This window comes from Dermochelys coriacea, chromosome 6 (genome assembly GCF_009764565.3).
Source record: "Dermochelys coriacea isolate rDerCor1 chromosome 6, rDerCor1.pri.v4, whole genome shotgun sequence".
NCBI lineage: Eukaryota > Metazoa > Chordata > Testudines > Dermochelyidae > Dermochelys > Dermochelys coriacea.
The window spans coordinates 19,262,782-19,389,842 of record NC_050073.1 but is presented as its reverse complement, the minus strand read 5'-3'; the positions used below and the strand labels follow the sequence as shown (position 1 = coordinate 19,389,842).

The following is a 127,061-nucleotide window of genomic DNA, read 5'->3' as shown; positions in this document are numbered from 1 at the left end:
TCCCAGTCAGTCAGGTGGGGGTGCATGTCAGGAGCTGTGGGAAGAAGTTGCGCTATTGGAGAGGCTGAGAAGTACACACCATATCAGGCACAAGGAAGGAGGCCCTGAGGTAAGGGTGAAGTGGAGCGTGAGGAAGTGAGCCTGTGGGGGAAGTAGCCCGGGGAATTGCACTTGTCATGTTTCTAAAAGGTCAGCTACCATAGCTGATACTATTAGGGTCCCTGGGCTGGAGCCTGGAGTAGCAGGTGGGCCCGGGCTCCCCCCACCACCACCTTTGCCCCCTGTTTAATCACTGAGACTGGGAGACAACAGAGACTGCGCAAGGAAGGATAACTTCTCCTCACCTCCCTCGCTGGCTTATGATGGAAAATGGCTCAGTAGACTGTGACCTTTGTCTCTAGAGAAAGAAGGGTTACGTGGAGGGTCACAGTAAGCCTCTGGGGCTAGCGAAATCCTCCAGGAAATGCGGGACCCATGGAGGCAAGGACAGAGCTTTGTCACAATGCGTATAGATCTTGTGTTGATCACATTTTTAGGTCTTGTCAACATTGAAGCTTTTTGCATTAATGTAGGTACATCAGTACAACTCCTTAATCAGCTGCAGGAAAATGCATTCTCCTTTAATACTTTGAAGACAAGTTCTGCATATCCCTTAACAATGAGTTTAGAGGCTTGTCTACTCCAGGGTTTTTTTCCCACTGCTCTACTGTACTAGTGCAACTCTAAAGGGTGGATTTGTTGCATTAGTATGACAAGTGACTTGCACCAGTGTGGCTTACTCCAATTAGATGCCACCCTTTAGATGTCCACCCTTCAGAGTTGCACTAGTACAGTACATCAGTGTATCAACAGCAGTGGAAATATCCCTAGAGTAGGCAAGACTTTCAACTCATTGTTAAGGTATATGCTGAACTTGTCTTTACATTTGTAAAGGAAGAAGCATTTTCCTGCAGCCGATTATCTTATAGAGGCAAACTGTGGACCAATTCTGTCCCAGTTACACAAGTGCAACCCCTCTGACTTCAGTGGGGTGACCTGGTAGCAGTGGAATTACAGGATTTGGCTCATTTTTTCCAGTTTTTCAAATAACCAAGTTTGAGAAATATCTTGCTCTGATTTAGGAACATATGAGTTGCCTTTGTCTGAGGCAGAACAGGGTGGGTGGATTTTAGTGGCAAAAGATATAAGGTAAAAGTTCAGATTAAGTCTGTTATTTTAAACATAGTCTCTCTTATCAACAGTAATCAAAGAGGTATCAGATCTTTACATTCTCTATGGAACCCTTCCCGTTTGGGAAATTCACTGTATCTTAGCCCTAGAAGACTGCTAAAGTATTATATACTAAAAGGTTATATAGATCAGGGTATATTGTCCAGCATAACCAGAATCTCTGATTTATGAATCACTTTCCAGATTATACAGGATTCCTAGGGAGAAAGGAGCAAAATAGTCTGTAGCCCTCTAGCATAACACCGTATTTGTTTCTCTTAGAACATAAATTTAAATTCCAAGAAACAGAGCAGTGACTCTTTCTGGGACTACTGAGTGGCAAATAAACCAGTTTTAATACATAGTGGGGAAGAAGTTTCATACATTGGATTGAAAGCAACTACACATGCTTCCAGGGATTATAGTCACATGGCTTCAGCTTCTTCAAAAAAGTGCAAGTGGTAATTGTGAAGGTCAATATCATGCAACACAAAAGATGCAATATAATATTCAGTAAAATATTAGTAAAACTAAACTATAGAATAAGTGAAGAAATGATAGGAAGAGAAGGAAAGAAAGAGAGATTGCTGCAAGAAGAGAAGAGGTATGAGAGTAAATATAACTACTATTTTAGTAAGACAGGGCAGGAATTGTCCCCACATAGAATCTTATTGCTATGTTCCTTGTAATACATTATTCTTTCATGTGAATCTTTTTCACGTAAAGATGTGATCCAGCCTTTCGTGATAGGCTTTGAGTCTGTTTTCTTAACATTATGTTTTTTTGCAGCCATAATTCTAATATTTATTTATACTTACATTCTGGCCCAGATCCTTAGCTGTGGCAGAGTTCAGTTCAGCATTGCTTATGTAGGGGAAAAAAAGCCTTATTTGTGCTCTCCCGATTCTAAGGCATGCCAGCAGCTGATTCAGCCCCCTGTGCAACTTGGACCAGCCTCAATGTTGCTTTAAGGTCTTGCCTACATTAGAGAAATTTGCACCAATGTATCGACACCAATATAGATGGTAATGTAGACACAGCACACTGGTGTGAAATGGATCTTGCACCAATGCCCCTTAACCTGATAAGTAATTTAGAGCAGCCTCAGGGTTGCTCTGAAGCCCTGTCCATATTAGAAACATGTGCACCAGTGTAGCTGTATTTGTGAAAAATTCTCTAATGTAGGGAATTACACCTGTGGAATCCCTTAAGGATCCACATTATACCTGTCTCTCTTCAATATCTATATTAGACCACACAGAGAGAGAGTGAGACACAATGGGCTCAGATGCCAAAAATATGCAAATGACAGTTAACTATATAACTCATTCTCAAGTGATGGAACCACCACCATGGCTTCCAAAATGTCAGGCTGCTGACAAGAAATCAACTCTTGGATGAAGAGCAGCTGGTTCAAGCTGAACCCAGGCAAGACTGTGAAGCGATGTCGGTTAGAAAAAGGAAACACTTTGAAGAACTAGATGAGATGTTGTTTCCACCTTCCATTGAAGGCATTCAGTTCCATTTATCAAATTGATACAAAGCCTCAGGGTCTTGTTTGATGCCCCACTAAGTTTGGATGACCAGGTAGCATCAATATCTAAAAATGCCATAATGATCCATGCATTGGTCACCTCTAGGATTTATTTCTGTAATTCACTGTGTCTAAAGCTGAATGTGAAGACAATGACCAGGCTCCAGATGGTGCAGAAGGTGACGCCTACCTTCTCTGTGATTTAGATCTCTATAAGTACATCAGGCCTGTGCTCAAATCCTTCCGCTGGTTCCTACTTGGCTTCTGATGCCAGTTTAAAGCTTTAGTACTAATCTTCAAAGCAATTAATGGATCAAACCTCTGCTACATCAAAGGCTGAATTTCAATCTATGAACCACCAAGACAGCTGTGCTTCTTTGGGACAGTGTAACTCATAAAGCCACGGGCAAAACGTGTGAGAGCAGGAGACAAAGCATTCTTGGTAATAGTGATCTGGGTATGAACTAAGCTTTTAGAGTTTAAGTGAATCCAGAGTCTGTCTGTCTGTAGGAAATGCGGTATACACTTTCTCTTCCAAAAGATCTTTCCACCATAAAAATGTCATAGCACTAGTGTTGAGCTACGAATCAGACTTTCATGAGGCCCTATAGCTTACCCATGAACCAAACTCCCATGATGCTTTGGGAGTCATGCTAAGAAGAGAAAATGCTAGCTTGCTAAGAATTACCAGAAAGCTATAACCTTTACAAGAATGGCTAAGTAAGGAATATTATTTTTAGCAATGTCCTTACAAAAAAGTAACAGATGATTACATTAGCCCAATTTAATGGACTGACTGAAAAGATACAAGTAAATAACAGATGTCTGACTGTGTAATTAGAAATGTATCCAAAAATGTGCTAAAAATATCATGTGTTTGTATATGAAAAAGAAGAAAAACTGAGGATGAAGCTGTAATCAGCTCCTCTTGAAGATTATTGAAGTCTCAGCTAAACACAGAACCAGACAGGAGTGCAAGCTCACTTTCCCCAGCCACAGGGAATGGGTTCTCGCAATTGTGGCGATGTATATCTCTTTCTTTTATGTGCTGCCTAATTAACTAAACAATTAATAATAAAATCAAGCTGACTGATCCTGAGGTCTTTTTAATTACTGAATAAATTTGAATCTTACTAAAACCCTTGGAGGTAACACTAGCGCCCCTTTACCAAAAAAACCCCAAAACAAAACCCTGCCAATTAAAAAACAAAACAAAAAAGGGAAGGGCGGGGAGAAAAGAAATGAATAAAGTTTAAAAAAAAAGGAAAAACCCTATCCCTAGCAGATTTTTACCCAAAAGGGAGGATGCCAGAGGATCCATGAAGTCTAGGAACTTTGCTATTTCCATCAATTTTACATGGAAGGTGCTTAAATACTGTGACAGTTGGTGGCAGTATAAAACCCTAAAAGAGAGAGGACCTATCTTATTCTAGCTTCTAATGGTTTCTTAGGGGCAATGGGGACCATGGGAGCACAGTGCACTCCAGCCATGCCCTCTTCCATCCCCAGAACACTTCCAGTGTGCCCCCATGCCAAGAATAAAGGACTACACAAAATCCAAAGTGCTGAAGAAGCATATTCCTGGAATTTCTTAGACAAATCACTCTCCCTCAGATCCGTACTATAGTCACAAAAGAGAGGGCGAAAACATCTTAGAACATAAGAACTGCCATACTGAGTCAGACCAATGGTCCATCTAACCCAGTTTCCTGTCTCCAACAGTGGCCCATACCAGAGCTTCAGGGGGAGTGTACACAACAGGGCAGTCAGAGTGAGCCACCCCGGTTGTCCTTGCCCAGCTTCTGGAAGACAGAGGTTTAGGGTTGCCCCAAGCATGAGGCTGCATATCTGACCGTTTTGGCTAATAGCCGTGGATGGACTTATCCTCCATGATCTTTAAAATGTTTAACTTGCTGTCTTGAATTTAAAATTCATTTACTGCAAAAGTTTATGAACCAATAATAATCATATAATCCTAAAGCCAATTCAAAGCCCAATGAACTCAAACGGAGTCTTTCCGTTTATTTCTATTCTATATAGGTTTCCATATTGCCCTCCTCACAATAGTTTTGTAGTCCACTGACTTCCGTGGCCTTTGCATGAGATCCTAAGACCTCATTCAATTTAGCTGCCTAGAGAAATGCTGCAATCTCTAGCTGTAACATATTTTCAGCACATTTGTAACTGTAATTGTCATATTTTGAATGAAAACTGCTCTTTAAAGGAACTAGAAAGTTATTCCCCACCGCCACAAAATAATGGTTTGTATCATGAGCCCTACCGATTATAATGTATTTAAATAAATTAATTAAATTTCATTCTTTTGATTCAGACCTATTGTAACAATTCTGCCAGCTTGAAAGAATGCCGCTGGGCTTAGTATGTGGCTTAACTCTCTGTTATTTAATGGAACATCTGACTAAATAAAATGAGAAGAGAAATTATTTTTAATACATTATAGTGCGCTTATCCATGAAGCAAATGTTAAAACCCATAATCATCTGATTGAAGCAATGTGCTAGTAGGCTTTGGGCTTCTTGAATGCCTGAAGTCATCACTTTTTATATTCATCTCACATTTTTTAAAATTTAGTAAATGATATGAAAAAAATCCTTCTTTAAAAAGTTGGCAGTATCTAACTATCATGTGCATTTAAAAAAGAGCTTAATTATCATGCATACTTTGAATCATGTGCTGGTCTGATTTTCCTCTCTGATGCTGGTGGAATTCAGAAGCAATTCCACTAAAGGCCAGGGAATTACACCAGTGGAAAACTGGTGTACATGAGAGAATTTATAATGATTAATAACAGCCTCTTACAGGCTATTTTGTCTCCTCAGGATCACAGGTGGTGCTCAATTTGCAAAGAGGCCACACCCCTTTGGGAGTTGCCATGATGATGATATCTGACTCCTCAGGGTAAAATTCTGCTCTCATTTACCCTGGTGTGAATCACACCACATCCCATCCCTGCCATGCCCTCTGTGCTTGGAGTGCTAAGAGGGGTGGGGTGAGATAGAATTGGTTACATTGGCTGTTCATCAGTCAAGAACTCCCTCATGCCAGGGAAATCCTCAATTGCCCATTTAAGGCATCACAAAGGAATTTCAGCATGAACCAGGATCTGGCTAGAATGTGCACAAAAGAAGTGTGACGTATGCCAAAGGGACTGTTAGCGTATGTCTAGTATGAAAATCCATTAACTGAAAAGTGTAATCTAATGCTTTCTGGTGGAGTCTGGGGAAGGCCTCCTTTATCTTACACCTTCTGCTAGTTGATGTTCCTTTCTGACCCCTCAGAATGCTGTGTTCTCTCAGCACTGTTGTTCAGTATTGGCACTGATTGGGTGGTAAGTTTGAGAAGGCAGCTGTCAGTGGTGTTGAGCTGAACACCATTCCACTTTGAGATCTTGAACAGGCATTGTCTTGTTGCCCTGTCCTTGGCTCTCCTCCTCTGTCCCCAGACCACCTGTCCCCAACCATGAACTCCAGACCACAAGATCAAAGGTGGGGTAGGGTCAGGGATGGTGCCATGGAGGTCAATGACACACAATTCTGCCCTCATGGGAAAGGTGAGGGTCCATGCAGAGGAATTTCCTGTAGGGGCAATAATGGTTAGACAATCTGACCCTGAGAGGTTTCCATAGAAGTTGTTCCCACTTACAAGCAGGTTTTGCCTAATGTATAGTAGTGCATGGATACCTAACCTGTTCATTTTTAAAAAAAAAGTGAAAGGAAAAAATTACCTTTTCCCAACCACCTGGAGCATGTTGTTCCTCACTGATCTCCCTTGTGAATTTCTCAGCTTCTTCTGTCAGATATGTTTCTTCCAATGATGATGTGTACATGTTGAGTGGGGGGAGGGGGGCACAATTTAAAAGTTTTGGTGGTATGCAGTGGGGTTCATGGCAAGGAATATAAACCCTGGCAGAAATCTGGTGGGGGACATGTGACCCAGTGTGCCTTCCCCCTCCCTCATGTATCACCTCTGGTTTCTTCTGAATTCATATAAAGCTTTCTGAAGAAGATGGGGAGCTATTTGCCTAAACACCTCCCTACTGCTCTAACCCCTACTCAGAATCAATGGCTTGCAGAGCTGCTGAAATGTCAAAGGCCTCTGTGAGCTCATTGACTAAGCGTAACACAGCGGGCACTCACGGCCACGGCGCTTCCTGCTGCTCAGTCAAGGAATTAGCTCAGTCCAGCCTCAGAGCGCCTCCTGCTGGCCCGTTTCTCCTTACTGGTACCTGCTTCCTCATCTCCACCATCTCTGTACTTCAGGCACTTCAGGCCCCCTTATCTTAGGGTGCTGCCCCACAGCAGCATCCCCACACTCTGGGTCTTCCCTGACAGGGGAAACCCCCCCCTTTGCCCACGTTGCCTCAGTGACTACTGCCAGTCATCATCTAGCCCCCTTTCTCTGGGGCCAACTGCAGTCTGTAATGGCCACTCATCATTGGCAAGGGAGTTGGACCTGCTGCCTTTCTAGCCCCAGCTGTCTCCCTGCAGCCCCAGTAACTCCTTAGGCCTTCCTGCCAGGCCTTAGCCTGGGAGGTAGCCAGGCCTGAGTTCCCCAGCTCAACCTGCCCCTTCCCCAGCACTGCTCCATCGAAGGTACCCTGTCTCTCTCAGCCATGCAGTGAGACACTCTCAGCTCCTTACTCCCAGCCCTCTTATCAGGGCCAGCTGTGCCCTGATTGAGCTGGCCACACCTGTGGCCAGCTATCCAGACAGCCTCCCTCAGCTTCTGTCACGCCTTTTATCTCAGGAGCGGGGTAACTACCCCATTACACTCAGGTACTTCCGTCTTTCTAGTGGATGTCAAGGAACAGGCTTCTGTGAGGTTACTGGCTTAACACCTCTAGCTTGCTGGGTTTGCACGAAAGCCCAGATGTCCGTGACTTCTCTGGATCAGCACCTCTAGCTTACTGGGGTGACGTCAAGGCCCAAGCCTTTGTGAGATCGCTTAGGTCAGCCCCTCTAGCTTGCTCAGTTGTCCAGGCAACAGCCTTTGTGAGCTCACTTCAGTAACTCAGCACCTCCAGCTAGCATCTCTGGTGTGAAGGGACAGAATGGCATGAATCAGCCCCACTAACTTGTTGGGATGATGTCAAGATACAGCCCTCAGCGAGGTCTCTAGCTCAGCACCTTTATTGTGTTGGGCTAAACTCAAGCTTCCTAGTTTAGCATATCTAGTTTCCTGAGCTGATGTCAAATCTCAGATCATTGTTACAATTCTCAAGGAGGTTACTGGCTCAGCAACGCTGGCGTGCTGGGCTGATGTCAAAGCACAGGACTTTACGAGCTCACTAGCTCAGCCACCTCTAGCTTGCAAATTCGATATCAAGAGATAAGCCACTATAAGGTCACTGGCTCAGCAACTCTAATTTTCTGAGTTGATTTCAAGGCACAGATTTCTGTGGGGCTTTGCACCTGTAGCTTCATGGGCAGAAGCCCAGGTGCAGGCTTTGTGAGGGCACTGCACTCTGGCTGGCCTTATGTAAACCTCCTTACTTCATACAACATTAGCATGTGGTTTGATGCCAAGGCATCAGCCTCTGAGAGTTACTGGTTAACAGATGCAGCTTGATGGGCTGATGTCAAGGTTGTTGATTCAGCATATCTAGTTGTCTAGCATTATTGGAGGTCACTGTGACATTGCCTCAACCTTCAGGCTTATGGAAAGGGCCAGATTTCTGTGAGGTCTCTAAGCACCTTTACCACGTGAGGATGACGTCAGGAAGCTCACTTCTGTGATGTCTCTTGTTCAGACCTGCTGGAGCCAAGACACAGGCCTTTATGAAGTGTCCAATCACCAGGCACTCTGGATCGACATACTCTGAGTGATTAGTGCTGGTCGGGGATTTGCAACTGAATTTTTTTCCCAGCAGAAAATGCAGATGCCTCAAAACCAAAACATGTTATGGGAATGTATCAGCTTAGACAAACCTTTAATTGGGAAAGGTGTCTCAGGTCCGGGATGAACTTTCTGGTCAAAACAATCTATGACTCCCCCTCCCCCAGAATAGCCAGTAGGTGAGTGGTTAGGGCATTAAGCATGGAGGTGGGAGACGCAGGGTCAAGTCCCTTCTGATTTAGAAATGCTGATTCAGAGAAGGAACTTGAATCTCACAGTCCAAGTGAGTGACCTAGCCACCTGCCTAGTCCATATTCTGTATATTTTTTCAAAAAACTTTGAAAGGTCTTGCTTTGCTCCCAATTTTACACTGATAGGAAGGGATAGCTGTTTGATAAATTGCAAGGAGAGTTGTTCGAAAATTGACGCATTATATCCTTGTGCTTGTCTTGAATTCTACCCCATAGCTGCTGCCAAGTTTTTGCCTTTATAAAAGCCATCAAGTACATTGAGAAATAGAGAATGGTTTATGCTGAAAAATTACCTTTCTTGGAAAAGAAAGTGCAATCTAAAGTTACCTATTGTGCTTTAGAAACTCTGCATGGGAATGTTGACAAAAGGGGTTGTCTTTAATTGTTGGACCTATCAATCCAGTAACTTCCTTGCTAAGACAAAGGTTTCTTAAACTTCAGGATCAGTTCAGGCAGAATTGTGGAGATGTCTCATACAGATATGTATATTGCTTAACTGTACCTTGTCACAAGGTACGTCATTCAGTGTAGACTTAAATTTATCTTCATTCAGCACAAACCAGATATTACGTGCTGTTTATTACCTATAGTAACTGAATAATGGGGCTAAAATTCCATTAGGATGACTGATAAAATATGAGAGCACTTATAGTTAGATAACATTAAAATGCAGAAGGAAAAATGATCTGATTTTTTTGGGCATAAAGCCATTACTAACTGATGGGGATTAGGAAAAAATTCCTTATGGCAGGTTATGCCATAACTGCCTATTATGGTGTTTCTTTTATCTTCACCAAATGAAATTAATAGGCAGCAGGTTTAAAACAAACAAAAGGAAGTATTTTTTCACACAGCGCACAGGCAACTCTGTGGAACTCCTTGCCAGAGTACGTTGTGAAGGCCGAGACTATAACAGGGTTCAAAAAAGAACTAGATAAGTTCATGGAGGATAGGTCCATCCATCCATGGCTATTAGCCAGGATGGTGCACGGATGATTTAGTTGGGGTTGGTCCTGCTTTGAACAGGAGATTGTACTAGATGACTTCCTGAGTTCTCTTCCAACCCTAATCTTCTATGATTCTATGGTGTCCCTGGCCTCTGTTTGCCAGAAGCTGGGAATGGGCGACAGGGGATGGATTACTCTATGATTACCTGTTCTGTTCCATTCCCTCGGGGCCACCTGGCATTGGCCACTGCTGGAAGACAGGATACTGGGCTAGATGGACCTTTGGTCTGACCCAGTATGGCTGTTCTTATGTTCCTCTGAAGCATTGATATTGGCCACTATTATAGAGGTTGTATATGTACTAGATGGACCTCTGAACTGTTCTGGTCTGGAAATTCCTGTGTTCCTATGGCTTGAGCTGGGGCTGTCAGGGTGTCTGCCATGGAGCCAGAAACCTGGTGTCAGGAGACTAGGTCAGAGGTGGTCTGGCCTAGTGGTCGGAGAAGGAGTGAGGTCTAGTGATCAGAGCCAGGTGTAAGAACTGGAGTCAGAGCCTGTATGCCAAAGCCAAGGGTCAAGACAATCAGAACCAGGCTGAGAGTGAAAACTGTAGTCAGAGTCCATATGCCAGAGCCAAGGATTGAGACAGAGCCAGGAATTGAAGGCAAGAGTCAGAACCAGAATCAGGAGCAAAGCTGGTTCAGAAGCAGGAGCAAGGCTGGGACAGGACAGGGTCTAGGCCGGAGCGAGTCTGGGTGAAGGTTGGGGTCTAGGCTGGAGCAGAGCTTGAAGTATGGCAAACACAGGGAAGCAGAGAGTCCATGGGTGTGCACATTGAGTAGTCAGCATGCTACTGCTGCTGTGGGGCTTAAAGAACCAGCCCGCTAGCTTCCTCAGCCAATCAGGCAGAGTGGTGCATCAGGCAGCTGACTCCTAAGGCTGTCAGGAGATTGAGGAGGCACAGCTGCAGGGCCTTACTTTTGACACTTGACAGCCCTTAGAGACCTGTCTCAAGCTCGGGCTCACAGAATTCCAGACTCTTTGCTCTGCGGCAGGAAATCTGGGAGCCCCAGATCCCAAGCTCTGAGGCTTCCAGCTTAGCCATGGCTCCTCGGCTCCTCACCAGTCCGCTTTTTGTTAAGAACTGGAACTATTTTTTTCCATAACTTCAGAATTTCCCAGGAATGGAAATTCCAGCTTTCAACCAGCTCTGGTTTTGACACACATCCAGTTAAAATGTTCTGGGCTGAATGCTATTCATACTAGTCTAAATCAGGAGTAACTCTATGGAAGTCATTGTGGTTATGCTGGTGTGAGATCGGAATCAGACGCTCGGTATACAAGATTAGTTGTCATGCTAATTTACCTGCCTGAAGCATGTTGTGGAACTCCACTGCTTCTCACATGTCTGAGTGCACATTTTATAATTTGATATGAGATTTCTGTGTAATTCACAGATGTCAAATGGGTCTTTATTTATTGGCTTTTATTTACCACTGCACTTATGTATATTTACTAAAGTAAGTCAAAAGGGGGGAAATTAGGTTTTATTTTATACAAATGGCTATATCTTCAAGAAAGAGGAGAGTAATATGAAAGAAAATAAGTGAATAAATTTGTAAATGTTATAGTGTAATGATTTGGGTAAAGGTTAATATTATAGGTAAACATCTGCCCCCTAGTGGTTATAAATAAGAGCTACAGTCAAGAATTGAAATGAGGAGAGAGTGCGAAAAGGAGAGTAGGAAGCCGAGCAAAATAAGCTACGTTTGGGTGCCAAAGCTTTTTCTAGTACAGAGTTTCATGTTCAGTGATGTGCTAAGTATAAAAAAAATAGTGCCAGATTCAGTTCTCGGTTACACTTGTGTAAATCTGGATTAATTCAATTGCAATGAAACTACTCTTGATATGTAATTGTGTAAATGAAGTGCAGAATCTGACCCGTAGTATTCCAAACTCAATTCTTATATTTGTGAATGTCTTTTCTTTAGAGTTCTTAAGAAGATAGAGCTGATGCTGTTCTTATTTACTTCCTGATCTCTACCCAATTTATTACAGAAGCCTCTCAGAATCTTTGCCTGCCTGGCTTCTGCTCCACAGCCCCTCTGACATATGATCACATCCTTACTATGGCTGGATTAAGCACTAGATTCAACAGGCCATGAGTGTAAGACCCCTGACTCTGGATTTATGTGATATACAAGATGATGGCACAGTGTATTGATGCAGAGTTGCTAACTCTCAGACTACTGTCCAGAGTGTTGCAATTTTAGATTTTTTTTTTAAAGCTGCTCATGGTGTCAGGAGAGATCTAGATTTTGTGTTTGTGCCCTTGCTAAAAATGAACACCATCTTCATTTATCTCTAGAACTGAAGCCAGCAGCTGCCTCAACTAAGATGATTTCCCTTTGCCTACAGCATTGCAGCTGGAATTGCCCCTAGTGAAGATGGCCCCTGGCTCTTATTATTCCTATTAGGACTCAAGCTAGGCATCCCTCAACTAAATAAGGAGCCACCTGAGACAGTGAGGAGACAAGGAAATGTGGAGAGAGAGGGTGTTTGTTTAGACTTTAGAATATGTGGAGGTAGAGAAACTTTGGGGGTCAGAAAGGGAGAATGTGAGGGTGAGAAGAGAACGCAGAGGGAGCATTGGGACTTTGGGAAGCAAGAAAACTGGAGGTGCAGAGAAGGAGAATATGGGGGTAAAGAGAAATAGGGATTCTGTGGGAAAGGAGCAGGGTTGGGAGAAGGCAGTCAGAGCAGGATGGGGCAGGAGACCCATGACAGAGCAGGAGACTAAAATAGGGGATGGGGCAGGGCTGGGGCAAAGAAGGGGAGATATGGGTAGGAAACTGTGAGAGGAGGAGCTGAGTGGGGAAGGGGTATGGAGAGTGATTTAATGTCCCCTTCCCTAGTGGGTAGAAGAGGGTAATTGGAGGACCTCTCTGAGCAGCCCTGCAGGTGGGATAGGCCTGCATATCTGGGTGTCCATTTCAAGTTGAAATTTCAACCTCAAATAATTACACACAATTAGGACTGAGCCTTTCCCTTAAAAGCTAAATTATGAGGTGACAGACAAAAAACAACCACCACCAAAATTCATTGATTATATTTAAAAATCTCAAGGTTTCTTGGCGGGGTCTAACACATGTGTTTTGAACTCCTAGGGTTGACAGTACAGGCAATAGCATCATGAACCTCCTGGAGAGCGCTACAGTAGAAGCATACTGCTAGCTGCAGCCAGGCCCTCCTCTCCATTGTAGAGATGGATCATCTAGACCTATCCTGGTAAGTATGTGTGGGTGCCCACTGCTGTAGCTCTCAGTGTCTGGCCAAGCCGAGGCTTGCTACCTCCCTCGCCAGCCACAAGTCTCAGGGTTTGGGCAGGCCTTAGACCAAGGAGAAGAGGGATCCTACACCACTGCTGCCTTTGCTAACCTCTTTGTGTGGACGGGTGGGGATCCTCCTTCTCCCCAGCTCACTGCTGCTATTCCCACCCCTACTGCCCACCTCCGTAACCATCATTCCAAGTAGAGGGTTCTTTGTGAATGACCTCTGTCTATTACCCCTAAGCAGGGGGTAAGGGAACCTGATATTTTACTGTTCCTAGGCCAGGATTTCCTTAATTCAGGCCAGGAATACCTGATATGTTTTACGGTGGTGTCTGAGACTCCTGGCAAAAACAGTTACTGAGGTCCTCTGCCCACTCCTTATAGCTGAGGAGACACCAGTAGTGTCTCCTGTGCACCCCTTGTGGGAGAAGCATTGGTCACAAGAGATGATCTGCCTCATAACTTCACACCAGCTCCTCTGTTATCATCTTCAGAAATTGAGTGACTCAAGTGGACACTTAGGTCAGAGGAGGTTAGGCCTGTTTTGTTGCCATTCTGTAGTACATGGTGAGAGAAATATGGGACCAGGATATAAACCTGACCTCATCCAAATCCCTGAGCAATGCTGTCCCCGGCCTCTTAAAGAGAAAGATCCTGCAGAGGGACCGAGCCTTTGACCATCTTTCCCCCTCCATCATACTATCTCTAAAATAGGGAAGTGGACTTTACCCTGAGTCCAGAGTATTGCACACCCAAGCGCTAAATAATTAGCTGGGAACTCCAAAATAATGAGATTGGCTTAAAAATCATGAGATTTAAAAAAACAAAACAAAAACCGTGTTGGATTCTTTTTATTTTTCCTCAGGTACTGAGCCTTTAGGGGACACCTGCTTCATATTTTCAAGGTTTTCTCTCTAACCATCAGGGCTGGAAATTTTCTTTATTTTTTTAGTGAAAGCTAAGATTCTTAAGTAATCACTTGACTCCATTGGCTAGGATGTTAAGAAAAACACTTAAAACTGTGTGGCGCATTAAAAAATAAAAATAAAAGTCATGAGAGGTGGCAAAACTACCTCAAAATACCTAATACGTCATCCGATGCCAGTTTTTTGGAAGAGAACAGTCTGTTGTGGTACTTAATGACTTGCTCTGGTGCCATCTTGTGGTGCTTTATGATACACTAAATTAATTTAAAGGTTAACATGTTCATGCTTCTTTGGTGAGTGTACTGTAGTGAAAAGAAAAGGAGTACTTGTGGCACCTTAGAGACTAACAAATTTATTAGAGCATAAGCTTTCGTGAGCTACAGCTCACTTCATCGGATGCATTTGGTGGAAAAAACAGAGGGGAGATTGATATACACACACAGAGAACATGAAACAATGGGTTTATCATACACACTGTAAGGAGAGTGATCACTTAAGATAAGCCATCACCAGCAGCAGGGGGGGGAAAGGAGGAAAACCTTTCATGGTGACAAGCAAGGTAGGCTAATTCCAGCAGTTAACAAGAATATCAGAGGAACAGTGGGGGGTGGGGTGGGAGGGAGAAATACCAATGGGAAATAGTTTTACTTTGTGTAATGACTCATCCATTCCCAGTCTCTATTCAAGCCTAAGTTAATTGTATCCAGTTTGCAAATTAATTCCAATTCAGCAGTCTCTCCTTGGAGTCTGTTTTTGAAGCTTTTTTGTTGAAGTATAGCCACTCTTAGGTCTGTGATCGAGTGACCAGAGAGATTGAAGTGTTCTCCAACTGGTTTTTGAATGTTATAATTCTTGACGTCTGATTTGTGTCCATTCATTCTTTTACGTAGAGACTGTCCAGTTTGGCCAATGTACATGGCAGAGGGGCATTGCTGGCACATGATGGCATATATCACATTGGTAGATGCGCAGGTGAAGGAGCCTCTGATAGTGTGGCTGATGTGATTAGGCCCTGTGATGGTATCCCCTGAATAGATATGTGGACAGAGTTGGCAGCGGGCTTTGTTGCAAGGATAGGTTCCTGGGTTAGTGGTTCTGTTGTGTGGTGTGTGGTTGCTGGTGAGTATTTGCTTCAGATTGGGGGGCTGTCTGTAAGCAAGGACTGGTCTGTCTCCCAAGATCTGTGAGAGTGATGGGTCATCCTTCAGGATAGGTTGTAGATCCTTGATGATGCGTTGGAGAGGTTTTAGTTGGGGGCTGAAGGTGATGGCTAGTGGCGTTCTGTTGTTTTCTTTGTTGGGCCTGTCCTGTAGTAGGTGACTTCTGGGTACTCTTCTGGCTCTGTCAATCTGTTTCTTCACTTCAGCAGGTGGGTATTGTAGTTGTAGGAATGCATGATAGACCCATTGTTTCATGTTCTCTGTGTGTGTGTATATAAATCTCTCCTCTGTTTTTTCCACCAAATGCATCTGATGAAGTGAGCTGTAGCTCACGAAAGCTTATGCTCTAATAAATTTGTTAGTCTCTAAGGTGCCACAAGTACTCCTTTTCTTTTTGCGAATGCAGACTAACACGGCTGCTACTCTGAAACCTGTAATCAAACAGTATGCTTTAGAGGAGTCTTAGCTACAAAAGTTCAGGAGGGAGGTGGGGCCCGTTCTGTGTCCAGGGGAATTTCTCCAAACTAGGGTGAAATGCAAGACTCCTCTACAGCTGGAATAATTTCTTTCTTCAATGAACAGTTTTCAGACCTGATGTCTTCGTATTCTCAGGATCATTTTATGTGACACAAGTTATTGATAACTGATAAATTGTGCCAAATTCTGCCCTTGTCCTCAGTGTTACTTGTGCCAGGCACAGTCAGAATCAAGGGTTAATCAAGGGCAGAATTTGGCCTACTGACTTTAAACTATAACAACAATATAACACTCTTGAGTAATTCTTTCCTTTTTATAAATACAGGTTTCAGAGTGGTAGCCATGTTAGTCTGTATCAGCAAAAATCAACGATGAATCCTTGTGGCACCTTAGAGACTATTTGTTAGTCTCTAAGGTGCCACAAGGACTCCTCGTTTTTTCTAAATACAGTAACTCCTTGCTTAACGCTGTAGTTATGTTCTGAAAAATGCGACTTTAAGAGAAACGATGTTAAGCAAATCCAATTTCCCCATTCGAATTAATGTAAATGGGGGGGGGGGTTAGGTTCCAGGGAATTTTTTTTCGCCAGACAAAAGACATTATATACATATACAGAATAAGTATTAAACAATTTAAAACAAACAATTTAATACTGTACTCAGCAATGATGATTGTGAAGCTTGGTTGAGGTGGTGGAGTCAGAGGGTGGATTGTCCAGCGGCTCCTCTTGCTGAATTTTCCCAACTCGAAAAAAAACATCTAGAGATTGTTGTTTTGCTTTCCTTTTTTTTTCTTGGTAAATTTCTCTATGCCAGTTTGGTGTGGCTTGACTCACAGCTGTGATTAGGTAAGTGAATATCCTCTGGCCTCAGAGCTCTGGTGAGGGTGTGGGCCAACTACATCCCACTCCTAGGCCTGTAGAGTCCTCCCCATGCAAGCTCGTTGGGTTCGGGCTTGACACGGGAACCAGGCAGAGCAGGCAAGCGGCAGTATATAGAAAGGGATACTGTGCTGCATCCTTCCCCAGCGCCTGATGGGGATGCCTCTGGTGGACTCTGAGCAGCAGATTACACAAATCTCTGCTCCAGTTAGTCACTGAACGCTGCCCCCACCTCCCAGGGTGCTGGGGAGACCAGTCGTCTCCTAAGGGAACCAATCTGCCAGGTTGTATGATATGCTCGGGACACACAACGCAGAGGCACTGGACCTCTAGATCCCTGCAGAGCTGGAGACAGACATAGGCTTCTGGGGCCACAGGTGCTGACTTTTCAAACTGCCGGGAGGTGCTCAACCCCCTGCTTTAGCCAAGGTCCTGCCCGCACTCCACTCCTTTGCCCAAGGCCCCACCCCTGCCCTGCCTCTTCCTGCTTCCATGCCACCCCCACCCCACCTCTTTCCACCCCGTTCCGCCCGTACCACGCCCGCGCCGTGTCCTCGCTCCCAGCCTTCCTGAATGCCACAAAACAACTGATTGCAGCGGGCGGGAGGCACGGAGCGGGAGGTGGGAGGTGCTGATCCACGGAGCCTGCCAGTGGGTGGGAGGCACTGGAGGGTGAGTGAAGGGCACCCGAACATTGCAAACTTTAAACGAGCACGGTCTCTAATAGAACAGCGACGTAACAATATTAACCGGGACGACTTTAAGTGAGGGAGTTACTGTAAAACAGAATTCAGGTGGGTAAACTGTAAGCCTGGTGCCCTCTAGTGTCAAGTCAGGTGTATTACATATTCATTCTCTGCACAAGAGAGTTACTGGTTGCCGTTAGTCTGTATCAGCAAAAAAACCAAGGAGTACTTGTGGCACCTTAGAGACGAACAAATTTATTTGGGCATAAGGTTTCATGGGCTAAAACCCACTTCATCAGATGCATGCAGTGGAAAATACAGTAGGAAGATATATATACACAGAGAACATGAAAAAATGGGTGTTGCAATACCAACTGTAACGAGATCAATCAATTAAGGTGGGCTATTATCAGAAGGAGAAAAAAACTTGTATAGTGATAATCAGGATGGTCCATTTCAAACAGTTGACAAGAAGGTGTGAGTAACAGCAGGGGAAAAATTAGCATGGGGAAATAGTTTTTACTTTGTGTAATGACTCATCCACTCCCAGTTTTTATTCAAGCCTAATTTAATGGTATTCAGTTTGCAAATTAATTCCAATTCTGCAGTTTCTCATTGGAGTCTGTTTTTGAAGTTTTTTGTTGTTGGAGAATTGCGCCTTTTGGGTCTGAAATTGAGTGACCTGGGAGGTTGAAGTGTTCTCTGACTGGTTATGAATGTTATAATTCTTGATGTCTGATTTGTGTCCATTTATTCTTTTGTGTAGAGATTGTCCGGTTTGGCCAAAGTACATGGCAGAGGGGCATTGTTGGCACATGATGGCATATATCACATCGGAAGATGTGCAGGTGAACGAGCCTCTTATGGTGTGACTGATGTGATTAGGTCCTATGATGATGTCCCTTGAATAGATATGTGGACAGAATTGGCAACGGGCTTTGTTGCAAGGATAGGTTCCTGGGTTAGTGTTTTTGGTGTGTGGTTGCTGGTGAGTATTTGCTTCATGTTGGGGGGCTGTCTGTAAGCAAGGACTGGCCTGTCTCCCAAGGTTTGTGAGAGTGAGGGATTGTCCTTCAGGATAGGTTGTAGATCCTTGATGATGCACTGGAGAGGTTTTAGTTGGGGGCTGAAGGTGACAGCTAGTGGCATTTTATATATATATATATAGACAAAGAACATGAAAAAAATGTGTTCCCATACCAACTGTAACAAGACCAATCAATTAAGGTGGGCTATTATCAGCAGGAGAAAAAACCTTATATATATAGTGTGTGTGTGTGTGTGTGTGTGTGTGTGTGTGTATAGTGTCACAAAGCTCTGTGCTTGCCTCCATGGGTCCTGCATTTCCTGGAGGATTTCACTAGTCTCAGAGGCTCACTGTGACCCTCCACGTAATCCTTCTTTCTCTAGAGACAAGGGTCAGTCTACTGAGCCATTTTCCATCATAGGCCAACGAGGAAGGTGAGGAGAAGTTATCCTTCCTTGCACAGTCTCTGTTGTCTCCCAGTCTCAGTGATTAAACAGGGGGCAAAGGTGTGTGGGGGGAGGGAGCCCGGGCCCACCCTCTACTCTGGGCTCCAGCCCAGGGACCCTAATAGTATCAGCTATGGTAGCTGACCTTTTAGAAACATAACATGACATGTACAATTCCCTGGGCTACTTCCCCGACAGCAGCCCTCACTTCCTCAAGCTCCACTTCACCCTTACCTCAGGGCCTCCTTCCTTGTGCCTGATATGGTGTGTACTACTCAGCCTCTCCAATAGCGCAACTTCTTCCCACAGCTCCTGACATGCACACCCACCTGACTGACTGGGAGGCTTTTAACTAGTTTCAGCCAGCCCCTGATTGGCTTCAGGTATCCCAATCAACATAGCATTCTCCTTGCCTTCTGGAAAGTTCTTAATTGGCCCCAGGTGTCTTAATTGACCTGGAGCAGCTTCCATTTCACTTAACCTGGTACCAGGGATTTGTTTAGGCTGGAGCTAATATATCTATCTCCCACTACTTTTTTATAGCCCTCTGGCTTTGCCCTGTCACATATCCTCCCCCCACTCCGCTCAACACCATAGAGTTGGGCAACTTGGGACGCCAGGCAGTATGCTCGTGACAGACTATCAGCGTTGCCATGGTGGCATCCAGCCCTGTGCCGTATGCGGAACTGGAATGGTTGGAGGGATAAGAACCACCTGGTGACCCTTGCATTCTTTTCCTTATTCCGCTGCATCCACTGGTGGGGTGCATGGTCCGTCACAAGAGTAAATCGCCGGCCTAAGAGGTAATAACGCAGTGTCTCCATAGCCCATTTGACAGCAAGGCATTCTCTCTCGACTACTGCGTATTTCTGTTCTCTTGGGAGAAGCTTTCTGCTTAGGTAGAGGATTGGGTGTTCCTCTTCTCCCACCATTTGCGACAGAACTGCTCCCAACCCCACCTCGGAAGCGTCTCTTTGTAAAATAAATTCCCTGCTAAAGTCTGGGGCTATGAGTACGGGGTCATTACAGAGGGCCGTCCGAAGGTCTGTAAATGCCCCCTCCGCTGCGTCGGTCCACTTTACCATGTCTGGACCTTGGGCCTTCACCAGGTCTGTTAGGGGACTTGCCCTAGTGGCGAAGTGGGGAATAAACCGTCGGTAGTAGCCTACCACGCCTAGGAACGCACGGACCTGCTTCTTTTGGGTCGGCCGGGGCCAGTTTTGAATTCCCTCTAGCTTATTCGTTTGGGGCTTCACTATGCCCCTTCCCACAATATATCCCAGGTACCTAGTCTCTGCTAGCCCTATGGTGCATTTAGCGGGATTAGCAGTGGGGCCAGCCCGCCTTAAGGTGCGCAGTACTGCCTCAACTTTCTCCAAGTGAGTTCCCCAGTCTGGCGTATGGATGGTGACATCATCTAGGTATGCAGCTGCATAACTAGTATGGGGGTGCAGCAGCTTATCCATGAGGCGCTGGAATGTGGCTGGGGTCCCATGTAGCCCAAAAGGAAGGACGGTGTATTGGAATAGCCCATCCGGGGTGGAAAATGCTGTCTTTTCTTTAGCTTCTTTGGTCAGAGGAATTTGACAGTTCCCTTTTGTCAGATCCAGTGTAGTCAAGAATCGGGCACTACCCAGTCGGTCAACCAGTTCGTCAATGCGTGGTATGGGGTATGCATCAAACTGGGATATTTCGTTCAGTCGGCGAAAGTCATTACAGAATCTTCTGGTACCATCAGGTTTAGGCACTAGAACAATTGTATTGGACCACTGACTGTAAGATTCTTCAATAACCCTTAATTCTAACATTTTCTTTACTTCGGCCTTGATTTCCTCTCTTTTGGCTGCTGGGATTCGGTAGGGTCTCAATGTTACCTTGGCTCCAGGGATCATGCGGATATGGTGATAGGTCTCAGTCGTCCACCCTGGTTTTGTAGAGAACACATCTCTGTTGCGATTAATCATGTCGGCTGCTTTGATCTTTTGGATCGGCGTCAAGTCGCATGATATCCTCACTTGCTCGTGTAAGTTATCCTCCTGGGGAAGGGTCTCCTGCATGACTAAGCATGCCTCTCGATCGTGCCAAGGTTTTAGAAGATTGATGTGGTAAATTTGCTCCGATTTCCAGCGGCCTGCCTACTGCACCTTATAGTTCACCTCTCCCACAGCTTCGATTATTTTGTAGGGTCCCTGAACCTCTATCTCCACTGGGATGGTGGGATAATGGCTCACAGCCCCATGCATGCACGTCACTGCTACGCGTTTGGCTTGTAGCAGCTGACTATTTTTTACCAGCTTACCTGATATGAGGGTGATAGCACTCCCAGAGTCCACAAGCGCTGTAGTCTCTGCTTCATTTATCCTCACTGGCCTGATGTAATTATGCAGGGCTAATGTGACACCGCGAGGTGAATAAGGGAGCATGGGACCTCCCAGTCCCCCAAGTTACATTGCTTAGGTTCCTCGATGCTGGGACACTGTGCTGCTATGTGTCCCCACTCCCCACATGCATAACATCTATAATTGCTTTTAATCACTCCCCTATCCCGGGGCTAATGGGGTTTAGTCCTGGGGTTCCCCCCACTCAGGCCAATCCCTTCATTCTGAGGTCCCTGCTGGTTTTCGCCACCCCCCCTTCTTCCACCTAGGACTCCCCAGGGGTTTGGCTGCCCAACCTTCCAGGGTTGGGGTCGGGTGCTTGCTTTGAAAGGGGCCTTTCTTGGGTAGTCGGGTCAGTTCCCTGGCTGTCATCCGTCTTTCTACCAGTGTGATCATTTCGTCGTACGTGGACGGATCGTTCTGGCCTAGCCATTTGGGGAGATTTGGTGGCAGTCCCTGCATGTAATGTCTATGACCAGGGTCTCCAAAATCTCCTCCGGCCTGCACACCTCAGGCTGTAACCACTTCCATGCGAGGTGTATGAGGTCGAATAGCTGGGACCTCGGGGGTTTGTTCTCCTGGTATTTCCACTCATAGAACCTCTGGGCCCTTACCACTGCCGTTACCCCTGATCGTGCTAGGATCTCTGCCTTCAGATGGTATAGTCAGTGGCATCCGTGGCAGGCAAGTCAAAGTAGGCCTTCTGGGCCTCTCCACACAAAAAAGGGACGAGAATGCTGGCCCACTGCTCCTGGGACCATGCCTCACGATGAGCAGTTCTTTCGAATGAGAGGAGATATGCCTCTACGTCATCTCCTGACGTCATCTTTGGCAGACAACCAGTGGCCCTCAGGGTTCTCGTCCTGTTGGACCTCCGGGCCTGGGTGGTGAGGATCTTCAGCTGGTCCACCACCTTTCTCAAGAGGGCACAATCTTAGGTGGCCTGGCTCATCAATAATTGATTGGTTTCCTGCTGTAGCCACATAGACTCCTGTTGTGCCATTGCCTGAACCCGGGTGGTCTCCTGCTGGGCTGCCGTGGCTTGTACCAGAGCTCTTACCACCTCCTCCATTGTGGTATAAAGCAAACTAACAAAAACAAAAACCAAAAAAAATCCAAAACCCCAGTGCACTTTTTTTTTTAAAGCTCTTTCTTCCGCCACGCTGTGAACAAAATCCCACTCCTAACACCAGTTGTGACAAAGCTCTGTCCTTGCCTCCGTGGGTTCTGCGTTTACTGGAGGATTTTGCTAGCCTTAGACGCTCACTGTGATCCTCCACATAACCCTTCTTTCTCTAGAGACAAGGGTCACAGTCTACTGAGCCATTTTCATCATAAGCCAGCGAGGGAGGTGAGGAGAAGTTATCCTTCCTTGCACAGTCTCTGTTGTCTCCCAGTCTCAGTGATTAAACAGGGGACAAAGGTGGTGGGTTGGGGGAGCCCGGGCTCCCCCTCTACTCCAGGCTCCAGCCCAGGGACCCTAATAATATCAGCTATGGTAGCTGAGCTTTTAGAAACATGACATGTACAATTCCCTGGGCTACTTCCCCCACAGCAGCCCTCACTTCCTCAAGCTCCACTTCACCGTTACCTCAGTGCCTCCTTCCTTGTGCCTGATATGGTGTGTACTACTCAGTCTCTCCAACCGCGCAACTTCTTCCCACAGCTCCTGACGTTCACACCCACCTGACTGACTGGGAGGCTTTTAACTAGTTTCAGCCAGCCCCGATTGGCTTCAGGTATCCCAATCAACATAGCCTTCTCCCTGCCTTCTGGAAAGTTCTTAATTGGCCCCAGGTGTCTTAATTGACCTGGAGCAGCTTCCATTTCACTTAACCTGGTACCAGGGATTTGTTTAGCCTGGAGCTAATATATCTATCTCCCACTACTTTTCTATAGCCCTCTGGCCTCTCCCCATCACAATAGTTATCTAGTAGAGACCTGTGTGACCTGCACAATATGCTGGGATGCGTCAAGAGATCCTTTGCCAGTTCACTCATGTTTCCACTTTATTTTTGGTTGAATTTTGCATTTAATGCCTGTTTATTTGTTAATGTCCATAAGTTGTGAGAGCTTCAGAACAGGGATTATCCCTTCTTGAATGTGAGGGAAGCACCTAATACATTGTGGGTTAGGAAGAATGTAGAATTTGGTGTAACTGAAGGCGAGTAGGCTCCAGTAGCTGTCAATGTCACAGCTACATGAGGGATGATGGTGCAAAGCAGTGAATCTGTGGCAAGTCTTGACCATTATGAACACAATCCATATCAGTGCATTACCCACAGAATGATTGATTGAAAGAACTACCAGCATGACAAGGAGAGGAATAAAGGATAAGAGAGTTCATAGGAGGGAGCCATTCCAGAGACTGGAGCAGCAGTGATCCTGAAGTGTGAGGATCTCAGTAATGGGGAAGATGTCCAGCAAGGCATTGGAAAATGGGAATCACAATAAAGTCTGAGATCATGGATCCAGTGGCCCAACAGCTGAGACAATGTAATAAGGATGGATGAATGAACTTCCCAGCACAAGCCAAAGAAGACTTCAATGTCAGTCCTTAGCTACTCTTGCCAAAAGATTTTTGGTTGAGAGGCTAAGGACAAAGGAAGCAAGCATGGTCCATCACACTCAGTCAGTAGTCACAGTAAGGGGTGTACCTGAGAATTTAGGATCAATGTGTAGTACAGAATAAGTACAAAAGGGGGAAATTGCTACGGCAGTTGGGAGTCTCTATTAATAGCCTAATTGGCACAAATCTCTCAAGGACTGGAGCAAGTCCTGTTCTGCCAGCAAGCCATGTGAAGTTGCTGGTGGCATTCTCTGAATACACACTGTTTTCAAGTAATGAGAGAAATTATGTTGTTGAGATTCAGGCTTTGGATGGAGAAAGGATTGAGGGTCATATGGCAGCCCTGTGGCACAGAGTTGGGCTGGTGGATTGAGTTGGATATGGGGTAGCTTCCTCTCCTGCAGAGGGTTAGTGTAATTAACCTACTTGTCCATTACTTGGTATCCTCCCTCCCCTCTCCCAGAATGAGCTGGAGAAGAAGCATCACAGGTTATTCTTGGAGGAACAGAGACCCAGAATCTAGCCCGTAGATAACTCTGTGTTACCCAGAGCAAGCAGGAAAAGGGAGTGTCACAGTTCAGAGCCACAGCACCTGTATTTCCCTTTCATGGTCCACTAAGGGTACCCATTATTCCTAGCCGTCACCTCTCTTGGGCAGAGACCTGTGTCTTTCTACCCCCGGCTAGGGTTTTCCAGGTTGCACAGTTTCCTGTCCACACTGTGAATTTCCCAGAAAGACAGACTGCATAAGCTGGCCTGCTTTGCCTTCTGTTCAGAGGCTATAAATGTGTAATTACCCACAGTTCAGTTCCATGCTGCTCTTTCTAAGCAAACAAATGTACTGCTAAGGTAAAAACATTAAAGATAAAACTTAAAAAACCCATAACAGAATGTACATACATGCTAATAAGCCAGAGATCACCCCCTGATTCCAACAAGGGTTTGGGCCAGTGATCTGACCTTCAAACCCCACCAGTGGGTTTTCCTGTAGTCACAAGTTCATAACAGCTGTTAGTTCAAAACAAGCACATCCTAGAATCTGCAGAAAGAACAAGGAGTACTTGAATCTGTGAGTCACTCCTTTATCCAGATCATGTCTTTGATCTGAAGAGACTATGAATAGGTAATCAGCCAGACAAGGTCCTAAGGGTAACACAGGACTGAACTCTCACTGGTGGGATCTACAGCCCAATATTTATTGTCCTGTAAAAGAGAGATGGACTAGAAGAGCAGCTCAGGGGCTAAGCCTGAGGAAACTCATAGAATCATAGAAATGCAGAGCTGGAAGGGCTTCTAGAGGTCATCTAGTGCAGTCTCCTGCACTGAGACAGGATCAAGTGTATCTAGACAATCCCTGATCAGTGTTTGTCTGACCTGTTCTTATAAACTTCCAGTGACGGGATTCCACAGCTTCCGTTGGTAACCTGTTCCAGTTCTTAACTATCCTATTGTGAGGCACAGTTACCATGGTGCTCCCTCTGTTGGAGTGCCCAGGGACAAACTTAAAGACTACTCATTATCTTTTATTGTGACTGTTTAAAGTGTTGACCCCAGTGCAACAATTCTCGAATTGTAGTGCATGAAATACTGGTGTTGCACAGGCTGCAATCAGGTAATATGCAGGTTGGTTTCAAGTGTGATGTCAGAATAATATCCATTAAAATTACAAAGGTGGCAAGGTCAGTTTGTGGCATTTTAGATATGGTACATTAGGCCTTAAAGTCTGAGAACAGGTGACATTTGCACAATTTCCATTCTGCCAGTCCTAGTAAAGAATCGTCTGTTACTTACAAAAAGTGTGTGTGTTTATTGCACCAAGGGCTAGAGTCTCTACACAAAGCACACTTCTAAATCTCGAATAAGGCCTGGGCTGCCACTACACACAGTGACATCCTAAACAGGGGCTGATTAGAAACTGTCACAGTAGAGGGGGAAGCAAATATTATGTTGAGCAAACAAACTGCTTGTGAAGGATTCAGCAAAACGAAAAAAGCAGACCACACAAAAGTTGCAAAATGCTAAAAGTGTATTAATCATAACTTTTTTCTCCTTAGGAAACAAACAAAATAGAAAAGAAAACATCCCACAACCAGATACCCACTGACGCTAGAAAATGGGGGCAACATTAATTGTGGAGGAAATGGTCCAGTACACTTATTTTTCCCAGAAACAAAATAAATAGCAATGATACAACATTTTAAAAAAAATCTCAGCTTCCTAGGAAAGAATTTATATTACTATTATTATTACTTTCGTTTACAAAAATCCTTCATCTACCCCTTTTGGCAAAAAATATATTTCTTCTGTAAACAGTTAACCAAAAACAAATAATACAAAAATCCAAATTTTCATTCATTTATTATGCTGATGATCTCATGTAAACATAGGATAATCTGCAGCAGCCTTGTATGATAGAGTTAGTTTCTTCCTTCCTTTCTTTCCTACAACACCACAGAACCCCCCCAGTATCGTTGAAGTTTGAGAAGATGCAGTTTCTATAGCCTAAACTCTCTTTAATGCTAAAACAACAAACAAGCAAACAAACAAAAAGGTAGGAAGGTGAGAGCGATAGTCTGTGTTTTTCCTTGTGGCACCTTAGAGACTAATAAATTTGTACTCCTTTTCTTTTTGCGAATATAGACTAACACGGCTGCTACTCTGAAACCTGTGTTTTTCCTGGACTTGAATTGTTGACACTGCCTAACTGAACTGGAATCAAAGGGAATTTTAAAAGTTGTCTAATTCAATGCAATGATTAGTCAGTGTCAGGTGGGTGTGAGACACAGTAATGACTGTGACTAGTGAAAAATTATTAACGACACAGTGATATTTGGCTGCTTGGCCTTGGGCAGTCAGTATCAGAATCACCACAGGGAGAATTTCAAGCAAAAAGAGACTATAGTTTACATCAAGGACTTCCTAAAAGTGCCGTGGAAATAGTTAGAGTATAGTTCCACCCACCCCACCCTATTGAAAGAAAAGCTGTCAGTCATATAGTACAGCATCGCCAAGAAAAAACAAACCTCAAGATTTCCTAATGCTGCACCTCTCAAGTTAAAAGAAGACACTCAAAGCAATGAGACCCATTGATAATGGAAGCTGAAATAATTAGGAAACAGAAATTTCTAGCCTGTATACAGGAATTTCATCCATATGTCCAAGATTCTAGCTGCTTTGGATTCTTGTTTATTATTAGGGAAAAAAAGGTGAAAAGTTTTATTTCAGTCTATATTCTACTCTTCCTGGTTTTAGTTCATTTTTCTGGTTCTGCTCCTGGTTCTAGGACTGCCCTTGTTGCTGCTGGATCTGTTCCCATTGCTGCTGTTCTTGCTCCTGCTGCTGTGCTGGAGTGGTGAGTGTGGTTTGGGGGATGCACTCCGTGCCCGCACAATCACACTGCTCCACGTGGATGTATGAGTAATCAGTGGTGCTTCCATCAGGGCAGCTCAGGGTCACCTGTCTTTTGCTGGTCTTAACCTCCTGACAACACTTGCACATGTGTTGCATCACATTCGTCTCAGGGGAATACCTGATTGGCCACAAAACAAAGCCAACAAGAAAGAAAGATTTATAAATACTGCTGCAAAATCAACAACAAAATACACCCCCATTGCTAGATATCACCAAATATGGTGCCTCTTTTTTGGAAGCAATCGGCTTGACATTATTACTGTGACAATACTGTGGTGAAATATAATTTCAGTGAGACTATTTGCGGAAGAAGTTAGTGCTGCATGGAAGAGTGGCAGAATCTTACCCTACATTAATACTGTGCATTATCAATCAAAAATCTCAAAGTACTTTACAAAGGTGGCTAAATATTATTATGTACATTATACAGATGGAGAAACTGAGGTACAGAGGGGCTAAATGACTGAGCCAAGGTCACACATCATCAGTGCACAAATGATGTCCAGGATGAGACTAGCAACCCCATTTTTAAATGGGCAAGAGTGCAAGTCAGGGTGTCAGAGGTTAAAGCCATTTGGCGCTGTACCACCGAGCTTCCATCTAGTAGAAACTGATGGGTCTTAAGGTAATTAACATCTTGTAACATAGCAGGTATCAGAAATTCAAGTCAACCCAGCAGAAACAAACATCTGCTTCTTAGGTAGATATTGGATGCATTAAAATGCATAATTTGCTCCCTGCCACCAATATAATGAATGAATGCCAAGAGAGCACAGGGACAATCATATGCAAGGAGAGTGAGTAATGAGCTTGTAGCCACTTACATTGAAGAAGTATCACAGTTGCCTTCGCAGTATGTTAGTTCAACAGGCACAGAAGAGTTGCATTCATTGTGACTGATGACAGTGGTAGTACTATACAGTCCACAAGCTTGAGTAATAAAGGCAAAATAATTGAAAATATGTTTGTTTACCATATGCAGTTAGTGATAGAAAACAGAGAGATGGAGCTGACATCATGTGTTCACCTGTTTTAATTACATATGGTGAAACTGTGGCTCCCTCTCCCTTAAGCACTGGTGCATGGCCCAGACTGAATTTTGCCTTTGGCACCTCTTAAATGCATGGCCAGCTACCATGATTCGTGTGTCATTCTATCCTTCGAAGAGGACGTGTCCAGGTATGCTGGAGAGTGAGCGTGGCCCTGTCCCTTCCACATAATGGCTAGCATTTAGCACTAGGGAGGGAGAATCTCATACTATACCTTTTTAAAGGAGCTGTACCATGTTCTGGGAATGTTCTTTTGCCAGCCACTCCCTATTCCCCTCTCTTGCCCCAGCAGAAGGCAAAGTGCCCGAACATATTCTATACAGGCATAATGCCTCAGATTACATCAGCTCAGCCAATATATTTGTGCACCTGCCACCCATTGTGGCTAGTATGTTTCAAAGCACTATTTAGACCATGTATTTTGTCTTTGCACCACAAAATTAGCATGACTTACTTTTAAGGTCTAATGAGCATGTTTTGCAGCAGCCATCTTCACTTAGCTTGATATTAGCCTGGAATGCAGAAATAGGGGGAAATGATTCAGAATTGGAGTGTACGTACCAACCTGGGGGCTTTCCCTGCTTCCCAAGTTTCCTTGGTGCCAGCAAGAGATCTGCATTGAGATAGATGCTGATTCGAAGCAGGGCTGGGGAAGCTTGATGGTATTCCAGTGAGGGGCAACTTCTGCATCAGTATACCAGTAATAGGCAGCTTCTTTACAGACTGGCATTAAGTGGCACTCATTTTCTCTTTCTACTCCTCGAGTTAAGCATTCTAATGTCGTATATACTAACCCAACTTTTAAATACTGCATGCTGCAGAGACATGAAATTCGGAGTGACTGAAGTTAGTGTGTTGCAAGTAAGGGATTAAACCAGCATTGGTCACATAGTTAATAAAATACTGACCTTCCACCCATGCGGCCCGGGTTCCAGTCCATCCCAAAATCTTGACTGAGCTGGATGGCTTTATTTCAATCAATTCCCCTTCAAAATAATGTACTCTCCTTCACCTTACTTAGTCTCATTGGGTGGCATTTTCAAAAGCACCTAGGTGACTTAGGAGTACACAGCCAATTAACTTTCAATGGAACTTGTGCTCCTCTATCACTTAGCACTTTTGAAAATCCCACTCCTTTTTGTGTGTTCTGTTCTCTACTCCATGCTCTGTAATCCAGTGCAGCACATAACTTTGGCTCAAGTCAAATTCAAAGGGACCATATTTGAAAAGGCTATAATTAGAATTGCATCCCACATAATACTGGGGTCCAGATATAATCTTTGGACACAGTGGTCCTGCTGTTTTTGCCTATCTTTCCCCAGGCAACAAATGTGAGAATTCGAGGAACATTTAGTAATACTTACAGGATCGCAGGTTTCTGGGTACATGGGTGCACAGACTTTCCTTACAGTAACAGGAATAAACTGATCCTCAATTTGTTCACATTTATAGAAGGTACAGTTATCACCAGGCTTGTGCCAGACTTTTCCAGCCTGTAAGTAACATTTGTAAAAAATGAATAGAAATCTATGCAGTATGTCTTTAAACAATCCTTTTTTCATACTATCTACGACAGTGTGATTATTGTGCAAAAAGCTAATTTACAGTCCTTGAAGGCTAAATCAGGGGTGTTCCTCTTGAGGGCTTTTGTAATGTTAGCAGCATAGCTACTGCTGTGTAAGTAATAAAGCCCAGTTCATTAAAAGTGTGAGGAGACAATAATTCTACCTTTACACTTTCAAGATCATTTTAATAATGGGTTCGTCTATCCCCTACTCAACTACCGCTGATTTACAGTCAAGCCATAATTGTACAATAAGAATTAGCGATACCAAGAAAAATGTAGTGAGTGTATAGGTTGGCTTGGAAGGGAGACAAACTGGCTGTGGACAGTCTCTTTGTTTTGTCATCAGTCATATCCTCAAGTTGTATTAAAGTGTATATACTTGTGAACTTGGTGCTGGAGATGAGTCTGTCTGTAATGACCTTTTGTGCCCATTGTAAAGATAGCTTGAGAAAATACACAGTGGGGCAAATCCTAATACTATTCAAGACAGTGTCAAGATTTCCAGTGACTTCACTGACACCAGGATTTGTCCCAGAAATATTATAAAGCTTCCAATTGTGATTGGCCACTTGCAGCCAGATTCTGCCCTCTGATACGTGAGAGTGATTCCCATTGAGATTAATGAGTGCTGTGTTTTCATACCAAGGGCGAAGCCCAGCCCAGTGTTTTCATCTACATTGCTTTTAACATTGAATTCTGAAAGCTATCGTTATTATTGCAGTAGCTCCTAGAAGCCTAAATCAGAATGGAAGCCCCATTGTGCTGGGGACTGGCCAAGCACGAAGTGAGATCTAACATGAGAGAAGACCCAGTGAGCGACTGTGATAAACACAAGGACAGAAGGGGAAAGAAGGAGAATGGAGTTCACAAAACCTTAAAAGCAATAATTACCTGAAGCACATGGACTGTGTTATCCTCCATCTTCAGTACACAAGCATCCTGTACACACTCGCCACAGCACTGTCCAGATTTCATTTTATATTCATAGCCCTGTTTATAAAGGAATAAAAAAGGAATTGCACTGAGTCAAGGATGCTCACTTCCTCTCAGGCAGGTTTTTAAATTGTGTGTGATGGGACAAAAAGCGGCACTCACCACTGGGCACTTTCTGTCACATGGAATGGGCTGGCAGTCAACAATGTTTCTCTGACTGTCTGGCTCTACTTCAGCAGAGCAGGTGCACTTTTCACAGATACCTTTTGGAATGACAGCTCCAGGCTAAACAAAGTCAAAGGAGGAGTATTAATAGTCACTAAAAATAAACTGCTTCATGTACAGATCTCACAGATTGGAAATACTGGGCTAAATTCTTTAACTACACTGGAAAATTTGACCCACTTTATTTAACCAGAGTCCCAGTGTTGATGATATGAGTACCTTATTTTTCTTGGGGCAAATTCCTTATGCTTATGCAGAGGGTGATGGAATGTTGTTTTTTTGATGAAGTAATGGACAATGTTTAACTCAGCCTTTGTGCAAAGAATATACATTTCAGGCCCCTGCTAGGATTCTGAAACAATTTTTGTTCTATTACATTGTTGTGGTTAGTTATTATTTCTGTAGCACTCAGGAGCCCCAGTCATGGGCCAGGACCACATTGTGTTAGGCGCTGCAAACAAATAAGTTTTGTGTTAGAGTAAGTAACATATGAACATACCCTGTAGAAAGTTCCATTGGTTACACAGCCTGGTATTAGCTCTGTAAGGAGAAAAAACAACACAGTGTGATGCAAATATAATTTTTTAAAAGAAGCAGAAAGACACAAAAAGCTATCAGTCATTTTGTCAACAAGATATAGCAACAGAATGTAACTTCTTTACACTGTGCAGCTCAGACTGCTTTCTTTAACATCTTGACAGGTGTGGATAATTCACAAAAGAAGAGCTTAATACTTACTACATGTGAAGATAGTACAACAATTTCCATTTAATACTTCTGGGATTAATTTGTATCCTGGTTGACAGCTGGCCACTGATTCAGGGCACTTGCTAGTGTTACATCCTATGTAATGTGAGACAGAAAACAAGGAGTTCAACATAGTTAAGTACAGAAGATTCTGTACTGTATGAACAAGAACTTTCCTCACTGGGCACCATAGTTCTGCAAGCAAGCATGAGGATGGGATTAGAAGAACCTCTGGAAAGCCACATTTAAAGTTAATGAGCTTTATTCTTACCCTTAATTCTTAAAACAAGTAGTTTAATGTTCTGGCTCAGAAGAGTGGATTAGTGGAAACTTTTCTCTCCAGTCAGAGACAAGTTTGAAAGGGAAAATTTATAGGGATGGAAAATCTGGTGACTTTCAGGAATTCATAAAACTTCTATTGCAGCTTGTAAAAGTTCTAGAGATTTTGTGAAATAGCTTAGAACTTTTGGTGATAGTGGGGTCTTTTTGGTGAGATAAAGTGATATTAGAGAGATTTTGTTGGTGGTGGTATTATTTACTTATTGGAGACGGTACAGTTTGTTTTCTTCCAACAGTTAAAATAATTGGAAATTTCAAATGACTTTTTGGTAGGCATGCTTTCCCTGTATTGGTGAAATACTTTTTTCTCTCTCTCGGGAATGAAATGTATTTCTTTTAAAAGGTGCTCTCTTCAGACATCTTGTAAATGCTATGCAAAAGGTGTGGGGTCATTAGGGGACAAATGGGCACTATATGAAGAAAGTAAAGTCCAAATTAAATGTTGAAAAGATCTCAGAAGTTCCCCACGATATATACAGTATTTTCCACATGGAAGAGCTGAGAGGATTCTTACGGCATTCAGTCTGGACACAGCATGGGTCTTCTGGTGTCAGCAACTGGACAGGTACAAACCCTGGGTCATCACAAGAGACTGGGGGGAGTGGTTTACACTGGTGCTTTGTACACTGCACTGTACGAGTGTCCTTGTCACAAACACAGTTCTGGCAATTGCTTTTCCACTGGTCTTCAGGCTGTTAAAAAAAATTGTTTAGAACTGAGTCAGACTATTTGCACGAGTTAGCTTGTTCAGGGCTAAAACTATGCACAGCTGCATCAGCATCATTCATGTTTATATCATTTCTAGACTATTCTTTATCAGGGAGCCTCAAACTCTGAAAATCCTTAGAAGAGGACCCCATATGTTACTGAAAGGATCTGAGCATGACCACCTTTCCTTGCATAAATCTGTTAATTCCTAGAAATTGTGGGAAAAATACAAGAAATATAATTGAAAGAGCATAGGGAACACCCATGTGTGTTCTGAATGCATAACAAAATTCTCCTATCAGGTACGGCATTATATGTCAGGTTATAAAATGGGTCTTGTAGGAATTAGATGGAATTAAGGAATTGGGACTGCAAAATTTGTGAGCTATAACTAATTTTTCCTCCATCCAGCCCTTCATTTCTAATAAACTTTGCATGCCAAATTTCAGAAAATAAAGGAAACCAATATGCTGGTCCTCTAGGACTGCTATTTGTCCTTCTTGTATTTTTAAAATGTAATACAAAGATTGGAAATGGATGAACCAATTATCTATAATTTAGTCACTCATAAAATTACACAGGGTTCCAGAATTCAGACAGTTGCATATTTTTTTCTACAATTTAAAAGGGACACGTATTTTCCAAAAATAAATATTCCTCAAAATCTGTTAAAATGTTTGTCAAACCCCATGTTCATAAACCCCGAAATGTTCCTTGAGCTCACCAATCTGTATTTGATAAAACATACTGATTGCAATACTCACTAATTTGGGCAGTCCATCTGGTCCTATACAGATACCTGAAAAAAATGAAAGGATAGATATTAACATTAGTGCTACTGAGGTGATGTGAAATAAATGTGATAGGGTTGGGTCATGCGACTGCAACCAGAAAAAGCCTGCAGATAAATCCTAGAAGAAGAGGGCTGACAGATTCATTTAAACATTGATGCAATTCTTCAGAGATGAAAAGTGGGTAAATTTTCAGAAATATACGGAAAACAACACATCAGATATACCTTTTTGTCAGTTTGAATGTTTCACAGGTTCATAATACACTGAGGACCCACTTTAAAATTAAAAGAACCAATAAGGTGGGGGCAGGGAAGATGGTAGAACAAATATAATGTATTCATTTTTCACTTCAGAATACAATGGCTGTAATTAAGGTCATATAAGTGAAATGAATTCTGAGCCCAGTTATCAGTGCACATTTAGCCATGCCATAAAATGACTAAACTGGCAATTATGATGATCAGTCTGTGCTGAGAAGAGGCAGAGCACTGTAGAAGGAGTGTTACAGGGCAGGGTTGAGATGCTTTGGCAGAGTGGTGTATGGGAATCTTGCATGGGCCATAGCATTAGCAGGTCTGGAATTAGCCAGCATTATTAATTTCTTGCTTTCATAAGCAATATTCACCATATTCAGCATTCTTTATAAAACTGTCAAGGGCCCAATCCAACACCCATTGAAATCAGCAGGAAAGCCTCCCATTCATTTCACTGGACATTGGATCAAGTCCTAGATAAACAACAACAGTGCTTATCTCTTATATAGAATTTTCCATCAGGAGATCTCAGCATGCTTCACAAAGGAGGATAACTATTATTATTCCCAATTTGCAGATGGGGAGACTAAAGAACTGGAGAGACTTGCCCAGCGTCAGTGGTGGAGATGGGAATTGAACTCAGACCTTCTGACTCCCAGTCCAGAGCCGTATCTACCCCTAAAGTAAAAAGCATCATACTTACGACAGTCAGGGACACAAACACCGCTGTTTTCATTGAAGAGAAACTGTCCTTCAGGGCAGAAACATCCTTCAGCTAGGCCAGTGCCATTGTGTTGAATAGCCCTAGAGTGGAAAGAGGCATATTTTAGAGTACAGTTCTCTCACTGTTAAACAGCCAAGTGCAATCTGTGCAGGAAGTCACAGCATTTAGATGATGGATACATGTGAAGAGGGAAAATTATTCAGTTCTTTTAAGAAGCAATAGGAATTACAGGTTACATTCTTCATTAATTACTAGATCTGGCTAAATAATGATACATTTTATTAATGAAAAATGCCAAAATTCACCAGATGAATTATTCATTGTGGATAATAAAGGATCATAAGTGACAAAAATCCATAAGGACACATTGAACTAAATGGTTTGCTTGTATGTTCTTTCCATACCTTGAATCACAGGTAGCAGGATTAAGAGGCCCACATGGCTTATATACTTTGTCCACTGGACAGTTATATGCTGTATGGGAAGGGGAAAATATAACACAGTTAAAAAGCTGAGAGATTGCATTTCAGTTTGGGTTATATTTTGTTGAAAGAGGTCCCATGTATCTAAGGTCCCAGGCTTTTAAGTGGTCTTTCCAACCCTCTCTCCCCACATTCATTGTGGGTTTCTGTCAATAGAGCACTCAGTGAAACGGTGAGTAACGATCAGGAGCTAGATTGAGTTGGGATGTAAGAATTTTAGTTTATCCCTTCATTTTGTACCATCATTTTCCACCAGTAACTTTCCAATCCTCTCTTCCCCTCTCTGAAATCTCATGTTCTCTCCTGTAACAAGTAAGCAGGTGCTACAATGAAGTGAAGTAGTAGCTTACCCTTTCGCAAAACACAGATGGCCAGATTCTTAGTCTCAGTGATACCTGTGTAAATCCACAATAGCTTCAATTGCTTCACTTAAGCTACACTGGATTTACATTGGTCTGAGATGAGAATCTGACTTTTACAGTGTCACCTCTGCAATGCTCCATGCTGACAACCATTTGTGAATTAGGTATCCAAAGTTTGTTCCAAATCTGAATCATCTGAATTAATGTTGCCATATTTTATCCACTAAACCACTGAGACAGACCTGCTCATGTTTTTATAGAGATATTAAATACATTGAGTAAGTGTGAGATGCAGGACCAACTTACTGAACAAGCCTCCAGTTACTATTTCATCAACACATGTATTTGTTAATGCTGCAGTACTTACAGCATTGGCCTTTGGTCTCTGCTCTCCAGTCAATACAAACACCTCTTGTGGCACACAGAGTGGCATATATCTCCAAGCCAGAACACTGCATGGATGTATTGGTCATGTGACATGCATCAAAGACACAGCCCTTGTAAAAATCTTGTGGTGGTATCACCTTGTGGCATTCTTCAAAGACTCTTTAAACACAATAGAGAAGAAAAAAGTTTCATTTCCCACCATTGCTATACAAAAACTATCCTTGTCAAAGAGGAACATCATAGTGTGAGCATATTGTCCTTCTCCTTTGAGATGAGTTTCTGACTGAAATTTAACTCAGCATTGTTTTAAAAGTGGGCACAAACGTGGAAAAGACTCCAGAATGGAAAGGCTGAGAAGTCTGAAACCATCATGTAGAACATTTTCTATGTACAATGTACATACATTTTAGATTTTTTTTTATGGGGAAAGGCATCTATCTTTCTGTCTACATTTTCATAAACCAGACTCATCAGGCATTTTACAAATGTAAAGTAATGTTACTGTTTGAAAAATATAACTTGGTGTGGATAGATGTGCCATGGAAAGCATGTGGGGGATAGATGATTTTGTGGTTAAAGCACATAACTGCAAGTCAGAAGATTTGGGTTTTATTACTTGCCAGGCTCCTGACTTGTTGACATTCTCTATACCCTCTCCTCAGAGACCTGTGGAATCATCATGGAGATCTCCTTGGTGTAAACAGGTATGTGGTTTATACTTGCAGAGGACTTCTATTGTATTTGCCCCCCTCTGCAGCTGTCACACAGCTGTTTGGCCTTCAGACATGTGCATAAGGCCACTCTAGATTTGGCCCTGTATTTGTTGATAAGGGCTTGATGTGGATCTAGTTCTTATCTCCATCATTTTATAGGATTTTTGGATACTTTTGCTTAGTTAAGGAAGAGTAAATTAATTCATTTTTTATCTTACTCGCTCAAAATTATCTTGCAAAGAGCAGAAGGGGGACAGCTGGGAGCTGGAGTTGGCGTGCTGGGTCTTGGTGGTGGTGTTCCTATACAGTACTGCTTCTTGCCATCGTCAACCTTCCAATGGGGAGCCATCTGGGTACAAGAAGGAATGATCTTACCACTTGGCAAGCGGCAGTCATCTGATTTGATGTTTGTGCATGTACCTGGAAGACCAAACATAACCAGATCAGAAGGGTGTGAGCCACTGACAAAGTGCATAACACATTACGTTAATATCAAATTCAAAACTGGTATGCATAGTGAATGGATCAAACTCCTTGTAAGTTTAGATTGCTTGATACTCAAAGTGCATCATTTCTTTTGAGTTTACTTAATAATTGTTTATGTAAGGTTAAAATGATAAGACAAAAATCAGATCATTGAAATATTAAGCATTTGAACCTATTTGTTAGAAGCAGATAGAAGTGATATAAAAAATTAACAATGGATGAGATCCAAATTCTCCCTAAATCCATTTACTTTATTTTTGAGGAATTTCAGTCTATGGTAAGCTTGAATAACTATCTGGCTCAGGGAATAAACATAGGGAGAGTGAGAAGAGGAGGATTAATGCATCTACATACCACACTGTCCTTCAGTGTTATTGCCAAATTTGCTGAATGGGAGCTTCACTGAGAAGATCAACCCGCTGAAGGTGATGGTAGCTCCAATCTCAGGTATTTCAACAACCATGTTGATGCCAAGCATGGAAATAGAAATGCCATCTTTCTGGAAGCCTGGTTTGACAATCATTTTATTGAAGATAATCTGCATATGGGGTTAAACATTATGTCATTGCAGGAGTCTCTTTTGTTAGACGCATATTTTAAAATAATTTCTTTACTAATATTTATAATCATGTCATTTTATGATAACATATCCCATGTTCCTCATATCCCACACCAGGATTTTATAATAATAACTCATATTAGTTTTTTTCCTTTCTTTGCTGCTTTACACTCCCCGAGTAATTTAATTGTGGGACTAATTATCAGAGTGGTCCTGTTCAATTAGCAGTGTTATGCAATTAGTCATATTTCATGTGGGCAGGCTCTAAGCTAATACACGTTATTTTAAGGCCAAATATAATGAGTGAAAATATCATTTGCGCCTTTTTGTAGGCATTTTTCCTTACAGAAAATGACTAGGCCATAATTTTTTAAGCTGCAGCAAGATTCATGCCATTATTCTGTTATAACCCTGTCATTATTGTATAATCATAATGAGGGGTGTCTAGCTCAGGGAGGACCCCTGGAACTCATATTGAAATACACATTTTACCCATCATTTTTATATGATGACTTGTTTCCTCTTGAAATTAAGCTGTTACTCACATTTGCCACATACAAATTCCAGGTGCTAACAAAAGTGTGGACTTTTGGTTGGTGATATTGTTCTTCAGGAATTATTTCTATGTTAGGAACTTAACTCTTTTCTCATTGATTGGGATGGAGGAGGGAGAGTTGCAGATCCCTCAAGTACCATTCTGTTTTGACTGGGAATCATTGGGCTACATTTTACAATATGCCCTATCCCAGTAGTTCTCAAACAGGGGTATGGGTACTCCTGGGGGTATTCAGAGGTCTTCCAGGGGGTACATCAACTCATCTAGATATTTGCCTTGTTTTAGAACAGGCTCCATAAAAAGCACTAGCGAAGTTAGTGCAAACTAAAATTTCATAGGCAATGATTTGTTTATACTGCTCTGTATACAATACATTGAAATGTAAGTACCATATTTGTATTTCTATAGATTTATTTTATAATTCTATGGTAAAAATGAGAAAGTGAGCACTTTTTCAGTAGTAGTGTGCTGTGACACTTCTGTATTTTTAGGTTTCAGAGTAGCAGCCGTGTTAGTCTGTATCCGCAAAAAGAAAAGGAGTACTTGTGGCACCTTAGCGACTAACAAATTTATTTGAGCATAAGCTTTCGTGAGCTACAGCTCACTTCATCAGATGCATTCATTTTGCATCCGATGAAGTGAGCTGTAGCTCACGAAAGCTTATGCTCAAATAAATTTGTTAGTCTCTAGGGTGCCACAAGTACTCCTTTTTTTTGTATTTTTATGTCTGATTTTTAAGTGAGGTGAAACTTGGGGGTACACAAGACAAAACAGACTCATGAAAGGGGTACAGTCATCTGGAAAGGTTGAGAGACAATGCCCTATCCTGTCCCTGACAGCAGCTTATGAGTGCTTGGCACAGCTCTGTATGGGGGTGAGACGCACACACCTTTGCATCTCCCCTCCCACCATCCTGAGCTGTCTGAGTGGCAGGTCAGTCCCCAAAATAAAATAGGGCAGCATGAGGCCACTTCTAATTTTCACCAACTGCCAACAGCAATTTAGGATTACCGGGGTAAATGGATGCTTTAGTTCGTCTCCTTCTCTTCAACCATTCATCCCCTTCTCTTCAGCTATTGGGGGGCTTTATGCTATTCAAAGATCTCCATACTCAGGGAGAGATCCTCATTTGGCCAACTAACTTGGAGTGAGTGCTGGTTTGCACCATTAGGGGAGAATTGGTCTTCTGGTATATATCTGTGCGCCTTTGTATTGATTTTTTGCACACAATATATGAGTTTGCATCAGACAGAAGTCCGCCAGGAGCAATGAATTTCCACACCAGCCCTTACAAAAGACTGTGTCTTAATCAGATCCAAAACCAGAATATCTTGCTTCATTCACCTGCCTCAATAACATATTCCATGGGTTTGTGTCTCATGCTAGAACTCATGATCTAATCTTACATAAGAACATAAGAATGGTCCTACTGGGTCAGACCAAAGGTCCATCTATCCCAGTATCCTGTCTTCTGACAGTGGCCAGTGCCAGATGCCCCAGAGGGAGTGAACAGAACAGGTAATCATCAAGTGATCCATCCCCTGTCGCTCATTCCCAGCTTCTGGCAAACAGAGGCTATGGACACCATTCCTGCCCATCCTGGCTAATAGCCATTGGTGGTCCTGTCCTCCATGAATTTATCTAGTTCTTTTTTGAATCCTATTATGGTCTTGGCCTTCACAACATCCTCTGGCAAGGAGTTCCACAGGTTGACTGTGCATTGTGTGAAGAAATTCTTCCTTTTATTTGTTTTAAACCTGCTGCCTATTAATTTTATTTGGTGACCTTACTCTTATACTTTACAATACCACATGTTCCCTAGTTTTTGAACTTCCTCACTCTTGGGAATTTAACTCCGTCAAATGCATCCACCTCTTTCATAATTTTCTATTTTTCCAGTAAGGATAGCTCTAGCTCCCTAAACTTTCTATTATATGTTTGCTTCTTGAGAATTGGCATAATTTTTTTTATCCTATGATGCCCTCTGCCTAAGCATTTCTGTGCTATAATGAGCACAAATGCACTCAATATTTCACATGAGGTTCAGACAATGCCTGTACACCTTATTTCTGTTTTGCTGAAATAGGAAATTTAATAGGAACACTCCAAAAAACTTTAAAGAATTATATTTTACCTTATTAGCCATCACTCCGTTATAGAGTTCACGCGTCAGCACTACCACCGTGGACTTGTAGTAAACAATAATGGACTGAGGACAGGAAAATCCATCTTCTGCATCGCAGAAGTAATTGTCAATGTCAACATGGAAGTTGTCATATTTAGGGGTAATCTGCTTCACAAGGGTATATGTGCAGTTGTCAAGGAATGTGTAATAGGTTCCATCGAATGTAATGTAGTGAGGGTCACCCCAGCCACTACAGACACCTGGTAAAGAGGAAAAATGTAGATGCTAAGACTAAAATAAGTTGACAAGAAAGAATTTAGAAAGTTAAGCCAGTAACACAACCTTCTAGATAGCCCTGGAATCATGAAATCCCCATATATTCCATTTAAGCATGTTGTATATTTTCAGTGATGTTCTTCCTTAATTTAGTTGTCACTTACATTCACATTCATAATAGTAACAGCAGCCATCCTCATTGAAGACCTTTACTGGTGGGTATCCACTGGCACAGGTAATTTTCTTTACAGGTGGGCATTTTATTTGCTGTATAACAACTTTGTTATTTCCCTCGCAAGTTGCAGTGGTACAGTTGGATATCTTCCATGTTTCACCTGTCTGTTTAAAAAAAAATGGAATTGGTGTCACAAGAGCTTACAATTAGGTTTGAGCTTTATACAGATTTTTAGTTCCAAAATGTTATGATGCTTGCAATGTTTGGGGGGTTATGTTTCTTATGATATATTTCTTCTCTCTAACGTTTGACATCCACGTTTTGGAAATTTTGGTGACAGTTGTGCAGTACATTTTACACTACAAAATGATTAGCAGTAGTGGAATCGTTTTTGCTCAAACTTTCTAAAACAATTCAACCCAAAGCAGCTAATCAAGGAATATGTTGACACTTATAAAAAACTGAAAACAGACAGTTATAATGGAAAGGGTTAGGCAGCCGTGTCTACAGGCATTTGTTCTGCTCTGCCTTATGATAATATTCCTATAACTTTTGTGTCAATGGCAAAAAAAAAAAACCTTTAAGACTAAACCCTGGCAGTATGGCGCTCTGTGGTAATGTTCCATCTGGTGTTCCAAAGCATAATCAGGTTTCTTGGACATGCAGTACCCCAGAAATTCTGAAGAGGGCAGGGGAAGCTCTGTACAGCCCTAAATCTGGACTGTGGCAAGGGGAGGGAAGTTCGTGACCCTATGCATTTCCTGACAGAATCCTTGTAGATGACACCAGTGTACTGGTGCATGCACAGAACTTTCATTATTTTTCATATGTGAGAAAAAGATTCTGTTGAGACTCAGCCAGTGTGAAGTTAATTGAGCAACAAAGCCTGGAGAGCTCCATTGCTTTATACCTCAGAAATTGAGTTGTCAGTCAGGAGAGGAGCAACTCATGTCAGCATGAGAGATCTCTCCCTAATGATGATCAGAGTGGGGAGAAGTGACATCCCCCTAAATTCCCACCTATACCAAGGCTGCAGAGGTAATTTTGAAGGTGTGTTTTAACCCAGAGAAATCATATTGCCCCTTTGTCCTTGCAACATGTATGATACTACTGCCCAAAGATCTTCATGAGAAAGAGTGAGAGACTTTTAATGGCCTGGTTGGCAGTGCTGACCAAAGCTGCCAGGATCCCTTTTCGACTGGGTGTTCCGGTCGAAACTGGACACTTGGTCACCGTATTAGCACACCCTAACCTTCTCTGTGGGCTCCAGTGTAAAGTAGGCCCAGAAACAGAGTTTTCCACACTATCTTGAGTATAGTGAAGAATTATCAGTCCAGTGTAGAGCTAATATACCCCAGGAGTAAGAGGCATCCCCATCCCTTACTCCAGTGTACAGAAGAGGCAAGTCTGGCCATTACAGAATGGAGAGAATAAAGAGCTATCCACTTCAGTTATAATAAAAATATTTTGGAAGATTAATTCTCTTTGAAATTTGCAGATACCAGGTTGCACAAATTAACATGTAATACCCAGACTGTCCTACAAGAGTTTATACCAATTTTGCACAAACGGGGGCACATTATCTACCACAAGAATTGTTTTAAAAACATACGTGGTCTTTCAGTTTCAAATAATTTATAGGTTTCAGAGTAGCAGCCGTGTTAGTCTGTATTCGCAAAAAGAAAAGGAAAAGGAATCCGATGAAGTGAGCTGTAGCTCACGAAAGCTTATGCTCTAATAAATTTGTTAGTCTCTAAGGTGCCACAAGTATTCCTTTTCTTTTTGCAAATAATTTATAGGTTTCAGAGCAGCAGCCGTGTTAGTCTGTATTCGCAAAAAGAAAAGGAGTACTCGTGACACCTTAGAGACTAACAAATTTATTAGAGCATAAGCTTTCGTGAGCTACAGCTCACTTCGTCGGATGCATTTGGTGGAAAAAGCAGAGGAGAGATTTATATACACACACACACAAACATGTTTCATGTTCTCTGTGTGTGTGTGTGTATATAAATCTCTCCTCTGCTTTTTCCACCAAATGCATCCGACGAAGTGAGCTATAGCTCACGAAAGCTTATGCTCTAATAAATTTGTTAGTCTCTAAGGTGCCACGAGTACTCCTTTTCTTTTTGCAAATAATTTATAATGTTCTTTCCTGCGAGCCCCATTATTATTAAAAGTAATTTCAAACCTGTACAAGATCATAAGAGATCAGTACCTTTCTGGGAGGTTTAGCATCAGGACACTCAATTTCAGTGGTTGAACTAACTGTTGTAGTGGGAGTCGTAGTTGGTATAGATGTTGAAGTTGTCGGTGTATTTGTTGTTGCTGGAGTTGTTGAGTTACATGGTCCCTTAAATCGCTCCACTGAACATGTTTTACTACAAATGGCATAAAAATTACATCCATCCTTGTCTATTTTGTTGTAAATAATTTCACCTATAAAAAAAACCATTAGAATACACACAATACAATATATAAAGACAAAACATAAAATAATAATTGAAAAAACTGCATTAGTTAAATGTGACTATGTAAAATTTTAATATAATTAGAAAATTCCAATCTGTACTTTAATTAAAATACTCATTCAAAAATGATGTAAAATATATTTTAAATATATTCTCATGGATTGTAAAAGACTTACCAGATGCAAAAACAGCATCCTCAATTTGGCAAAAGCAGTGAGTAGTTGTCATGGTTACTTCTGTTGTTTCTGTTTGTGTACTTGAGACAGTTGGAGTGGTTACTTGTGTGGGCGTTGTTGACAAAATTGAGGTTGTACCAGGACAATTTACATTTTCTTCACAGCACAAAACACGTACCTGGTAATTGAAACACATTTTAAATTTCCCAATTTGATCCTCATTTTTGCACACCAGTCCGAAATTGACATCGCACTGCACAACTTGACCGATTTGATCGATGCTTATGTCCGGGTAATGTTCTGCCCTACACTCAATATTTTGAGGCTTTCCGCAGATTTTCTCTCCCGCTGCCCTTATGTTGTTATAGGTTTCAATGTCTCCTTCTTTAGGTCCGGAAGAGGGAAAATCGACATCAAACCATTTGGACCACGTGCATGTTGGTTGACACTTTGTAGTTGAGGAAATGGAGGTTCCTGGAGTTGTGGGTATTGGCGATGTTGTGGGGATTTCTGTGGTAGGTTTGGTGGTGGTACCAGTTGTGGTTGTACTTTGTGTTGTTTCACTAGTGGTGGTTTCTACAATTGTGGTAGTTGGCAGTGTTGTGGAGATGGTTGATGTTGTGGTGATTTCTTTGGGAGGCAGAGTGGTGGTGCCCGTTGTGCTTCTGGTTGTTCTTTTAGGTGTAATGATTGGAGTTGTTTCAGAAGTGGTAGTTCCTGGTGTTTCTGTGACTGGTGGTTTAGTCGAAGTTGTGACTTCAATGGTGGTTTCTTTGAGTGTAGTTGATGGTGTACGTATAGTTGTGGTCGCGATACTTGGGGTTGTGGTTGGGCAGTTAGGGTTTTCTTCACAGCACAAAACACGTACCTGGTAATTGAAACACATTTTAAATTTCCCAATTTGATCCTCATTTTGCACACCAGTCCGAAATTGACATCGCACTGCACAACTTGACCGATTTGATTGATGCTTATGTCCGGGTAATGTTCTGCTCTACACTCAATATTTGAGGCTTTCTGCAGATTTTCTCTCCTGCTGCCCTTATGTTGTTATAGGTTTCAATGTCTCCTTCTTTAGGTCCAGAAGAGGGAAAATCGACATCAAACCATTTGGACCATGTGCATGTTGGTTGACACTTTGTAGTTGAGGAAATGGAGGTTCCTGGAGTTGTGGGTATTGGTGATGTTGTGGGGATTTCTGTGGTAGGTAGAGTGGTGGTACCAGTTGTGGTTGTACTTTGTGTTGTTTCACTAGTGGTGGTTTCTACAATTGTGGTAGTTGGCAGTGTTGTGGAGATGGTTGATGTTGTGGTGATTTCTTTGGGAGGCAGAGTGGTGGTGCCCGTTGTGCTTCTGGTTGTTCTTTTAGGTGTAATGATTGGAGTTGTTTCAGAAGTGGTAGTTCCTGGTGTTTCTGTGACTGGTGGTTTAGTCGAAGTTGTGACTTCAATGGTGGTTTCTTTGAGTGTAGTTGATGGTGTACGTATAGTTGTGGTCGCGATACTTGGGGTTGTGGTTGCGCAGTTAGGGTTTTCTTCACAGCACAAAACACGTACCTGGTAATTGAAACACATTTTAAATTTCCCAATTTGATCCTCATTTTTGCACACCAGTCCGAAATTGACATCGCACTGCACAACTTGACCGATTTGATCGATGCTTATGTCCGGGTAATGTTCTGCCCTACACTCAATATTTTGAGGCTTTCCGCAGATTTTCTCTCCCGCTGCCCTTATGTTGTTATAGGTTTCAATGTCTCCTTCTTTAGGTCCGGAAGAGGGAAAATCGACATCAAACCATTTGGACCACGTGCATGTTGGTTGACACTTTGTAGTTGAGGAAATGGAGGTTCCTGGAGTTGTGGGTATTGGCGATGTTGTGGGGATTTCTGTGGTAGGTTTGGTGGTGGTACCAGTTGTGGTTGTACTTTGTGTTGTTTCACTAGTGGTGGTTTCTACAATTGTGGTAGTTGGCAGTGTTGTGGAGATGGTTGATGTTGTGGTGATTTCTTTGGGAGGCAGAGTGGTGGTGCCCGTTGTGCTTCTGGTTGTTCTTTTAGGTGTAATGATTGGAGTTGTTTCAGAAGTGGTAGTTCCTGGTGTTTCTGTGACTGGTGGTTTAGTCGAAGTTGTGACTTCAATGGTGGTTTCTTTGAGTGTAGTTGATGGTGTACGTATAGTTGTGGTCGCGATACTTGGGGTTGTGGTTGGGCAGTTAGGGTTTTCTTCACAGCACAAAACACGTACCTGGTAATTGAAACACATTTTAAATTTCCCAATTTGATCCTCATTTTTGCACACCAGTCCGAAATTGACATCGCACTGCACAACTTGACCGATTTGATTGATGCTTATGTCCGGGTAATGTTCTGCTCTACACTCAATATTTTGAGGCTTTCTGCAGATTTTCTCTCCTGCTGCCCTTATGTTGTTATAGGTTTCAATGTCTCCTTCTTTAGGTCCAGAAGAGGGAAAATCGACATCAAACCATTTGGACCACGTGCATGTTGGTTGACACTTTGTAGTTGAGGAAATGGAGGTTTCTGGAGTTGTGGGTACTGGCGATGTTGTGGGGATTTCTGTGGTAGGTTTGGTGGTGGTACCAGTTGTGGTTGTACTTTGTGTTGTTTCACTAGTGGTGGTTTCTACAATTGTGGTAGTTGGCAGTGTTGTGGAGATGGTTGATGTTGTGGTGATTTCTTTGGGAGGCAGAGTGGTGGTGCCCGTTGTGCTTCTGGTTGTTCTTTTAGGTGTAATGATTGGAGTTGTTTCAGAAGTGGTAGTCCCTGGTGTTTCTGTGACTGGTGGTTTAGTCGAAGTTGTGACTTCAATGGTGGTTTCTTTGAGTGTAGTTGATGGTGTACGTATAGATGTGGTCGCGATACTTGGGGTTGTGGTTGGGCAGTTAGGGTTTTCTTCACAGCACAAAACACGTACCTGGTAATTGAAACACATTTTAAATTTCCCAATTTGATCCTCATTTTTGCACACCAGTCCGAAATTGACATCGCACTGCACAACTTGACCGATTTGATTGATGCTTATGTCCGGGTAATGTTCTGCCCTACACTCAATATTTTGAGGCTTTCCGCAGATTTCCTCTCCTGCTGCCCTTATGTTGTTATAGGTTTCAATGTCTCCTTCTTTAGGTCCAGAAGAGGGAAAATCGACATCAAACCATTTGGACCATGTGCATGTTGGTTGACACTTTGTAGTTGAGGAAATGGAGGTTCCTGGAGTTGTGGGTATTGGTGATGTTGTGGGGATTTCTGTGGTAGGTAGAGTGGTGGTACCAGTTGTGGTTGTACTTTGTGTTGTTTCACTAGTGGTGGTTTCTACAATTGTGGTAGTTGGCAGTGTTGTGGAGATGGTTGATGTTGTGGTGATTTCTTTGGGAGGCAGAGTGGTGGTGCCCGTTGTGCTTCTGGTTGTTCTTTTAGGTGTAATGATTGGAGTTGTTTCAGAAGTGGTAGTTCCTGGTGTTTCTGTGACTGGTGGTTTAGTCGAAGTTGTGACTTCAATGGTGGTTTCTTTGAGTGTAGTTGATGGTGTACGTATAGTTGTGGTCGCGATACTTGGGGTTGTGGTTGGGCAGTTAGGGTTTTCTTCACAGCACAAAACACGTACCTGGTAATTGAAACACATTTAAATTTCCCAATTTGATCCTCATTTTTGCACACCAGTCCGAAATTGACATCGCACTGCACAACTTGACCGATTTGATTGATGCTTATGTCCGGGTAATGTTCTGCTCTACACTCAATATTTTGAGGCTTTCCGCAGATTTTCTCTCCTGCTGCCCTTATGTTGTTATAGGTTTCAATGTCTCCTTCTTTAGGTCCAGAAGAGGGAAAATCGACATCAAACCATTTGGACCACGTGCATGTTGGTTGACACTTTGTAGTTGAGGAAATGGAGGTTTCTGGAGTTGTGGGTACTGGCGATGTTGTGGGGATTTCTGTGGTAGGTTTGGTGGTGGTACCAGTTGTGGTTGTACTTTGTGTTGTTTCACTAGTGGTGGTTTCTACAATTGTGGTAGTTGGCAGTGTTGTGGAGATGGTTGATGTTGTGGTGATTTCTTTGGGAGGCAGAGTGGTGGTGCCCGTTGTGCTTCTGGTTGTTCTTTTAGGTGTAATGATTGGAGTTGTTTCAGAAGTGGTAGTTCCTGGTGTTTCTGTGACTGGTGGTTTAGTCGAAGTTGTGACTTCAATGGTGGTTTCTTTGAGTGTAGTTGATGGTGTACGTATAGTTGTGGTCGCGATACTTGGGGTTGTGGTTGGGCAGTTAGGGTTTTCTTCACAGCACAAAACACGTACCTGGTAATTGAAACACATTTTAAATTTCCCAATTTGATCCTCATTTTTGCACACCAGTCCGAAATTGACATCGCACTGCACAACTTGACCGATTTGATTGATGCTTATGTCCGGGTAATGTTCTGCTCTACACTCAATATTTTGAGGCTTTCTGCAGATTTTCTCTCCTGCTGCCCTTATGTTGTTATAGGTTTCAATGTCTCCTTCTTTAGGTCCAGAAGAGGGAAAATCGACATCAAACCATTTGGACCACGTGCATGTTGGTTGACACTTTGTAGTTGAGGAAATGGAGGTTCCTGGAGTTGTGGGTATTGGTGATGTTGTGGGGATTTCTGTGGTAGGTAGAGTGGTGGTACCAGTTGTGGTTGTACTTTGTGTTGTTTCACTAGTGGTGGTTTCTACAATTGTGGTAGTTGGCAGTGTTGTGGAGATGGTTGATGTTGTGGTGATTTCTTTGGGAGGCAGAGTGGTGGTGCCCGTTGTGCTTCTGGTTGTTCTTTTAGGTGTAATGATTGGAGTTGTTTCAGAAGTGGTAGTCCCTGGTGTTTCTGTGACTGGTGGTTTAGTCGAAGTTGTGACTTCAATGGTGGTTTCTTTGAGTGTAGTTGATGGTGTACGTATAGATGTGGTCGCGATACTTGGGGTTGTGGTTGGGCAGTTAGGGTTTTCTTCACAGCACAAAACACGTACCTGGTAATTCAAACACATTTTAAATTTCCCAATTTGATCCTCATTTTTGCACACCAGTCCGAAATTGACATCGCACTGCACAACTTGACCGATTTGATTGATGCTTATGTCCGGGTAATGTTCTGCCCTACACTCAATATTTTGAGGCTTTCCGCAGATTTCCTCTCCTGCTGCCCTTATGTTGTTATAGGTTTCAATGTCTCCTTCTTTAGGTCCAGAAGAGGGAAAATCGACATCAAACCATTTGGACCATGTGCATGTTGGTTGACACTTTGTAGTTGAGGAAATGGAGGTTCCTGGAGTTGTGGGTATTGGTGATGTTGTGGGGATTTCTGTGGTAGGTAGAGTGGTGGTACCAGTTGTGGTTGTACTTTGTGTTGTTTCACTAGTGGTGGTTTCTACAATTGTGGTAGTTGGCAGTGTTGTGGAGATCGTTGATGTTGTGGTGATTTCTTTGGGAGGCAGAGTGGTGGTGCCCGTTGTGCTTCTGGTTGTTCTTTTAGGTGTAATGATTGGAGTTGTTTCAGAAGTGGTAGTCCCTGGTGTTTCTGTGACTGGTGGTTTAGTCGAAGTTGTGACTTCAATGGTGGTTTCTTTGAGTGTAGTTGATGGTGTACGTATAGATGTGGTCGCGATACTTGGGGTTGTGGTTGGGCAGTTAGGGTTTTCTTCACAGCACAAAACACGTACCTGGTAATTGAAACACATTTTAAATTTCCCAATTTGATCCTCATTTTTGCACACCAGTCCGAAATTGACATCGCACTGCACAACTTGACCGATTTGATTGATGCTTATGTCCGGGTAATGTTCTGCCCTACACTCAATATTTTGAGGCTTTCCGCAGATTTCCTCTCCTGCTGCCCTTATGTTGTTATAGGTTTCAATGTCTCCTTCTTTAGGTCCAGAAGAGGGAAAATCGACATCAAACCATTTGGACCATGTGCATGTTGGTTGACACTTTGTAGTTGAGGAAATGGAGGTTCCTGGAGTTGTGGGTATTGGTGATGTTGTGGGGATTTCTGTGGTAGGTAGAGTGGTGGTACCAGTTGTGGTTGTACTTTGTGTTGTTTCACTAGTGGTGGTTTCTACAATTGTGGTAGTTGGCAGTGTTGTGGAGATGGTTGATGTTGTGGTGATTTCTTTGGGAGGCAGAGTGGTGGTGCCCGTTGTGCTTCTGGTTGTTCTTTTAGGTGTAATGATTGGAGTTGTTTCAGAAGTGGTAGTTCCTGGTGTTTCTGTGACTGGTGGTTTAGTCGAAGTTGTGACTTCAATGGTGGTTTCTTTGAGTGTAGTTGATGGTGTACGTATAGTTGTGGTCGCGATACTTGGGGTTGTGGTTGGGCAGTTAGGGTTTTCTTCACAGCACAAAACACGTACCTGGTAATTGAAACACATTTTAAATTTCCCAATTTGATCCTCATTTTTGCACACCAGTCCGTAATTGACATCGCACTGCACAACTTGACCGATTTGATCGATGCTTATGTCCGGGTAATGTTCTGCCCTACACTCAATATTTTCAGGTTTTGCACAGATTTTCTCTCCCGATGCCCATATGTTGTTATAGGTTTCAATGTCTCCTTCTTTAGGTCCAGAAGAGGGAAAATCGACATCAAACCATTTGGACCATGTGCATGTTGGTTGACACTTTGTGGTTGAGGAAATGGAGGTTTCTGGAGTTGTGGGTATTGGCGATGTTGTGGGGATTTCTGTGGTGGGTTTGGTGGTGGTACCAGCTGTGGTTGTACTTTGTGTTGTTTCACTAGTGGTGGTTTCTACAATTGTGGTAGTTGGCAGTGTTGTGGAGATGGTTGATGTTGTGGTGATCTCTTTGGGAGGCAGAGTGGTGGTGCCCGTTGTGCTTCTGGTTGTTCTTTTAGGTGTAATGATTGGAGTTGTTTCAGAAGTGGTAGTTCCTGGTGTTTCTGTGACTGGTGGTTTAGTCGAAGTTGTGACTTCAATGGTGGTTTCTTTGAGTGTAGTTGATGGTGTACGTATAGTTGTGGTCGCGATACTTGGGGTTGTGGTTGGGCAGTTAGGGTTTTCTTCACAGCACAAAACACGTACCTGGTAATTGAAACACATTTTAAATTTCCCAATTTGATCCTCATTTTTGCACACCAGTCCGAAATTGACATCGCACTTCACAACTTGACCGATTTGATCGATGCTTATGTCCGGGTAATGTTCTGCCCTACACTCAATATTTTGAGGCTTTCCGCAGATTTTCTCTCCTGCTGCCCTTATGTTGTTATAGGTTTCAATGTCTCCTTCTTTAGGTCCAGAAGAGGGAAAATCGACATCAAACCATTTGGACCATGTGCATGTTGGTTGACACTTTGTTGTTGAGGAAATGGAGGTTCCTGGAGTTTTGGGTATTGGCGATGTTGTGGGGATTTCTGTGGTAGGTTTGGTGGTGGTACCAGTTGTGGTTGTACTTTGTGTTGTTTCACTAGTGGTGGTTTCTACAATTGTGGTAGTTGGCAGTGTTGTGGAGATGGTTGATGTTGTGGTGATTTCTTTGGGAGGCAGAGTGGTGGTGCCCGTTGTGCTTCTGGTTGTTCTTTTAGGTGTAATGATTGGAGTTGTTTCAGAAGTGGTAGTTCCTGGTGTTTCTGTGACTGGTGGTTTAGTCGAAGTTGTGACTTCAATGGTGGTTTCTTTGAGTGTAGTTGATGGTGTACGTATAGTTGTGGTCGCGATACTTGGGGTTGTGGTTGGGCAGTTAGGGTTTTCTTTACAGCACAAAACACGTACCTGGTAATTGAAACACATTTTAAATTTCCCAATTTGATCCTCATTTTTGCACACCAGTCCGTAATTGACATCGCACTGCACAACTTGACCGATTTGATCGATGCTTATGTCCGGGTAATGTTCTGCCCTACACTCAATATTTTCAGGTTTTGCACAGATTTCCTCTCCTGCTGCCCTTATGTTGTTATAGGTTTCAATGTCTCCTTCTTTAGGTCCAGAAGAGGGAAAATCGACATCAAACCATTTGGACCATGTGCATGTTGGTTGACACTTTGTGGTTGAGGAAATGGAGGTTTCTGGAGTTGTGGGTATTGGCGATGTTGTGGGGATTTCTGTGGTGGGTTTGGTGGTGGTACCAGCTGTGGTTGTACTTTGTGTTGTTTCACTAGTGGTGGTTTCTACAATTGTGGTAGTTGGCAGTGTTGTGGAGATGGTTGATGTTGTGGTGATTTCTTTGGGAAGCAGAGTGGTGGTGCCCGTTGTGCTTCTGGTTGTTCTTTTAGGTGTAATGATTGGAGTTGTTTCAGAAGTGGTAGTTCCTGGTGTTTCTGTGACTGGTGGTTTAGTCGAAGTTGTGACTTCAATGGTGGTTTCTTTGAGTGTAGTTGATGGTGTACGTATAGTTGTGGTCGCGATACTTGGGGTTGTGGTTGGGCAGTTAGGGTTTTCTTCACAGCACAAAACACGTACCTGGTAATTGAAACACATTTTAAATTTCCCAATTTGATCCTCATTTTTGCACACCAGTCCGAAATTGACATCGCACTGCACAACTTGACCGATTTGATCGATGCTTATGTCCGGGTAATGTTCTGCCCTACACTCAATATTTTGAGGCTTTCCGCAGATTTTCTCTCCTGCTGCCCTTATGTTGTTATAGGTTTCAATGTCTCCTTCTTTAGGTCCAGAAGAGGGAAAATCGACATCAAACCATTTGGACCATGTGCATGTTGGTTGACACTTCGTAGTTGAGGAAATGGATGTTTCTGGTGTTGTGGGTATTGGTGATGTTTTGGGGATTTCTGTGGTAGGTAGAGAGGTGGTTCTAATTGTCATTGTGCTTTGGGTTTTTTCACTAGTGCTGGTTTCTACAGTTGCGGTAGTTGGCAGTGTTGTGGATATCATCGATGTTGTGACTGGAATTCTTTCTGGTGTTGTTTTACTCACCGGTGTGGTTTCTTTAGTTGTACTGTGCATTGCTTTAGTCGTTTCTTGATGTATAGGTCCTGTTTGAGGTGGTTTTGTTGTTTTTATATGGGTAATAATTTTGTGTGTCATTGCTGTTGTCCTTGTTGTTACTGTCATTGTAGTGGCTGGGGTGATTTTTACTATTGGAGTAGTTGCTGGGGTGGTTTTTTCTATTCGGGTAGTAGTTGGGGTAGTTTTCACTGTTGTAGTGGCTGGGGTGGCTGTTATTGTCATTGTAGTGGCTGGGGTTGTTGGTCCTATTGGAGTGGTGGCTGAGGTGGTTGTTTGTATTGCAGTAATGGCTGGGGTGGTTGTTACTGTCGTAGTGGCTGAGGTGGTTGTTACTCTTGGAGTAGTGGCTGGGGTGGTTGTTCCTATTGGCGTAATGGTTGGGGTGGTTGTTAGTATTGTTGTGGTGGTTGTTAGTATTGTTGTAGTGGCTGGGGTGGTTGTTAAAATTGGGGTAGTGACTGGGGTGGTTGTTACTAGTTGGGTAGTAGTTGGGATGGTTGTTACTGTCGTTGTAGTGGCTGGGGTGGTGTTTAGGCATGGTACATTTACTTTTTGGCAACATTCAATTTTGATCTCGTAATTATAGCAGATTGGTGGAAGTTGATTCTTGTTATAACATATCAGCCCTTCTGTTTTGCTGCATATTACATTTTGCTCCAGCTTATTTAATGGTGTGTTAGGGAATCTTTCTGCTCTGCATTCCACAGCCTTTGGAGTTTTGCATACTTTGTATCCTTTGGCTCTTATATTCTTAAATGTATCAAAATCTCCATCATTGATAGCAGACCCTGGGTAACTTATATCATACCATTGTGACCATTCACATAGTTCTTTAAAACAACCAGCAGTTGTTATACGAACAGTTGTCACAGCTGTTGTAGTTTCTGAGATTGTGGTTATTGCTGGAGTAGTTACTGTTATTGATGATGTAGGTTTTGTTGTTGAAATAGGTGTAGTAGTTGCAGCTATGGTAGTTTCAGTGGTTGTTGGTGTAGTGGTTGTACTTACAATTGTGGTAAATTCTGTGGTGGTGGTTTGAGTAGTGGTTGGTGAAGTAGTTGTAGTTGTAAAAGTGTCTGGAATTGGTGTTAAGGTTATTGGCATAGTGGTTGGTATTGTAGTAGTAGTGTGAGGGGTTGTCATGGTTGTAGTACCTGAGGTTGTTGTAGTTTGCGTGGTTGTGGTAGTGAAAGGTGTAGTTGTGATTGTTGTAGTTTCTATGCTGGTGGTGGATGAATGTGTAGTTCCTACTGTTGTTGTAGTTTCTGTAGTTGTAGGAGTCAGTGTGGATGTTTCTGTTGAAACAATGGGTGTGCCTGGAATAGTTGTAGTTTCTGTGGTTGTGGTAGTGAAAGGCATAGTTATGATTGTTGTAGTTTCTATAGGGGTGGTTGTTAAAGGAGTAGCTGTTTTAACTTCTTTGGTTGTGGTTTCTGTTGTTGTGGTTGAAGGGGTAGTTACTGCTGAAGTTGTAGTTTCTGTAGTTGTAGGAGTCTGGGTGGAAGCTTCTGTTGAAACAATAGTTGTGCCTGCAGTTGTTGTAGTTTCTGTAGTAGTGGATGTGGATGTGCAATTACTAAAATCATCACAGCAGAATACTTTTATTTGATAGTTATAGCACATTTGGAGCACTCCTTCCTGATCTTCATTCCTGCAGACAAGTCCAAAGGATACATTGCACTGGACAGTTTGGCCAATGTTATCGATTGATTTTTCTGGAAATTTCTCAGCTCGACATTCTATATTTTCAGGTTTGCTGCAGATCACTTTTCCTGCTGCTCTAATATCATCATATGTTTCAGAATCTCCTTTATTGTCCAGACTGGGAAAATGGACATCGTGCCATTCAGACCATTTGCATTTTGGTTTACAAGGTGTTATGGAGGTGATTCCTCCTGTAGTATATGCAGTTTCTGTTGAAGGGCTAGCAGTTGTTTCAGGGATTGTTGTTGTTGGAGCTGTGGTTCTAAGAGTTGAAGTGGACACACTCGCTGTTTCTGTGACTGGAGTTGTTGAAGGAGTTTTGGAGGTCATGGTACTTGTGGAAAGAGTAGTTGTTTTAGTTTTTGTGATGGTAGGTAGTGCTGTAGTTGTTGAAGATATACTGGTTACAGTAGTTTCTGGAGTGGTTGTTTTTTTGATGGGTGTTGTAGTCTCCTCGGGTGTTGTGGTAGCAGGAGTTGTATAGTCACATGGTACAAAGCTACAGCATAAGATTTTTATCTGGAAGTTGTCACAGATCATTTGATGCTGATCCTTACTATAACATATTAGTCCCTTTGTTGTACTACATTCTACTTTTTGCTCTAGTTCATTTAATGGTGTGTTTGGGAATTTTTCAGCTCTGCATTCAACAGCCTTTGGAGCTTTGCAAACTTTATAACCTTTGTCTCTTAAGTTATCAAAAGTGTCAAACTCTCCATTGTTGATCCCAGGCTCTGGATGGCTCACGTCATACCACTGTGACCACTGACATACTTCATGAACACAGACTGGTGTAGTTGGTGTCACTGTAGTTAAAAACCAAAAAGAATGAAAATGTAGTACTAAACCTTCAATTTTAAATGAAGAATACTAAGAAGTTCCAGCAAATATTCTCCTTTCTATTATACCAAATATACTGAGTGTGATGTCAGCTATCTGTAGGAAGATGGGCTCAAAAATATATCCATTTATTAGGCTAGTTAAATTATAATGAATATCCATTCAAATAGTGAAAATAACCACAACATTTGAATTTGTTGGTATGCCTGGATTTATCACTTCCAAGGGCATGTCCATTATTTCTTGTGATGTGCTAGGAAAAAGAGTAATTACCAAAATTTCAAAAATAGTTGCCTGAGTTACACATGCATAATTTGCACACTTGGGAAAAAAACATCTTGCATAAAATTTTCCATTTTGAGCAGCATGTTTGCACTTTCTCATGAACATTAACGCCCCAATCCAAAGCCCACTGAAGCTATGGAAAGACATAATTGAATTCAGTGGGCTTTGGAGTAGGCCACTTATGCACATAATTTATTTGTTATATAAATTTACTGCTCATGAACATGTCACATTGCTTGCACTCCTCTATTTGTTAATAGAACAATTACTGCAGGGTTGAATCAGGAGTATAAGTTTCCTTATGCTGCCCTAAGTCTGTTTGTAAGGGACTCTCTCTTGGGTGGAGAGAGTAGTTCATGCTCCTTGCTGATTCAATGCAGGCTTCTCTGAAACTTCTGAAAAGTTGCGAGTTAATGTCAACTATGCTGACAGTTTCTGTCAGTTAGTGATGTAGCACTAAGAACTATAATAAAATGACTAACTAATCTCATGTGTGCTACCAAACAACCATCAGATGATCATGACTTTCAGCCATTACCAATCTGGGACAGATTGAACCAGATATCTAGAGGTGAAAAGCATAGTATCTCAGTCTGAGCAATCCATTTACTAACCACATTTTCAAAATACTGTGATACTGACTGGGATTTTAGGAGAAATTAGTCATTCTGCAATTTAATAAACGAATAATAGGGAATGATTCTATGACTGTGCAGATTACTATCTGTGGAAATTTTCGATATAGCAGTTTAACAAGAGTGGTATAGAATCGGTTGCCACAACAGTTTATAAAATACTCATGGGATTGTTTTCTAATGAATCTGTCTGAATTTGAGCAAAGATAACATCAAAACCATGGGCAGTGGTTTTATTTTCTATATTTTCATGTTTCAATTTGTTTTCTAGCTATAATCAGAACTATATAAAATACACAAAATGCAAATAAAAATAGGTCTTATTAGTTTTTGAGTTTCTGATCTATTCATTAGAGTTATAGGCATGGTTTGGTAGGTAAATTTCACTCAACAGCAAGTAAGAGTACAGTGAGCTCATGGATTCATTCAAAATATACCTGTAGTGATGGATATAGGTGTTGAAGAGGAAAATACAAATGGTGTTGTGGTTAAGGGTGTAGAACATGCATAGACTTTTCTATCAATTGTTCCATTGTGACCACAAGTTGCAATGATACACCCGCCAATACCATCTGTAGTGTTGTAGATGACATCCTCATACTCATATTGCTTTCCATCATATGTGCAGTAGCATTCTGTAAATCAAAAGAGAATATCATCATTAGATTCCTGTAATATGGAATAGATTGTTCCAAAAATTTCATGTTCAGATAAAAGCTGCTGTGTCAACATACCATCTTCATCATATTCACACTTAATGCCATTCATTGTGCATTCACTGGGGGGGGAAAAGAGAAAAAAATATGGGACTGAAGATGCATAAAGGATAACCACATACATTTTACTGTTTTAACTGTTTCTGTTGCATTTATATCCCAAGGAACAAAATGAAGTTCATGGAGAAAAGTTGTGTGGGTAAGCTCAAAAAGACCTAATCTTTCTCCAAGTCATGTTCTCATCCATCTTGTGATAGGAGGGCCCTGAGATCTCACACCGGTGCAGTTCTGCTGCAGAAAGGCAGGGTGGGCAGGCTTCTTTCAATCTGCAGACAGGATTTGTAACACCATCTGTGCCTATTAACAATACTTTGCACTGCATCCCTTCCATGATGCCACAGAAGAAGGGTTTGGAGGCAGCAGGAAGGGCTCCACTGACCACTTCCCCGCAGTGGAGGGGAAGTGCAGCAAGGATGGTGCTGGAGGAATTACTGTTGCTCTTAGGTTGAAATAGCTGCCAGAGAATCTCTTTAGCTGCTCTGCAGCCTAGTGAGGAGGATTCCCTCTCCTCAGACCTTGATGGTATGCCCCTGTGAGAACATAGTCTGTTTACTCAGGCTGTGCACAAAGATAGGGATTTCTCACTTACTAATTAAGGGCTAAAAGAAAAGGAGTACTTGTGGCACCTTAGAGACTAACAAATTTAATTTAACAAATTTAACAAATTTGTTAGTCTCTAAGGTGCCACAAGTACTCCTTTTCTTTTTGCGAATACAGACTAACATGGCTGCTACTCTGAAACCTGTAATTAAGGGCTAGATTCTGATAGCTTTGTTCACATTAACTAACATTGTACTCTGCAAGTAGTCCTATTGACTTTGTGGAGTAAATTGCTATTCAGCATGAGAAGCATATCAGAATATGTCCCTAAGTAAATATCTGTGTAAGGAAGAAATCAGTTACAAAAAATAAAACATAAAAATACTGAAGAACTCTCCTAGACAGATACATGCCAAGACAATAGCAAAAACAAATGAACAGAATTAAGCTATAGAGCAATTTTAGATAATGATTTCAATAATACCTTGTCAATTTGTTTCTTAAATGAAGTACAAAGAAGGTCATCTTTTTTAGGATAATACAGAATGCGCAATAAAACAGAGAAATATGCTTCAAGCAAATCACTCCAAAGGAAAGAATTTCAGATCATGATCCTTTCCCTTCCCTGTCCCAGAAATAAAAGTGGTTTATGTACTCAATATTAATTTATGCACAGTAGCACAAGACCAATTCCTGTTAGCAAACCATGGAGTTTAATGGCCAGTACATTATGTTCGGATCCTCCTAAAATCCTCATACAGCTAAGCTTACCATGATTGACAGTTCTCTTCTGAACGAATGGGTGTTCCTGGCTTGTAATATTTTCCCGTGGTATCATAACAGCCACAATGATCAATACACTTCATATCATCTTCATCAAAATAGGGCTTGTCCTCTGGACACTTTGGATAGCAGCCTGCAGTAACAAAGAGAGTTATAAGTTTCAGAGTAGCAGCCGTGTTAGTCTGTATTTGCAAAAAGAAAAGGAGTACTTGTGGCACCTTAGAGACTAACAAATTTATTTGAGCATAACCTAGTCTCTAAGGTGCCACAAGTACTCCTTTTCTTTTTGCAAAGAGAGTTATATTGACACTGGATCTCTTACACTGCGGGTGTCTCTAGACAACTATCTAAAGTCTGCATTTATTTCTTGTTGAGGGGTGGAATGTCACCCTTAGTGACATGATGCATATTGCTGCCATAGCATAAATTTCTCTCAGAGTTTAAATACAATAATTTGGATTTTAATCCCAAAGAAGATCATGACCCCTTTAGAGAATTACAGACAATTCAGAAAACTCCATAATCACTAACCTGGCTTGTACTTTCTAATACAAATGTTAAATATATTGAGAAGTGGGAATTTTAGTTCACCATCAGTAATTAGCTTTTATAAGTAGAGTGAGATATAGATAATATATTTTACCTTCCAAGCCTTGTAACTCATGAAGGCATTTTCCAGTTGGGTTCCTGCAGGTCTTCATACAAGGGGACCCACAAGGCTTGTAGTGCCACTCACATTCCCCCTGCGGGTTGTAGTAATCACAGAAGAGAGCTGGAAGAGGGCAAAATGGGTGAAAATATACATGTAACAAAATGTTTCCAAAGTACTTCATAGCTATCCATATGCTGTGTACAAATCCTATAATGCTAGCATAATTCTGCAAGTAGTGAACAGTAGTTATCCTGTTTCTAATTCAATATGATTATCTTAATACTACAGTTGTATTGAGTACAGTGATGTTTCAAAGCCTCTGCAAGACACTGACAGAAAGCATAAAACTCAATTAACTGGAACATAATTTTTTCAGCTGCTACTATGCATTGCTATTTACTTACACTGTGACAGATAACAGCTGTGTGTGTATGTGTGTGTGTGTGTGTGTGTGTGTGTGTGTGTGTAAACGTACTAGGATGGCAGTGGTATATCACAATCTGTAACTAGATAATACAGTAATTTAACAACTAATACAATCACTAGGGCACAGTTTTATTTCAATCATATCTACAATTGGAGAGAGATTGGAAAAGGAAGTTTTGTAGATTGTTCTATTGATAATTTACTGTTTGCTTTGGGCTATTTTACTATTTTCCAGATTGTAATGCATCTCAGGAACAGTACTTTACTCCTCTTCGTTTCTTCCTATTTTTATTTCCTTCTCATTCTTTATTTCTTTTTCTCCCTTTCCCTCCATGAAGTTATGGGGTAATACTCACGACAGATAGATGGTGTTCTCCATGCAACACAAATGCCAGCCTCATTACATGCTTGAGCATATGCAGCTACCGCTGTACAGAAACATTCACAGTCTCCCCCAGTGTCACAGGCACAAGCATCAGTCACGCATGCTTCATAATATTCATTTGGTTCAACCTGTTAGAATACATGACATTTAATTTTTGTTCCTTGCACTTGTCATCTTGCTTTGCGATAGCAATTCCCTCTCCTCCTAAAATTTCAGTCAAATGTTTGTAAATGGATGCTTTTCTTTTCTTTTCCTCTTGTAACATCAGTCCCTGTAGCAATGGAACTACATGCAGAATAAACTATGATTTTTGAAAAAAAGAGTCTCTAAATTGGGGGGGAAATTACAAGAATATTTTTTTTATAAAGTCAAGTGAAGACATTAAGTTTAGGACACACCTTGCTTTAGTAATCGTAAGAGAAGTGACTACCCTAACAGCTGTGGAACATTACAAATTAATTGGAAAAAGTAATATAATTAGATTAGTATATCCTATCACAACAATCATCCTGTTATCAATTAAAGGTATTATCAGAAGCTAATCCTGCTGGACAGAATAACACATCCTGTGATTGTCCCATATAAAAGGGGTGATCTGATGACGTCTGTGCAAGTGTCACATACTTCTTTGATGTACCAGCTTACTTGGCAAAAAGAGAAAATGAATCTCAGTGAAATTTCTGCATAGTTCTCCTGGAATTAACTATGAGTCCAGTTTGGTCTTAAAAGACCTGATCCAGCTCCCATTGAAGTCAAATCTTTCCATTGACTTCAGTGTGGAACCAAATCAAGCCCATGATGCTTCTTCCACAATCAAATGTACATATACATTAAAAAACAGGTAGAGCATCCTTATGTTTACTGCAGGGAATGGCAACGCAATGTGCATCACTAAGGTATTCTGTATATAATATAATCCCTGCTTAGAAGGATTCCACATGAGGATTTGCTATACCTGAGAGTGACAGGCAGCAAATACTTTGCTGTTGATTATGCTGCACTGCTTCTGGGCCCAGGAGTTCCTGTAAGGGTTTGCAGTGCAAGGATCCTTGTTGCTTTTGGCATCTGGGCAAGTAGGAGAAACTTTCCAGCTGTTTCCAAACTCCAGCACATCTCCTACCACAGACTGACTTCTGGTGGTAAAGTCATTAATGCCATTGCCATCGTAGTTCCCACACAAGCCACAGACCTGACCCTGCACAGAGAAACAAACCAACTGATGAGTGCTAATAAAATGTGTTTGCCAGTGTCTATGATTAATTGAAACTCTGACTTTTCACATTTAATGTAGACTTTGGCTCTTCAGTGACAGCGTCTCACTTTTCCCCGCAGATACCTTTACCGAAAAACGTACCTTTTTTTTTTATTGTACTGAATCCTGTCTGAAGAAAGAAGTAAAGTAGACACATAATTTTGTTCTTAGGATTTTTTTTTAAAAAAGAATTAACTAGTTTTATTTAATTGTGAACCTACCTTATTAGTAATGACCTTTAATGATTGTTCTGCTACTAGTTAGTTATGAAATCATTATGTAATTTGTGTACATGAATGATATATTCAGAAACAGCCTATCACCCCACTATAATCTGTCTCTCTAAAGGATCTATTTTGAGACACCACTGAAGGGTTGAAAATATGCAATAGGAGTTCATTCGGTCTTGCAGTCAAAGTCTTACTTATGTTTCACTGCACTTCCATTTTCTCCTTCAAGAGGTAACACCAAAGTGTATTCAAAGGAGTTGATCCCAGTCATACAGCTTCTAAAACTCACCTTAAAATCTGGGCTGAGCTTGATGAATATGCTGGTTTTCTTATCCCACATGAGAATCAACCCAGTGTCAGTGTCAATCACCATGTAGATGCCCATGTAACGGACCTTGTATGGCACTTCCCCTCCACGGACCTTCTCTATCACTTCAAACTTTCCGTCACTGAGTACCAGTTCATAGTTCTGAAATAGGAAGAAAAGCCAGTTAAAAAGCCAAAAGATTTAACATGTCCGTAACTGTCTGAATTATTCTATAGCATTTTTTCCTAAAATATAGCACAATTGCCGGCAGCAAGTTTGGATGTCTAGGAAAGGTTATGCTGTCTGATTGGATATTTTTACAGTGAGATCTACCTTGGACAATCTATTGTGCATCTTACTCATGTCAGAGACCAGATACACATGTTCTTTTCCACAGTTTATCAAAGAAGCTACTCACCCGTAGGAAGACTTTAATGGCCTTTGAGCAGGTGGTCCCAGTGGTTCCACAAGGGATGTTCTCAGTGATAACTCGGAAGGTTCCAAGGCTGGTACTGTTTTTACCACAGTAATCCTGAGAACAGGAGTGATAGTTAAAGTTAGTGATGCAAGGTCACCACATGTAGGAACACAAGATACTTTTAGTGTATATAGTGTAGTGTACTTTTTAGTGGTGTAATAATCCTAGGAAAGAAGCTCAGTACCTGGGCCAGTGTGTATTCGCAATCTCCACTAAAGCTGAAGCGTTTGCTGTCAAAAGTAATGTAATGACCATCTCCATAAACCGAGCAGGTTGCCAAGCAAGGTTCATTGGTGCATTGCCACATTCTGTTTTTACAAGTGCTAGGCGGGAGAAAAAAGTCAATTGTAACAAAAATACTTTAACATATTCATTTCTCCTTATATAGCCAGATGTAAATTTGATTCCGAATTTGTTTACCCCCAAAAGACACTAAACCGATGATACTGGGGAATAGTGCTTACTGATGTTAAACGGTAATGTATAGTAGCTCTGGGCCAACAGGACATAGACCCCATTCATTCTCAAAGATTAATTTATTTTCTGATTAAATGGGCGATATGATTGAGAGTCATTTAAAACCCTTTTGGATTTCAAAACCCCTTAGAATTTTTTGAGATGTATGAACCCCTGGGGGACGGCATGTAGACTGAGCAGGCATAAAGTTTCCCCGTGCATCTCTAATGGAGACGAGGTTAAAGCTCCCCGTTGTCCTGATCATTTACTAACTATTCTTGTTTGGCTTTGAAAAGAATGAGGAGAGCCTAGTTTGTTTGGTTTTTTTATGCTGAATATTAGATTTCAACATTAGATACCAATGCTGAACTAAATACTAACCCTCTTGCAGTGAAGGATCCCATTGCCAACCACATTCTAGAGCACAGGCTATGTGTGTATCTATCATCACCTTCTGTTGCATGGAATATGAGCCCCACTCAAGTGTGTGCTACAAGTCTTAATTCTGCTACAGCAAAATGAGATTCTCCTCAAGTTTAAGCGACACGGACATGTACCCATCCCCCTTTAGGACTGTGAAAACCATAATTATTCAACATATACCTACCATGTGTTACAGTTGACTTTGATTGTTTCTCCTGGTTTGTAGGAGGCCTCATTGTGAATACATGGACAGTCCCCCACAGCTACACAGCCACCTTTGCCATCAGACACTAGATCATTAGGGCACACGCAGCCAGAGATGCACTGTGTGCTGTACTGTAAGAACCACAGAGAAAACATCACTTGATAAATCATGTCAGTGGGAAAGAAACATTCAACTACAACAGCACAGAGTGTGAGAGATTTAATTTTGGTCAGGATGTGAAAATGTTTTCAAGTGGGCATAAGGAATTGGCACTTACGCAGCCCATGTCAAGCGTCTGACAGCTCTTCTGGCACTCTGATCCAATTGTGCCTGCAGTGACATTGCTGCAGTCAAAGTAGACCATGGGAGCTGCACAGACTGCAAGAGACAAAAGTCATAAAACATATGGGATCAAACACAGAGTTATCAGTTATTGCTACAGTAATTATTTGTTATGAATATGCCTCCAAAGAGCCCTGATTTTAGAGTTAAACCAAGGAACACAATCTAGTTGGAACGCTTCAGTTACTGGTAAATAACCTTGATTTGCTCTGTCACGTGTTTTAGCTCTCTGCTGAAATCATTTAGCCATGTAGCTGGGCATAAAGCTTTGTTTAGAATTAAAAATGGCCTCAGATATAGGAGCTCATTGCCTTTGGTTGTAAACTTGGAATACAATTCTTCATTATAGTTAGTAAAAAAAAATTGCAACTAATTTACACATTACTTTGGATTTTAGAATAGCATATGCATAGCTTTCACATGCAATGTAACGGCATGCACAAATGGCCAGTTAGTTACAGAACTGGTCATTTGCATATTTAATTACCCCCTCTGCAAGCACAGATATGATAACTGTAGCCAAATCCTGCAGTCTTGATTCAGTTAAAACTCCCACTGACACCAGTGGGAGATTTTTGTTTGAGTAGCAACTGCAGGATTGGGTGCCATGTCTTGGATAAGCATCTAATGATAGCTGTAGGATTAAACATCTGAACCAGAAGTATGGCCAGAGCCCTTGGCATGAATGTCATTACAAAAATTGCCATTGGCACAGGAGCAATATTTGTATCTTAATGTTTTTTCTTCTGCTGTATGGAGAATGGAGTCTGTGGTATGTTATACTATTGGGTTTTACCTAATACATACTGAAATCTGTGATAAGTGCTTTGAACCACCTTTCAGTTGTTAAGAAATACATCCTACCGTCATTTCTTTGTTGAAAAAAGAAACTGATTCTTGTAACTATATTAACAGCTGTATTATTTTTATTTATTTTTTGCTTCCTTTTGCTGGCTTTCATTTTTAAGAAGTCTCATGGAAATTTGCCTTTTGGAGAACAATTCATAAAGGACACCCCTCACCCTATATTTATCAAGCTTCCAGTAATTTTTTATTTTTAGGAAATTCAGTGGTTATTATGTACTCCATAGGGCAATTTTCTTTTTTATATGTAACACTGCGAACAGATCTTATCTTGCTCTGTATTAGATCCTTTAGTTTTTGTCATATTTTGTCTCCATTATGCCACAATATAAAGAATGGAACTTTGCATTTCAAGAATTATATCCTCGATACTACAAAACTGCTATGCAAATGGTTTCTGATGGGTTAATTTCCCTGCAGGGTTTCAGATGTTTGCTATCTTCATCATTGTAATAAAACAGAGTTCACTCAGAAGTGTGGGAGGGAATTAAAATAAAGCTTAAAGGGGTTATACCTGGTTGTGGTTTCACTCTAACGCAGTCCAGCTTTCCATGTATGCAAGAGCTGTGAGAAAGAGAAAGAAATTATGTTTGCTTCAAATCATAGTTAGTTACATGGAGAGCTGCTTCTATCTTGCCATACGTCCAGTCTTTCCTATGGAATCTGGGACACTGAAATGCCACCCTGTGGCCAGAGATAGAAAGTGTCTTTTCAGTAGAATTGTGTATATTGTTTGCATATCATTTCTGGTACAGCTGTCCAGAAAACAACCTTGTGCCTTATGCTAAGATAATGCCACCCAGTCAGTTTGTCTACATAGATTATGACACTTAAAAAGTTTCTTCCATAATATTATTCGTTTCACCAATATTCCTCATTTTAAATACAGGGAATATCAAACTGGTGGACTTTTTTAACCTTTTAAATTCAGGGAGAAAATATGGCTAATTGAGTTAGTTGACTGGATTAAAGAAAGACTTCTAAACAAAGACAATCCTAAAAATTCACGAGTAATTGTGATTTTCACACTGAAAATTCTTAAATTGGGAGAGAAATTCATTTGAATTGACTAGACTCCATAAAATGTATATGATTCCATGATTGCCAGTGTCCAGCCCCAGTGTTTTGTTAAAGAATCTCTTACCATATGACCCCATTGTCATGAACAACCTCTCCAGAAGGTAGCACAGATCCTTTGTAATAACAAGGACAGCTAATAGCGGGCACGCATTTGCCATTTTCATCCATGTAAGTTCCATCTGCACAGATGCAGCCATCAACTGGAGTGAACTTGATGTTGCATGTGACATCGGGCTCACTCAAAGATCGGCAAGTGGGTTGGCAGGAATTGACAACATAGCTGTACGTCAAGGATTTGGGGCATGAAGTTATGGCTTGAGAGAGTAAAAAAAGTAAGTTACATTCATAGCTTATTTAATGATGGCTATAAATGCCAGATTTTGAATATATTATGTATGATAAAACAGATCCTGTATTTCCACAGATTAAAATGGAATGGATGAAATTCTGAAGTGAGGTCAACTTTAATGTAATTTACATGGCTTTTGGACTTATACTACAAAATTTACCCCACAAATTACTGTCTCGGATGGGTACACTAGAGAACCCCATTGCTGTCAATGAGGTTCCTTCAGTTTAAACAAGAGGAGAATTTAACCCATATTGATTTGTACAGTTTATTTTTAAACCCTAACCTTAACCCTAACCCTCCTTCCTTCTTCCACCATCAGTATATTAAAGTAATAAAACTGGAAGCATCCTAATTATATTAAACCCATTGTAAAAGCCTTATGCTCCCTGATATTTCCTTGGGACTTTCATTCAGTGCAGGCATGATTCTCATGAAGCATCTTCTTTAGGTAACTTCCTACTTATCTTTCATTACATCCCCCGTTACTCATACCCCTTAGATTCTATAAGAGAATTATTGCTAGAACACCATCAAACTTTTGTTTTGATTTGACTCGGAGAGCCCTGGATTTCTTAGAAACTGGTATAAAGGTCCTACTGGCTGGCCATTTTTAACCAGTGAATGCTTTTAAAACTTACTGCAGACATTGGTCCTCCATCCGCTCAACAGGACTCCTTTGGCAGCACAGGCTCTGACATAGGTAGAGAGGGCAGCACACATACAATCCTCACTCTTTTCACAATTACAGGTGTCAAACAGACAGTTCTAGGAATACAGATAAGACTCATTAGTAATCACTGAACTGCCCATCCAAAGAAATTTCCCTTTAAGTTTTTGCATTCACATGCCAAAATCACTGGCTCTGTTTAATCTTATAATGGATTGTAGGGCCAAATTCTACGTTGATATACTCACTTTGCAACCTAATGGACCAAATGGTGCTCTGATTTTCCCCAGTATAGATCTGAAGTATGTCAATGGGTTTATTCTGGATTTTCATCAATGTAATTGACAGCAGAATTTGGCCCATTACTGTCTGTATATTTATATCTGTATAAAAATCTAAGCATTTCTTTCTTTGCAGCCATAATTATCTAAGAGTGTTTCAGACACACAAATTTGGATTTTTTCCCTGCAAGGAAAATTACCCTGAGTACCTGCAAAAAAGATGCAATCCTTTACAAGGAAGTACAATAGATGCCTGCAGCTGTATTTTTATGTTCCTCCTTTTATTTCAGGAAAAAAATAGTTTTATTCTTTATATCAGATATTTACAATCAATGCAGTGTCACATACAAAGTGAAACAAGTAAACTTATCTTCCTGATAGTGTAAAGAAAAATGCCTACTTAGAGAAGAAGTAGATTATGTGAAATCAAATTACAGTTAAACATTATTGTAGCCTGATAACTTGTCAGGAGCAAATTGGGTGTCTAAACCAGCTCCTCCTGTTCAGTACATGTTTCTCCTGGCACTTGGTATCAGGGATCAGACTCTTACTGGTGCTATTATAAAGGCGAAAGAAATAACTAGCAAACTACCGTGTGGTAAACATCTGGATTCACTGTTGAGTGGCATTCAGCAAAAGGTCCTTGAGTGTCAGTCAGCAATCCACACCAGTGCTGAGCATATTTTTCTGGAAAAATAGAAAATGCGAGGAATTCATGTTTCACTTTTATGGGTTAAATTCTCTTCCCAGTTACATCACTGTAACTCCGTTGTGTTCAGTGGAGTTGCAGAAGCATAACAAAGAGTAGAATTTGGCTCTGTATTTCTTCAAACACAAAAAGCTGCCCACTCTCTTTGTACAGATATGTGAACGTGTCCTAAACTGACTGAAGCTAAATCACAATGGCTGCCTTTGATTAAGCTGCAAAAACTTGAGCTTGTGTTTTGAATCAGGAGATTTTCAATGTGGATTACCAGTGGTTCAATTCATATTAGCAGCAGAAAGAGTGGCTTGTGGACTGTAAACACTTAAGTTCTTTACTGGTTAGAACAGAAGATTGAGAGCTGTGAACCAATGAATTCCAAGTATGATTCATGACTCACTGTGCAGCACTGGGCAAGTTACATACAGTCCAAACATGCAAAGTTCTGAGCACACCACACCTTCTAGATGGCACTCAGCATCTTACAGGATGGAATGATAATCTCTTCTGTGCCTCAGTTTCCCCATATGTAAAATGGGAATCTTAACACTTTACTTCTTAACTCACAGGGCTATTGTGAGGCTCTAAAATACTCTATTAGTCTTAAGTATTATTATTATTTATGAAGAGAAACCCTCAGTCTCATCTGACTGAAAGTGGGTGGGCAAGATTGGATTAGTTAAAATGAGTCACAACATCCTGTTAATATTTCTTGCAGTTAAATAATTGCCTTGTTTTTCAAGCTAATCTTTTGCTATGATTTAATTTTTAAAACCATCTAAACGTAACATGGAATTTAGAATCTGAATTTGTTTCTGATACTATTTTTGTCAGATGTATTTGGTCTTTAATTGTAGACGAAAAATATTATTTTAACGAACATACCATTTTCTATGCTGAGGGTACAAGGGTTCTCAAAGATGTTTTTGACATTAGGACAATCAGCCTGGGTTTTCCAGGTATTGGCAAAGGCAGCTGCTGTTCCTTCCACTACACCACTTGTGGCTTTGAAGTCATCTGTCTGGATATTGTTGAAGTTTCCACAAAGACCTTAGCGGGAAGCATAAGGAGTTTGAATCTCTCATACAAGATCAAAGGTAATTTCAGTGAGTGGGGTCACAACTTCCTCCTTCCTGATTATGTACCTTTTTCAAGACCCATGTCTCTGGGTTGCTGGTACAACCTTTTTACCCCTGAAAGCTTTCTCTCAGGACACTTTCCTGTGAATATCAGACTAACCTGGCTACTTTTTCTATCTCTATTTCAGGGGCCCTGCAGAACTCTTCAAAATCCACTGATTGGCTATGTTTTGACTTCTGGATCTGAAAAACCACTACACTTTTATTTGATCAGAGTAAACATAACCTAAAAGTAAAAATAGCATTCAGTGACCCTTTTACTTCTTACTCCCAGAGAGAAAGCTTAATCTTATAAAATCTCAGCAGTGCTTCCCTTCCTGAGCACAGTCTAACTCTCTGACTGTCTCCGATCCTGCTGCCTGTCTCCCACCCAACAAGCATCTGTCTAGGAGTCCAAGCCTCTGTGTCTCCATGCACTCAGTGGCATATGTTCTTTTGGTCTTCTTCCAACAACATAAACCAACCAACAATTTTGCTTAACACTTATACTAACATCTCACATAATACAATTTCAAGTTAAGGTAGTCTCTTTTCCACAGTAGGAAAGACACTTGTTAGATAAGTCCACTTACCACATGTCTGCCCTTTGTGGGATGGGTCCAAGTTTACAAAGAGTTGCATGATGGGTATGAGCTGGATCTCAAGCTGAAGCCCAAAGTTTGTTTGTACAATGATGAAGAATGATGAAGGCCTGAAGATGGTAACATTGGCTACGGACAAAGAACACAATAAAAACATTTTTGTATGTGATCAAAAATTGCAACAACTGTCCATTATTTACAAAGATTCTCTTTATACTAAGCTGCTGTTCCATGTAGTGTGAAGCTATTATTTGGAGAAAAAAGGAGTGTTACTTTAAACTGGATCTAAAATCTGGTACAAAGTTAGTCTATATTTATTCTAGGCAGCAAGCGGGCAGAACACTCCTCCGGTGTGGTAATTTCTTTGGAACAAGGAGAAGAACTTGAATTTCTGTGTCCAAACAGACTTTGGCTCTGTGAGAAATACCTAACATGATTTTGTCCTAGGATCCAATCTGGAAATACTCCATACACATACAGTATTTGTACTTCCTGTAAATGTGAGGAAGAAACTAAGAAGGTCTGGATAGAGTGAAAGTCTTTAATTATGAACAATATTCATGAAAACAGGCAGAAGAGACACAGGGCAACTTAATGGCTCAGTAAGTTGTAGGGCCTGGTTTTTGGGTCCCAGTGTATATCAGAAATTTACTCCTACGCTACTACTTGGGTCTGGAAATATCAGAGTCATAATGGATGTATGAATAGAAGATGTTCTCTCATGGTTATGTAACAATATCCGATTATCTCCAAACTCAAAAATGCTGAATGAGCAAAAACAATTATTTTAAAAATAAGAGGTTACTGCAGGGTAACTGACTTCAGAATGTAACTGAGCGTAGAAGCAAAGCACTAGGCTAGCCAAGTCAAAGTCTGCGAATGCCACAGATGTCTCCTAAAAGAACATACCTGCAGAGATGGGCAACTGGGTGTAGATCGTATTCACAAACACGCTGCCAGAAGGTTTGATTGCAATGATCTGACAAGAAGGAAAAGACAGTGATTGACAAGCAGGTTTAGGAACTGTTCAGCACTTCCCAAATATTTCATATCCAGTATTGTACCAGATGAAGAAAAAGGCTGGACGCTTGATATAGTGAAAATCAACTTTTCAACACAACTTTTTTTTGTTACTATACTATTTTCTATAATTGTTATAACTAGCAATTATTTAGAAAATCTGTATAAAATGTAAATGCCAGAGAACTACCAGTGTCTTGACTTCCATTGTTTGCACTGCGGTTTCTTTTTGCTTGATTAAGGTTATTTCTTATTTGAACAGAAACCAGTGCTGACTTCCTAGCTGCACTGTTCTTTTTTGTGCACGTATCTACCACAAACAATACATATGTGTGTTTATTTCTACAGGATTTGAGATCAAGGACCATTCATGTTCAAATATGTTTCCATCTGGACACAACATAAGGCTGAACACAGTTCCTACTGCATCAGGAACAGTAGTTGTGGTGAGTCTAGTTGGTGATGGGTAAACACTTTTTGCAAGCTACAGATCACTAAAGTTTTTCTGTGGTCTTCAGTTTAAGCCCATCCTTCCCACCCACACCTACCTGCCCAATAACTGTCAATTGAAAAAACATTCAGGCAAAAGGTTGGGTATTTGTTTTTACTACGTACAGTTTGTCCTCCGCTTATGCTGATGGCTACACCTTTCAGGCATGTCTCGGTGTCAGTTAGGCCACATTTGCGGATTTCTCCTAGAACAGTGAAGGCATCGCTGTCACAGAGCTGAAAAAAAGAAAAACCAAACACATTAGATGAAAAGGGATCAATATCAAATAACATTCTGGGTAAACTGGGTCATTGTAAATTTTGCTCATTCCTTTGTCTCTCTCTCATATGCACACCCATTTACACTCACTAAAGTAAGCTGGCGTAAACTCATGCAACACAATGAAAAGTATTAGCTGACTGTGGCATTAAATACCTGAGGTACTCATGGGGAGATTTCAGGAGCCTTAATGTTCAGGCATTCCTAGATTAGCAACAGATATTTTTGTAAAAAAGAAAAGGAGTACTTGTGGCACCTTAGAGACTAACAAATTTATTTGAGCATAAGCTTTTGTGAGCTACAGCTCACTTCATCGGATGCTATGAAACCACAGCTGCTACTCTGAAACCAGATATTTTTGTGGCATTCTCTTTTCAGTTAAAATTTAACTTGACATTACTAAAAGTGAGGTTGTTTTATCTCATTAAAATAATTTCTAGCACACAACTGCTAGATGGGGAAAGGTAATTCTTTGTATGTGTTATTTTTAATATTAAGTCTTTATTACTTTTTTTTACAGAAGTTATTATATATAAGTCAATAACAATGGTATATAGGGCCTGACTTTTGCAGTGACTCTGATGGACTTTCATTCAGGTACATAATCATTACCATTCCCATATCCCCTATTTCATACATATCACAGTCCCCAGTTATTAATTTATCTAAAAAACACACATATTTTAGATCCTACTCCTGATTAGGAGTTCTTAGTCTTTTGCTCTGAGACTGAATAGTTATGTATGTATATTGGGAAAGGGCAATAGGAAAGCTGATAGTCAGTTTGCATGAGAACTGTAAATGATGCTTCTGATATGAAGAATATTTAATCAAGGAAGGTAAATTGGGTGCAAACTGGATTAAGGGTAACAATGGAGGCAGAGAGGAGGGTTAACTTTACTCAGAAAGAAAAAATTACAGAACACAGGACAGAGGAGATTTATTTGAAAATGTATGGTAACCATTTGCAGGTTATACTGAGGGGTCTGGAAAATGCAAAGTAATTAATAAGCAAACCTCCCTCCCCCTAAGTAATAGACATTCCTAATGTATCCAGCTACCTGATTAAGTCTTTGCATTTGTTTATTCTGGGCCCGTTCCAAAGTCCATTGAAGTCAATGGAAAGAATCTTATTAATTTCTTTGGTCTTTGGATCAAGTCCTATGTTGAGACTTCCAGTAGCACTAATTAAGTTGCATCCTCTCTAATTAAAGTTATTAAGTTGTTATTAAGTTGCACTGGCAGTAAATGCCCAATTATAGTTACCTTTGTCAGGATATAGCTACACTCTCCAAAGAAGGAAAAACGTTTTTCATCAAATGTGGAGATATGGGAACCTCCTTCAATGGAGCAAGTCCCAGGGCATGAAAGGCTGACACATGTCCACTGGCCTCCAGTACAGGTACTGAAATAAAAGACAAAAGATGTTTGTTAAACTTGCGTGACACAAGCTTAAGAAAAATGGGAGAAAATGGGGACAGATGACACCTTCATTCCCCCCCACCCCTGCTGTTTTTATCACTGCTTTTTCAGGGGAAAGAATGTTTGCAAGTAGACTAACTGACATTGCATTAAAAACTCAGAATGACTAAGGGAAAGGCATGTCTGTCTTCATGGTAATGATGTTTCAATCTAAAGCTATCCATTGTAAATCTTTTGACCAAATTCAGCCCTTGTGAAAGTGGAAGCAATTCTATTGAATACCAAGCAATTTTTCTCCCTTTGATTTTGGCCTCTTACCTTCATTAGCATGGGTCAAAATTCAGAGCATGTTAAATAATCTTTACAAATAATAGACTTTGTGTTTTTATATATATATATATATATATATATACACATATACACACACTGAAGTAATACTTAAGCAGCTAGGGGGAAGCCATCGATTCACATCCAGAAACTGTTATATGTGTACACATAATCTCACTATCCATGTAATACACTGTGTCTTCAAATTTAAAATGATGCTTATATAGAACATGCATATTTCATGCTGGAGTCCACCAATGGATTTATGTTACCGAGGGCTGATTTGAGCATTCAGCGACTGGATTTGATCATATTGTTAACGTGCCTGTGTTTGAAAATGAGATTTCTTTTGTCTAAATTCAAGTTTTTGTTCTCATATACAGAAAGAAACCAAGGAGATAAACAACTTTAATAAGTATTTTAAGCTAGAAGCTTCAGACTAATGTATTCATTCCCAGGCCCTGTGTAATCAGTGATTTCTTTCCCACTTCCAACAATTATTAGGTAATGCAGAAAAAAGGAAAAGAATTGACAAAAATAGTAGGTTACCATGAAGTGCACTGGGATGCAAAAGAAGCACCTGGACTATATGTTTCACCTTTGTAGGTACAGTGGCACTCGCTGAGAGGGACACAGCCAGAGCTGTTAATGTCATCAAACACGGTTCCTAGAAGAAGAAATAGTAAGATATTTACTTTGTCATGCTTTCCAGAAGTTGTTTCGGAGCACACCTGTAGAAGACGTTTTAAAATATGTTGTGTTTCTTTTTTATTACAGATGAAATGCAAAAATAAAAAGCATTGTACGAATGGAATCTCTGCTGTCTACTGACTGCTGTGCCTGTGTAACCAATTAAAGAGTGCTGGAAATCCTAGAGTTCCTTTGCTCTATTATACTCCGGTAAGTGCCTTTGTGAGATGGGCCTCACTGATTTGAATTGCAAGATGACAGAGTGACAGGATGCAATAGAGCAAACATCTATAAATTCACATGGGGACCCATTTGTAGTGTAAACACTATACACCCTAAAGCAAACATATAATAGTCTCAAGGAGACTAGTTAATTTATTCTGACAAGAGATGAGGACACCAGGGAGCACCACATGTGACCACACATGGAGCATGGGCTGAAGAGCAGGGATGGAAAATATGATGAAGATGATAAATTCACTCCAGTCAACAAATATTCTCAGCACGAGAACGTAGTTTGCATGAAGATAGCAGGCAATTACTGTACCTACAGTTTCAGATTAATGTCCATTTATCATGCATAATTCCTGAAAATGGCCTGATCTTATAAACTGCCGAGTGCTCCCAACTCCCAATGTTTACAGGGAGAGGAGGACAGTCAGCATTCCACAGGAAATGTTCATCACCTTGCAGGATCAGGCTCAAAGTTGCTAATGTCAGGAAACATTTTTGTGGGCAGAAGGTGACTAAATATAATCTACTTCCTGCACACAGTGGCTAAGGAAGCTGCCAGGTTTAGAGAGTTCCATCTCTAGTATGCTGTCATATACTCATTTCAGTCACTTTGTTGCACATCAGATGCATGTCCTGAGTAAACCCTTGTCATCTGAAAGTGTGTTTCCATTAACATAGTTAGAAACTGTGTACATGTCTCGAGGAAAGAACATGGATTTTCCTGTAGCTGTGGAAAGAGCATTAAAAGGTATAATGTATCCTAGGAGAGGATGCTTTACTGGTGCTTTGAATATGTGAAAAAAAGATGAATATAAACTTGCCTGGGGGGCAGATGCAGCCATCGGTACAGTGATCTTCACAAAGGGCTGACCTTTCAGGGTTGGTGCAGGTGTTAGCACAGGGTGAGCCACATTCCTCGTGCTGCATGTTATAAGGGCACGTCTTGTCTGAAAGTAGAAAAAAGGAAAAAGAGTTCTTAACTTTATCCCCATGTATTGGCTTTCCCATTTAAACCTTGGAGAGGTGACATCTATATCTGATGGTGAATTCCTTAAGAGATGTGCTGATATCTGCAATTTGTTATTGAGTACTCTGGGGAATACTGGCATCCCTGGTCACTGCAAAATGTTTAAAACCTTTAATTCCTGTAAGGCCCTGATGCACTCAGGTTGAAATTGACTTAGTGAAAATGATGGTGTACAGGCCTTTTGAAGGCTGTCTGCACAGGAGTAAATTTCACACCATTGGAATTTGTTGGTGACTAGTTGCAAGCATAGGAGAAAGCATCTTCTTGAGATACTTACTGCACAGGTCTTTAGTTCTCCAGTTCAGAGGTTGTCCACCAGCATGGGCGCACTGCCGGGAGTATTCAGCAAAGGTGTTACAGATGCAGAAGTCACTCATAGACTCATCACAGCGGCACAAGTCTTGTATGCAAGAATCAATATAGTCTTGAACATCCACCAGTGCATTGCAGTGCACAAATGCTTTACCAGTCAATACTGTCTGGCAGATAGCACTCTAGAAGGGAAAATAGTAGTGTTAGAGCAACAGAGTTTACAAAATGCCAAAGAACTAATTTTTATTTAGATATTTTAAATTATTTTGTTCCAAAGACATCCTATTGTCTTCATTTTGATTCATGTTATGTTTTCCTACTCTTCCAAATTTTCCCCAAATTAATTCATTGATGTAAGAGGAAGAAGCACAGATGATTCAATGAAAAACAAAATACTACAGAAAAGTTCCTTACAAATTCATTAGAGCAGTTTGTAAGAGAAGAAGGTGTAGGATCCTCGCATTGCTCTGTGGGTCCGTCCATCTTCTGCATATTCCCAAACTGCACGTCAGTCAGCTTGATGTCTGTAATAAGCAGTTTAAAAAATATATTATGGTGCTTTTATTGACTTTGAAAATGCAGTGCTAATTTTGTGTGGAGATTGGTGTTTCCATAACACTGACACTTATGACATTGGCAGTGGTAATTACCATGATAGCAAAAGGAAAGAGCGATGAAGAAAGTGTGAATACTGGCAAGTGTTTGGTATTGAAATATAAAAAACAAACAGGAAATCACTTGTCCCAGCTTTATACCCTACGCCTACTATACAAGTGTTAAATCAAAGGACATAAAAATAGTGCATGTCAATATTAAACATCAGTGTAGTTTAATACTAAATTTCAGTATAGTTTCACAACTTATCTGTGGATCAGTGCCCCATTCTATGTGAAACAAATACTATTAAAGGAAAGAAAATCAAATCACAGTGCTTAGTAATGTTGTTGTTATTTACCATTTGACGTGAACTCATTGTAAATTGGAATGCCATTGAAGTCCCCACAAAGCCCACAGGTCTGATTGCTATATTTCTTATCCAATTCCACCTAAAAAAATGGGGTAAGGGAGTTACACACAGAGTTAAAATTTACAGTGTATTCAATGTTAAGGATGGAATTCACCACTATGCAGAGGTTCACCACAAAATCTATGAACTACATACATCCCACTTAAGTTTTCAAAATCAGTGGTGCATAGACATGGTGCTGACCCTCGACACAGGGCTGAAATTAAACCTAAATCCATGCAGTAGTTTGGTCAGACAGGTTTTTTTCATTAGGAATGGGTGTTTGGGTGAACAGTATGACGGATTAAACTAAGTCTGGTCTATTTTATGAATCTTTGATTTCTTATGATCACCCCAGGACTTCAGGATGGGAGTTGTGGCTACTATGCTTCACGGCAGTCTCTTCCCCTGGTGGACTTCCCACTGCTGGAGTTCTGCACCATTGTTTATGCTACTGAATGTCAGTAAAAACTTGGACTGAATCTAGCCGAGGAGCTGTGAACATAGTTTCATAGATACTAAGGTCAGAAGGGACCATTCTGATCTTCTAGTCTGACCTCCTGCACAATGCAGGCAGGCCACAGAATCTCACCCACCCACTCCTATGAAAAACCTCACCTATGTCTGAGCTATTGAAGTCCTCAAATTGTGGTTTAAAGACTTCAAGGAGCAGAGAATCCTCCCTCAAGTGACCCATGCCCCATGCTACAGAGGAAGGCGAAAAACCTCCAGGACCTCTTCCAGTCTGCCCTGGAGGAAAATTCCTTCCTGACCCCAAATATGACAATCAGCTAAATCCTGAGCATATGGGCAAGATTCACCAGCCAGATACTACAGAAAATTCTTCCCTGGGTAACTCAGATCCCACCCATCTAATATCCCATCTCAGGGGATTAGGCCTATTTACCATGAATCAAAGATCAATTAATTACCAAAATCCCATTATCCCATCATACCATCTCCTCCATAAACTTATCGAGTTTAATCTTAAAGCCAGATAGATCTTTTGCCCCCACTGCTTCCCTTGGAAGGCTATTCCAAAACTTCACTCCTCTGATGGTTAGAAACCTTTGTCTAATTTCAAGTTTAAACTTCCTGGTGGCCAGTTTATACCCAATTGGCAATACCTCCCAGCTTTGTATCATCTGCAAACTTTATTAGCATACTCCCACTTTTTGTGCCTAGGTCAGTAATAAAAAGATTAAATAAGACTGGTCCCAAAACTGATCCCTGAGGAACTCCACTAGTAACCTCCCTCCAGCCTGACAGTTCACCTTTCAGTAGGACCCGTTGTAGTCTCCCCTTTAACCAATTCCTTATCCACCTTTCGATGTTCATATTAATCCCCATCTTTTCTAATTTAACTAATAATTCCCCATGTGGCACGGTATCAAACGCCTCACTGAAATCTAGGTAAATTAGATCCACTGCGTTTCCTTTGTCTAAAAAATCTGTTACTTTCTCAAAAAAGGAGATCACGTTGGTTTGGCACGATCTACCTTTTGTAAAATCATGTTGTATTTTGTCCCATTTACCATTGACTTCAATGTCCTTAACTATTTTCTCCTTCAAAATGTTTTTCCAGGACCTTGCATACTACAGATGTCAAATTAACAGGCCTGTAGTTACCCGGATCACTTTTTTTTCCTTTCTTAAAAATAGGAACTATATTAGCAATTCTCCAATCATACGGTACAACTCCTGAGTTTACACATTCATTAAAAATTCTTGCTAATGGGCTTGCAATTTCAGGTGCCAATTCCTTTAATATTCTTGAATGAAGATTATCTGGGCCCCCTGATTTAGTCCCATTAAGCTGTTTGAGTTTTGCTTCTACCTCAGATATGGTAATATCTACCTCCATATCCTCATTCCCATTTGTCATGCTACCTTTATCCCTAAGATCCTCTTTAGCCTTATTAAAGACTGAGTTAAAGTATTTGTTTAGATATTGGACCATGCCTAGATTATCCTTAATCTCCACTCCATCCTCAGTGTTTAGCGGCCCCACTTCTTCTTTCTTAGTTTTCTTCTTATTTATATTGCTATAGAACCTTTTACTATTGGTTTTAATTCCCTTTGCAAAATCCAACTCTACTTGACTTTTAACCTGTCTCACTTTATCCCTACTTGTTCTAACCTCAATAAGGTAGCTTTCCTTGCTGATCCCTCCCATCTTCCACGCCCTATATGCTTTCTGCTTCTTCTTAATCACCTCTCTGAGATGCTTGCTCATCCAGCTTGGTCTACAACTCCTGCCTATGAAGTTTTCCCCTTTCTTGGGATACAGGCTTCCGATAGCTTCTGCAGCTTTGATTTAAAGTAATCCCAGGCCTCCTCTACCTTTAGATCCATAAGTTCTTCAGTCCAATCCACTTCCCTAACTAATTTCCTTAATTTTTGAAAGTCAGCCCTTTTGAAATCCAAAACCCTTGTTGCAGATTTATTTTTGTTAATCATTCCATTCAGTTTGAACTGAATTAGCTCATGATCACTTGAACCAAGATTATCCCCTACAACCATTTCTTTATGAGGTCCTCACTACTCACCAAAACCAAATCTAAAATGGCATCCCCTCTAGTCGGTTCAGCAACTACTTGATGAAGGAATCCATCAGCTATCGCATCTAGGAAAATCTGAGCCCTATTATTATTACTAGCACTGGTCCTCCAGTCTATATCTGGGAAGTTAAAGTCTCCCATGATCCCGCAGTTTCCATTAGTATTTACTTTATTAAAAACATTAAAAAGGGCTCTGTCCATTTCCAAATTAGATCCCAACGGTCTATAGCACACCCCAAGCACTATTGTAGGGGAGGCTCTATTAGTTTTCTTCCCCAATGTGATTTTTGCCCAGACGGACTGTGTCTTACCCATTGCATCGCTTCTTATTTCTTTACATTCTACCTCATCATTGATATACAATGCTACTCCACCACCTTTAACTTTATTTCTGTCTTTCCTAAACAGCACATACCCTTCAATACCTGTAGTCCAGTCATGACTACTATTCCACCATGTTTCTGTTATCCCTATAATATCAGGTTTCACGTCCTGCACCAGTAGCTCTAGTTCCTCCATTTTGTTACCTAGGCTCCTCGCATTGGTGTACAAACATCTTAATTTTTGCTGTTTGGCCTTGCTCCCATTTTGTACCCTATTAGGCACAGTCATTCTACAGCCAGTATAACCTATTAGACTGGTATCCACACTGCCCTTCCTCCTTATATACATTGTCCTACCCATGGCTGTATCCTTTCTTACTTCGTCTTCTTCCCTCTCAATGCTAAAATCCAGCGTGGAGATTACGGGACATCTCCCAACCATCTCCCCCAAATTTCTAGTTTAAAGCTCTCTTAATCAAAGCAGTGGTTTATTTCATATCTGAGGAAGATTACATTTCACTAAAAGGATCTATTAGAGGCTTGGGGAGAATGGTGATTATAAACTGAGCTCTGAGAAAAGAAAGGAAATTGAAAGCATAATAGGGTAACGCAATGCAATGAAAGTGGATAAAAATCCCAAATCACCTAATCTCTGGCTCACGAAAGCCATTAAAGGGAATAATTTAAAAATAATTGTTCTTTGCAACATCTGGAATATACACTTACCAGAAGACCATCCAGTTGGTTCCACATGAAGACCAGGCCCATCTTGGCTGTGATTTTCAAATAGCCGCTACTTCTCTCTATCAGGATTCCTGACTGGCTGAAAGGCAGCTGAATTCTGCAGAGAGATCAAAGTACAATTAAAGTGGGAGTACAGAATTTGACATCCAGTCTTTAAGACATTTTTAATGCAACTGAATAAGGAGTTTGCTAGTAACACGCATTTCTAAATATGAACTGCACAAGTTTATAACAACCTGGAAACCTTCAGTGGTGGGGTGGATAATCTCCTATGTAGTTGCTCTCCAAAGTGCTGTGGGGCCAGTGTTGTTTTCTGGTGCCATTCCTTTTCAGTACATCTATACATGATGTTTTAATTTATAAAATGTCAGTCTGTCTGCTATATGATATAATTCAGAAAGTGCTATGCCTGTCTGTTGTTTAGCAAGTGCACGTCAAGTGCTCTGCTATTATTATTTTAAGGCCGTAAATAATATAGGACTAGCTTCTCTGGAGGGAATTTGTTCTTTTTTGTTCTTTCTTCGAAACTAAGACTAGCTCAGTTGAAATGGCAGAGCTGGGATTGCTGGACTTCCCCACATGCAGTCTTGAAGGGATAAGATGAAAGGCTTTCTAGTGTAGAACTGGAATCACTGAGATACTTTCCCCCTTCACGTTTACACTTGTGGCATCCTTCAGGCGAGAATCATAGAATATCAGGGTTGGAAGGGACCTCAGGAGATCATCTAGTCCATCCCCCTGCTCAAAGCAGGACCAATCCCCAATTTTTGCCCCAGATCCCTAAATGGCCCCCTCAAGGATTGAACTCACCAATGCTCAAACCACTGAGCTATCCCTCCCGGAAAGTCCTGAGAAGGCTAGGACTCTTTGTTCTTTTGCTAATATGTACTGTGTCTTCCTTCCTTCCTTCCTTTCTGCTGCAGTGTCCCACTTTTTGTATTTCTGATCTTGGAGTTATTTTGGTATTTTGCTCTGTTTGTTTTTATTCTACCTTTATTTTATGGCACCTAGAGGCCTCTAAATTACAACAGTAGAGTAGGGTCTGGAGGGCCACTGAACTGCATGGCACATAGGTCAGGAGGTAATCTGTAAAGATGGAATAAAGCTCAGCTCTGTACTCTCCTGTTTCTGCTGCTGCTCTGCCCTATCCCCTTATGCTGTTTTAGAGCAGCCTGAGGGAATGAGACTGAAACAGACATCCTTTCAAACCGACCATTGGGGGCAATATCAATGGTGCCAATTTCATCACATAATAAGACATCTGAACTTACGGGTTTTCATTGACCACAATGGAGTCTGAGGTCAGTTCGATCACCACTCCGTCAAGCTTCAGGGTGATATGGCTGATCACAGGAGAGCTTTCCAGCACAGTGCGTCTGATCTGGATGTTGAAGTCCTCGTAGGCAGATTTGCAGTGGGATGCAAAGACATAGTTGCAGAGCCCAGGGAAGTGATAGATGTCCCCATCAAAGGTCTTGAAGTGAAAGTTGCCCCAGGTGCTGCACACACGACCATTGTGAGCAGGGTTGCCAGCTGTGGATTCAAAACAAGCTGTAGGGCTGTACTGAAAATTCCAGTGTAAGTCCCATTAGACACTCACTGTCTAATTCATGTACATATTTATCTATCTATCTAAACAACAAACCCATTCTCTGCTTTATCTTCTCATCTAGCTATCTATTTATTTGTGTATATATCAGTCATTCTGTTAACTTTTCTCTTTAGTCTATACATCTCTTCACTTACCCTACAGCTCTGATCAATATCCTATAAAGACATGTCGTTTGTTTAACTTACGCTTTACAGGCAGTGTCGTTCTCAGTGGTTGGATGATTGTCACTTCTTGTGGTTTAGTTACTGGTACAAAAAAATCTAAGACAAAGAAATACAATTATCACTAATTCAAAAGGTTCAGTAAACAAATTGGCAAACACAGATATGGATCTCCTAGCCTCATTAGTGGTTAAAGGTTTTTACTGCAAGTAATGCTCACTGGAAAGTTTCCAAGGGAGTCTATTGATGGCTTAATGCCACTGCATCAAATTTTGGCGTCCAGTGTAAACTGTCATTAATAGCCTGATCCTGCTAACCCTTCCTCAAGTAAGTAGTCCTTTCTCACACAAGGAGCCCAAATGAATTTGACCCCACCTGCCCAAAGTAGGTATACGCAAGCTGATACCGATTTAATCCTTCATCTAGGATAGGAACTATACAAAGAACCTCAGGCAACACAATGGAGATTAAAGTTATTCACCACCTTTGGCTCCCACAATATGCAGAAGTGGAAAACTGGAGGAGTGTTTCAGTGGTTGGGGTTGAGAAACCACAGCAGAACTTGTTTAGATCTCATATTCTTTTCTTAACTGGAAGTCCATGTATATACACACACTCACATACCGCCAACTTCAGGCAAACAGCAAAGTTTTGCAGAATTCTGCAAACCCTTAATCATGAACCTAGTGCTTTTCCACACAAGGACTCCCATTTGCAGGATCTGGCTCTAAGTTTGCTGTGTTCATCCCCAGTATTTCTTCTTTGATTCCAGCATTGAATGGATTTGAGATTCAGAGAAGCTGCAATGTAGTTTCTCAACACCTACTACTGAATCCTCACTACAGGGTTCCACTTGCATGTATACTGGGAGGCAAAGGTCAAGAATGGTTTTAATCTCCCTTAAAGTTCCTTCTGAGATTTTTTTTAAAACTCCTGGAGTAAATGAAGGATGATATCTTTATTAATAAATTCATACAATTGAAAGCCAATGGGGACCTTTATGTTCCTGTAGCCTGATCTCCTGAATAACATGGCCCACATGGTATCACCCAGTGGTTGCTCCACTAGACCAATGATTTGTGGTTGAAATAGAGCTTCTCTTTTAGAAAGACAACTGGTCTTGATTTAAAGACTTCAAGGGATAGAGAAACCACCACCTCCTTTGATCAGTTGTTACAATGGTTAGTTACACTCAAGGTTAATAGTGTTTGCCATATTTCCAGTATGAATTTGTCTACCTTCAGCTTCCAGCTGTTGGGTTTGTCAGGGTTGCTAATTTCAGATTAGGTTATGGTTCAGATTTTCAGGCTGGTTGGTTAAATTATAGTGTAATAAATTTACCGGAGAAAGGAACAAGGGACATTTTGTTAGAATTGTTATACAACGTGTTTTTTGTTCCAACAGCAGTGTTATACCAACAGCCAATAAACATCCCTTATCTTATTACATGTAACTAATATGTTCCAACAAGCAGCATAATATATTTTATACACAAATTTGCACTGTCTCTGGTGCATGTACTGCAGTACTTTTCATTTTCTGCCTATCGTGAGTGATGCAGTTATCTCAATAGAATGAAAAAAAGTACTTTTTATTGTCGATTATCAAATATCTTTGTGATACCCATGTACACACACACATCTTGTAAAATACACCTTGTAAATTTGCAGTATGTACCTATTATGTACTTATAGATTAGATAACAGTGTAGCTTCAATGGACCAGATCCTCACCTGGTGCAAATCAGTATAGCCCCACTGACTTCAATGGAGTTTTGCCAATTTACACCAGCTGAGGATCTGGCCCTACAGTACCAATTCCAGAGAATTGAACATTGTGTATAGGGAATTGTTCCTTTCCCTTCATTTAAAGGCACAGTGTACTTTAATCACTCTAATGAGTTTCTAAGACAACATTGACTAAATTTAGATTGTCAAATAAATAAATAAAATAAAACATAAGCCACTTACAGTCTTGTCCCTGCTGGACATAATTATAGTCATCATAATTTGCTTGTTTGTCCTCATATTGGGCTTTAACTGGAGCAAAAAAAAAAGTTACTTTGGAGGATTGTGTTCATAAATTCTTCAGTAACACCTGGTTGAACAATACAATCTGCAAAAGTAGCATTCTTTTAGGCAGGGAAACTGCGTGGTAAGTGTGGTTTGTTATGCTGTGGCAAATACAAACACACTCACACAGAGACAAAGGCTGTGAGGATGAAAATATTTTAAAAGATGAAAATGGAGAATTTTTCTCCTTAGTTACAGTTCAGATCTAAAAGAGCTCTAGGTCTCTTGTGTTATGATGGCTGGTATGCTTCTTCTTCTTCGTCTTCTCTTTTTTTTTTTTTTTTTTTTTTTTTTTTTACAGAAGTTGTTATATCTAAGTCAATGACAAGTGGTATAGAGGGCCTGAACTATGAAGTGACTCTAATGGACTTTGACTGAGGTGCATAATCATTGCCACCCCCATTCACTCCCACATTCCCTACTCCATACATATCACAGCCCCCCGTTATTAATTTCTCTGAAAAACACACACATTTGAGATTGGGTTTGCAACCTATCCATTTTTGTTCTAGGTGTCAGAACTGAGTAGGAGTTCTTAGTCTTCTGCTCGGAGACTGAACAGATTTGCATGTTTATTGGGAAAGGGTAATAGGAAGGCTTTTCCCCTGTGATTCCCCTGAGCAATCTGCTATCTGGTCACTTAATCTCCACCAAACTCTCATCCTCTCCTCCTTCAAATCCATTCTAAAACCAAGGACCTGGTCTACCAACTATTGGGTCAGCTCCTCAGCAGTGTAAATTGGTATAGCTCCATAGACTTAAAGGAGCTAGCCTGATTGACACTAGCTCAGAACCTGACCCATATATCACGCCTTCAGCCAAGTTTTTCTTTTGGTTGTAACAATGAAAATTCTACCAAAATCACTTGGATTATACCAATGAAAACTGAGTGGAGAATTTGTCTCTTTCTTTGCTAGCCACACTGTACCCTCTCCTCCCTTCTAAGCTATTTAGAGCAAAGGCTCCATTTGAGTCTTTGTTTTTCTGAATTTGTACACTTGAATCATCTGCAAAGTCCTGTGTACATCTTGGGCACTATAGAAATAATAACAAATAGCCAGAGAAGGATATAGAGAAAGCTGTTTTATACTGGAAGAACCTTTTTTAGAGCTAGAGGGCCAACATATATGCTGTGTTACTCGGAGTAGAATCTGACCCATAATCACTGGTTTACAACTTCAAACACCAGTAATAATAACTAACATACCCAGAAGCAATGTGGATAGAACTGGGGAGCTGATAGATTTATTTCAGATTATTCATTGGGTCCCCAATTTGATTCTTGTTCAAAATAATAAAAAAAAACCCTGAAGATATTCCTTTCATTCCTTTGCACCATCATCTCAAAATATAAAGCTGCACTCAATCCCTGTTTAACAAAAACCATTGCTTAATGAAAATGCAGAATACTGAGGGCACATTCTGGTAGCTCTTGAGCAGACATGGGGAGCACCTGAGCAAAAGGCAGGTAGAATCCTGTATTCCCTGAGTGCAGAATGACTGCTAGCACCACCACTGATGCTAGTCAACCCAAATGGGTGAGGCTGACATGGGCTGAGGGGTTACCATGGCCCCATCCGCACTAGCTGGATGTCTGAGACTGTCCCTGGAACAACACACTCAGCACCCTTTCAAAGAGTGTAACATTTGATTCTTCTGTGTGCTCTTCCCTAGCTTTCTAGCCCAGGGAATCATTCTGCTTCCATCTGAGTGCACATTCAGCACAATGTATATCCTGTGCCACATCCCATGCCCATTGTCAGTGGCTGGTAATGGCACAATTAATCCTTTGGTGTAATAAAGTATAACAAGGTTTAATAAAGGTTAGTGTGGAACTGCATACTAGTTAGGAAGAAGTAAAAGTATTCATTAGGATTTGTGCATCAAATCAGAAAACACTGGATACTAACATTTTATGAGTTTAGCCATGGAATGAATGAACAAAGGGCATACTGAATAAAAGATTACACAGAATGTGAATATAAAACATCTTCTTAGATGATAGAAGGCTAGGCCTATGCATTCTGGATCCTGGTTTCATAAATTCATTACAAATTCTCCTTTGAAAGACAAACTTTGGACTAATCCCTTATGCACCTTTACCAAACGTCTCAATGATAATCAAGTCTGACATTAATATCAATATCAGCTTATTTTGCTGATAGGGTGACAGTTAAAAGTTAATGATAATCTCCTAAATGCCTTTACTTATGGCCCAATTCTGCTCCCCTTAAGATCAATGCAAAGACACCATTTGACTTCAACAGGAGTTGGATTGGGCCCTTAGTTTTTACATTGACCTTATGCAGGCAAACTGCCATTCAACCAAAATTCTTATGGCATTGGGTAGATTTTAAAAGTGGATCTAACAAAATGACATTTGGCAGGAATTCATATATTTATTTGCTCCATAAGAGCCTTTGGTTACAACTAGAACCTTGGCACTGATGGTCTCTCATGCTACACTCTGTACTGGCTCTTTTTGTGTCATCTTTCTCATCACACCCTTTCCCTCCATCACAAGAGGCTTTTCAGCTAAGATGAGCTATAGTGTTTAAGTCAAGTTTATATTTCAAATGAGTAATGTGCTCCCCCATCACTGTATGTTCTCTATAGCCTACAACTGCTCTGTTATAGGTAAATTCATTCACCACATTTGTTGTCATGTCTATAAAAACAGGTTTCATTTGTTGTCAGAAAGTAGGTTTCTATATGATTATTCATAATCATAATATTATGATGAACTTGCCTGGTTCAGAGCATTTGAAAATTGAAAGCAAAAGAGGACTGATGAGATTGGTATTTATCCAGTCATAAAAACTCAGCAATATATTTCTCTAGGAAATGGTTAACTTTAAGGAGTGGAAAGCACCATTTTGTCTATTTTAGCTCTATTTTGTGATATATTAATGAACATAACATTTATACAAATTCTTTAACCAAGAGGTGGAAGTGTGAAGCATCTTGAATTAATGGAGTGGAACAGCAGCAGAAAAGAAAAAGCTGTGATTTTAAGGTTTAATACCAGAAGGATTACTATCACAGGGAGCCAATACCAGATACTATGTAAAGCTTTCAGTCTGTTATTAACTTGCCATGTTTTTAGCAGCCTTCCATGTTCACATTTGAAAAAAACAACTATTGAAACTGGTAAAAATGACCAGCCAGAATAATTATATGACTAAATTCTACTCTCAGTTATGCCAACGCAACTCCATTGACCATGGCTTTTCAATTCATCCACCTTCTTTTGCTGGGCTGGAGGGCAATATGAAATCAGTGAAGCAACATTAGAAAGGAGAAGAATAGAAAAAGACAGGGAAATCTCATTTACAAACAAAACCTTATTAGTTGCACAAAGCAAAGAAAAAACACTGAAAAGTCTTTCCAACTGCAAAGCAAATTATAAGTTCTCTAAAAATAAAAATAAAAAGCAACTACAGCCTCTTACCTTTATTCTGCATAAAGGTGATCACTAATATTGGTATCCATAGTGGTATTCGTACCCCCCAGCCTATGCCCATCTTGATTGGAGTTCGGTAGAAACTACCGAACTATAGGCTTCTGAAGAGGCACTTGTCTTCATACAAGTCTTATATAGCAACAGAATAGGCTTTGGCACAGTTCCCAGATAGTTTCACAAGGTTCTAAAAAGGTGGAGCTTCAGGGATTTTACCTTTCCTCTGCAGGTGCATAGGTAAACAAAGGATGCTCTAGCTTCCTTATGGGCTGGCCAAGTGTATTTGCATTCTGGGAGGCTTGCTGTTTTCGAAAAGACTTTTCTACTGAAGGAATTCCAAGCGAACAGCAATGAGGAATAGTTATGCTCAATCTTACTGTCTCCAGTCATTACAGATCTTGCAATAAATATAATTCAAGAATGACTTGGGGGGGGGGTCAGGGATGGGATTTAGAATGAGAGAGGGGCAGTTTTTTATGATCCTGATTACAGCAGGTGATTTCAGTCTAATTTTTCCAGCAAGCAAAACTCTAATTCCTTCTGATCCAAGCTGTGTGATAAAACTTTTCATGTTTGGGACCCTCGTCTTTTGAGAAGAGATTTTATGCCTCGTTATGTAAATATTCTGCTTCTGAAGATGAAGAGACCAGGAACACTGAAGGCCAACAGTTATCCACATGCCAGGCACAGTATAGAAATATGCAGTGAAGCTCTTCAGTGCTGGGTAGACAAAAACTAATACTCTCCCTAGAAGGAATTCTTATCTTCAGAGGCGCTTCAGTCATAGTGTTGGATCAAATCTGTACCCCTTCTAAAGGCTTGTCAACACCGGGAATTATTCTGGAATAGCTATTCTTTATTAACTCTGTGTTGATGCTCTTATTCCGGAATAAAAGTTCAGTTTAATTTTGGAAATGGATTAATTTTTAAATTAGCAACCTATCTTATTCTGGTTTAATTTTAATGTGTAGATAAGACCTAAGTAAACATAGCTAATTGAACAGATATATTTAGGTATATGTCTTTCCATACTGAATATACGTATTTCTCTTGCCCCATATAAAAGACAGTATAGTCTATATAATTTGGAGTACGTTTCCTTGTTGCACAAAATAAATGTTTTAGCAGCAATGAATTTAAGAAGGTTCTATTATATTGGGAACAATGTGAATGTGAACAATGAGTTTTTGTAAATAGGTCAGTGCATTTATTTAAAGGTCTATTACTTTTCCAAGTTGTCTTTTTATTGTAGTTTACCTCTCGGTCTTTCAATAGGTCTAGTATTGTAACAGGTATTCTTTCTAGTAGACTCTGTTTATATTCAGTGAATTAGTTTCAGCAGTTAGGGGACAAAGGTAAAAGGCTCATATTTTATCCATTTCCAAGGTAATAGAAGAGAGGTGAGACACTGCTTTCCCTGCACACTTTTAAAGTTCAAATGGTTTATTGGTGTTATAATAAATGGACTACAGGTAAATAAATATAGTGTAGTGAAGAAAACAATTGGTCAAATTCTGTCATGAATTACACTCTGTAGAATTCTATTCAGTGGGAGTTATAAATCAGTATAGCATTTCGCCCCAAATCAAAGGGTGACAAAAATGACTAAAGATACTTTCAAACAAGAATTGTACAGTGAAAAATCTCAATAAGTGTCAATATATATATATATATTGCATACATTATTGAACAGTTACTCATTTGCTTAGCTCCAGGGTGAGTCAGAATTTGATGTTCTGGCCCTGTAACTTTCCATATCTTTGTACTATATATTAAATATATACTGCAGTTGAAACAATTTGTTCATGATGAATTAAATCACCAGTATGATCAGCTCATCTACCTAACACTCTACCTTCCAATCATCTATTAACCTGGAATCTTTTTGTAGAGTGTTGAAGGAAGAAATGTGGAAATTTAAATTCACACACATTTGGTGGAATTTTATATAGGTATCCAGACTTGTCTAATTGTTGGATATTATAACTCATTGCATAATATAGCTTCATGAGCAAAAGTGTTCATTTATTAGAATCACAAGAACAGCAATTATCTGGATAATTGTAGATAAAGATTTAAGTAGGTAACTAAAAAACAAAACATAAACAAAACAAAAACCTTATACTTCCTCCAACTGTAACCTAGAAGGACATTTAGGACATTAACCTAGAAGGGATTTTGGTAAGTAATTGATCTTTAAATATTCAGGGTAAATAGGCCAAATCCCCTGAGATGGGATATTAGATGGATGGGATCTGAGTTACTATAGAAAATTCTTTCCTGGGTATCTGGCTGGTGAATCTTGCCCATATGCTCAGGGTTTAGCTGATTGCCATATTTGGGGTCGGGAAGGAATTTTCCTCCAGGGCAGATTGGAGAGGCCCTGGAGGTTTTTCGCCTTCCTCTGTAGCATGGGGCATAGTTGACTTGAGGGAGGCTTCTCTGCTCCTTGAAGTCTTTGAACCATGATTTAAGGACTTCAATAGCTCAGACATGGATGAGGTTTTTCATAGGAGTGGGTGGGTGAGATTCTGTGGCCTGCGCTGTGCAGGAGGTCGGACTAGATGATCAGAATGGTCCCTTCTGACCTTAGTATCTATGAATCTATCAATCTATTTAGCATAGAATAATCTGCTGAATCTTTTTTTATCATTTACACTGGCCTATACTGTCCTCCTGCCCAGTCCTGTTCCTATTATATTCAATGGGGGTTTTGCCATTGACTTTAATGGAAGCAGGATTGAGTTTCGCAAAAAGAAAAGGAGTACTTGTGGCACCTTAGAGACTAACAAATTTATTAGAGCATAAGCTTTCGTGAGCTACAGCTCACTTCATCGGATCATCCGATGAAGTGAGCTGTAGCTCACGAAAGCTTATGCTCTAATAAATTTGTTAGTCTCTAAGGTGCCACAAGTACTCCTTTTCTTTTTGCGAATACAGACTAACACGGCTGCTACTCTGAAACCTAGGATTGAGTTTGTCACTGTACTTTGGTCATATGATTATTCAACCCCAAGTTATTTTATCCTTTGAAGATTTCAAGATAAAAGAAGATGATTGGTCAGTTGCTACTAACTTTTCATTCAGTAGCATTACAGATATTGCTCAGTTAGTTTTATATCCTGATGATAAAGTGAATTGATCTACCAGCACCAAATAAGGCCTGCACCAAATTATCCAGGTCAGAAACCAGTGCTATTTTATAATCATTGCCACCTGAATTTCCTCTGTAAAGCTAAAATGAACAAAAATGGGGATATGGATCTTGTTTGTATTATGCCATATATTTGTCAAGTATGGTGCCATTGATCCATTCTGTTATCTGTCAATGGTTGTATAAAACTGATGGGATTCAAACCCAAACCATTGTGATAACCTAAAATTGAAAGTCCCATCCCAAACATAAATATTTTTCCCCATTAGACTGCAAGCTTTAATGTTTGTGAAGTTCTTTTAGATCCTTAGATGGGGAGTGCTACCAGAATATAAAATATTATCATCAGAATGTCAAGATAGCAGCTTCCTCTTTGATCACTAATTATTATTTTTTATTATAATTTAAGCTTTACAAATATTGTAACTAGATATAGTGACTATAAAATCTTTTACATCACATTGCAATTTTACTTTAAGAAGGAATTTGGCCACAGACCTGTCCTAATGTCCCTAAACTGGGAAATACCATTTACTGAGGCTTAGTAAACAGACCACATTTTTGAAAGCTTTGCATTTTAAATACACCCCACTCTTGTAATAACACTATTACTTTTTTTAGACTACTGGGAAAGATTTGAAATTTTATTACTGGCACTAACCTGGTCAAGTGGATCTTGGTATTAGCACAAAAATGTGAGATTACTATAAATTCCCAATGTAACCCTGCACTTGTGTCTAAGTGCACTACAAATTGGAATGAGTTTGTTTCCCACCTTATTAAAGTATTCCTAGTTGAATCTGCATTGTTTTAGCCCACACATTACTTCCGCCTTTTCTTTCCTTCAGATCCAGTTCCCGATTTATCTTAGGATATATCTGCATTACAGTCTGAGGTGAGATTGCTGCTCTGGTAGACATACCCACGCTAGCTCTACCCTTACTGGCTTGGCTAAAAATAGCAGTATACATGCAGTGACATGGGCTTCAGCTCAAGCTGTACAAGCATGCTGGGGCCCTCAGCCCTATTTGCATGACTAACGCTGCCTTTTTGTGCATGCTAGTGCAGGTAAAGCTAGCATGGGTATGTCTACCCAAGCTGCTCACGCACCTCAGATTGCAGTGTAGACATAACCTCTGTCATTCCCAGAAATCTTGCATGCAAAAAACATTACTTTCCTCTCTGCTGATTGGTTGCTTGCTCCAACTCCGTCCCTCACATTCTCTTCACTTCAGCCTCACTCCAGTTGCCTTCCATGCTCCTCTGTATTCTTCCTGTATGCGTCCCTGGGGACACCCAGGGGCGTGAGGACCTCATTACCACCCGTCACACTTCTCTTCCTCTTCTTTCCCTTCTTTCCTCCCCAATGCCTTTTCTTTTCTCCTTTAATGCTCCATCCCCTTACTTTGTTTTTTTCTTTTATTTAATCCATTCCTGTCTTCCCTCCTTCTCCACCCCCTCCGATACTATATTAAATAAATATGATAAATACAGATAAACAAAATTTCATCCAAAATTCTATCTATCTATCTATCTATCTATCTATCTATCTATCTATCTAATTATTAGGGCTGTTGATTAATCACAGTTAACTCATGCTATACACTCAAAAAATTAAACACCATTAAAAAATTAATTGCCATTAATCACAGTTTTAATCTGACTGTTAAACAATAGAATACCAATTGAAATTTGTTAAATATTTTGGATGTTTTTCTACATTTTCATATATATTCTTGTAATTGAAATCAAAGTGTATGGTTTTTATTACAAATATTTGCACTATAAAAATGATACAAGAAATACTATTTTTCAATTTACCTCGTACAAGTACTATAATGCAATCTCTGTGTCATGAAAGTGCAACTTACAAATGTAGATTTTTTTTTGTTTTGTTCTGCTCTCAAAAGCAAAATAATGTAAAACTATAAAGCCTGGAAGTCCACACTGTGGAGTGTGCAAGTCCAAGCACACTGTGGCACCTAATAAAGGGTCAAAGCAGAGAGATTTTTTTCAGGGGATTTTGACAAGCAAAATGAAAGCATCTTGTTCAAAGACAAGATATTAATAGAAATCCCTCCTTCTTGCTGTGTTGGTAGGAAAACATAGGAAGCCAAATGCTAGTGGGTAGCAGCTATTTTAAAATGAAGGGGAAAGATATAGGGAGACAAAGAAGCATCATTCTGTAAGTGCCTATTCCACCTTAAATCCTATTTATTGATTTGTTCCACAAGTCCATAGTATTGCCCAGCATATCTGCCATGCTGCAGCTCTACCCTCAACATGTCCTGTATCCTAAGGCTTGCAAGGAGCTCATTGGATGGCAGCCTTCTGGCTGTCTCCCACAGTAACTGTGCTATCTGTCTGTCTAAGCTGGTCCACATATATTTTGTGGGAAAATAAATTAAAGGAAACTAAAAATTTTCATTTTGTTTAAATTTTTTTACAGAGCAAACAAAAAATGAAATAGTTTCAGTTTTTATTTCCCCCCCCCATTTCTCTCCAGTGGAAGAAAGAGGAAAAAGGAGGTGGGGGGAATGAAAAATGAAAATGTTTTATTTTTTTCACCAGAAAATGGCAATTTTTGACAAAACAAACATTTTCTGAGAAAATGTTCATTGTTGTTGAAAAGCCATTTTTTCATTAAAAATGTGTCAATTAAACAGTTTTTTACCACCTCTAGTATCTGTTTACCCACCTTTGCCACCATGCTATCTGAATGCCTCCATGATAGCGGAACACATATGCAGACAAGTAAACTCATGTACTCTTGTCTATTTTGTAAACACAGGTGCTGTAATGGCAGGTATGCAAGTGCATATCAAAAAGCAAGAGTGAGTCCTTAGAGGTAATTGGTAAATATTCATAAGCACACAGAAGTGCATTGTATTTGTAGGCATATGGCTAAATTGTTATAGGAACATGAAAGGGCAGTAGGTTGTGTATGCACAGTAGGGCTTGTTAGTGATGGGCAATCCTCAACAGTTTTGAAGGTTCTGTAGAGTGTAAAGAAGTATCTAAAAGCTGGGATACTTTGCTAAACATTATTCTAATCCACAGTTTTTAACATCCTGTCTATAGTAATCTATTTCCAATGGGGTCAAGATTAAACACCTCCTTCCCTGCTGTGAGGAAATTTCCTACCTGTGAGGACACTACATTACTTTCCTCTCCTGACAGTTTCTTCTGAAGGAGGAAGCCTTCCTTTTCTCATTCTCAGTAGTGCCTGTTTGTGGTGCAAAGGGAAAATATCCAGGGCCATCTTTTTATTCATTCTGGACAGCCACCGTGCTTCCCACCTCCTATTATTATGGCAGAATAATTTCAGAAGCCTCTCTTTCAATCTCCACTTGTGGCGATTATACAGATTCCCTGGGACAATACAGTGGGGACACTTAGAGTACAGAAGATTGATTAAGAAACACTTGGAGCCACACACAGGGACTGCTGGGGCACTGGGCAGCAATGCACAATTTCGGAAGAATAAAGTCTTGGGAGTTTCATAGAGGAAGCCTGAGGATTGCAGGTGGTCAGCAGGGCCAGAATGTAGGGTCCTGGAGATAGTGTGAGGCAACAGCACCATGTTGGGACTTCTCCCATTCCAGCTGTAGGTTCTTAACTGAACGTTTACAAACCTTAAAAATAAAGAGATGCAAAAAGGATCGATTCAGGGTTCATTATAATCAAACATCTTTCTCCATCGCTAATGGATGGTAAGGATACATAGTGGTGCATGGTACTTGTGCACAGAAACAGGGCATGCTGGTTGGACAGAAATCCAGTTATTTGCGAAGGGTGTATATTGGTTTTTCTTCCCTCAATGCCTTGCAAATGTATCTGTTAGTGTAAAGCATTAGCCCCCTGGCCTTATCCTAAAAGTGCTCCCCAAGCATAAATGTAATCTGACAAATGTAGATAAAGGAAGCCAGAAACTGAAGATTGTCACAGAAAAATGCTGTATATAATTTGACAGTTTGAGAAATGTATTGCATTTTTAGGTGTGGTTGTGAATGTTAACGGGGTCCCCATGGAGTTCGTTATCAATTCTATTCAAATATTAGCATTTATTGTAATAAGTAAAGGCATTGTACTGCTCTATCATGCTTTTCAAGGGCAATCGGAGCTACTGCACTGGGTGAGTGAAATGGCTGTTTTTCATAACGTTTTTGGTTTGTTTTTCTTCACTTAGATATTTAGTTTACAGAATGGTACAATAAGTTGATACAGTATTGATAAGAAATATCCTTTGCATTCAGATTTAGCTTTATATTCTTCTCCCTCTTTTAATTGTTGGAACAGAAGAAAAGAAATAATTGTACAAAGGCAAGTCTCTATTCTAGCGACTTCTTTTCTAGAGTCCCGATACTGTTATTGTGCCCTTTGCATTACCAATTTATAACCAGAATACTACCTTCACACTTGAACCTCAGGGAACAGTAGTGATATCTGTTTCATACACACTTTTAAAGAAAAGGAGTACTTGTGGCACCTTAGAGACTAACAAATTTATTAGAGCATAAGCTTTCGTGAGCTGTAGCTCACGAAAGCTTATGCTCTAATAAATTTGTTAGTCTCTAAGGTGCCACAAGTACTCCTTTTCTTTTTGCGAATACAGACTAACACGGCTGCTACTATGAAATCATACACACTTTTGAAATCCTCTCAACAAAGCTGACTTAGGAAGCAGTAATTATAAATATTCCAGTAGTCTTAGAACTGGAAGAGAAAGTTCAAGTCAGATGCAGACCGGGAAGTCTGTACTGTCGTTCTTCCATTTCATTCATCAAATGGATGAAAGTTCTGAAGAGCAGTGCAGGACAGTGGCCTCTCATTGTTGTGCCTTATCTCCAATGCCCAGAAAGACTATTTTAGTGAAAGAGAAGTAACCGAACAGTCCTCTGATAGAAGTGACAGGGAAATCTCAGAATTGGGCTGAGTGAGACGACAGTTGACTGCAAAGGATGTAGAAGAAACTAAAATAAAAGAAGAAATGAAGAAATAAAGATTCCACGTTGAGACAATATCAGTTTATTCTGAAAATCTTCTTGTCAGTTTTCTTTATATTTTGATCTATTTCAAGGGAGATTGAATGGCTGTGGAAACTAGTATTGACTTCTGTTGGTCACTGGCCTAAATCTACATTAAGGGCCAATCCTGAAAGCACATATGAGTAAAATTGAAGCCAATAGCATTGTTCATGTGGGTTAAGTTACTCATGAGTGTAAATTTATAGAACTTAATTCCAACTCAGCTTGAAGGTTGTTACAATCTATTAGTTGTTTGATAGTCTATGTGAATTTGAGTTGTTGAAAGTCTCAGCAAAGAAAACCAAGAATAAATGGGCCTGAAGAAAGAACTAATTACTGCCTCACTGTAGATCAGAGTTGAGGCTCATTAGCACAACTGCCTATAATGTGCTTGTTCTGTGGATAAACATGGGACTTCAGTTTTTAGTGATGTTGATCTAATACCTTTCATTAGAAATAGCTTCTCTTTTTGATTTTATCATGACACAGCTGTTAAACCATTTTCAGCATGCCAACGCCCTTATAATGCACTCAATTCCCCCTGTGGGTCTCCTTGGTTCCTCTTTTTGTCCAATGGAGAAAAATAAGATACCTATAGTGGTGGCTGCATGAAAGGTCTGGGTTATCCTAGTTAAGAGATACCAATTCCATCCTTGCCATCATGTAAAAACACCTATATGGAGCAACCCAGCCTTGCAAATAGGGAACAAATCTATAATTTGGAAGAACTGACTGAGTAGGACTGACCAAGCAGGATTTTCCAATGAGTCCACGATAAGGGCTTTGTCCCATTTCTCATGATAAAGCAGCACTACGACCTGCCACCACCAGCAGAGCATCAGTACTTACAGTTAAAATACTGTCAAACATAATAGTTTGGTCCAGACACACTAGGACTGTCAGAGGACCCAGAATTGCTTGCTAGTAACTTTAAAAATGCTTCATAAACTCCCCAGACTCATGTCCACTAAGTATACTTTGTTACTGAAGAGGAACTCCATTAGTCTGGAATTATTTGTGAAGGCAAGGGAAAGGGATTTATCAGTCCTTAAAAGAATCCCAATGGCAGAGCATATTATATAACGTTAAAAAAATCTTTGTGGATCTCAAGCTCCACTTGTCAGAAGATTTGATTCAAAATGTACTGAATGCCACAAAGGTTTCAAAAGATATAGGCCTTATCCTCTGATGTTTGTTGGCTCTGTAATAAAGAAAAAGGGACCTTGAGACACATGCTATGGGAATGTCCAACAGCTAAATAGCTGTGGAAAGAGATGGACACAAGCGTTAAAATGGTGCTCATGGGTGAAATCCAGGTCCCATTTAAATCAATGGGAGTTTTGCCATTAATTTCACTGGAGCCAGGATTTCATTAGATTTAGACCCAACAGTTCAATATAGAAAGCAAGTAATATTTATTTTGATTTTCCTCAAAATCATTTTTTTTTAAAAAAAGGAATCTGGATCTTTTCTGCTCATGATGGAGTTGGGGTTTTCATTAATGACCGATTACATGGTAAATTAGAAGAAAGATGTTCTTAAGGATGGGGATCTTGCCCTTGTTGAGACTTAAAGTGGGAAAGATGTATGTGTTCCTAATGCAAAACTAATGCCCATTTATCCCAGAGCTGATCCTGCAGTCATTACCCATTTACGTAAACCTTCTTCATGCAAATAATCCCATTGACATCAATTAACATAATTAGGTAAAGAAGGATTTCTCATGAGAGCAAGGATTCTGGACCCTAGATTGTTAGCTATCTCACACTGTAGTTTTGAATATAATCCTCTAAATATACATAATAAAGATGTCTAATTGGTTTGCTTGTTTTATTAACGTGGTGCTAGGAGCATGCTTGCCATGCTAAAGTGTGATATAAATATACAGGTATATAAAATCTGTGAGTGGTGTGGAGAAAGTGAATAAGGACAAGTTATTTACTTGTTCTCATAATATAAGAACTAGGGGCCACCAAATGAAATTAAAATAAAATAAATAAAAGGAAGTGTTTCTTCACAAAGTGCACAGTCAACCTGTGGAACTCCTTGCCAGAGGAGGTTGTAAAGGCTAGGACTATAACAGGCTTTAAAAGAGAACTGGATAAATTCATGGAGGCTAAGTCCATTAATGGCTATAAGCCAGGATGGGTAAGGAATGGTGTCCCTAGCCCATTTGTCAGAGGGTGGAGATGGATAGCAGGAGAGAGATCACTGATCATTACCTGTAAGGTTCACTCCCTCTGGGGCACCTGGCATTTGGCCACTGTCGGTAGACAGGATATTGGGCTGGATGAACTTTTGGTCTGATCCACTATGGCAATTTTTATGTTCTTAACTCATACTGTAGTTTTGAATATAATCCTCTAAATATACATAATAAAGATGTCTAATTGGTCTGCTTGTTTTATTAAGATATGCTAGGAGCATGCTTGGAATGCTAAAGTATAATATAAAACAAAAATGTTATCAGACTTGAGCAACTAGATTTGTACTTTATTAATCATTTCCTAATACGTCAGTGAACCACATTTCTGTTAATTGCTTTTATGGCCATTTTCCTGTTTTATTGACCTGTGATCTTAATAGTGACTTATTCAGTATTTGTATATTATATAGTAGAATTTTTATTAACTGAAAATCCCTCCATTGAGTCAGAATGACTACAAAAGTTTTGGATGCAGTAGAAGTTTATTCTATTCTATTGTCCTCAACACCTAGACTTAAAGTTGAATGTTTCGTAGTAAGAGGAAGGCGGACTGGAACATTTGTGATTGTTACTGACATTATATGAGATTGCTGAACAGATCTTCAAAATCTGCAGTAGGTATACAGCAATGACCTTTTTCTATCTTGTACACTAAGAAAATTGTTGACTAAATTCTGATTGCAGAATCTTCATAGCTGGCAATAAATAGGCAAGAAAGAACCCTATTTGACATTCAGATTTCTGACTCAGCGTGGGGTGCTATCAGTTAGAAACAAAAATATTGTACTTGTAAACTGCTCAGAATCTACTAATGTCTTACTTACAGCAGTCCCCAGCTCACTCCCCATGTGGAAAGAATAAATAATATCATGTGACAGGTGGATCACATGGCTAAATCAGGCCTCTGAGGATAGATGAGAGGCCTATGGAGAGCTAGAAGACAGGGGGAAGAGGAGGCTGTGGGCCCTCTCCAAAGGGAGAAGGAAGACTCCAGGAAGTCCTGGAAATTGCTGCTGAGATAAAGAGCAGGGATTGAGATGATTGGGGATGAAGAGGAACTTTAGGATTGGCTGAAGACCTCAGAGTTGAATACATGAACTTTATGTTTGGTGACAGATGTTATTCAGGACTCTGAGGGACTCGGACAGAGGGGCAGGTCTCTAACAGCAGTTTTGTTCCCATTTGATTATGGGACAGAGCTTTTGTGGGGTTATAGAGGAGTTTAGAAGAGGAAACCGAGGCAGAGGCAAATGTGAACTCAGACTTTGGTAAGGTGGAGCATGACAATTAAAAAAAGTAATCTTCCAAATGTATGTAAAACAATTCAGTGATATCTACTTGATTTGCAAAAAGCCTGAAAAAATAGCTCAGAGAAAAATATAAATAGATCTCATTCATCTCAATGAAATGATAACTATGAAACCTAATAATGACATTTAAAAGGAAACACTGCTCCACTGGTAATTGATATTTTTGGTCAAAAATAATGTGGGTAGTAGAAATTGACTCATAAAGATTCACTCAAAGGCAGATTACAGCTGCGGGTAAAATTAATCATGAACCTGTACCTAGCATTTGTGCTACTCCTGCTCTTGTTTTAGATTGAGAAGAAAACTGAGGAGCGACATCCCCTTCATTGCCTCTCCAGACTCTATGGAGATCCTAATCACACTTCATTTTTGTTTGGTCTGGTTTTCATATTTTCACCCTTATGGCTGAGATTTTGCCTGGAGTATAGTTGAGAACTACTAAATAGGTCTCTATGAGAAGATGACTTTCTTGGAAATTGAAAGTGAAGTACAGAGTTTCTATTGTGCACCAGCAGGCCATGCATGAGAAGGTTATCTCATTTTAATATTGACAAAAAGGGTTGTCTTTGGTTGTTGGCCTTATCAATTCAATAACATCCTTGATAGAGACAAAGTTGCCTTAAAATGCTTCGTTTCCTTTGCCTCATTTTCAAAGACTAGCAGTGGCATTGATTTGTGCTAATATGCCAGGAAGAAGTAGAAAACTTTACAGTAAATTTCATAGTAGATGAATTTAAATAAATTTAAATAAATTTCATAGTAGCTCCCAGACTTTCTGAGACCAGTGCAGCCCAGGAAATTAACTACCTCCTTGTTCTGTTCCTGATCAGCAGGGAGAGAACCAGGAAAGGTAAATTTGCTTTTATGGTGTGGGTCCGGTGATTTGGATCACCTTTGTATACTTATTCATTCTCTGAATCATTCAGGGAAACAGATGGGAAACACTTTCTTTCAAATTTGGAATGAATTCAAGACATCTGGAAGCTAGGTTCTACACTGGTGTAAATTTGGAGTAAATCCTTTTAAGTCAGTGAAGCTAATAAGGCCCACATGACAGGGAAATGTGGTCTAGATGAAATTATTACAAGGAGGGTACAAAACTGACTGAAGGACTCTAGTCAAAGAGCAGTTATCCTTTTATTCTCAAATTGGGGGGACTTACCTAATGGGGTCATGCAGTGGTCTTTCCTGTGTCTGGTACTATTCAATATTTTCATTAATGACTTGGATAGTAAGGTGGAGAGTGTGCTTATAAAATCTGGGGTGACACCAACCTAGAAGGGGCTGTAAGCATTCTGGAGGACAGGATTAGAATTCAAAACAATTTCACCAATTGGAAAATTGGTCTGAAATCAACTTGATGAAATGCAATAAAGACAAGTGTCAAGTACTACACTTAGGAAGGAAAAGTCAAGTGCACAACTACAAAATGGGGAATAATTAGCTCGATGGCAGTACTGCTAAAAATAATCTTGGGATTATAATGGATCACAAACTGAATATGAGTCAACAGTGTGATTGAATTGACAAAAAAGGCTCATATCATTCTGCAGTGTATCAACAGGAGAGTTGTATGTAAGACATAGGAGGTAATTGTCCCACTCTATTTAGCCCTGGTGAAGTCTTAACTGGAGTACTGTGCCCAGTTCTGGGCACCACACTTTCAGAAAGATGTGGGCAAATTGGAGAGAGTCCAGAACAGAGCAACAAACATGATAAAAGGTTTAGAAAAACCTGACCTATGAGGAAAGATTAGGAAAACTTGGCATGTTTACTCTTGAGAAAAGAAAACTGAGGGGGGAACCTGAGAATAGTCTTCCAATATTTTAAGGGCTGTTATAAAGAGGACGGTGATCAATTGTTCTCCATGTCCACTGAAGGTAGGACAAGAAGTAATGGGCTTAATCTGCAGCAAGGGAGATTTAGGTTAAAACTTTCTAACTGTAAGGGTAGTTAAGCACTGGAATAGGCTTCTAAAGGAGGTTGTGGAATCCCCATCATTGGAGCCTTTTAAGAACAGGTTGAACAAACATCTGTCAAGGATGTCTAGGTATATTTGGTCTTGCCTCAGTGCAGGGGGCTGGAGTAGCTGGCCTCTCAAGGTTCCTTCCAATGTACAGTCCCATGATTCTATCTAGCACATTAAGAAAAATCTCATACTTAAAGATGTGAATGAAAAAATTTTATCAGCTAATGCTTCAGTCAGATACTATTTTCAGAAGCAGTATACTAGTAACTTTACTTCTTGAGGGCTCAAGTTGCAATGGGGGAGGTTTAGATTGGATATTAGGAAAAACTTTTTCACTAAGAGGGTGGTGAAACACTGGAATGCGTTACCTAGGGAGGTGGTAGAATCTCCTTCCTTAGAGGTTTTTAAGGTCAGGCTTGACAAAGCCCTAGCTGGGATGATTTAACTGGGACTTGGTCCTGCTTTGAGCAGGGGGTTGGACTAGATGACCTTCTGGGGTCCCTTCCAACCCTGATATTCTATGATTCTATGATTCTATGATTCTATGATCCTACTTCCATTCAAGTCACTAGGATCAGGAGCAGGCCTCAGATAAATGCAGTGGGAACTCCAACATTATGGAAAGACTAGACCTTTTTTTGGCGGTGGTGGAGACTATAAATGAATCATCCTTCTCACAAAGAATTGCATTTCACTGCATTTGCAGACACCATCTCACAGTGGATGTATTTGTCAGCCTAGGTAAGGTGGGAGTAAACCTACATAAGAACATAAGAATGGCCATACTGGGTCAGACCAATGGTCTATCTAGCCCAGTATCCTGCCTTACAACAGTGGCCAATGCCAGGTGCTTCAGAGGGAATGAACAGAATAGGGAATCATTGAGTGATCCATCCCCTGTCGTTCACTCCCAACTTCTGGCAATCAGAGGCTAGGGACACCCAGAGCATGGGGTTGCATCCCTGACCATCTTGGCTAATAACCATTGATGGGCCTATCCTCCAGGAACTGTTTTAGTTCTTTTTTGGACCCCATTACAGTTTGGCGTTCACAACATCCCTTGGCAATGAGTTATACAGATTGACAGTGTGAAGAAGTAGTTCCCTTTGTTTGTTTTAAACCTATTGTCAGTTAATTTCAGTGAGTGACCCCTACTTTTTGTGTTATGTGAAGGAGTAAATAGCACTTCCTTATTCACTTTGTCCACACCAGTCACGGTTTTATAGACCTCTCTCATATCCCCCCCCCTTTAGTCGTCTTTTCCGCAAAATGAACAGTCCCAGTCTTTTTAATCTCTCCTCAGACGGAAGCTGTTCGACACCCTTAGTCATTTTTGTTGCCCTTCTCTGTACCTTTTTCAAGTCTAATCAATCTTTTTACCAATGGAGTGACCAGAATTGCACGCAGTATTCAAGGTGTGGACATACCATAGATTTATATAGTCACATTATGAGCTTTTCTGTCTTATTATCTATCCCTTTCCTAATGTTTTCTAACATTGTTCACTTTTTTGACTGCCTCTGAACACATTGAGTAGATGTATTGAGAGAACTATCCACAACGACTCCAAGATTTTTCTTGAGTGGTAACAGCTAATTTAGACCCCATCATTTTGTATGTATAGTTAAGATTACGTTTTCCAATGTTCATTACTTTGCATTTATCAACATGGAATTTCATCTGTTATATTGTTGCCCAGTCACCTAGTATTGTGAGATCTCTTTATAACTCTTCACAGTCTGCTTTGGATTTAACCATCTTGAGTAATTTTGTATCATCTGCAATTTTTGGCACTTCACTGTTTACCCCTTTTTCCAGATCATTTATAAATATGTTGAACAGCACAGCTCCTAGAACAGAGCCCTGGGGGACCCTGCTATTTACCTCTCTCCGTTCTGAAAACTGACTATTTATTCCTACCCTTTGTTTCCTGTCTTTTAACCAGTTACTGCTCCATGAGTGGACCTTCCCTCTTATCCCATGACTGCTTACTTTGCTTTGAGGCACCTTGTCAAAGGCTTTCTGAAAGTCCATGTATACTGTATCCAACAGATGACCCCTTTCCACATGTTTGTTGACCCCTCAAAGAATTCTAATAGATTGGTGAGGCATGATTCCCTGATCTTAGCAATGGTATTTGCACCCTATCCTGTAACCCTTACTGACCACAATGAAGCTATACTGTTTTAAGACAGCTGAGGATCTGGACCACAGTTTAAAGTAAGAGCTGCAGCTGACTCAACCCTTTGGAAACAACACTTTGCATGTAGGTTGGATGTTTGTTTAATGGTCAGCCCTATTATAATTATTGCATTTTAAAAAGCTTTAAATTACTTTATTGTTCTTGTGATCTAATTACTGCTCTGAAAAACAGCAACATTCTGTGTACACATTATACTTTGACCACCCATTGGGACAGAGCCTCAGCTGGTGTAAATCGGTACAGCTCAATTGACATATATGTACATGTATTTATGTTGATTAATCCAACTGAGGAAATGGCTCATGTGTTGTAAGTGGTTAATTGCTATTTATTTCCGGGGGCTTGAGCTAGATTTGCAAATGTTCCCAGATGTTGGTGAAATAAATTATGCAGGTTTTTCTTTATGTGAGATAATAATGGGCCAGATCCTTACATGGTGCAAAACACAAGGTGCTCCATTGACCTCAAAAGAACTATGGATTTCTAGCAGCCATGGATCTGGCTCAAAGTTTTCTGATATTAAGTTAAACATTATCTACTCAATGATTTCTTTGATGATATCTCAGCCATTCAGAAAACCTTCTTTCACTCTCCTGCAAGAGGAACAGAGCCTTTACTCACCCATGCTAAAGCCAGAATGTAATAATAATCTTTCCCATGCAACATGCAAACCAGTTAATCCCAGTGGACCTGGGGAGACAGTCTGCCCAGACAAACTATTTATTGCTTATCTTCCAGCAGACAAGCTGGGAGAGATTCTCATGGTTCCATAATGCTGCTAGTGTTGCCACCAAACCTCTCTCTTTTTATTGTTTAACTTAAAAAGGTTTTGTAGGCAAGAAGAAATGCAGACGTACAAAATTGGCACTTTGCTCAGGGCTTTAATAATCAGAGGTATTGACGGAAGGGTGATTTATGCTGATTCCCACCTTGGTAAATATAGTAATAGAGCATGATCCCCTGAGAAACTTGGTCAAAGTCACAATTGCAAATGAATCGACAAATAAATGGGGCCAAGGGCACTGCCTCTATGTAAACAGCAATGACTGATTCATGCTGTACAGTAGAAACAGAAGAAATTAGTTGGGACACAGTCAATGAAAATCTTAAATACACAACTAGCCCTGGTCACTATATGGGGCAGCACAGAAGAGATTTGTGTAGTTAATAATCAAGACTATAGGTTAAACGTGAATAAAGGGTGGGGACCAGAGCTATGACAAAGATGACGATTGTAACTGCCCACGCTCTAGCTGCAGGACCTCATTCTCTTTTCATATGTGTCATACCTTCAGAACAACGTGCTTCAGGGCCTAGGCATGTTTCATGGTGTGAAAGCCGTGTTTGATGAAATACTGGAAGTTTGAGACAATGCTTGTATTGGCAACATTTTGTCTTTTGCCCCTATTCAAACTGTGGAAGAAACTGTGTGACACACAATGTCATAGAAATATCTCAAGATAAAGATCTCTTTTGCAGTGCTTGTTTCTCTTCATTCCAATAACCACAAAGAATAAAATTACACTTCATGCAAGTGCTGCTTCAAAAATAAACCCAGGCAGGAATGCAGAGGGAATTTTCTAAAGTGTGCCTGCTACGGGAATATACACTTGCCCTCACTGGTAGACCACAGACTTGGGGATATTGAGGGCATGTTGTAGTGTGTTAGCTTTGGATCTTAAAGTCTAATTACATTCAGAAGAGATTTTCTTACAGCACTGCTGTTCCTTAAGGATGAAATTTAGCCCCGTGCAGCGGGCCTGCACAAGGGCAATGTACTGCTTAAGTCACTATTTTGAGGGCATGCATGGGACTAACGTGGTACATAGGTCATGCTGGCCTTCCACATAAGGATAAATTTCAGCCCTCAGCATGTTCTAAATCATTTCTGCTTAGCTTACTGAAATAAAGAAGTTATTAATTCTTGTCAGCAATGCAGATCCAATACACTATGTACAAGAATGCCGGGTGTCCTACTCTGCATCATTCACCATCCATTGCTAGCTAAATTCTAACTTAGTTACCTGTATTATTGGTGGTAACTGATGAAGCAGAAAGAACACTGCTTGATTTTCAGGTAGCTTCTTGAACATGCAGTCCTAGCAGGGAAATCTTGCTTTGAGTTACAAACTAGGGAGAATAAAACAAATAGGAAATTCCAAGAAGTCATTTTTAGAGACACCTTTCTGATCATAACCACATATTACTGTGGTGAGTAGTACCTGCCATTATTGCCAGACCCCCACCCAAATAAGGCAAAAGAAACAGCTGCAAAATATTGTACATGATGTGAATGTTCTCTCTCTTCAATCATTAAGCAGTGCTGAATTTGTGCCAGGGCTTGCCAGGGCTGACTCCTGGCACCTCTGGGCTTGGCAGTTCACAGCCCTGGCACCTCTGGGCTTGCTGCATCAGTTATGAATATAAAAAAAGGACTTGAGCCACAGCACCTCTTTCATTACAAATTAAGCCCTGCCAATCAAAGTGCTTAAAGCAATCTCTGGTTTTAGCCCCACAGCTCAGTCTGACACTTACTTGTTCAAAGCATAGTTATTAATGAACCATTTAATTTTCTGGTTGCTAAAAGTGGCAGTCCAAAAGATAGCAGGTGTTATGGGACAGATCCTCAGCTGGTGTAATGCAGCATAACTACAGTGAAGTCCATGGAGCTATGCCAGTTGATCCCAGTTGAAGATCCGGCCTTTAGATATAACTCAAATTTATAGCCACTTATCCTTGCATTTAAAACTTGTAGATGGATTCTAAAAGCAAAACACACGCACGGATCTGGCACTGCCTCACAAGTTTGCATGGATGTTCTATTTAACAGTTCATAAGGTAACAGGTGAATGTCCATGTAACAATTTAAGTCACGTGTCACTTCATAAAGGCATACATTATAAACGTGTGAAACCACTGCTTGTAATCGAATCACTTGTTAATCTTTGTGGAGAACGAATGAACTTCTGTAGGTCTAACTTTGTAATGAAGCATTGGTTAAGACTAGCTAGAAGGGCACCTGAGGGATGTTTGACTGTGGTAGATTAGTCTGAACAGGTACAGCATGGGCTGTGGCAGTGCAGGCTACCCCATGCTGCCATGTTGGTGTTCCTCAACTGTGCCCTGAAGGAAATACATCACAGTTTAAAGAGGGAATTCAGTCTTTGGCCTCTTTATTCAAACTCCCAGCAAGGTTGCCAGTTGGGATGGTTTTTATACATTGTTTTTCAAGTGTCTCAAGTAGTTTTTGTGTGTCTTCATCATCAAAGATTCATATCCCCTTACAGATAGCATAGGATAAATGCAGTTATCTGGCTTACTAGCAGTTATTCATCATGTTCCTTGATGTCCTAGGTATTTATATTGGGCTCATCGGTATAGTATGTGAGCACATCTTCGTTCTTAAAAGTGATTTCTGGCATTGTAGACTAGTTGGTCACAGAAGAATATAAAAAACCCTGTTTACCACCAGATTGAAGTCTGGTTTTACGAATGTCCCTAAGCAGGGAATATCTGCCTGCCGTATAAATTACTAGCAGCTTCGATACATGAGATGGTGCAAGAATAAGATACTATGCAAGAATAAGAATTTCAAACCCAATTCACTCATAAATAGGGAATCATTTAGCAGAAGCAATATGATGCTATATTGCTACAGAATTATCTTCAAATTATAGCATATTTCATGTCACATTTCAGGCTGGCTCTTGACACTGTGTTGCCCTTGAAAAATCAGCAGCCACTCCTACCAGCCCACAATCACCCTCACAAATAATGACTAATTATTTTCTTGTCCTTAAAGTTTGTTACTGTTAATGTTACTTCAGCCTCTGTGGTAGACCTGGACATGGTCACAATCATGTTAGCTGAGACATGCAGCGAATTGCGTGGCACCATAAAGCGCTGATCCTGTCATTGATGCCCATCAGTATATGTATCTGGATAGATGCTAATACAATTAAATTAAATTCCATTCAAGTGAATGATCTGTCGAGACAGCACAGGCTATACTGCGTTCGAGGTGCAGGTTTTCTGCCTGTACTTGCAGTTAGACAGCATTAAAGGTGGGTTTTTTAAATTAGTATATAGAGTTCCGGTCACCAGACCAACACCTTCCCACCTACTGTATATATGCACTGTGGATGTGTTTGTGTTTTCTACTGGAATGAGGAGGGAATTCTTGCAGTGACATTGTTTTTGAACAGATGATTATGTTACCACATACTTAGTGTGCAAATACATAAGACTTCCCCTGCAGATGTATAGCATTGCCAGAAAGATGTTCTCTTCTGCATACAACTGAAGCACTAAACCAACACTTTCAAGCAAAATATTAATGGACGCAAAGTCTGGCCTGTTCAGAGCTGCATGTAGCAGAGCAAAAACAACAATGGAATGAAAATATCTGCCAAGTTGGTAGGTTGACATCAGGTCTGTGGTAAAGATTTAGCTCATCTGTCCAAGCAATGCCAGTTTTTATTAGGATTCACAGCATGTCAATCACACAAAAAAGAAATCTGGCTCTCTGTCCTATGTTTTGATTGATATCACTGAGTTTGAACTTGTGCTGGAGGGAGGAATGCCTTTTGTATGGTTTTCAATTAAAAGCTTATATGGATCAGTAAGTGTTTCTGTGTGCTTGTCATGTGAAATGCTCTTTCCCTCATACTAAAGGTATAGAAACAAAGTAGAGTGCTAACACTTTTTATTTTCTCCATACATAAATATCATGTTTTATGTCTGTATTAACCATGTAGGGCCCAAATCTGAAGTCTTTATTCAGGCAAAACTTCTCCTGCATGTATTTCAAGGACTGCAAGATCAGATCCACTGGTTTCACTAGGTAGTTTCCTGAGTAAAGAATCATCAGTGACTGCAGAATTGGGCCCTGAGGTGTTACTCACTAATACAATGTAAGTACATAGGATTACATTTTATCATTGGTATGTTTGTGCTGTGGAACCCAACCGGAGCTAGATTGCTAAAGTGGACTCAAGCCCACAGAGGGCCAACATATGCCCTGAGCAGGACAGCCACATAATGCTGCTGTGGCTGACCCACAGCTCTCTTGTTCAGGGGCAGAAGTCACAGGTTCTGAGCCAGATCCTCAAAGCTATTTAGGTGCCTGAATCCCATTTAAATCATTAAGTGTTAGGGGCCAGAATAAGGTGTCTATTTACCTTTGATGATCTGGGCCACTGTCCCATCCAGGCACTGAGAAATGGCAATGAGGTCCCTGGTGAGGGAGGAGACTGCGTCTAGGCGGGTAGGGTACAGACCATATAGCACTTGTGTGATAAAGCAAAGCAGGGTTCTGATGAGCAAGTTAATATTAGGCCAGTATTAAAAAAACAAGGAATATTATGCCCTTTCTCCTTAGAGTATATTTATTTTTAAATAACATTTATAGTGAGAATTCTGCACTTCTGCAAATTGGACTAAAGTGGTTATTTATACAACAGTTTAATAGGTAAACCGCTTGTGGAATTTTCATTTCTATTTATGATATTTTTGCTATAGTAAAACATTTTTCCTTCAGTGCTCTTTTTCTTTCTTCTTCCAAATTCTTTCAAATAATTTGTATTTTGGGAGAACCTAAAAGCTCCACCAGAGCTTTGGCCCAATTGTATTAGGCACTGAACAAACACAGAAGATGGCCCCTGCCCTGAAGTGCCCTTCTACTTGGTACCGTAGAGAAGTCAAAATCCTTGGTTAGATCAGTCTGCTGGTGTGGGAATGAATTAGCAATCCAGGATTACATAGCAGAATCTTAGTTAGTCATTGTCTTAGAGGGAGAGCCAGGCTCTTTATTGAGATCCAACTTCTTTTCACCACTCAGAAGGTGCAAAGGGGCTGTAGTTTGGCACAAACCCAGCAAAGAATTCCAGTGTCAGAGGGGAATTCCCTGCTGGTGTAATATTTTGTCTCTTTCCTGTCCCTCCTCCCCACCCAAACACATTGGGGTAAGGTGTGGGAAGAAGATGTGGCAGCTATCTTTCCAGGCTAGATGCTAGCCACCAATAGTGCAAAGGGATGGCGGGGCTGTGGCAGCTAGGGGAGAGGGAGACAGCAATAGAGGAACTGGGGGCAGAAAGGAGAGTATGAAGCAGTAAGTAAAGGCTGGCTGAAAGCAGCTTGGTAATGCTTGTGGTGGGGCCTTTTGTAGGAGTGGCAGAACCTCTCTCACATTGGTTTAAAAGGTGAGCAGGAGGGATGAAAGCACAAGCCCTTAGAAGAAACACTTCTGCCTGAGCTGTGTGTGTGTAAATCCCTTTCTTCAAAGGACTCAATGCTTTCTTTTCCCATCAGCCATAGACCTTCAGTGGTTGATTCTCAGGCAGCTGAAACATGATTTGAAGGGGAAAAATAAGTAAAAAATTAATAATCCTGAATTAGAGCTGAATTTCAGACAATTAAATCAGTCCTTCATACTGAATATTTCATAGCAAACAATTGTGGGCCAAGTTCAGATACATTATGAGCAGAAAAATTCCATTGACATTAGTGGAGTTGCAGCTGCTTACACCAGGTCTGAATTTAGCCCAGTGTTTATAGGAGAGTAATTAGTACATCCACCATATGTTCAATTTATAAACCACTCAGAGAAACTAAAACATTTTAGGCTTGGACGTTCAAAGGGCCCTAAAGGAGTACAGAACCCAACTATAATTTCCTGGGAACTGATTATCTAACTTCCTTAGGCTCTTTTGAAAACCCCAGCCCTAAAGTGTAACATCTGGGAATTACATATGAAATTTGCCCTCACTGCAGACTGCCAGGGCAAGACTTATGCTTAGGGCCCTACCAAATTCATGGTTATGAAAAACATGTCACAGACCGTGAAATCTGGTCTCCCCCTGTGAAATCTGGTCTTTGGTGTGCTTTTACCCTATACTATACAGATTTCATGGGGGAGACCAACGTTTCTCAAATTGGGGGCTCTGACCCAAAAGGGAGTTGCAAGGGGGGGGTCACCAGGTAATTTTAAGGGGGTCATGGTATTGCCATCCTTACTTCTGTGCTGCCTTTAGAAGTGGGTGGCCGAGAGTGGTGGCTGCTGACTGAAGGCCCAGCTCTGCAGGCAGCAGCACAGAAGTAAGGGTGGCAATACCGTACCATGCCTTCAGAGCTGGGCTCCTGGCCATCAGCCACAGCTCTCCAGCTGCGCAGTTCTGAAGGCAGCATTACTGCCAGCAGCAGCGCAGAAGTAAGGGTAGCAGTACCCGCAATCCCTTCTATGGTAACCTTGTGACCCCCACAACTCCTTTTTGGGTCAAGAGCCCTACAATTACCACATCATGAAATTTCAGATTTAAATACCTGACATCATGAATTTAACAATTTTTAAAATCCTGTGACCGTGAAATTGACCAAAATGGGCAGTGAATTTGGTAGGGCCCTATCTATGGTACACTTAAATCCCACCTATAGTCCCAAAATGTGGGACTGAAGTGAGACATAGGCCTGTTTTATTGATTTTAAGGGCCAAAAGACTTAATGGTGCTTATAAACTCTTTTACTGTTCAACATTAAAACAGTGATACTTTGATTCCTTAGATTTGGGGAGCTGACAGAGGCCTTGGTTTACTAGATATATTGGCAAATACCCCACAGCATGTATTATAAAGTTGAAAGTTTATTGATTAACCACAAGAAGGAGCAAGAAATTAAAAGAAGCATTTATACTGGAACTGAAATTGAGTGATTGTGCAAAACAAACATAATTAAAACCATTGAAGTTTCTCTCCTTTTGGAGTCAAAATATTAGAGGCTCTTATTTTCAGAATAACTGTTCTCTTATGAAAAGGAAAAGGTTAATTTTACTTTCAATCCTGAGGTGTAAAGAGTATTCACTTCTCCTGTTTCTAACAAACAGACAGACGCAAGGTGGAGGAGAGATAGGATATAAAAGCCAAGGTAAGGGAAATACAGCTTTTGTTGATGTCTCCGTCTATCCTGGGGTCAGGGAAGACGAGAAGAGAGAAGATGGGCTGGGTGGAAGGTGGGATGCAAGATGTTTTTTTTTTTCAAAGTTTCTTTTTAAGAACCCCACAAAGGGAAAAGTGGGTGGCATAGTTCATCCCCTCATTATTTTGTTCACCAGTCAGGCCTAATCTCCAACACACCAATTTTGGTCCATTAACTTCTGGTTCCACATCTTCTGTTTTTACCAAACATGATTTCAACAGTCCTTGAATCATGTCATCAGGCCCTTTTGGTTTGGGCTGATCCAGTTTCTCTGTTTGGTTTTCTTGCAACTGTTTATAACCGTTAATTACTGGAAACAACTTGACTTATTTTCCATGGTTAATTCCCAAGCAGGCAAAAAGATATAGGTTATTGTGACATATTATGAACTTGCATATACTTTTTACATTTGAGCTTACTATTGGGGAAAATTTTTAGATCTAATAATCACAATAGGCCTTATGCTGTGCAAAGCCAAATTTCACCCAGTGAGAATAAAACATGTTATTCTAACACTTATGATACTACCACAAGCCTTTTACACTCATGCTTAAGAGAAAATGTTAGGGTCCAAGTTCTCTGCTGGGGTCAACTTTCAGTGGAGCTGCACTGGTTTATAATAGCAGAGAATTTGGCCCTTTGTATTTTTTCTTGCTTCAGTAAATATATATATCAAGAGGGATGTTATAACTCAGAAACATTTGTGCCAGAAGGTTGCTATCTTTTTCACACATTAGATGCATAGAGCCAGGTCCTCAGCTCTTATAAATCAGCATAACTCTATTGATTACAAAAAGAAAAGGAGTACCCGTGGCACCTTAGAGACTAACAAATTTATTAGAGCATAAGCTTTCATGAGCTACAGCTCACTTCATCGGATGCAGTGAGCTGTAGCTCACGAAAGCTTATGCTCTAATAAATTTGTTAGTCTCTAAGGTGCCACGGGTACGCCTTTTCTTTTTGCGAATACAGACTAACACGGCTGCTACTCTGAAATCTATTGATTACAGTAGAGATGCACTGAGAAACACATGCTGAGGATTTGGTCCATACTGTAGTGCCAGTAAAGTGCCAAATGGATAGTAGAGCCACCCGTTATAAGAAATGTTAAACTTAGGTCCCTTATGTTCACCTCTGGGGGCTAGTCAGAGGTGGGCCTGAGCTGGAAAATTCAGATCTGTGTTCTGAAGTGTTTGGATCTGGGCCACGTTCTTTTCTGTTACCTGTGGCTAGAGCCTAGCCTATACTTATACAGCTCTGTTTCATAGGTATGCAAAGCAAGGCTTCAATTATTTTAAAATATAAATTTACCTGCTGCTGGCTCCAGGCAGGATCAGAGCATGCACCTAGGAGGAATGGGGAATTGCAAAATGGCAGAAGTCCAGGAGAGGGAGCCTGGTGAGGGGACAATGATAGGAGAGTAGATGACATTTTGTGCCAATATATAAAAAAGAGCAAACATAATTATAGACCTGGGTAATTATAGGCCTGTCATCCTGACATCAATCTCAGGCAATATAATGGAGTTGCTGATACAGGACTCGATTAATAAAGGAAGGCTAATGTAATTAATGCAAATCAATATTGGTTTATGAAAAATAGTTCCTGTTAAACTAACTTGATACCTTTTTTGGTGAGATTACAGGTGTTGTTGATAAAGGTAATATATTTAGACTTCTGTAAGGCATTTGACTTGGTACTGAATAACATTTTGATCAAAAAACTAGAACAATATGAAATTAACATGGCACATGTTAAATGGATTAAAACTGCATAACTGATAGTCTCAAAAGGTAAATGTAAATGGAGCATTGTCACAGTATGGGTCTGTTTTCAGTAGGGTCCCAGAGGGATTGGTTGTTGACCTATGCTCATCAATATCTTTTTCACTGACCTGGAAGGAAACATAAAATCATCACTGATTCAATTTGCAGATGACACAAAAACTGAAGGAGTGGTTAATAATGAAAAGGACAAGATCATTGATTAAGTGTGATTTGAATTGCTTGGTAAACTGGGCACAAGCAAACAACACACATTTTAATATGGCTAAATGTAAATGTATATCTGGGACAAAGAATGTAGGCCATATTTACAGAATGCGGGACTCTCTCCTGGGAAACAGTGACTCTGAAAAATGTTTGGGGGTCATGGTGGATTATCAGCTGAACGTGAGCTCCCAGTGTGACGCTGTGGCCAAAGAGCTAATGTGATTCTGGGATGCTTTAACAGGGGAATCTCGAGTAGGAGTAGAAAGGTTATTTTACTTCTGTATTTGGCACTGATGCAACTGCTGCTGGAGTACTGTCCCCACAATTCAAGAAGGATGTTGATAAATTGGAGAGGGTTCACAGAACAGCCGTGAGAATGATTACAGGATTAGAAAACCTGCTTTACAGTGATAGACTCGAGGAGATCAATCTAGTTAACAAAAAGAAGGTTAAGGAATGATTTGATTACAGTCTATAAGTACCTACATGGGAAACAAATGTTCAGTAATAGGCTCTTCAGTCTAGCAGAGAAAGGTATATCATGATCCAATAGCTGGAAGTTGAAGCTAGACAAATTCTGACTAGAAATAAAGTGTACATTTTTATCAGTGAGAGTAATTAACCATTGGAATAATTTACCAACTGTCCTTGTGGATTCTCCATCACTGACAATTTTTAAATCCAAATTGGATGTTTTTCTAAAAGATCTGCTTTAGAAATTATTTTGGGGACTTCTATGGGTTGGGCCATCAAGGAGGTCAGACTAGATGATCACAGTGGTCCCTTCTGGCCTTAGAATACATGACATAGAGTTGTGCTACCAGACCTTGGAATGTGTGGCTGTGGAGGAAGCCAGAGGAGGGAGTTCTTAGAGGTGGGAGGCCAGGAGATTGGCAGAGAGTGGAGAAGGGTTGAATAATAATAATAATTACTATTTTATTTTATTATTTATTATTGCTATTATTTATTATTTGTCTTGTGGTAGCACCTAGGAACTCCAGTCATGGACCAGGACCCCATTGTGTGGGACACTGTAGAAACACAAAACAAAAAGACAATCCCTGACCCCAAAGAATTTACAGCCTAAGAATAAGATAAGAGATATAGAAATAATGAGACAATATCGGTCAGCATGATAGGTAGTGGTCTCAGCACAAAAGGAGGCACAGGGGATCAGAGGGCATGGAAACAGGGTGTAGTGGTACTTGTTCACTAGAATATACACAAATGGGAACAATAATGAGCTGAGAAAAAAAGGTGAGGCAAATTCAGTAAACTTTTGCAGAGAATCTTTTGAGGAATTTGTCCAACTCCACTGAAAATGGACCCATTTGTTAAATGAACAGATCTGTTCTGACACTATTCACATCTTACTCATCTGTCCTTGTAGATACCTTCCATCTAATGGCAAGAAGCATAAGACACAAATGTCAATGCACCTATGTAGTGAGGCGGTGTGGCCTCCCTCTGAGCCAGAGGGGGAGGAACCACCCTCTGTGCCCAAGTGGGCAGAGCCAGGCCTGCCTTGCCCCTCTTGCTGGAAGTATGTCACTAGGGCATGAAGTATAAAGGGTGGGGCCTCCTGCTCAGTTGGAGCACAGACACTGAAGGAGGCAGATTGACTGCTGGGTGTACTCTCTCTCTGCAGCTAGAGTCCAGAGCTCATTGACTACTGGGTTTGTTCTGGCTCTGCAACCCAAACCCAGAGCTAATTGCCTACTGGCTTTGCCCCATCTTTGCAGCAAGAGACCAGGGCTAATTGACTCTTGGCTTGCCCTGTCTCTGCACCAAGGGACCAGGACTGAATCCTGGGATTTGATCTGGCCCTGCAGCTAGAGCCCAGAGCTAACTGACTGCGGGATTTGCTCCGTCTCTGCTTCCAGAGGCCAGAGCTAAACAACTACTGTGTTTGCTCTGCCCCTGGCTGAAGGGCCTGGAGCTACTTGTTTCCTGTGTGGGCTCTGAGCCATGCTAAAAGTGCCCAGAGACCACAGACTAAGCAGTGCACAGCCTCTGCGTGCTGGACCCAAGGACTATAAATGGTTGGCTACTTAGCCCATTAGATCGGTTGGGACGCTAATGCCTAATGCTAATTCAGTAGGTAGCGGCCCCGACAACGTAGGGAGGCGGTGTGGCCACCCTCCGACCCAGAAGGGGAAGGACAATCGCTATGCCACTACAACCTATCACAGCCTGTTCTGCCAGGTTATTAGCATTGTGAAAGAGCATAAAGAAGGAGAAAATTAGTTATGAAACTGGGTACAAAATGGGAAAACTCTAAAGGAAGACATTCCACCCCACACTGAAAATTTATGCTTGAGAAGTTGTTGTTAAGGTCAGGATTAGGTCAAGGAGGGAAAGGAGATGCATTTAACAGCACTTTACCCTCCAGTTATTTGTGTTCAATCACTCATCTATGGCTAAGGTCTTCCTCCTTTTTATGGAAAATACTATTGTGTAATGACAGAGATGAGGTTGATAAGGTGCATAACCCTGATGGATCTATCTCTTCATTAAATCAGATGTTCCTCACAAACCTGCCTTCAGCACCATTTCCTCTTATTGTACTAGGATAGCAGTGGAACCTTCAACTGAGGTTCAACTTCTGACAGCCCCATGCACTGAGATTTCAGCAATTGCACCCAGGAATAGCATTCTGTGGTGACAATGGTGATAGCTATGGTGTAATAAAAATGCCACTCACTTTTCCAATATAGACATGAATACAGATGGTCTTTGGAGGCCACTCCCCCATCAATTTGGGGACTAAGAAATGACCAGTTTCTTAATATTATTAATATTAATTAATTAATTAATATTAATTCTTAATATTCTAATCATCTCAATATTTTATTTAAAAACTGCAAGTTTTTAGCCCTTTTCATTATAAAAACATTAGTGAAAATATAAACCAATTGGATTGGGTTGTATAGAGCTGGGACAGGACAGATTTTGTGGTTTAACCATCAGCTAATGCAGATGAATGTTCATTTTTTATTACACTGGACAAGGCATCCATTAATAGGTAGTTGGCCAACTGACTGAACTATCAGAAAAGTGGGCAGTTCAATAGATATCTTGAGAGTTAAACTGCTTAGTGTGCATTTGAAGTTTTTCAAACATGAAAATCTTGTTACCTGACTGATTTTCAGCTTTATGACCTGTTCCAACTAGACCTGAGCTTTTTGAGATGCTAGTCACATCACTTAATGAACTGCTGGAAGGCTCTCATATACCAGGGTGATGGGTTTGAAATAAGAGCCAGAATAGAAGAGAATTCAGATCAGATAAGAAACTTAAAAAATGGAATTTTTAGGATAGCACCTAGAGGTCCCGTTGTGCTGTGTACTTTACATACACACACTGAAAGACAGTCCCTGCCCTGAAAGAAGACACCAGGGATACAGAAGTTATATGACTTGCTCAGGGTCACAGAGCAGGTCAGCAGCAAAAGAGCCAAGCTCTCCTGAATCCCAGGCCAGTGACCTAACCACTAGTTCATGCTGTCTCCCAATTCTGCTTTTCATTACCCCTGTCTCATTAGACAACCTTCCCATTTTATACAAAAGTCAAAATTCTAGTGTTTGGGAGTTTTTCATGCTTTGCTTCTGAATTTTGATTGGTCTCTAATGCTTGAACAGGGCAGCTCAACATTTACCAAATTATTGTCTATCATAAATGTGACTTTCTCATGTGAGACTATAACTATGCCTTGCCCTGGCAGAGCCACATTCCAGTGCTTTTTAACATAATATGCTCTTTTCTGTAGTCCAGCAAAGAATTAGGCTCTTTAATAATTCTTATAGCTGAAAATGATTAAATTGATTGGTTATTCTACAATATAGTATCCAGGACAATGTTTAGAGCATCCAAAATGTCATGTTTAACAAAAGGATTCACAAGAAGAATTATAACTTCATTGCTGACTTTCCATGGAATTGTATTTACTGTTCCCAAGAACTAGGTTCTAAAAGAAAGTAGAAGGGCAGCATAATTGTATCCTTCCACGGATGCAAAGAGCCATAATGGCAGAGCAGAGGAGCTTTGGCCATTATTTTGACCCATTGGCCGGAACAGCAGCTAGCTAGGTAGTATTGCTGCAGCTCCACAGCCTACCTACAATTCTGCCCACTTCCAACCGACGCAAAGTTCCCCATACCACCTTATTGCTTAGGCTTTGTGCATGTGATGTGCATTAATTTCTTCAAAAATATGGCTACTTTACGGTGCACATGAACAAGTTGCATGAAAATGTCATCCTGGCAACAGCCATTTTCATCCTGTGCTCTCTGCATAATAGCATAATTTGAGAGTCCATTTAAGTTCCAAACTTAGGTCCAACTTGTGATATATTTTCTCACGTTGAATAGTGCCCCACACCATGAGTAGTTCAAATGGAGTTGATGGGATTAGCTGTGGAATAAGGTATGATCAATGTAAGGATATCACTGTCTGTACCCTAGCAAATAAGAATATCATTTGTTAATACTTAATAAAATACAAGTATCCCCAATTACTCCTCCCTTTGACAAATCAAGCCCAAGTGAGCATTAATTTCTCATTTTTTTAAATCTTTCCAGTGTACAAACATAGTAACAATATATGACAACCTTCTTAGGAAAAACTAGTAAGGATTAGGGCTGTCAAGTGATTAAAAAAATGAATTGCGATTAATTGCACTGTTAAACAATAATAGAATACCATTTATTTAAATATTTTGGATGTGTTCTACATTTTCAAATATATTGATTTCAATTACAACACAGAATACAAAGTGTATAGTGCTCTCTTTATATTTATTTTTTATTACAAATATTTGCACTGTAAAAAACAAAAGAAATAGTATATTTCAGTTCATCTAATACAAGTACTTTACTGCAATCTCTTTATCATGAAAGTTGAACTTACAAATGTAGAATTATGTATAAAAAATAACTGCATTCAAAAATAAAACAATGTCAAACTTTACAACCTACAAGTCCACTCAGTCCTACTTCAACCAATCGCTCAGACAAACAAGTTTGATTACAATTTGCAGGAGATAATGCTGCCCATGTCTTGTTTACAATGTCACCCGAAAGTGTGAAGAGGCGTTCGGATGGTACTGTTGTAGCCGGCATCGCAAGATATTTATGTGCTAGATGCGCTAAAGATTCATATGTCCCTTCATGGTTTAATCACCATTCCATAATATATGCATCCATGCTGATGATGGGTTCTGCTCAATAACGATCCAAAGCAGAACGGACCAACGCATGTTCATTTTCATCATCTGAGTCAGATGTCACCAGCAGAAGGCTGATTTTCTTTTTTTGGTGGTTTGCGTACTGTAGTTTCCACATTTGAGTGTTGCTCTTTTAAGACATCTGAAAGCATGCTCCACACCTCGTCCTTCTCAGTTTTTGGAAGGCTCTTCAACCTTGGATCGAGTGCTGTAACTATCCTTAGAAATCTCACATTGGTACCTTCTTTGCATTTTGTCAAATCTGCTGTGAAAGTGTTCTTAAAACGAACATGTGCTGGGTCATCATCTGAGACTGCTATAACATGAAATATATGGCAGAATGTGGGTAAAACAGAGCCGGAGACATACAATTCTCCCCCAAGGAGTTCAGTCACAAATTTAATTAAGGCATTATTTTTTTAACAAGCATCATCAGCATGGAAGCATGTCCTCTGGAATGGTGGCCGAAGCATGAAGGGGCATATGAATGTTTAGCATATATGGCACGTAAATGCCTTGCGACTCCAGCTACAAAAGTGCCATGCAAATGCCTGTTCTCACTTTCAGACGATATTGTAAATAAGAAGCAGTCACCAGTATCTCTCTTAAATGTAAACAAACTTGTTTGTCTTAGCATTTGGCTGAACAAGAAGTAGGACTGAGTGGACTTGTAGGCTCTAAAGTTTTACATTGTCTTGTTTTTTAGTGCACTTATAAAAAAATCTACATTTGTAAGTTACACTTTCACAGCAGAGAGATTGCACTACAGTACTTGTATGAGGTGAATTGGAAAATACTATTTTTTTTGTTTATCATTTTTACTGTGCAAATATTTGTAATCAAAATAATAATATCAAGTGAGTACTGCCCACTCTGTATTCTGTGTTGTAATAGAAATCAATATATCTGAAAATGTAGAAAAACTTCCAAAAATATTTAATACATTTCAATTGGTATTCTATTGTTTAACAGTGCGATTAATCACAATTAATTTTTTTTAGTTTATCATGTGAGTTAACTGTGATTAATCGACAGCCCTAGTAAGGATATACAGAAAACCGAGTGTATGAAGGTGAAACCTATAATAAAACATTTAAAATAAACACAGACATACCAAAGGTTTCAGAGTTGCAGCCGTGTTAGTCTGTATTCGCAAAAAGAAAAGGAGTACTTGTGGCACCTTAAAGACTAACAAATTTATTTGAGCATAAGCTTTCGTAAGCTACAGCTCACTTCATCGGATGCATCTGATGAAGTGAGCTGTAGCTCACGAAAGCTTATGCTCAAATAAATTTGTTAGTCTCTAAAGTGCCACAAGTACTCCTTTTCTTTAGACATACCAAAGAGAGTCAGTCAGGCCCGAAAAGTGAGGAAGAGAGCATAAACAAGGCAGGATAGAAATGAATAGCAATTAGCTGAGAAAAACTCAGCTGAAAAATTCAATCTGGCTTGGAAAATAAATGAGACAATGGAAAACCACAGGTTTTTTAGGAAAGAAAATGAAGAGCGAATAAAAATAAGGATGCACGCAGCAGTACAGAAGTGTTGACCAGTGTCCTTACAAAGGCCTATGCCCTTATGTCAGACCAGCAAGACCTGAGCCAGATATGTCATAGAAGCCTAACCCTTGATAACACCCCAGATAAACACACGTGCAGAACCAGTAACCCTCACAATGGTAATGGTGCAGTAGCCTCACTGGGTACATCTACATTGCCTGTGGCAGGGAGTCTCTGAGCCCGAGACAACAAAGACTGACTTGCGTGGCTTGTACTACCACATTAAAAATAGCTGTGTAGAGAGTGCTTTTAAGACACAGCTCAAGCCCTGAAGCACACCTCGCTTCCTAAGCTTCAGAGCCCGTGCTCCAGCCTGAGCAACAACTTAGAAGCACTACATACACAGCTATTTTTAGCATGGTAGCGTGAGCCCTACAAGCACAATTCTTTTGACCTCGGCTTGGAGGGTCACATACCCACTGTGGTTTTGGTCTTCACAACAGTAGCTGGAACTGCTAAACCAGAGCCTTCACAGAAATCTGTATCTTGAAGTCATCTCAGGGAGGTGAGGTTTATAGATTGGTTTGCAAACTCCATAGAAAGAGTCTCATTTTCTCTTCATGTCTACAGGACTTTTCCATCTGGAGCACTGCATTTTAAAATATAAAACAAAGTGGTGCCCTGAACAAGTGCTATAAGAAGACATTTGCATCATTAGCAAAACTTGATGAAAAATCATGCTTCCACCAGTTAGGCAATAAATGTCATGTAAGGGGTTTGTAGCAGAGCTGGTTAGAAACTTTATTTTTACCAAAAAAATTTTTGGCAAAAATGATTTTTCATGAAACCCTTCCCAACCCCAAAATGTCCATTTAATCAAAAAGCCATTTTTCCAGTGAAAAAATGTTTTGATGTAAGATTTTTTTTACCACCTTAGTTTCTAGTGAAACTGTAAAGTGAAAAAAGAAATCCCTCGTGTTGCCCACTGTACGATTGAGTGTGTGTTTTTGTCAATCTTTGTCACCGGAGTGATGCTACTGTAAGACGCCCATGATAAACACCAGTGTGAAGGAGGAGCACAGCCCATAGACATGTGTGAGTCCAAATGTAGGCAACACCCTTGCCACTACTTTAAGAAACACCTTGTGTGATTTGATAAACAGCAAATTTAATACACAGACCCACACGCAGACATGTACGCAGTTAAATTGTTTATCTGCAGACCTGAGCAAACGTTAGCAGAGGAAATTCCTTTTCTGCAGATAGTGAGCCATCGAAGTGATATAGAAAAGACTTCTAGCAGCAGCCTGAATAGGAAGGACCTATGCATAAAGGCCTAGCTGCATTCTCCTGGCGGTGTAATCAAATTTATCTTTTTAAAATAAAACTGCACAAGTAAAAATAAAAACCTCATGTATGTTTTCCTCATGAGCTTTCTGCTCAATAGGATCAGGTTTCACAACTACTTCTGGGCACTGTAATTTTAGATGCAGATATACTGCACATTATGTACAGGACAATGAAGCTGTATGAGGTCATGACCGAATAATGGATCAGAACTCATTTTGAAGAAACACTACATGATGTACCAATCTTTCCTCAGTGTCTGCAGATCTGGGAGGCTGGAATTCATCACACTGAAGCCTTTTATACTCAGCATTCAGAGCTGCCAACAAGCCATTGTGCTCACTCGTGCCTCTAAGATGGTTTCATAAAGTGTGTATTGTATAGAGAGCCCAGACAAAATAGTTCAGATTGAGTTGAGCCTTTGCTGGAGATGAACCATTTTTGAGATTCAAAAGAGTTAGATTAATTTTTTATTAAAATATTGGTTCTTTTCATATATCCGTATGTAATTCCTGATTCTATCTGGGATGAGAGGTAAATGGGTTATAAGAGACTATTCCAGCTTGATTAGTATCACAATGCACCAGCAATCTCTCAAGAAAGAATGTTTTGGGAGATTTCCAGCCCAGTTTTGCAGACTTATGAAGCTTTGCTAAAGTTCAGACACTGTAAGATTCCAAACTTTTGAATACCCTTCTCGAATGACCATGGTTAGCTGATTAGTAGCATACTGCTTCACTACCCTTCTTGTTTCTTGCTCACAGTACATATAGATGTTTGTTAACAAGTAGGTAATACTATTCTTAATAAGCTTAAAAACTTATAAATTAGGCCCAAATTGTTCCACCTACATCTGTGAGCAGAAAGGACACTCTCTGGGTGTTTAATAACAGTGGAAAATGTAAGGCTGTCAAAACTCTCTGACTCATGTGTCCACTAAAATATCACTTATACAGTGGGGGCCCTTAAAAAGTGTCTTTTTATCTTTTTTACCATTGAGTAAGGTATATTTGGAAAGGGGAGTGCCACTAATGCTAACACCAATAAATGTAAGGTCAGGACCATCGATCTAGAAACAGAGAATGTAAGTCATAGTTAGAAAGTGTGGTATTATATTTTGAAAAGTGGTGACTCTGAAAATATCTTAGGGGTCATTTTAGATCAACAACTGAACAGGAACTCTCAATGTCATGCTGTGGCAAGAAGAGCTAATAATATACTTGGATATATTAGCATGGAATTATTGAGTAGGAAGGTGATATTACCTGTGTATACAACATTGATAAGATAGGCGCTGTAATAATTTGTCCAGTTCTGATATCCACACTTTAAAAAGGACGCTTAAATATTGAAGGAAGTTCAGAGAAGAGCTACAAAAATTAATGTATGGTCTAGAAAACATGCCTTATAGTGAGAGACTAAAGGAGCTCAATCTACCTAGTTTATTGAAGAGAAGGGTAAAATATGACTTGATAGCTTTTCACACAGGGAGGAGATACAAATATCTTTAAGTGAGCAGCCAAATCAAACAGTGAGCTAAGCAGTAATCTAGCAGACGCTGACAGGAGTAAATTTAAACTGGAAATAAGATTTCCAAATTTTTAATGGGATAATTCATCTTTGAAGCAGATTACCAAATGTAACAATAAATTCTCCACCACCTGATTTCTTTAAATAAAGATTAGATGTCAAAAGATATGCACAGGTTATTGAGCTAGATTCAGGAATCACTGGATGAAATCTACTGCCTGTGTTCTTTGAGTGTGAACTTCATGTAGTGAAATGATATGCCATCACTGTATGTGGTGGACCATGGCATTGGAAAGAGACTAGTAAGGAGCCTAAATCCCTAAAAACTCCACTGCTCAGCAGACAAGTTAGTTGTGTGTTTACGTGCAGTGTTGAGTTTGTCGAAGGACAACTTTTGTTTTCCCCAGGGAAATGGGTAGCAGGTCTCTCTTTTCTTCTGGAGGGAAGAGGAAGGAATAGAGAAATGGAGGTGGCAGATTTTACCTCTGCCACTCTGCTCTCCAGGAGGGGCAGAGGGAACCAGCAGGGTGACAGCTCCTCCTGTACAAGAAAGGAGGTAAATAGGGGACTCCTAGTTGAGTAACTCTTCTCCCATTATGTACCAGTGCTGATCCAACTACTGTGGAAAAATGCTTCCTAAATGATGGTCAAGTTCCTCTGAAACGGATTTTAATGAGGCTGAGATCTAATTTAATTCTATTTGCTATATACATACAATAAACCAGTAGGGCACCTAGAGCCTTGGATAGGCATATTTATTATTTTAAATCTAAATCAATAAATACACAAATTCCTGTGAGGTCTCTGGATCAACATCTGTAGTTTGCTGGGCTGACGTTAAGGTTCAGACCTCTTTGAGGACACTAGTTCAGCAGTTTTAGTATGCTGGGCTGAAGCCAAAGTCACAAGTTTTCATGAGGGCACTGGATCAGCATTTCTAGCTTGTTGGGCTGATGTGAAGGCCCAAGCCTCCGTGATTTCACTGGCTCTGTACCACTATCTAGCAGTCTGGGCTGGTGTCTAGGTAGGCAGTTCTCTGAGGTTACCTACTGCACACCTCTGACTTGCTGATGTGATTTCAAAGAAGAGTCTTTTGTGAACATTACTGGTTCAGCCCTTTACCTTGTTAAGCTGACATCAAAGCGTGGGCCATTGTCAACTCACTGGCTCAGCAAATCTAGCTTGCTGAGCAGCTTTTGAATGCCGGGCTGTTGCCACAGAAATACATAACCCCTTCTGAAGTTATTGGATTAGCACATCTAGCTGCTTTCTGGGCTGAAGTCAGAGAACGAGTCTTAGTGAGGTTTCAAACACAGCACATTGATCTTTCTGGGATTGTGCCAAGGAATAGACCTATGTGATCTCACTGGCTACTGGGGGCTAGATTGGCTGCTAAGCAGGCTGCCAAGGTTTCCGATCCCCATCTACTCACAGCTACCTGAGGATTTCCTTAGTTCTAGGATCTCTCAGAGCTGGGCAGGTACTGAATTGGAAAGATGTCAACATAGGCTGCCTCGCATATGCTCATTCACCTCTCTTCTGGCCCCAAGCAGCAGCTGTGGTGGCAGCAACAGTGATACATTTCACCGCTGGGAAGAAGACATATGTGTGTGTCAGCAGGGGAGAGAGGACTTTTTGGGGAAATAGTATTCAGGGGAGAGATGTTGTGTTGGTAAGGGTAGCTGCCTCAGACCCAAAGGGTTACAATTAGGGCTCGTAGTAAATCTTCAAAGTTTACAATTTTGACGTTTTTATGAAAATGTTTTCCCTTTTTTGTCACAATTCAAAATTATGATGAAAAATTATTTGATATTTTTCAACATTCAAAAATTTAGCAACAAGTGCATCATTACCAAAACATCCCATGAATTGTTCATGAAAATATATCCAGTTTTACTGCCAGCTCTAGGAAAGTTCTAGTTTACTGTTACAACATTAAACAGTTAAGAGTGATTTGGGGTTTTGTATCAAGTTCTCTGTGACTCCTGCCCATTGTACTAGCCTATTAAAAAAAAAACCCTTACACTTTTATTAAACACTTAGTGACAGAATGGGAAACAGTTAAAGCCTTTGAAACTTACAAAGTAAGACTTCCTCATTGACTTTTTCCATTATTCCTTCTTCCTTTAGTTGTATAAAGTATTTTAAACAGAAAATTCCGTATTTAACAGTTTAAGTTGGTATTAAAAGTTCTTATTGGGGAAAGCAGTCTGTTCAGATGCTCTTGTATTGCTTTTGAAGCCCAATCCTGATTTTTTTTTAAAGATAAGCTAAAACGAAACATACTTGGGGTGGGGGAGAAAGTGCACAAAAGACAGAAATAGCTTCTATCTCTGTATATTTCTTGCTTGCAGTCTAGCTGCTGGAAAATTACCGGCCCAGCACATGGGATTGAGCTAAAAACATTATTTATAAGCTTGTCTTTCTGATTATAGCATGGTTGTGTCAGCTTGATTCTTATTAAGCGCAGGCAAAAAGAGAAAGACAGGAAAGATGTAGAAGAAATGTGCATACTTAAGAGGAAAAGGAGTACTTGTGGCACCTTAGAGACTAACAAATTTATTAGAGCATAAGCTTTCGTGAGCTACAGCTCACTTCATCGGATGCATTTGGTGGAAAAAACAGAGGAGAGATTTATATACACACACACAGAGAACATGAAACAATGGGTTTATCATACACACTGTAAGGAGAGTGATCACTTAAGATAAGCCATCACCAACAGCAGGGGGGGAAGGAGGAAAACCTTTCATGGTGACAAGCAGGTAGGCTAATTCCAGCAGTTAACAAGAATATCAGAGGAACAGTGGGGGGTGGGAATTCCACCATGATTTCAACAATTTCCATCCCACCATCAACCTCAGCCTGGACCAGTCCACACAAGAGATCCACTTCCTGGACACTACGGTGCTAATAAGCGATGGTCACATAAACACCACCCTATATCGGAAACCTACTGACCGCTATTCCTACCTACATGCCTCTAGCTTTCATCCAGATCATACCACTCGATCCATTGTCTACAGCCAAGCGCTACGATATAACCGCATTTGCTCCAACCCCTCAGACAGAGACAAACACCTACAAGATCTCTATCATGCATTCCTACAACTACAATACCCACCTGCTGAAGTGAAGAAACAGATTGACAGAGCCAGAAGAGTACCCAGAAGTCACCTACTACAGGACAGGCCCAACAAAGGAAACAACAGAACGCCACTAGCCATCACCTTCAGCCCCCAACTAAAACCTCTCCAACGCATCATCAAGGATCTACAACCTATCCTGAAGGCCGACCCATCACTCTCACAGATCTTGGGAGACAGACCAGTCCTTGCTTACAGACAGCCCCCCAATCTGAAGCAAATACTCACCAGCAACCACACACCACACAACAGAACCACTAACCCAGGAACCTATCCTTGCAACAAAGCCCGTTGCCAACTCTGTCCACATATCTATTCAGGGGATACCATCATAGGGCCTAATCACATCAGCCACACTATCAGAGGCTCGTTCACCTGCGCATCTACCAATGTGATCTATGCCATCATGTGCCAGCAATGCCCCTCTGCCATGTACATTGGCCAAACTGGTCAGTCTCTATGTAAAAGAATGAATGGACACAAATCAGACGTCAAGAATTATAACATTCAAAAACCAGTTGGAGAACACTTCAATCTCTCTGGTCACTCGATCACAGACCTAAGAGTGGCTATACTTCAACAAAAAAGCTTCAAAAACAGACTCCAACGAGAGACTGCTGAATTGGAATTAATTTGCAAACTGGATACAATTAACTTAGGCTTGAATAGAGACTGGGAATGGATGAGTCATTACACAAAGTAAAACTATTTCCCCATGGTATTTCTCCCCCCCACCCCACCCCCCACTGTTCCTCTGATATTCTTGTTAACTGCTGGAATTAGCCTACCTGCTTGTCACCATGAAAGGTTTTCCTCCTTCCCCCCCCTGCTGTTGGTGATGGCTTATCTTAAGTGATCACTCTCCTTACAGTGTGTATGATAAACCCATTGTTTCATGTTCTCTGTGTGTGTGTATATAAATCTCTCCTCTGTTTTTTCCACCAAATGCATCTGATGAAGTGAGCTGTAGCTCACGAAAGCTTATGCTCTAATAAATTTGTTAGTCTCTAAGGTGCCACAAGTACTCCTTTTCTTTTTGCGAATACAGACTAACACGGCTGCTACTCTGAAACCTATACTTAAGAGGGTGGGCCCTGGAGATGACAAACTTGGGAGGGGAGAAAACAGGAACCTTAAATTCACCTCCTGGGTATTGCTTAGAATTCAGCCTAGCTCAGTGGAAGTGCTGATGTGATCTGGCTCTCTCTCTCCTTGGCCCCAACCCTGCAAGCACTTATCCAGATGGTTAGCTTTACTACTATGCATAGCCCCAGTAAAATCAACAGGGATATTCATAATTCATCATTTTGAACATTTGAAATGTTTGAAAGATTTTGTGAATTTTTTTATAAAAAAAGAAAAAATGTTGAATTTTGCTGCACAATAAACACAATTTCAAATTTTAATTTTTTCCATAAAATTGTTTTTTTCAATTTTTGACCAGCTCTAGGGGGGTGTCTCTGTGTGTGTGTGATACAAAAAACACTGCAAAGGAAAATATGTAAAACATAAACACAGGCACTAAATGCTGTAATCACAATTTATGGTTACTCTATAGGGTTACTACAGGGTAGCGTTAAGGTTCTTTGGCTGCCATAGCTTGTCTTTTCATACTTTAATATGCTTGAATTTCTTTTAAGTGTAAACCTCTAGGTTTCCTGGGTTTGTAATACTTGGTTTTGGGATAATTACCTTTTACCCTTAAATTAGTGATATATACTTTTAACGTTAACATAATTTTTATCTTAGATATACATTGGCTTCTGTGGCAGGCTGAGCTGGATTTTGCCATCTAAGCTGTATTAGAATTGGGGCAGAGCTGTCATTTATGTCTCGTCAAATGTACAGCTAGAATCTATTCAGTCCATTCTCCAGTGCTCTAATAAACAGATCTTTTAAACCTAACCTTTTTAAAAATTACTACAAGGTTCTATGTCTGGAAATTCCCTTCTCTATTGAAAATACAAGTGAGCAAATATTTGAAGCAGGAATTAAACAGGACCTTCCAGATTTTTACAGTGCTTATCACTGCTCTGAATTCCTATTACTCATGAAAGAAATATTTAACTGCACTTCCTTACTAAAAGAGGTTTAAGTACTTATGGTTACCATTGTGGGGGGAATGGACTTTGACTTCAGAAATTAAATAAAAGATACCAGCCCAATAGATATGCAATAGCCAGATGGTCCAGTCAGCTTCCA

At 40.6% G+C, this 127,061-nt stretch overlaps 1 protein-coding gene across 1 annotated transcript; it reads right to left on the bottom strand.

Annotated features, from left to right (window-relative positions):
- Window positions 1–25,686: 25,686 nt before the first annotated feature.
- Window positions 25,687–86,354, bottom strand: MUC5AC (mucin 5AC, oligomeric mucus/gel-forming). Its single transcript, XM_038406067.2, has 53 exons — window positions 86,277–86,354; window positions 82,724–82,792; window positions 80,778–80,852; window positions 80,252–80,513; window positions 78,963–79,077; window positions 75,302–75,392; window positions 74,761–74,870; window positions 74,312–74,528; window positions 73,829–73,954; window positions 72,633–72,750; window positions 71,601–71,739; window positions 70,181–70,291; window positions 69,455–69,524; window positions 68,537–68,674; window positions 67,711–67,875; window positions 66,715–66,809; window positions 65,813–65,939; window positions 64,887–65,136; window positions 64,257–64,306; window positions 62,814–62,914; window positions 62,516–62,667; window positions 61,637–61,775; window positions 61,393–61,506; window positions 60,957–61,136; window positions 60,141–60,380; window positions 59,157–59,313; window positions 58,366–58,494; window positions 57,711–57,855; window positions 56,358–56,401; window positions 56,061–56,258; window positions 52,089–54,669; window positions 47,510–49,331; window positions 45,441–46,820; window positions 43,195–44,062; window positions 42,766–42,986; window positions 40,540–40,714; window positions 40,109–40,359; window positions 37,214–37,397; window positions 36,592–36,793; window positions 35,641–35,819; window positions 34,834–34,903; window positions 34,409–34,509; window positions 33,422–33,456; window positions 32,464–32,641; window positions 31,602–31,706; window positions 31,363–31,403; window positions 30,801–30,923; window positions 30,597–30,695; window positions 29,503–29,631; window positions 28,593–28,650; window positions 27,914–28,019; window positions 26,344–27,207; window positions 25,687–26,251 (listed from the first exon to the last, which is right to left on the bottom strand). The coding sequence occupies exons 1-52, from the start codon at window positions 86,347–86,349 to the stop codon at window positions 26,958–26,960; spliced, it is 13,158 nt and encodes a 4,385-aa protein (XP_038261995.1). The 5' UTR covers window positions 86,350–86,354; the 3' UTR covers window positions 25,687–26,251; window positions 26,344–26,957.
- Window positions 86,355–127,061: the final 40,707 nt, after the last annotated feature.

Coding starts and splice junctions, on each gene's coding strand:
- MUC5AC (XM_038406067.2), bottom strand. CDS start 86,349: ATGGGCATAGGCTGGGGGGTACGAATACCACTATGGATACCAATATTA. Junction 80,514..80,777: donor AACGACACTGCCTGTAAAGC/GTAAGTTAAACA, acceptor TTGAATCCACAG/CTGGCAACCCTGCTCACAAT. Junction 68,675..69,454: donor CCAGTTGCCCATCTCTGCAG/GTATGTTCTTTT, acceptor CTTTGTCCGTAG/CCAATGTTACCATCTTCAGG.